The sequence below is a fragment of the Erythrolamprus reginae genome, chromosome 2 (assembly GCF_031021105.1).
Source record: "Erythrolamprus reginae isolate rEryReg1 chromosome 2, rEryReg1.hap1, whole genome shotgun sequence".
In the NCBI taxonomy this organism is placed as follows: Eukaryota; Metazoa; Chordata; class Lepidosauria; order Squamata; family Dipsadidae; genus Erythrolamprus; species Erythrolamprus reginae.
In genome coordinates this window covers 176,898,719-177,033,194 of record NC_091951.1, presented here as the reverse complement: position 1 = coordinate 177,033,194, position 134,476 = coordinate 176,898,719, and the positions used below count along the sequence as shown (strand labels likewise).

The 134,476-nt window shown below is 39.1% G+C and overlaps 1 protein-coding gene across 10 annotated transcripts; it reads right to left on the bottom strand.

Moving 5' to 3' along the window:
- Positions 1 to 17,490: 17,490 nt before the first annotated feature.
- On the bottom strand, positions 17,491 to 105,907 carry SCN8A (sodium voltage-gated channel alpha subunit 8). 10 transcript variants are annotated; one of them, XM_070740495.1, is made up of 27 exons: positions 105,632 to 105,907; positions 91,413 to 91,545; positions 88,225 to 88,312; positions 85,349 to 85,477; positions 81,303 to 81,394; positions 73,158 to 73,377; positions 72,894 to 72,898; positions 71,993 to 72,056; positions 70,190 to 70,331; positions 68,346 to 68,552; positions 61,606 to 61,893; positions 60,110 to 60,469; positions 55,449 to 55,584; positions 54,782 to 55,020; positions 52,717 to 52,890; positions 50,554 to 50,910; positions 45,171 to 45,635; positions 44,360 to 44,477; positions 43,475 to 43,629; positions 41,780 to 41,953; positions 35,685 to 35,807; positions 31,097 to 31,381; positions 28,041 to 28,094; positions 25,302 to 25,439; positions 23,511 to 23,615; positions 21,721 to 21,991; positions 17,491 to 19,167 (listed from the first exon to the last, which is right to left on the bottom strand). In XM_070740495.1, exons 1-27 carry the CDS (start codon positions 105,905 to 105,907, stop codon positions 18,023 to 18,025), a joined length of 5,943 nt encoding a protein of 1,980 aa, XP_070596596.1. In that variant the 3' UTR covers positions 17,491 to 18,022. The 10 variants fall into 10 exon arrangements, with proteins under 10 accessions (XP_070596596.1, XP_070596593.1, XP_070596592.1 ...); XM_070740492.1 differs by lacking the exons at positions 72,894 to 72,898; positions 81,303 to 81,394 and adding an exon at positions 81,065 to 81,156 and having other exon boundaries at positions 73,156 to 73,377; XM_070740491.1 differs by lacking the exon at positions 72,894 to 72,898 and having other exon boundaries at positions 60,077 to 60,469; positions 61,606 to 61,871; positions 68,342 to 68,552; ... (1 more) ...; positions 88,225 to 88,314; positions 91,427 to 91,545.
- Positions 105,908 to 134,476: the final 28,569 nt, after the last annotated feature.

Genomic DNA, 134,476 nt, shown 5'->3' with positions numbered 1-134,476 from the left:
GGGTTATAGAGGATATAATCAGGCAGAATGTATTAAAGGGAGAATAGAGGAGAAAATAAAGGAGTAAAATATAACTATGAGAGAATATCAGAAAATGATATAGGGATAGAAGAGAAGATATAGGAGATATAGGGGAGACAATAGGATAGGGGACAGTAGGCATTCTGGTGCACTTATGTACGCCCCTTACTAACCTCTTAAGAACCAGTAAATCAATGTAGAAATCTAATGAACATAGAAATCTAATAAATATAAAATCCTTCCATTCCCCACTATCCTGCTGAAGAAGCTGGTTGGATGAGAAGTAAAACATCCTTCAAACAAAAACAAGAAAGTTCAGTTGCATCCTGAAAAAGCACCACTGAGTAACTTTTTTTTTGGGGGGGGGGGACCCTAGTGATTGTTGTAATTTACATTTGAATTTGATTTAAAATGCAGATTGTTTTGATGGAATCCAAGGGCTGGAAGGGACCTTGGAGGTCTTCTAGTCCAGGGGTAGGCAAAGTTGGCTCTTCTATGACTTGTGGACTTCAACTCCCAGAATTGCTGAGCCAATCATGCTAGCTCAGGAATTCTGGGAGTTGAAGTCCACACGTCATAGAAGAGCCAACTTTGCCTACTCCTGTTCTAGTCCAACCTCCAATTTTAAACTGGCCCAGGTAATGAATTGCCTCTCAAATTGTCTACAGCATTGGCAGGGTTTAAATAAAGGCACAAAAGACATTTTTGATATGTTGTTTCTTTATGTCTGTTTCTGAGGAAATATCAGGGATTATGTATTTAAGGAAAAAGAATTAGACATCTTTGCTTAAGATGGGAAAAAATGAAACTTTTATCTTTTGGTTTTGAGTATTAGAATGATTTTGTTCAAGAAACAGCTTCAAATGTTTAGAAATGTAAAGCAAAAAGTTGAGGTCATCATTCTTTTGTGTGTGTGTAGTTTTCCGCTCTGAAAAAAGTCCGAAGTCACTTTTGTTTTTATCTTTCTCCCTGCACACCCATTTCCCTTAGCTTTATAACTTTTCTTTTTTTGGTATTTTTCCTTTTATAATAAACTTTAATAGCATAAAAATCCACATCAAATAGAAAGAAATTAGGTCTCTTTAACATCAATAACTCTCTAATGTTTTATCGCATATTTTTTTGAGAAAAAACTGTTAGCAGAAACCTTTCAAAATTAAGGAAGTTGGAGCTGTGCCCAAAAATACAATGACAATATTTTCTGATCAAAAAACAAAGGACAAACCTAAAAAATTGACAAATGAGAAACAGATTCAGATGTGTGCGTGCGTGCATGCATGTACATTGAAAATTTAGCTTTACAAAGGAAAATTGTAGAGCAAAACAAGAAAAATAATTAAATAAATTTAAAAGACAACTCTGAAAGAAGGACTGTCCTTATTTCTATATGGTCCCTGTAAAAGTAATTTTGAAAATAGATGCGGTGGTATAGAAAAGAATTGCAAGAAAGATTTTTAAAAAGAAATTGGACTAATTCATGTATCTAGACCCGTGATGGTGAACCTATTGCATGGGTGCCACAGGTGGCACGCGGAGCCATATCTGCTGGCATGCGAGCCATTGCCTTAGCTCAGCTCCAGCGCACACATATGCACAGGCCATCATGAGGGGCCCTGGGAGGAGATTTTTGTCTTCTGGGGGGCTTCTGAGGAAGCAGGGGAGGGCATTTTCGCCCTTCAGGGAAGCCTCTGGAGCCTGAGGAGGGCAAAAAACAAGCCTACCAGGCCCACTGGTAGAAGGGAAGTGGGGGAGTAGGCAAGCGCAGGCAGGTTGCACATGAATGCGCGGGTGAATGGGCACGGGGGGGATATTGAATTGCGGGTGGGGGCACATGCACTCAACACCATGTGCATATGCGCTTTCAGGACCCAAAGAAAAAAAGGTTCACCATCACTGATCTAGACATCCTGTTAATTATTTCATTATGAAAATTTGTAGTCTAGAACAATTTAAGAAAAATAGGTGGCAAAGTGGAATTGGAGAAGTTGTTTGATGAAGCCAGAGGGGTTCTCTAGTTTCAGAACAGAACAAAATAACAGAGTTGAAAGGGACCTTGGAGGTCTTATAGTCCAACCCCTGCCGAAGCATGAAACCCTATACCATTTCAAACAGATGGTTGTCCAATCTCTTTTTAAAATATTTTAAATCTCTGTTGCAGCACCCCTAACTTCTAGTGGTAAGTCGTTCTACTCATTTATCACTGTCAGGGAATTTCTCCTTAGTTCAAGCTTGCTTCTCTCCTTGATTAGTTTCTATCCATTGCTTCTTGTTCTGCCTTTAGGTGCTTTGGAAAATAGGTTGACCCCATCTTCTTTGTGGCAACCCCTTAGACACTGGTTTCCTTAGTTATTCTACCATCCTTCAGATGCTCTTCATAAATGCGTAGTACCAGGAGTGGGCAGCAGGCAGCAGGGCCGCCGATAGACGGGTACTACAGGGAGTGCGCTACCGGGCCCTGGGCAAATTGGGGCCCGCAGTCAGCGGCTCCTTGCACTGAGCTCCCGCTCGCAGCTGTCTCCTGGCTCCTGCTCGATGCCACGGTTTTCGGCGCTGTCCTGCTGGGCCCCAAAGACGGAAGGCAGGAAGAAGGAGAGCTCCATTCTTCTCGCCTTTTTCCCGCCTTCCGTCTTTGGGGCACAGCAGGACAGCGCCGAAAACCGCGGCATCGAGCAGAAGCCGGGGGATAGCTGCGAGCAGGAGCCCCAGGAGGGAAGTACCGGCAGCGCCCCGCCCAGCTGAAGCTTTACTGGCGTCGACGGCAAATGTCCTTTGTGGCCCGGTGGGAGGGGGGGCTGCAGCGGCCGCAGGCAGTCACAGGGAGATGGCGGCGGCGAGAGGGAGCTCCAGCTGGGCTGGGGGTTCGGGGGGGCCATGAACGCCGCCCGGAGCCAATGGCTTTTTTTGGGCTTACTTGAATTCCTGCTGCTGGTAAGCGCGCGCGGGTGGCCGGGTGGGAAGGGCGAGGCGCGAGGGGGAGGCAAGTGGAGAAGCGGAGAGAGAGAGAAGTGGACCAAAAGAAAGAAAAGGGAAAGAGAGGGAGGGAAAGAGAAATGGAGAGGAAGGAAGGAGGGAGGGAGGGGAGGGAGGGAGAGAAGGAAGGAAGAGAAAGGAGGGTAGAAAGAGAGGGAGAGAGAGAGGAGAGAGAAAGGAAGAGGAGAGATAGAAAGGAAGAGAGAGAAAGAAAGAGGGATAGAAAGAGAGAGAGAGTGAGAGATGCTCAGTGAGCCTTTCTTTGAAGTTGCCTTTCTTTCTTTCTTTCTTTCTCTCTTTCTCTCTTTCTCTCTTTCTCTCTTGCTCTTTCATTCTTTTTTCTTTCTCTTGCTTTCTTTCTTTCTCTTGCTTTCTCTCCTTCCTTCCCTCCTTCCATTTCTTTCATTCCCCCTCTCTATTTTTATTTCTCTTTCATTCTTTCTTTCTCTCTTTCTTGCTTTCTTTCTTGCTCTTTTTCTTTCTCTCTTTTACCTTCCCTTCCTCTATTTCTTCTTTTCTTTCTCCTTCCTACCTTCTTCCCTCCCTCCCTTCCTTCAGTCCTTCCTCTCTTACTCTCCCCTTTCATAAGTTTCCTTGCTTCCTTCCTCTGTTCCTGTCCCTTCCCCCTTTCTTTCTTTCTTTCTTTCTTTCTTTCTTTCTTTCTTTCTTTCCTTCCCTCCCTCCATTTCTTGCTTTCCTTCTCCTTCCTCCCTTGTTTCTTCCCTCATTCCCTTCTTTCACTCCTTCTTCTCTTACTCTCCCCTTTCACACCTTTCCTTGCTTTCTTTGCACCCTTCCTCTGTTCCTGTCCCTTCCCTCTTTCCTTCCTTCCTTCCCACCCTCCGTCCATTCATTCACCCATTCCTTTCTTGATCGCCCCTTTTACCATTCCTTCCTTCCTTCCGATGTGGGCCTGGGCCAGCAGAGTAGTTTGCTTTTGCACCCCGTCTCGAGCTCCCTTGGTGCCAACCCGGCCCTCCCCACCTCAGAGAGAAGGGGGAGAAAGAGAGAGAGAGAAAGAGAAAGAGAGAGATAAAAAGAGAAAGATAGAGGGAGGGAGAGAAAGAGATAGAAAGAGACAAAGAGAGAGGTTGGGAGAGAGAAAAAAGAGAGAAAGATATAAAGAGAAAGAGAGAGAAAGGGAGATAAAAAGAGAAAAAGAGAAAGGGAGAGAAAAAGAGAAAAAGAAAGAAAAGTAGAGAGAGAAAGAGAGACAAAAAGAGAGGGAGAGAAAGAGAGAAAGAGAGAGAGATAGAAAAGCAGGTGGGGGGCACACCTATTTTGCCAGCCCTCGGATGGGCCATAGGGATCCAGTGTATGTGGAGGGAGAGGTCCCCAGCTTCTGTTCTGCAGAGGGGAAGCCAAAGCCCCCGCATGGGTTATGCAGAGTGCCAGTGTTTGGGGCAAGGTGGGGGGTGGGGGTCTTCCTTAACCCCCATTTCTTTGGTGGGGCTAAGAGGCCTGCCCAGCAGGGCTGATGTGTTGCGGAAGGTCTTGTCGAGGGAGACCAGTGGAGCCCCCCCCCCACTCCCATCCCCAGGGAAGGGGTTCTGGCATCACTGCCACTGGCTTTGGAAAGAAGCCCCCGGCCTCTTCAGGGGGTGGAGGGAGGGGTCCATAGCACAGGGCTGGACAATGGCTGAAGACAGTTGACTGCAGCTTTCAGAATTCCTCAGCCAGGAATATGAAGAAGACAGTTTGAAAATTTAAAAGGGAAGGAAGGAAGGAAGGAAGGAGGGAGGGAGGAGGGAGGGAAAAGAAAAAGAAGAGAAAAAAGGAAAGAAATAAAAAGAAGAAAGAAAGAAAGAAAGAAAGAGGAAGGAAGGAAGGAAGGAAGGGAAAAAAAACCAAAAGAGAAAAAAGAAAGAAAAAGGGAAGGAAGGAAGGAAGGAAGGAAGAAGGGAGAAGGGAGGGGGGCCCCAGACACTTAGGCTGTATGGGGCCCCAAAATTCCTGATGGCGGCCCTGGCAGGCAGGATGGGGTGGAACGCAGTTCCACCGGTGGAAATGAAGCTGTGTGCCCAGCTCCAGCTGCCTATCCTCCCTCCCAATGTCTTCCTCCTCCTTGGAAAACAGCAGGGAGACCAGCACTGGCAGGAGTTGCAGGGGGGCCATTTCCTCCCTCCTCTTTTCTCAACAGCTGACCAGTACCCATTCGCCTAGGTACCCAACCTGAGGCAGGGGGTGACACAGAAAGGAGAGCGCGGGAAATGCAAAGCAAATTGTCACACCAGAAAGCGACATTGGTGAGGTTGTAAGTCACTGGAATGATGATGATTGTTCAAGCCACTCCCACCTGGTCACATGGCTGGCAAACCACGCCTACTCAGTTATATGACCACCAAGCCACACCCACAAAATAAGCCACACCCCAGAAGAGCCCTTCACTCCTCCACTCGAAACAGAATACCCTACGAAAATAGACTAACTATCCTGGGTCTAGAAAGCTTAGAACTGCGGCGCCTAAAACACGATTTAAGTATTGCCCACAGGATCATATGCTGCAACGTCCTTCCGGTCAATGACTACTTCAGCTTCAACCGCAACAACACAAGAGCACTCAACAGATTCAAACTTAATATTAACCGCTCCAAACTTGACTGTAAAAAATACGACTTTAACAATCGAGTGGTCGAAACGTGGAACTCATTACCGGACTCAATAGTGTCAACTCCCAACCCCCAACATTTCTCCCTTAGACTCTCCACAATTGACCTCTCCAGGTTCCTAAGAGGCCAGTAAGGGGCGCATATAAGTGCACTGATGTGCCTATCGTCCCCTGTCCAATTGTCTTCCCTTACCTTATCTATCTATCTATCTATCTATCTATCTATCTATCTATCTATCTATCTATCTATCTATCTATCTATCTATCTATCTACATATATATATATACATATATCATATATATTCTCTCCTTATCTCTTATATCATATATATCCTCTTTTTCCTTCTATCTTTATATATATTACTTAATGCCTACTCTCTTCCATATGTATTGTATATTGGACAAAGAATAAAATAAATAAAAAATAAATAAATAAATACATAAGGACAAGATTCAACAGTCCATCCTCATTTAAAAGACACAGGCCACTCTTTTGAAGGCAGAAAAGTTCACATTTTGGGCAGAGATGACTGCTGGTTTGAGGCCATCTATGTCAAAACTGAACAGTTCTCTCTCATCAGAGGGGGAGGGATATGATATCTCCAGTCTACAATAGAGTCCTTTCAAACTTTCCAAGAAGGCTCCACACCAATTTGTACCATTCAAGTGACACCCCTCTCCAAGGACACAGATAAACCTCCCAGTGACCTTAATGACCCACTAAAAGAATGCAAATGACCAGCTATCTGCAAGGAGTATAAATCCTTCCATTCCCTATAAATCCTTCCATTCACTATTCAGTCACAGCTGAAGAAGCTTCTTGGATAAGAAGTAAAATGTCTTCAAAGAAAAACCAGAAAGTCCAGTTGCCTCTTGAAAAAGCACAGCTGGGACAGACTGTCAAAGTGATCTTCAGCCAGTCACCATATAATCCATGCCAAGTGATGTTGGGTGAATAAAACAGGATGGAGGGGAACCGATTGATTCCCTAGACAACTTGCTACCACTGCTATTCCATTCCTGACAGAGAGCTTTCCGGTCAGTTCAACAAAACAGAATCCTCCATATCCCTAGATCAGTGATGGTGAACCTTTTTTTCCTCAGATGCCAAAAGAGTGTGCATGCGTGCGTGCATGTGCGAGTGCCCACACCCGTAATTCAATGCTGGGGAAGGGCGAAAATAGCTTCCCCTGCCCCCCGGAGGTCCTCTGGAGGCCAGAAATGGCCTGTTTCCCAACTTCTGATGGGCCCAGTAGGCTTGTGTTTTGCCCCCCCCCAGGCTCCAAAGGCTTCCCTGGAGCCACGGCAGGATAAAAAGGCCCTTCCCCATCCCCCGGAAGCTCTCTGGAAGCCCAAAACACCCTCCCAGAGTCTCTATGTGAGGCAAAAATCAGCTGGCCAGCACACACATGCACGCTGGAGCTGAGCTAGGGCAACGGCTTGTGTGCCAGAAGATATGGCTTCATGTGCCACCTGTGGCACACGTGCCATAGGTTCACCATCACTGCCCTAGATAGTTTCTTTCATTACTAAACAGCTCTTTACCATTAGGATGTTTTCCTAATGTCAACCCAAAATCGACTTCCTTATAAATTGAACCAATTGTTTCTGTTCCTTCTGGGAGAATTCTCAACATTTCTATCCTACTATGTGGCAGTCCTTTGGAGACCAGGGAACAGTATCAGTGTCACTCTATTTTAGGACAATCGTGACATAGTTGTATTTGCTTACTTATATTTTCCGAATAATCAATGGCTGGATTTGGATTTGAAATCATAGCTTCCAAAGCTGGATATTATTTTCCTGGATTAAAATCCACACACACGCATTTCTATGTGTACACACACACATATGTAACATTTTTTCATAATGAAAAGGAAGGGAGACTAGTATAGATCTATTTCAGGCTTATTTGCCCTCATCAGGTAGCCACACCCTTACTGGGATTTGAAGCTGGGGCTCTGCCTTGTAAGGCAGTGACCTTAGCCTCTAGGAAATAAGATTAAACAACTTTGATGAAAACAAACTGGAGAAGCTGATGGTACGATGGAATAAGGTGAAGGATTATATGTTGAGTAGAATCTGTGATGTAAATGTGAAAAATAAACTGCAATCACTCTTTTAGTAATATCTAATGCAAGATAGAGCCAAGGAAATACAGATAAACAAAATCAAAAACTTTTGAATCCCCTTGTATGGGTGGTGGTGGTGAAGGGGGGTGTCTTGTTTTGTAAGGTGATGGGCACATGCACTGTGCACTGTTATATGTTCGTTTTATGTAATTATTCTATAAAATCAATAAAAAAAATTTTTTTTAAAAAAAGCCTCTAGGCTACAGGCTGGCCTCCTGTATCAGCTTGTACCAGGGAAGGGTTATGTGTGATTTTTTGTTGAGCCACATGTATATATATATATATACTGCTCAAAAAAATAAAGGGAACACTTAAAAAACAGAATATAACTTCAAGTAAATCGAACTTCTGTGAAATCAAACTGTCCACTTAGGAAGCAATAGCGATTGATAATCAATTTCACATGCTGTTGTGCAAAGGGAATAGTGGTGCAAATGAAATATCCAATGAGAATATTTCATTTATTGAGATCTAGGACGTGTTATTTGAGTGTTCCCTTTATTTTTTTGAGTGGTATATATACAGTATATGCATGTTTGGATAGCAATTGAGATGCTGCACAAGGAGCAGATAGTCTAGACTTTCCAGCAGAGTCTAACCCTCCATTGGACAAAGATGCTGGGTCTCTGGGCCATTCATACTCTCAGCCCTATCATTCTATTTTTATCTATCTGTTAAGATTTTTATCCCTCCTTTATTATCTTTTGTAAATAACTCAAATGGTGAACATAAATAATGTTTTTTTTCTATTTTCCTCATAACAACAACCCTTTGAGGTGAGTTGGGCTGAGAAAGACTGGCCCAAGGTCACTCAGCTGGCTTAAATGGCTTAGGTGGGGTTAGAATTCATCACCTCCAGGCTTCTAGGTCAGCACTTTAATTACTACACCAACTGGATAAGCATGGGAGATTATGGCCTAAAATTTTTAATAAAGAGGTTTAATGCTGAAGTGGATTTAATTGGTAGCATCTCAGTTTGACTGCTGCTGCTATGGCTGTTGCTATGTATGTATATTCTAGTATATTAATGGATAAGCTTGGAAATCACTACCAGAGAAGAATGGGAGCTGTGTTTTCATAATCACACAATTTAGTATTCTTCTCATCAGATCACCTTATTATAATTTTATTTTAAACCAGCCCCAGTTGCCTTAACATGATAAAGTTTGGGGTGAAACTAAATTAAGTGAATTGTACCTAAAACCCACTGGACTAAATGTGAACACGCATAGAAAAATCTTAAACATTTTCTTTCCTTTGACTTGGCTTATAAAATGTTTGGAGAATCACAGTGGCAATCTGGAATAATAACAAATAAATATAGAGAAGGAAGAATTTGAGGCAACCAGTGATATGTCTAGTGACCAGAATATAATTATTTTTAGTCAATTATTTTCCTTTTAATTTCCTCTTCTCTTTGAAATCAATAGGAAGTAAAGGTATAAGGCACAATTTGTTTAGTTTAGGAGTTATGCTCAGGTGTCTGAAGTGTGACTTTTACATGTATGTAGAAGCCTAGTGGCTGGTGGCTTGAGATCAGAAAAGGTCTGTTGCTAGAGTTGGATCTTGTTCAGAGAATAAGATTCTTCAGATCTGAGATCCCAGACCTGTTTCAATCCTCTCTTTCAGACAAGTCATCCCAGACTCATTTGACTGCAAAGTTTTCTGAAAATGTAGCAGCTTTCTTTCACATACAACAGGGGTCTCCAACCTTGGCAACTTTCTGACTTGTGGACTTCAACTCCCAGAATTCCTCAGCTGGCTGGCTGAGGAATTCTGGGAGTTGAAGTCCAGGAGTCACAAAGTTGTCAAGATTGGAGGCTTCTGCCACAGAGGAGGAATTTTCACCTCCTTGCTTCTTTATAAACTGCTCCGCTGCCCTTGACTGAAATGGCACTACTAAAATGAGAACCTGCAACCAGCTTTGTTAACCTTTCAGCCTCAGATGTAGAAAAACATTTAAATCCAAGAGAAGCCGGTAAAACAAGATGGACATACCTTTTTATTGCAAATTCCAAAGTAAAAAGGTGTACAGTACAAAGGAAATCAGATAAGTCAGATGCTGTTCTTTCAACCTGTTTTTGTTACTTTTAAAATGCATGTTATTTTGTTCCCCCTGCTTCTCCCTTCCCCAAAACACATTTCTCCCATTTGCTGTTGTTATAATAAACCAAGCAAACCTACAGGCTGGGGTTTAAAGATGTGGACAATAAAAACATTTGTGAGATGGTGTTACAAGCAGAATGCAGGAAAAAAAGTATTTGCCCTGATATCTATTTGGGGGGGGGGGGAGCTTTTGTGGAGGTTTTAGCAGCATTAACCAGACCATCTCATTATATTTTCTTTCCTTTAGTTCATGATTTTGTCACATACACATTTAGAACACAATGTCCATGTGAACCTCAGAAAATCATTTGAACAGATATGAATTAAGTTGAGCCTCACAACACCCCTGTGAGGTAGGTAATTACCCATTATACAGATGGGTAAAACTGAGGCACACACAGAGAGCTTAAATAATTTGCCCGAGATCAATCTGCCATTCAGTCACTCATTCACGCAAAGCTGAAAGCAGAAAATCACTAGAATCCTATTAGAGAATTATCAAAGTCTAATACCTGAAAAAGACATTTTCCATTGTTTTACAAAATCATTCTCTCATCATGCCCTCTAGTGCTTTCATTTTCTCTTCCCCACACACTCTCACAAAAACATAAACACACATGTATACCTCCCTATATAAATGCAACATGCAACACATGAGAAATTTTTATATGGATTCATATTTAAGGTGACCCAATTCTAGTAGACATTGTATGAATGTTGTCTTGAATTTCTCTCCATCAAAATGTTCTAATTTAGATCAACACCAGAGTTGAAAATCTCTTTCTTCCCCACTGGTAAATAGAAACTTTAAAAATAATACTTTGCATTCTAGACAGTGGCTGAGTGGACTGTTACCATTAACGGTCCTTTTAAAAGGATTTCTACATACGCTATCTATCCTCATTGGAGATCACAATAATCCTGGTGAACTTTAAAACAGTGAACGCTTAGTTTGCTATTAATGTATCTCCTGCAAAGTCCAATATGTACTGATTTTTTGTAAAGGGGGTGGCAAAACATCAACCCAGTGCTCCTTTCAACAAACACAATACTTGTGTTTAGTGACTGTAAAATTCTTATTGTAGCTAATATGATAGACTTTAGAAAGAAGACTAGGATTTTAAAAAAAACATAGTATGAAAGGGAGAATGAGATCTACAGACATGTGTGCCACATTCATACAAAACAGGCCTGTTTCAAAGCAAATGTCAGTCTTCAGCAATATCACAAACAGATACACCAAAGTAAATTATATGCAGAAAAAGTTGCTGGCTGTATTCCTCTCAGAAGGACAATTTTCATAAGTCTCATGCAATTCTTCCCAATCATTGTTTGATTCACATTGTTTGATGACAAAATAGGCACTGCAGCAACACAACAGCATACATTTGTTTGTTGACAGAGATGATCTCTACATGGGAGAGGTAGCTCAGAAGAATTTTTATTTTCTGGCCACATATTACAAGTGTTCAAAGAGAGCAAGTGTACCATAAACTGCCTCCCTTGGCAGACTTGGTAAAATATATATTTTTAACACCTGGTTTTCTTTTGCTCTTAACTCCTAGCAAAGCAAGTGCATAAAGCAAGGATGTCTCTTCTCAGCCCTTCAAATAGAAAGCTTAAAAAAATTGATTGGAACAAAGAACTTAAGTCTAAGATATTGGCACACTAGATGGATACAGAACTGCACAAGCCAAGGTCTGGGTGTCCACTGACAATCACACAGCTAACATCATAGCACATTACTGTTTCTGGAGTGTTACTAGTACACAAAGATTAGGGAAAAGGGCAGGGGGAAGCATGAAACAGAGCACTGCAAAACTACCTATTTCCTGTGCCAATGTAAATGCAGCATCCACCTGAGAACCTTCTATATGTGAAAGAGTGATTGCTATGCTGCAAAAGAACACTGGCTTTTCTCAAGAGCATACCTGTCTTAGCATATAACACTAGACTAGTGCATGAGGCTGAGGTTCATAATGTCATAAGAGACCAGATAGACTTTCAAACCTATTATATTTGTCAACCTAGTATTTAAGCCCTTTCAGTTTATAAACAAAAACTAGCTTGAACCAATTATCTTCATTCACACCCACCACAAGAGGTGATTGTGGACTTTCAGTTCTTTTTTTCTCTCCATTACTGATTATGGGGAATGCTTCAAAGCCTCATAAACACCAAAGCATTTGAAGAGAAAAATACTGTATATACAAACCCAGGAATCATGTATATCACTTTTTTCAAAAGGAGTTATGTACACATTGAAACACCTTGTACCATGAAATGTGACCTCCACAGTTTCATGTAGGAGGCTGTATTTTCCTGATATGCCTATCTGTATTTGATAGTCAAATACTGGTTTCCAAGACACAATATTATATACATCCAAAACTCAGCCCAATATTCTCACTGAACCAAGTCTGGCCCAGTTCATTATACCTGAATGTACCCTGTATGACAGGGAATGTTGTAGCTGAGTAACAATGCTCAGTCCTTTGCTTTCCAATTTGTCCCAATCTTTCTGGTCCTTGCTTTTTCCTCTCTTTGAAGCATCAAACCCATAAAGGTTTGTAGAATATTAATTTAGCAATATTAACTTAGCAATAGTTTCTGTCAGTTTTTCATCAAAGTGTTAATAGTCCAAAACTATACTCAATCTGAAACTGGCCATTACTAAATGCCCATAATATCCACTGGAACCCCCCCCCCCCCAAGAGAACTCGGTATAAATTCTTAGTCTTACTGGCTTATTCCTAATATCTGCTCCTACATTATTATTTATTATTTTTACAGTTTACATCAAAGGACTTTTTTAAACCTTATAAAGTGAACTACCCAAAAGATCAAACAGATACCTTGGTAAAATAAAACTGGGAATGTTTATTTTGGGCTCTTTGGAGTGTGGGACTACATAGCTTTCCAAATATGTGATGCTTTGTAAGTTAACAACTGGAATAACTTTCTAAGGAAAATAATTAGGAAGATCCTAATTGATCCATTAAAGTTATTATTGTTCAGTTTGGTTGGCAGGATCTTTCCCAAGGACTCAGGCAGAAAAGGTCTGTTCCCATTATCTCCTATATGTCCTCTTTAATTGAACCAAGACCATCTGCCTACATACAGCTCATATGCATGACTATGGACCTTTCCCAAGAATGATAATGTTCAGATCTTCTCAATTCCTTGGTTACCTGCTCTTGCAATAATACTTGAAACAAATTAAAAACCCAGACAGATTTGTGGAAACTCCCATAATTGTCTCAGGATTAATTCAGTGTATGGTTTTCCCCCCTTTCTGTTTACTCTTTATCAGAAGGTTCAAAAAGAAGACCAAGTGCAAGATGACACAGGGTGCATTATTTTATGAAACAAAATATTAAAAAGAGAGCAGTACTGGAAATTAAAAAAACATTTCAATGTAATTCCTCATAGATAGCAGAATATAACCCCCCTCTTGCTATCTAAGCTAAGAAAATTGATTCATTGGGAAATTGCTATGTGATGAGTGCAATGAAGTTAATACTTCTTTTATTGGTGCCTAGTAACCAGAGAACTTGGCTATACAGTATACTGTTCTTCTGGCTGCGTAGTTTTAACAATGTGTCCAATTCTTAGCTACCAAAAATAGGTGGTTTGCCAGCTGTGCCATTTACCAAAGAAGCCTGTAAACCAGAATAGGCACATTTCTCCTTTAATTGTTAACGTAGGCAAGTGATATGCGGACTCAGTCTATTATTGAATCCTCCCCCTCCAATACTCAAATATCAAAAGTCATTCTTGAACAAAATTAGCTGATCACTATGGGAACACATTAGACATTAGTTGTTCAGATCCTTCGTCCATCAGATATTTTATATTTGAGAATTCTCTTCCCTTTGTACAATTTTTTATTTTTGTTTTGTTTTGTTTTATTTATAATTTATCTATACCAAAGTTAGCTGCAGATAACCCAGTTGTACTGAACTATCAGTGTCATCACATAGACAATCTAAATTCATCACAATCTAATTCAAACAATCTAATTCATCACTCTTAAAACTATCATGAATCTCATAAAATAATTTTTGAATATTATAGATATAGGATTCTTTATTTTAAAGAGCATTATCAGAATAAGAGTTGAAAAAATAGGTTTTCCCCCTAGATTTACACTAAATGGGAAGCATATTGCAATTTTTTTAGCCATATCTTTTCCTCTTCTGCAGTGGAGGTTGAAAACCTGGTCATAAGATTTATGTCAAATGATAATTTGTTTCCTGCTCATGTCAACCTTACCACCACCACAAAGATGCTAAGTTTCTATCTACAATGATTTCCATAAGAAGACACAGAAAGGTCTAATCCTGCAGTCATATTATTATGAAGGGTTTTCTCCCCTTCTTTTAACCTATTGTATTCCAGTTTAATTCCATTTCTATGTTATTTTATTATTCAAAATTTCCTTCTAGTTTTGGCATTATGACTATTGTATTTGGCCTCTTTTATTGTGCTGGTCATTGACAATAATTAAATCAAAGGGATGTCAAATTAGTTAATTCATAATTAGTTATGAATGCTTATTCATTTCAGTTTGCATTGGATATCTCCCATATAGGTTGTTTTCATTCCTTTTCATTACATCATTCATTCGCTCGGAAGATAATCCCTCAAAGAGATTATTTTTGATATTTCAATTTTTAAAAAAGAAAGGAATTTATAAACAAGTGGACTAAATGTAATGTTATTTTTTATTAAATTAATTTTTAGCAAAACTGTTTTGACCATTTCTGGCCATGGGGAAGGTAGTGGAGTGAAACAAAGGGATTTAAAAACCAATGTTATAATAATTAAATTTACATTTTCAAATGTTTCCTAATAGGTTTGAGATTTATTTGACTCCTAGTTTGGACCATGTTTTTCTAAAAAGTATTGTCTCTTTTGCTGAAATAATAAGTTCCTTTCTCTTTTATCTCATTAAAAAATGTTCAGGTATACCTTTATATAATGTTCATATATCTCAATAGACCATTATAGGCTGATTAATTTTTAAAGATGATTTCCAAACTGTAATGCTGATATATAAAAATATGAGAGTGAGGCTCCTAATCTCAGTGAAATCTGGTTAATTGGGATAACTGATTAAAGAAATCTAAAATTAAAGAAACTTAAAGAAACGTTGTGCAGAAACTGGAAAAAACTGTTAATTTTAGTTAGGACATAGTTCACAGTTTGGAAGCTTTTTCTTAACAGGTTTTTTCTTAAGCAAAGCTTGAGTAATATAAGAAAATTCAAGTATTCTTAAATAATAAGCAAATATAAATATGGATTGCGGGCATTTTTACTAAAATTTGCTTAATAAAATTTGATAGCACAAACACTATATGGGCCAAGCTTTTCATATGGAACAGTAGTCCAGCTGAAGAATAAATATGACATTTAGCCAAATCTTGCATAGAGTGGTCAAAATGTATTGCACCTCAGAACCCAAATACAATCTAAGTAGTTTTGTAAATACATTTTTGCAATAAAGCTTTTGAGAGGATATTTTCCTCTGAAGGGATGTAAAATTGACATATCTGAAAAGTGGAAAAGAAAAAAAATATTTTTAGAGAAATAGAAAATTAAATATGGACAGCGGCATAAGCCAGAAGCCACTCTATTTAATTTTTTGTAGTCCTTTGTCATGTACAAAAAGGCATGCCAGTAAAATAAAATGATATATTACAGTATTTATATTATTGTCTTAAAAAGTTCAGTCACACCTTTCAGCTCTTGTTGTTATTGTGCTGTTTACAATGTTGCCTGTACAAATGCATGTAATTTTATCATACATATTTTATGAGTAGCTGGGATAAAACCTAAGAAGAAAGAAATGTTTTGCTCCTTGTGGTGTCTGGTACAGCAGGATTATTCCACTGATGTTGTGTTAGCTAGATTATGCATTTTTTAAAAACTCAACTTGGCACAGATATCTATCAAATGGCTTACTTTCTGATTAACCTTGTAATAGGTATCTAAGTTGCAAAATTCTAAATGTCAAGCATCTGCCACTAAACTAAAAGGCATTGCTAACTTTTTAGCTTTCTTTTGATTTTGGAATATTTTAAATCTTTTTTGTAAAAAAAATATTTTTTGCCCTTTTATAGATAAAACTGTTTTGGTCCACATTCAAACAGTGTCCTTCACCATGTTGCAGAAATTCAACATATTTCTTTACAGCCTTCTGCAAACTTTTTTTTTTAAGCTGTATGGTTGAACGATCTTGACTATAGTGCAATACCGACATTGACCCAAGAACGATTCCATAAATCTGTGCCCTTAGAAGATAAATTATTATGAGGATCAATTTATTAAAAGGGGACATAATGGACATTTTTAAAAAAGAATGAAACATGCCAAAGTAGTTCTTAGAAACATAAATGTTAGTTCCCCTCCCTTTAGAATTCTCATCATGTTAGAGTTAAGACTAGTTGAGAGGTAGCTCTTCATCCCTCCCTGAATATGCAGGACCATTAAAATTACCACCATAGAACAATATGGGATGAAATGTAGAACTGGTGAAGGCACATGTCAAGTATGACACTTTTCCTCTCAGTGCTGTATCCATGTCACACTGCTACTTTGCTCACCAAAAGTAGGGTGTTGTATTCATAGAAGTTTAAACTACTTTCGTAATTATTTAAAATATTTTTGGTTTGCTTTCCTTAGGGGAAAAATGCAGCTCAAAGAATCGGCAAAAACCATGTAGCTGCAGAAAACTCTCAGTGAAAGAACAAATCCACTTGTGCCGAGTACATTTCTCACATCACAGCACTCCAAGAGAGTGCAACGTTTTGTCAGGAAATATGGCACACAATGCTGTAAACTCCTCCTCTGCAAAAAGATTGCTTTATATAACTGCCAAAATGTGTCTTTGAGAGATAATATCTTGTTTTCTACAGTGCTTATTTTCTAACAGAAAAAAGTGCATATGGCAGAATGGATACTGAATTGTAAATATTGCAGGATACAGAACTACTTGGTGAGTTTTCTTGAAGCCCTAATGTTCCAGATATTGAGATTGTACTACAACCACTTCCTGAATTGGAAGGGTGCTAGAGCAGCATTTTGGTGTGGATTTGGGGAGTTACTTTTGAAAAGTGGAAAAGAAGTTGACTGCATGAAGCTTATAAAAATACACATAAACTCCTGGATGGGTTTCACTTTTCTCCTCTTGTGGGAGTGTACATGGAAAGATTAACACTTGGAAACTAGGTGAAGAGCATAATCATAGCTAAGAGTAACTCTCCAAATACAGTGTGCCGTAGTCAGTGGAGTGCCTCAAATATATGGCTTAACACACGGCCTGGACAGCATATTGAGTGTCTTGTGGTTTTATGATTCCTCATGCATGATTCCTGATCACAGCATGCCATCATGCAAATCATTTCTATGCATTGAAACGAGCACAATTTTATTTAATTTATTTTTGGAATCAGCCTGAGCGAGTTTGGCAAACTGAAAATACCTGATTACCCCCATCTCTCACAAACCATGGTGACGCCCATAGAATAAAAAGTATGCAGATAATAAGTACGAAAGAAACAATGATGATTAAATGATATGGGCTAAATACGTGTCATTTCATTTCAGCTTTTTGTTGGTGCTCTACTTGTTTGTTTTTTTCTCCTTCTGTTTTTGTTTTTGTTTTTTTTTGCTGCTTAAACTAAATGTCAAGTATGAAAATCTAGTTTTGCACGAACTAAACAACCCTTTAAGTGATATTTTTCCAGATTTCCTTTCAATAAAATGAAAAAAAAAAACAATTTTTTGCTGCTTTGGAAAAAAATATGAATCCTCAAGCAGCAGTTTTTTTCCCTTGTTTGTGTGTGTGTTTTATTTTGCTTTTTTTGTCCTAAGTTGCATTGAACTGATGTGGAACATGCAGTATCCACCTGCCCAGACTGTATAAAATCCTTGTTCTCCTTTGCATTGTTTCCTGTTTTTTTAATATATTGGTCTAGATGGGTCCATTAAACAGGTGGTAGATCACTGCTTTGAGATGCAACATGGTCACACAGTAAGCAGACTATGTTTGGTATAAGATCTTTAAAGTTTCTCCACAGCTGTTCGCTATTGATATATATTTTATCAGGAAGTTTGTAAACAATCTTTTCTGCTCATGAGTTTTCTACAGTTAATATTATTATTATTATTATAGATCATCTCAGCATTTGGATTCCCTGGCGTCTTTTTGCCTTTTTGCCCTTTCGCGTCTCCCTTCTTCGGCCCGCTGTTTCTCTTTTTCAGGCTTAGTTACGCTGTCGTAAGATGGGAGGGAAGCTGTGGATGGAGTACCTTCTTTTTTCTCTCTTTTTGTCCCTCCATTTTCTATTCTGTTGGAGACGTTTTTTCGGCAGATAAATCCCCTCCTTGCTAAGCGGACCCTGTAAGCCCTCTGGATCACCACTGCAGAGACCTCCTCCTGCTTGCGCCGTAACGTGGTGGTGATGGGCTCATAAGACACTTTGGAAGGATTAGAAGCCACAAATCTCTCTTCCATCTGTTGCCTCAAGATGTCTAGTTCACCGCTGTCACCCAGTACACGCTTGGTAAAGGCAAAGAGAATGTCTAGACAATGGATTCTGTCCCCACTGACCATTGGCAGATCCATGGCAATGAGTTCAATGGTGTTGGGCTTAGGAACACGAAGAGGGTGCTCCAAAGCATCTGCAAAGTCTGCCAACTTGCAATATTCAATGAACTGAGTAGCGTCAGGATCAAACTTCTCCCAGATCTCATAGAAGGTTTCAAAGTCATCTTCACTCAGAGGATCAGCGCTTTCCTCTGTAGCCACACTGAAGTTCTCTAGGATGATGGCAATGTACATATTTACCACAATCAGAAAGGAGATGATGATATAGCTAACAAAGAAAAAGATCCCTACGGAAGGATTCCCACAGTCACCTTTAAAGCCACTCCCAGGATGTTCCTTATCCAAATCACAGTCTGGAGGACGATTGAGGATGGGTAAGAGCAACCCATCCCATCCAGCTGAGGTAGTGACCTGGAATAAGCATATCATGCTGTTGCCGAAAGTCTCAAAGTTGAACATGTCATCAATACCAGCCTCATGCTTGACGTAAGCGAAGTTTGACATTCCAAAGATGGAAAAGATGAACATCACTAAAAAGAGCAGGAGGCCAATGTTGAACAAGGCAGGCAAAGACATCATTAAGGCAAAAAGCAAGGTGCGGATCCCTTTAGCTCCTTTGATCAGGCGCAGGATTCGACCAATACGGGCCAGGCGGATGACTCTGAAGAGAGTTGGTGACACAAAATATTTCTCTATGATTTCTGCCAAAAACATACCTTTAAAAATATTGAAGAGAGAAAAGAGAGTTACAATTGTGTCCAGTCGTCTCACACTCTTTCTTCAGAAGCAATGGAAATAATGGGCAAATTTAAGAGACAATACATGAGACTAAGAAAATCACAGCTTGTTTTAAAAGAGACCATCTATTGGTCAATGGGTCCTTTTGGTAATTTATTTATTTATTATTTATTAATTGGATTTGTATGCCTCCCCTCTCCGAGGACTTGGGGCGGCTCACAACATATCAAAAACAATATATCATATATATATCTAAATATCCAATTAATATAACTACAAAACTTTAAAAAACTCTAATAAGATTTTAAATCATTCATTGCCATTCAGTAATTGCAATTCAATTATTACAGGTAATTCTCAACTAATGACCGGTTGTTTGGGGAGCGTTCAAAATTAAGACCTGCCTGAAAAATGGGACCCAGATCTAAAGCCGCAGCCATCTGACTGCACTTTAGGTGCTCAGCAACACACCTGCACTTAAACTGGAATGTGACCACATTTTAGGACACTTTTGCCAAAAATTGGTGCTTACTTCCAGTTTTCTGCAAAAGCATCCTCATAGCAAACAGTGGATTCACACTTATGACCATGGTGTTTCACTAAGTGAACACTACAAAAATGTAAAATCATGTTGGTCACATATTACTGGACAATTTTATGACTGTTATACAGTAACTCTTGACTGTAATAGGTAGGCTCTGTTAAAGTTGTAACATGAGGACTACCTGTAAAGCCCAATGCCAAATATTCAAAACAAATAAAATAAATAAATAAATAAAATTTGACATCAGCACTCATATACAGTAACTGTAGTTGATTACGATTACCATAAGCAACTAGAAATCCTTAAAATGCCCCATGGTCAGTTAAACTGTTAAGTGGCACCAAAGGAAAGAGCAAGAGGGGAGCCTGTACCATTTTGATACTGAAATACCCTCTCTGCATGACCGTTTACTCAGCTACGTACAGAAAGCAGACACAGAGGACTGCCAAGGAAAATCTCAAAAGTATCAAATTAGTTCATATAAATAGTTGTCTGTCAGGCTCTGACAGAATCTGTGGGGGAAGATGAGCTGGAACAGAAGATTGAGAGGATGGATCCGTTGGTCTTGGGGGAAACTGGGGAAGGGCAGAGTCAGTCCAGGCAAGGCTTTTCAGGATTAGAAAGGCTTTCAGACAGGGAGGAGCAGGAGAGACAGCGCTCAGGTGAAAAGCAAGGACCACCCCTTCTTGATCCTAGAGCAGTGTTTCTCAACCTTGGCTGCTTTAAGACGTATGGACTTTAACTCCCAGAATTCCACAGCCAGCCATGCTCATTAAGGAATTCTGGGAGTTGAAGTCCACATGACTTAAAGCAGCCAAGGTTGAGAAACACTGCCCTAGAGCATGGAGGGAAGAGAGAAGGCGAGACCAACACAGACTGAGCTGGCTAGGAGGGAGGAGAAGGCATAACTGGGGACTGATATGTAAGGAGGTGCCGGTGAGTGGGGCATTTGTTGGGAACAAGTGTTGAATCTGTGGAGCCTCATGTGCACCTGCAGACACCTGGCGATTACTGTGCCTTGTTTTGTGGGGCTTGACCGGTTTGCCTGCTTTGCTGAACTTCTTGCTCTGGTTACTGCTTGAATAACTTGGTTTACTGGATTGCTGTCCCTGTTTACTGTTTAGCTAACCTTGCTTACTGGAGTACTCGCAGCCAGAAGCTGCTGAAGGTGCCTGTCAGAGCTTTGCTCCAGGACTTGTAGTAAACGTGGAGATGTTTGGGGGCAAAGTTGCAGCAGTAAAGGGGAGTTAGAGCTGTTTTCTGGCTGTGTTGCTTTCGTGCCATGCCCCAGGTCATCGCAGTTGTCCTTTGGACTATGCCAAACTCAGTCTTGGTTTTAAAGTATCAGAACCTTGAATTGAGTCTAGTGATGAAATGAGAATTTTTCCATCACTCCTGAATTAATTTTAATAGAAAACTTAGCCATTCTATTTAAGTAGCAATTTTAAGAGGCAATCTCAAATTACATTGTAAAGTAGTATAATCCAGAATACATTAATGTCCATAAAGAGCAAAGGTTTTCCCCTGCCCGGTTGTATCCAACCCTAGAAGGTGGTGCTCATCTCTGCTTTTTATTTGAGGAAGACATTTTTATGGTTATGTGGCCAGAAGGACTATGCACTGAAGCACATGAAATGCTGCTACTTTTCCAGTGGTAGCTATTTATCTGTTTGCATTTTGCAAACACCTGCTAGATGGGCAGGAGCTGGGGCATGTAACAAGAGCTCACCCTGTCACTCCACTTGTACTTTCTGACTGACAAGCTTGGCATCTTTAACTGCTGAATTATTTCACTCCCTTAGTTGGCTATAAAAGAACTGATTAATGAAAGAAAGAACCAACATTTCAGCTCTTAATCAGTTTCAGTTTCACTATTAAAAAGTTCGCATTTTCATTTTGATGTTTGCAATTGAACGTTAGAATTGTCCATTTCTCCAGGCACTTTGATTACTGTGCTAGATACATGAAGATATGTCTGTGTACTTACCTACAATGGAGAGTATCACAACCACAAAATCAAAAATATTCCATCCAATAGTGAAATAATAGTGGCGTAAGGCAAACATTTTCAGCACACACTCGCAAGTGAAAAAGATAATAAAGACCAAATTGATCCAGTAGAGGATATCCTCCATCTCTTTGCTTTGAGTATCGGTTTCAACCATCATAGTCACCATGTTGAGACAGATGAGCAGCATTATTACTATATCGAAGGCTTGCTGGGTGACAAAGTCGAAGACAGCGCCTTGGATTCTGTTCTATTATACAGAGAAAAAATGTGCATCAACATTGTGAAATACAGTGATACCTTGTCTTACAAACTTAATTGGTTCCAGGACGAGGTTCTTAAGGTGAAAAGTTTGTAAGCCGAAACAATGCTTCCCATAGGCATCAATGGAAAAGCGATTAATGCGTACAAGTTCAAAATTCACCCCTTTTGCCAGCCAAAGCGCCCATTTTTGCTCTGCTGGGATTCCCCTGAGGCTCCCCTCCATGGGAAACCCCACCTCCGGACTTCTGTGTTTTTGCAATGCTGCAGGGGAATCCCAGCATCGCAAAAATGAACGCTTTGCTGGCAACAAAAGTCTGGAGGTGGAGTTTCCCAGCGAAGGGAGCATCAGTGAAAACGCAGCATCGCAAAACCCCCCAAGTCCTCAAAACCCCACCTCCGGACCTCTGTGTTTTTGCGATGCTGCAATTTCACTGTGGCTCCCCTCACTGGGAAACTCCACCTCCGGACGTCTGTTGCCAGCGAAGCGCCCGTTTTTGTGATGCTGGGATTCCCCTGCAGCATCACAACAACACGGAAGTCTGGAGATGGGGTTTCCCATGGAGGGGAGCCTCAGGGGAATCCCAGCAGCGCAAAAACGGGTGCTTCGCTGGCAACGGAAGTCCGGAGGCGGGGCATCCCAGTGGCGGTGGTGGGTTTGTAAGGTGAAAATAGTTTGTAAGAAGAGGCAAAAAAATCTTAAACCTCGGGTTTGTATCTCGAAAAGTTTGTATGACGAGGCGTTTGTAAGACGAGGTATCACTGTATTCAGTATACCTTTGGTACTATCCAATTAAAGAAGATTTTAATAAGACGGCAACAGAGATGTTTTTTCCTCCCATTTTGAAGGGATGCTTAAAGGCCGATTGAAAAATGTTCAGTCAGCATGGTATTTAATGAAGCTTAGCTGCATATAAGTACATATAAGATTATAGTATGATTAACTTCACATTCAGCTTACCATCTTATGGTAGCTAGGATGTATGCTCTTTCTATGGAAGCCCCTGTCCTATGGAACACCCTCTTCCCTAAAGTTTGGCAGGCTCCTACCCTCCTGGTCTCCACAAAGTACTGAAGATTTGGCTCCCCACCCCCAGTTATTGGGATAGGATGAGGTATCCGCACCTGTATTTATACCTGAATACATCATACAGGAAAGTCAAAATTATCTGCTGTTGCCCGATAAGATCATAGATGGCTGACTGGGTGGATTTTGCCAGAGGGGACTTCTCATCTGGCATTAATTTCTTTCTCAGGCATGACTTTTACAAGAACTCTGGAAGATAATAGCATAGTCCCAGGATGATGAAATGGAGACTAAAAGATGTTTGGGTTTCCTCAAGTCTGTTTAGCGTGAACCAGAAATCTCCCAATTGATATTTTCATCCATTAGCAATTATAATAATTTTGCTTTGCATTCCTGAATAATCTCAATGGGTGGGGAGGGATGAAAGATTCCACTTGAGTATATAAGGAATGGCATGCTAGAAAAAAATTGGAAAACTTACCAGAGGCCTGGGAATTGGCTTTTGAGGTTTCTTGGAGCCTAATTTTTTCATGGCATTGTAGTATTTCTTCTGTTCTTCTGTCATAAAGATATCCTGACCTCCAAAGTAAAGGGGAAGAGGGGAAGAGAGGGAGGTTGGTTACAATCCATTCAATCTTACTTGAAGCTTATGGTGCATATGCAAAGAGTACTTAGCCATTCTATTTAAGTAACAATACTTTGTGTGGCAACGAAACTGCCCCATCTCTAGAAGTAATTGTGTCACAGAGTTAAATTCTATTTAGTTCTGTTATGAGAACGTCTAAGACAGTGTACTGCCCACCACACCTCAGACTATAATTCTCTGCAGGCCTAACAGCTGAGATGCCTGGTAATGTGTAATCCAACGCATCAGTTTAGGGAAGCCTGAGGTAGAACAAATGTTCAATTTAGCATTTTGTAATGCTATCATTTTTTGAAATGGAAAGGCATGAGAAACTTGTCCAACAGGAAATTATTTATGTGAAATATACCTGTTGTACATTTACTAATTAACTTTGTTTGGGGCATAGTTGAAGAAGTCCAAATGAAAACAATTATACAAAAGGATACTAAGCTTTTCCTTTGTGTTTGATTTATGCAGGTAGTCCTCAATTTACGACTATGGTTGGGCCGGAACAAAACAGAACAGAACAGAACAGAACAGAATTCTTTATTGGCCAAGTGTGATTGGATACACAAGGAAATTGCCTTGGTGCATATGGTCTCAGTGTATACAAGAAAAGATACAAGAATCACAAGGTACAATGCTTAATGATAGTCTGGGTACAAATAAGCGATCAAATCATATTAAGAACCAGTCAATATAAATTGTAAGGATAAAAACAACAAAGTTACACTTATATAGTTATTAGTGAGAGGAAATGGGTGATGGGAATGATGAGAAGATTAATAGTAATGCAGCCTTATTGAATAGTTTGACAGTGTTGAGGGAATTATTTGTTTAGCAGAGCGATGACATTCGGGAAAAATGTTTGTGTGTCTAGCTGTTCTGGTGTGCAGTGCTCTATATAGAAATTTATAGTACTAAAATTTCTATTGGTAAATAAGGCAGTTGTTAATTGAGTCATGCCCCATTTTACATCCTTTTTGCCACAGTTCTTAAGCAAATCACTGCAGTTAAATGAACCATGTGGTGGCTAAGCAATTCTGGCTTCCCCCAATGAGTTTGCTAATCAGAAGCTCCCTAGGAAGGTTTCAGATGACAATCCCAGGACCCTGGGATGCTGCAGCCATCATAAATAGGTGCCATTTGCCAAGCATCCAAATTCTGATCACATGATGGTGGGGATACTGCAATGGTCAGAAGTGTGAGAGCCGGTCATAAATCACCTTTTTTCAGAGCAGTCACTAAATGAATGTTTGTAAGTCGAGGACTACCTGCAATGCCTCTTTCACTCATCTTCAATGTCATCTTACTATAACTACAGTTGCCATAGCTGACTTGCATGTGAGCATCTGCTTTTAATCATTTACATTTTGGATGAGCAGCAGCGAGATTTGGGACAGTCTCTCCTCTATCATTATTAGTTGATAATTAAATAGTCATTCTAGTTTGTATCTTTCTCTCATTTCTTCCTTCCTCTTGTGTACTAGACCAGTGTTTCCCAACCTTGGCAACTTGAAGATTTGGACTTCAACTCCCAGAATTCCCCATTTGCTGGCTGGGGAATTCTGGGAGTTGAAGTCCAAATATCTTCAAGTTGCCAAGGTTGGGAAACACTGTATTAGACAATATGAAAAGTTGACCTATCTTTTTCTTTTGCTGATTGAAGTTGTCAATAATAACACCAATGAAGAGATTCAAGGTGAAGAAGGATCCAAAGATGATGAAGATGACGAAGTAAATATACATGTAGATGTTGTCCTCATACTTGGGCTGCTCTTCTACCTATAAGCAGAGACAAAATAATTATACATTGGGGTAGGGGGAGAGAGAGAAGGTGGGGAAGAGGGGTACACATAATCCAGTTTATATATACTCCATCTATTAAGGTAATAAATCACAGTGTATTGTTTTAAGGTAAAATAAAAAGGAAATCTAACTAAATCTTATTTATACTAACACCACCCACTATAGTACTGCAAATCTTTCTATTGTTGCACACCACCCTCATTGATACTATATGCATGCACCATTTTATACATTGGCTTTTTTGTTCTTTCAACATTACTTTTGAGGATCTAATTACAATTTACAATTTACTCATTTCCCCTTCTCTTCACCCTTTAATATTTTTTCCTCCATTTGTTCTGAGTTTTGATCTTTATTCATTCTCTCCATATAATCCATGTTAATTTTGTATTGCTCACTTTTGTACTGCATTTAGATTCATTTGACATTTAATCTTGATTATATCTTGTGTTGTGTCATATTCTCACTGCATTCAAATTATTTTTACATTTTTTCTATTTTATCTGAAATTCACATGCATCTAATAAATAGGGCAGTTTAATTATATTGCTTCTGGTTAAATTCACACATTTAGTAAAGAACTAAATGATTAAATGATGTCCTCTTCTGGGAAATCATTGTAATTTACACATTATGCAAAACCTAATGATTAGAAAAGTTGCCCTTTGATTCAAAGGCTCATAGGGATCCATTAGGTATATACCCGTATTTTTCGGATTATAAGATACACTTTCCTCCCCAAAAGAGGGTGGAAATGTGTGTCTTATACACCAAATACAGTCATTTTTGCCCCCCTGAAGCCCCACTCCCGCATTTCTGCTGCACGAATCCCAGCGACCAGTTAGGTCCCACAGAGTGGGTCTTCTCCGGGTCCCGTCAACTAAACAATGCCGCTTGGCGAGACCCAGGGGAAGAGCCTTCTCTGTGGTGGCCCTGACCCTCTGGAACCAACTCCCCCCAGAGATTAGAATTGCCCCCACCCTTCTTGCCTTTCGTAAGCTACTTAAAACCCACCTCTGCCGCCAGGCATGGGGGAATTGAGATACCCTTTCCCCCTAGGTCTTTACAATTTTATGCATGGTATGTCTGTATGTATGTTTGGTTTTTTATTATAATGGGTTTTAATTGTTTTTAGTATTGGATTATTGTTATACGCTGTCTTATTATTGCTGTTAGCCGCCCCGAGTCTCCAGAGAGGGGCGGCATACAAATCCAATAAATAAACTAACTAACTAAATAAATAAATAAATTCCATTTTTGAAAAAAAAGGGCCTGTATTTCTCAAGAAAGAGCTGTGCAGAGGGCTTGGGAGGCCTGCAGAGTGCTATTGGGGGCTGGCAGAAGGCAAAAACACCTTTGTTTTTGCAAAAAAATGGGTAAGAAATGGGGATGTTTTTGCCTTCTCCCAGCCCCGAGGAGCATTCTGAAGGCTTCCCAAACCCTCTACATGCCCTGTTTTTCCAAAAAACAGAGGGAAAATGGGCCACTTATTTGCAAAAATGGTGTTTTGCCTTCCCCCAGCCCCTAGGAATACTCTGTAGGCTTCTCCAACCCTCAGTGCATCCCATTTTTCCAAAAAAGGGTGAAAAGCAGGTCCATCTTTGTGAAAAATGGGGTGCCCAGAGGATTTGGGAGGCCTGCAGAGTGCTCCTGGGGGTTGGGGAAAGGCAAAAATGTCCTTGTTTTTGCAAAAAACCCCGGGCCTATTTTTGAAGAAACTGGGCACACAGAGGGTTTGGGAGTGCGCCTGGGTGTTGGGAAAGCCAAAAACATTTTTTTTCTTATTTAACTCTTCAAAATAATTGTGTGACTTATATACAGGTGCGTCTTATAGTCTGAAAAATACAGTAAATCCTCTTTAATTTCACTCTAATTAAATTAATTAAATTGATTCTGGGGCCATTGCTGAATATTCTTTTATTCTGAATAACAGAAGAGATCAGGTTCCGTACACAGAAGATGCAACTGACATCTGACAATAGGACCATTTTTAAAACTTTCCTTTGAAACAATTAGCATTTTTTCTCATATAAAATAATAAAGGCACTATTGCTTCTATTGCCCAGCAAATAATAGCAACCAACTTGCCTTATTTGGTCTTAGAAGCCGGAGATTAGAATTGCTCCCACCCTCCTTGTCTTCCGTAAACTACTTATGACCCACCTATACCGCCAGGCATGGGGGATTTGAGACATCTTTTCCCCAGGCTCATTATAATTTATGTCTGGTATGCATGTGCTGTTTGGTTTTTAATTATGATGGGGTTTTTAGTTATTTTTAATATTAGATTTGTGCCATTATAATATTGTTTTTATCGTTGTTGTGAGCCGCCCCGAGTTTTCAGAGAGGGGCGGCATACAAATCTAATAAACTGAATTGAATTGAATTGGTTAGTATATGGATGAAAAACTATCAGGGAAATCAGAGCTATGTCTTTGACCAAAAAACAGATAAATATCCCAAACTCAGGAAATAGGCAAATCACTTAGCAAAGTAAACAGTTGTATCTGGGCAAAGATCAAGGATTGATTACAATTCTTTGCCTAAAAAGTAGTGCTAGGTTCATAGCGATATTACCTTTCTAGAATCTACTGCTGCATACATTATATCCATCCAGCCTTTGAAGGTAGCCTATGGAAAAAGCATATTTCTTTTTAAAGGGGAGGGGGGGGGGAACAAAGCAGGGTAACAATAGCACAGAGCAACATGAATAGCCAACTTTTTTTTCTTACTTGAAATGCTGTATTCACTTTTAATTAGGCATAGGAATATTCATTTGTTAACATTTTTATCTTGTTCTAAATACCCAAGAGGTGTACTGTATATCTATCTTTCCATTTTGTGATTTAATATCAGTTTCATTCCCCCCACCCCAACTTTTCTCCATTTTGTCACATCTTTTAGATTGTAATCCCAGGATATAAAACACTACAGTTTCCAACCTTTGTAAGCTGCTTGAAAGGCTTTTAAAGCAAGGTTCAATCAGTTTGAATACATAATAGAATCCGTAATATTATATAGTGTATACACTACTAGAACACTAACTTCTGCAAATATTGGTCCTTATGCAATCAAAATGATATAACCCCTGCCTAAGAGGGAAGTGTCAACTGGCTTGAGAAATAAAGAAACTGTTGTGGTTAGCTCTGGCCCAGCTTCTGCCCCAAGGACTGTGGATGTGGGGGAGACATCCACATGCTGCAGGCCTGTTTTGCCCCTGGTGGAATCTGCTGATGAAGGCTCCTCTGACCAAGAAGACATGAGTGACAGGGAGGAGGAGAGTGTGGCAGACAGCTCAGAAGGAGATCAATTATCTAGCTCCTCCTTGGATTCAGAACAAGAGTTAATGATACAGCCACGCATGCGGAGAGCGATGCATAGGCAGCAACAACTGAGATATTATTATCAAAGAAAATGAGGCCACCTGTGGTTGGGTGGGGCTGTGGTAATTAGTGAGGCTGCTATAAATAGCAGCCTTTGAGTTTGGCCATTGTGGAGGATTATCTGATCATTGTGTTTGTGACTGCTTTACTGACTTTGACCTTTTGTGTGCTGATTTTTCCCTGCTTTGAAACTAAACCAGAGCAAACTGTGTGTCACTTTGTGAATGAAGGACTGTGAATTGCCTCACAGCTGCAAGCTAAGTATCTCAGAACTGATAAGGGACTTGTACAAATTACCAGTTTGTTTGGAGACGAGTGCTCTTTGCTATATCAAAAGAGGGCTTGGTTTAAGTGAATTTTCATTATAAAGAACATTGTTTTGAATTTTCAAATGCGCACGCACGCACGTGCACGTATGTATGTGTGTGTGTGTGTATCTGTCTGAAATTTGTACCTGTGAATTTTTGGGAGGAGTCTACCAGAGAGCCAGACAGAACAGAAACCAATACACAATCTCTCCCTCAGCCACTTTGAAAACATTTATTTTTATTTTGAAAATAGTTTAAAACATTTACTTTGGGTGTACTGATTTGGTTAAAGGGAAGGCTATGCTGATTCACATGCTCTTAACTGCTTCCACTTTTGTGGATTTTCTTACCCATTATAAACACACGAGGGGCATACTATAACTGCATTTATTCTGGTAAATGGTAGATCTATTTTTCTCTCGCTTGCATAGGGAATGTGCACTAGGTTAGTCTGTAAAACCTTAAAATATTTGCACGTTGATATTATGATTTGGATCAAATTGCAGGATACTTTAATCCTAACATTCCTGTTTAGTTAAGAATATTTCGCAAAATAATACATTATAACATCCAATGTAATACAATGTAATTTCATGTATTTTTTTTTATTTTTTACATATAATGATGAGTGGCTACAGAAATCAAGGAAAAAAAGATATCATTAAAAATAATATCACTTATGTAATTAAAATAATGAAAGGAATCCTCATCCAGTTTTTAAAACTTTCTGATTAATAGATTTTTTTAGGATACAATCAGCCTTTTTTCAAAAATACCATCACAGATCCTGAAATCTTCAAATACATTTGCAGAAAAACCTGGAACTATAAAATGATAGACATACCCTTTTGAATCACAGACACAAAAAATTCTCAGTGAAGCTACTCTATGATTCATTTCCAAATGATTTATTCTCCTACCCCACCTCTGCTTCTCATGAATATACACAAAGACTAATTCTAGAATATCATTCAGGTTGTGAATGACTCATAGGCAGTGCAGAAGATTGTTCTTGGAAGAACAGATGGACTGCATGCTTGAAATAAGATTGCTTGGATCACAATTTATCTTCAAGATGACCACAGTTAAATGACAGTTGGTAAAATCCAAAACCAAAAGTGTATAGAGACTGTATTTCTTAGAATATACTCAAACTAGAAACACCTGCATCTCCATTTCTAGCAGCAACATGGAATTAAGAATTCTTCAGGAAGCTATTTACCACTCCTCCCTCAAAGCTAAAATTGCCAGTTACTTAGCTCAAACCTCTCCTTATAGGAACAGATCCTTGCTCTTTCTACCTTTAGTGCTTAAAGAATAAACTGTTTTTAAATCCTCACTAATAAAGGGGATGCAAGTGAAAATAACTAGATTCTTTCCCATGTTAATTACAGTACTTCAAAACTGGAAATGAGTTCTTGTTTGGTTCCTTATAATAATTGGAAAGTACAATAAAAAAGCGAAAATGTTTGGCTGATACAGCTGAATATGGGAAAAGATACAGTGGTACCTCTACGAATGTAATTCATTCTGTACCAGGTTCTTAAGTAGAAATGTTTGTAAGAAGAAGCACTTTTCCCCATAGGAATCAATGTAAAAGTAAATAAGGCCCTGTTTCACCCAGGGGATTCCTAGAGAGGCCCCATGGTGGCTTCTCCCCACCTTTTCCGGCCCTCTTTCCGCCCAGGAGATTCCTAGAGAGGCCCCATGGAGGCTTCTCCCTGCTTTTTCTGGTTACAGTTTTGGAGGCTTGGGTTTGCAAGTAGAAAATGGTTCTTGAGAAAAAGCAAAAAAACTTGAACGCCCAGTTCTTATCTAGAAAAGTTTGTAAGTAGAGGTGTCTGTAGTTAGAGGTACCATTGTACATGGGATTTACAAAAGGAAAACATTTTAAGATTTCAACATTTTGGCAGTTATACCAAGCAACAAAAATAGAACTTACAATTTGTAGAAGGGCCAGGTACCCTGCACCAACATTGTCAAAATTAATCTTCACATTCTTCCACCGAATCTCTGTTCCATTGGGATCCATCAGCTTTTCACACTCTGTCTTGTTGTTCACCTCTTCTATTTCAAATCGATACTCAGCTGTCTCATTAAAGCAGTAATGATACTTTCCAGCAAAAAGATTAACCCCCATAATGCTGAAAATCAGCCAGAAAATAAGGCAGACCAACAGCACATTCATAATTGATGGTATTGCACCCACCAAGGCATTCACAACCACCTGTATAGGAAGGGAAAGGAAGGAAGAGAGTGTTTCAGTACAGAAAATTTGATGACTTAGGTTTTACAAGCAAAACATCCATTTGTCTAGTTTTAGTAAGGGGAACAGAAATAAAGGCTAGTCCCATAAAACCCATCTTAATTCAAAAAGAATCATGTGTCTCCAAACAATTTGTTTTTCAAAAATCTTTTATTAAACAATTTATCCAAACAAATATTAGCAATTAGCTTTATTTCTTTTGCCATTCCATAGGTGGTTAATTAAAAAAGAAAACATAAAACTTAAGATTGTGAAAAAAAAAGGGGGTACTTGCTTTGAAAATGTCCAGGCAAGTCTAATATCCAGGTCAGAATCATATTTTTTGAATCAGACACATGTAAATTCATTTAGCCAACAATCTTTCCCCATTTTAAAACCAGATTCATAAATTTGTGGGCCCTGTTACTCCTACTCCCGCAAAGATAAATAAGGAGCTTTAGGCACATGTTTCAAATGGGAGTAGGAAAGGGTGCCAAACTTGTTCTAAGATTTAGTGATAGCTTAATATAAAATTAATCAGGATTATATATTCCTTAGTAAGCAAGACCAGAAGTGTCTCAAGAGCTGAGCATGCATATTTGCAAGCTCAAAAAGAAAAAGCCATATTCCCTTCTCTGCTTCACAGCAAATGAAACTCATGTTTTACAGTTCCTTCCTTCCTTCCTTCCTTCCTTCCTTCCTTCCTTCCTTCCTTCCCTTCCTCTCTCCCTCCCTTCCTTCCTTACATAATATTTGGATTTAGGAAATATACTCCAGCTTATAACTATTTTTATCTTCTTTCAAAATTGATTACTTCAATGGTAACTGTTAATAGACTTAGACTTTGTTTTAATAATGTTTTCCTACCTCACTCTTTAAACAGAAATGAAGACACGTGTCATATATAGTTGTTGGTCTAACATATATAAGACAATCAATAAACATCTCTTGTTTTAGAATGAGAAAATTAAAGCTATCATTCTGAAATTAGTTAATTTACAGAGCAGGAAGCTATTAATACACAACCTGCAGTGTTAATTCTTAAAGAGAAAGGGCTATATGGTAGGGCTGTGCACATCCTTTCAGATACTCGGAAACACAGAGAAACAGGCATGATGCACTTATTTTGAAGATGTTAAGGCATCAAGCAGTTTTTCAGATTCACACAATATTTTGAAAGCTATCACTCACATTTCTCCACTTGAGAGCGAGAATGCATTTCCATTATTTTGCCAGCAAAGAAATGCCACATTAGACCTTTTTTATAACAAATCCTGAAAAAAAAAGAGGAGAACTAGGCACACCTCTCTCCCTACTAATAGGCTATGAACCTCTTCCATAATAATAAAAAAAATGAAGCCTCTAATCTGCATCTTAGAGAAGAATGTTGTTTCTCTGTTGAATATGGAAAACTTCTGCATAGAGCCTTTCCCATTGACTGGACATGAGGAAAGTGTTTCTAATGCAAGGTCAAAATGCATGTCAGCAGTAGGAATTAGCTCTCATGGCACTGTAATCTTCCTGTCTTCTTCTGTCAGCTCTGTCTCCTGAAGTGGAGGCAAATGTCACATGAACTTCCTCCAGTCAAAAACTCTGCTCTACTTTCTGCTGATTACTATATTATTTAAGTGTCAACAGATGGTGCCATTATTTTACTTTAAGTTTCACAATGGTGACATAGCATAATTTGTGCTTAGATGCATAATCTTCTGCAAAAGTTAGGTATCGTATGAAGCAGAAATTTGCAATCAACAGCCCATTGACTTCTGAATAGAGGTCTATCAGAAATAACATAAACTATTAAATTCAACATTATCAGCCTATATTTCAGATAAAAATCAAAAACTAAAAAAACCTCAGATGGACTAATGAGTGAAATAAAAACCAAGCAAATTTATTTGTCATATTATTGTGACTTAACACTATGTTGCATTTTGATTTGCTCTGTATTTGTTTTGTATAGCAAGATGAAATGTATCTCTCATTCATTTACAATGTAATAATTATGCCTATAGTTTAAACAAATGATCAAAACCACTGGAAACTATTATGAGAAAGGGAACATGGCTTTTATGTGACAACTGTATATTAGAAATAGTAAAGTAGGACATGCATATTTCATAACAATATTTTAATTCCCTCCCCTCAAATATAAAGAGTTGAAGATATTTTTTAAAATATTAAGTTGTTAAGCTATATAGAAAAGGAAAGAACTAATACTAGCTCTAGTTCTTTAATACTGTTTAGAAAAAATATTTTTCCCATTCTCATAAAGTCAGTTTATACTGGGGGCAAAAAGAAGGTAGGGCCTGAATCATATATGGATTTAAATAATTTCTAACTAGCTTTAAAATTCTTACCAGAAAAAAAGTCATTCTCTGTTAGAAAGATGCTGGGAAATAATTTTTCAAGCCAAGTTAACTAAATTATCTGATAATTTATGTTACAATACTTTCATTAGAAACTCTAGTTTCTCTTGAAAGTAACCACAACAAAAGCAGCTGTTCAGATTTTTTTTTTAAAGTAACATTTGTACAGGTCAGAACAAATGTTAATCCACATTCATATCTGAAGTACATTCTATTGAATTTGGTCAAGGTCTAATACTGCCATTCTGAACACATTTACTATTACAGAGTAAGCCCAACAAAAACAGTGCAGCTGATTTCAATTTTTTAAAAAATAAACAAGACTGTCCTGTTAATTTAGTTCTGTTTAATGCCTCGACAAACAAATTCAAACCTGAAATGATAACTGAATACAATAATTTTAAAATCCTGTTGCAAAACATGGTTGTTCTACAATCACAATTTTCTTAGGATTGGCCACAATTTATTATACAGTTATATATCCAGGTCTCAAAATGTTGCATATTGTTTCTCTGTGTGAATAACTCCCCTGTCCCTATATATTTGTCTTTAATATGTGGAGAAAGTTAAATAATTTTTTTTTACAGTTATACAACACAGGAAGTATTAATATAAGAAATAACATCTAATTTCTATGTAAAACCAAACAGATGGAACTTTAGCAATGTAATTTAGTAAACATAATTATGTAATGCACCCACTTCAATGTCCTTTTGGAGCAGGTATAATATGCCATGTCAGGATAACCTTGGGCTTTAATTGAAACTTTTAGCTGAACCAAATTTTTTTATAGGTTGAGCTAATGATTAATAATCCCTGACTTTTTTTTTTAAAGGATCTGATTTGACCCCAGATATTTTCAGATTTTTGAATGAAGGTTGAGTCTTTTCTCTGCAACCTGTCCTATTTTTCATGCTATCAATATTGTTCCAATTAGGAGATTGTATTAGAATGCACCACACACACTGCCCAATCCTACACATTCAGAAGGGCTCATTCTTTAATAAAGGTTCACAGCTTTCAAACATATCCTTTTTTTATATGCTGTGCATTACAAAAAATTAAATTGGCAATCTCCTTTAAAACATGGGATAAGTTCAGTATGTATAAAATGGTATATTACAATAATTTCTAGAAAGTGCAGGTTCTATGCTTGTGATTTGTTGCTAACATCGCAGTGACAGGGGATAGTGGAGTGGGGGCATAAAGCATGTCAACGGGAAAACGGAAAAGAGGGAGAAAAGCTGAGGTATCAGTCAAGGCTGCCAGTCATGTACGGACTGGACTGAGAACAACAAGGTGCAAATGAGAGGAATTAAACCAGAAATCTTTTATTTGGGGGAGCTCTAGATTCCCCCTCCCTGTTTTCTGCAATCCTGAATGTACCCCCAAACAAGCCAAGAGCAACTTGAAAACCAATCATTGTGTTTAGATTTTTTAAAAATCCATCATAACTTTGGGGGAGGGGAGAAGAAAAAAACTGGAGGTGGTTCAAATTCTGATTCTTTGCACCTGGTGATTCTCCCTGTTCCAGATTTGCAGCCAGAAATGCCCCCTTGAATGTTACAGGTATTAAAAGCCAGGCCAAAAAAGAGCAGCCAAGTGCCAACAAAAAATCTACAAATGACATGTGGTTTGGGCCAATAATGAGGCAGCTTAATACATCTTCCTTTTTTTATTAGTATGTTATTGTTGCTGTTGTTATTATGGCAGCCATCAAATAAAAAAAGGGAGAACTATGCAGCAGGGTGATGGTGAATCATAAACAGAGGGAAGTGATCACGTCAGCAGCTGCATCATGATTTTGTTTGTTACGTCTTTCTACCAGTTTGATCGGTTCTAGCATGCTTTAAAAAAAACAACAGCCCCATAATCCACAGGCATGCAGAAGGATCAGCTCGCTAATGGCATCTTACCCTCATCCCCTCAAATCGGGACAACGCTCTTAAAGGCCTCAAGGCTCTGAGTGTCCTAAGGGATTTAATGGCACCTAGTTCCGAGTAGCCCAGGGCATTAGCTATAAGGCTGACTAAAGAGACCTATACAGAAAACAGGAAAAGAAAGGAAAAAAGAAAAAAGAAAAAAGAAGAGGTTCCAGACTGTTAGCATAAATCCCCTAGCACTGGCAGTATATTCATCCCCCAAATTGGACTGCAGGCCCGAGCCACCCCCCATTTACAGTGACACCGAAGGAGGCAATGGCCATCAGCTGCCTACAGCACTTCACTGAAAGGACCTGGAAGGAAATAATGCAGTTGAGAGAGGCATAAATAGAAAACAAAAGGGGAAAAATAAGTGAGAGAGAGAAAGAGAGGCACAGACACACACAGATGGAAACGGGGTCTGTTGGAGATTAGGAGCCCAAACGGATGACAAGAACCTTACCCTCGCCCTCTTAACAGTCTGCAGGATCCCAGCAGCTCCCATTAAATTAAGCCAGACAATTTTTTTAAAGGACCTATGAAAAAGAATACAGATAAATACACACGCTGCACAAACCTCCTTAATTCTCTCGTTCGGGTTGGGGATGGGGAAGTGAGGATGACCCACCGACCTCGCATCACAAAATTAAGGGGAAAACAAATATCTAGCTTTCTGTGTTTCTCTTCTGAAAAAGCAGTTTGTCTCTTAAGAGTTTGCAACCTTTGTGTCAGAGCAAAGCCTTTCTGAAGGTTTCATATCAGTTTTCTCTTTCCCTGGTATGGGGAATAGGTGGCATGAAATAGCTATTGCAATCCAAAGAGTCTGAAGGCCATCTAGTGGAGAAAGCTATTATTTTCTCTTATTCTAAGTTATATCAGGTATATTGTACTACTGGTGAGGACTAAGATTCCTCACATTAGGAATTTCATCTTTATCTCAGGCTTCCAAATTCTGGTGCCATCTATATGTGTGCAGCTAACAGCCTATTGCTCCTGGCCAGAATAATAGGTAGCTGGGCATATAGATACTTTTTCAATAGGCAACTGGGATGTTTTTAAAAAAGCAATGGTATTTGGGGGAAAAATAGCACTTTTAAACAACTATAATCTGCATGCCTAAGAATCTCCTTAGACATTCTTTATTGCAAAGTGTGCATCATGTTGGAATGCAGTATTTTATTTTTTTGCCAATGTTTATACATGACAGGACTGAAATGTTGTAGGGGCTCTACAACATTTGAAATTGGAGTGCAGCATAAGATGCCAGTTCCTGTTCTAATGCCTGAGAACGCACTCTTGTAGCCAGTTCACAAATTACCATTTGTAGTTTGGCTGCTGCTTCCAGGATTGGCTCCCATTTTTCTCTGGAAGCTCTGGAATAAACACAAATAATATGACCAGGCTCAACATATATCTGGTTCTGATTATAGGCTATATATTCTATCTGCTGACCTGCACTGAAGCAACAGAATTACAGGTTCATAACTTTCAATGTAGAGCCATTCAACATGCAGGGGATTTGGGAAAATAATAAAAATAACAATTGCCAGCTCAAAGTCCTTGGAAGAGACTTAGTATGTGGATCAAAATGTCAGATCCAATTTAAACATTTGGCCGACAGTAACCAATTATAATAATGTGGTGTCCTGCATAACACTTTTACAGTAACATAAAGAGGAAGTATGGATGAACTAGAACTCAATCACTCTCTTTGTTTCTATCTCTCATTCTCTCTTTTGTTACATATTCTTGGATGTAGTGCACATACAGTATGTACCTTTGAGGGTGCACAGAATTGTACTACCTTTAAGAGAAATATTTTCATTTATGTCTTCCTAAAACATCTTGTCTATCAGTTTGAAACTTAACCTTCCATAAGCAAGGCTTGCTTTATTGGAGACCGTTTTAAAAATATTAATTTTAGTTAATATTTATCTTCATTAAATGAAATACAGTAATATTGCCTGGAATATTCCAAGGGAGAGGACAACTGCCAAAGAATTAAAGTTAAGGACATTGGTTTTTCAGGGCTGACAACCAGATTGGAAAATAATATGCTGAAACTTTGAAAGTATAATAATATTTATTTGATCTGGCTTGGAGAAGCAAATGATTATTTATTTATTATTTAGATTTGTATGCCGCCCCTCTCCGAAGACTCACAGGTACTCTTCAAAAGGCAAGTGGACTTTCTTGGTTGGTCAACAAAGTAAGTCCAGGTGCCTTTTGAAAAGGCTTTGGGACAATCATGACCTGGATGATTGAGAATCTCCATAGACAACTGACTGTGCTCCATTTTGGTGAGATCTGCTCTAGAGACAGTTTGTCCACTGTAAGGCTGGCCTTCTGGAATGTCTTCCACAAGGTGTGTTTGGCCCCAGTTCTGATCCCCTTCTAGAAACATTTCAATTCCAGAGTGCATTTGGGGACTGACACCAAATATTCTTCAAAGTTTAGGTTTGTCTTTTTTTACTTCTGCTTTTATGTTGCAATGTTTTCAATATTATTGCTATTTTCTTGTATTCTGTGAGCCCTAGAGAATCTGTGTAGGATAGTGTCAGGACATAAATGTGAAAAAATAATTATAAGTTAGGTAACATGGGTCTGTCTTCAGATCGCTTCACTGTTGTTCACCCTAATCTTGTCCAAGTGGATTTCCAAGTGCTATGTCCAACATGAAGCCATTTTTTAATAAGTATATCTATCACAATATTTTGTCAGTATTTCCATTGCATTGTTTTCAAAATGCGAATCTTTCCTGGGCCCAATAGGTTATCTAGTCTGTATTGGTTAAGGAAATGATAGATGAACTCTGTAACTTGGTCAAGGAGCATTAGAATACCTGAACTGAATGGAGGGTAGATAAAATAAATTTTGAGAACCTAATAACTGAAAAGTGGGAATAAACCAATATTTTTTTTTAAAAAAAGGTAAAATGATAAAGACATTGGTTTACAATAAATGAAACCAGAAATGTATTTGAAAATATATCAGTGTTGAAATAAAAACTGTAAATTATCTCATTTTAAATAAGTAATTCTATTGTTAAAGTGTCAGACAATTCATAACTGTTCTTCAACAATATTTTGCCCATCCATGCAAAAGCACTGAAAGATAAAATATCTTAATAGACAATTGCAATTATGGTAAATATTCCTTTAATATGATATAATTGCCCACAAAATAAGAGCCAGTGAACTCAGTGTAACTTACTTCTTTGGAGACATGAATATGATTGTATTTTAAATTTCATTGATTTCAATGAACAAAATAATAGATGTGCCTAATCACTTCCATTGGAATATCTCAGATGGAAAAGACTTCAGATTTTGAAAAATAGTCTTTTAGCCAATCCCACATGGATGCTAGGGGTTTAGAGCAGAACTGCTCTCCTAAGCAAGGAGAAATTGATGAAAAATGTTATTTTCTAGGATAATCTCTTCTGTAGGGTCCTATAAATGAGAATGTTTCCTGTCTCCGCAATTATAGGTCTCAGCAGGAAGAAACTTCTATTTCTTGAACTGGGTAATACTGTTTTAGAAGAAGCTCTTTCAGTCACAGTTGCTGCCTGAAATTCATTTTAGTGACTGGGCATTTTTCACACATTTCCAACACACTGAAACAAAATAATCTGAATATTTTATGAGTTGCAGAACTTGATTAAGTGAGGTAATGGCTTTCCTCCCCCAGGGTGATGACCATTGATTACATGATCAAAGCCCAGGTGCTTTGTTTGTGCGTGAGAGTCATTGACACATGTGCAAAAGGGTGAGCTTTCAATCATGTAGTCATGACCATATCTTGACTTTTTTTGCCTCCTCTCCAGATGAAATCTCACTGAATATTAGCAGTTATGAGTAAATAACTGTTAATGAAGAACATGTATTGAGTTGAATTCAGTGAGATCACACTTTTAAAATACTATTCACTCAAAATTAGGGGTAAACATAATATCATCATCTTGTCCAAAAGAACAAATCCATGTATGGTTTACTCAACAGTAAGTTCCACTATGTTCAATAAGCCTTACTCTTTAGCAAGAGTGCTAAGGGTCCAATTTTAGAACAATTCTGATGGATAGGAATTAGCATGGTCTTGCATTGCATTTATGGTTTGCATTTATAGATAAGCTATATAGGAAAGAAAAGAATAATGTTATAAAAATCTAAATTTTGGAGCATAAAGATCCCCTTGGAGGAAACAAAATACACCAAGAGAATGACAGGTATGTTTAGGAGATGATTTTTTTTCTCAACACAGACAGACATTGAACATTATTTCTTTTTTTAAAAAAGATCTAGGATATATTTTTCTGAACCTTGAAACTTAACTCTAGACTAATGAGAAACATATTATTTACACAGTATAATATATTAGCTTTCATAGGATAAATTCATATATAGATTTGATATTTTGATATTGGACTAACAGTAATCACATTTCCCCCCCTAAAGAATGAAACAAAAAATAGAGCAGTACAGGGAAGCACAGTAGTAACAAACTATATTGAAGATGTATGTGGGGAAACAAACGCACAAAGATACTCAATGTCTGTGGAAATCTGAAGAGAACAAGAAAAGAAAATTGTCCTCAAATGTAAAAAATATTAGTGATCACAGTATTTACCATTAATAATGCAACATCAAATCACGCAGACCTCTAATGCCCTTTTAGCTAAGAGAAGGGTGGGCTTTTGTTTTAAAAGATCAAAGCCAACTTCATTTTGCATCTGCTCACAATTTAAAAACATTTAATGCATTATTTTGTAAATTTCATTTAAATGGCAACGATAACAATAATGCTATGTACAAGTAAGGCCCAGAAAATAAGGGTGTTATCAAAAACATTACATCACTTTCAGGTCTTCTATTTCACAAAAATAGCATGTTAATAAATAATACAGATCATCAATGGAAATTTCAATTGCCTCAAAAAATCAAGTATTTTGAGACCCAAAGTATATTAAATTAGAATGTAAAAATTAGGCATATAAATGAAAGATACATGCATGAGGGAAAGTATGAGTTCAATTTGCCTTTTGGATCTCTGTCTTTTGAAGGGTAAATTGTGACAAAGAAAAAGACAATAGTTCTGTAAAGTGGCTTTGGGAATGTTATCTAATATTTGTAACTATTCATAATTTGTCCTCTACATATCTTGTGCCTATGACTGATGAAGATTTTGAAGGAAAGGCACATTCTTCAAGAGATGCTGAAAGAAATGGGGGGGAAGACCTGAACAGGCCTTAAACTTTCTCTAGTGGAATTGAAAGATACAGCATTTTTCACTAAAGATTTTAGTGGAGGAGAAGCAAACCTTATATTCTTGCAGTGGTGCAAACTTGTCTTTTACTCTTGACCAAGATAGATCAAGATTAATTTTGAATGTGAGCCTTTCAATTTTCCCAATTCATTCTTTTGTATTTTATTTTGCGGATAAGATAGCTCTAGTGCGGTCTCACTATTTCAGCCCATTGTACAACTCACTGATTCATTTCTTTATTTGAGATATTTGATGGAAGTAGAATTCATGCGTCTTAATAGAGCAATAGAAGTTAAGTTTGTTTTGCACTTCTGTTTGTTTCTATGTGCTTTTACTACACTGGTCAAAAAAAAAAAGGGAACACTTAAACAACACAATATAACTCCAAGTAAATCAAGCTTCTGTGAAATCAAACTGTCCACTTAGGAAGCAACACTGATTGACAATCAATTTCACATGCTGTTGTGCACATTCAACTTTGTACAGAACAAAGTATTCAATGAGAATATTTCATTCATTCAGATCTAGGATGTGTTATTTGAGAGTTCCCTTTATTTTTTTGAGCAGTATATTTTGTGCCGCATTTTCTTAACATAATTCCCCATTCGAATTTCAATGAAAAAGTGGACCTGAAAGTGAAAAACCTCCTCAACGATTAACATTTTGGATTGTGAGAGTAAGAATGGAAACAACAGAATGTTTTGCCTTAGAAAAGATTTAGAAATAAACAAGGGTAACAATGCTATGTCTTATTTATTTAGATGGAGATATAAATTCAGATCTTCAGGAAAACAGCAAAAAGAAAATAGAAAAAAAAAGATACCTACTGCTACAATGAGGAAATCCAACCAACACCAGGCATTCGTGAAGAATTTCACAAATCCATAGGCACACCACTTCAACAACATTTCAAGGATAAAGATGTAGGTGAAGACTTTGTCAGCATACTCCAGGACAGTGCGTATTGTTTTTCTCTGTTCTATATAAATATCCTCAAAGGCCTAAGGAACAAGTCTTGGCATTAGAGAGCTACAATGTTTTGATGTAGGTTTTTCTGGAGGATGCTGTTGTAGATGAATTCAGTTTACACACACACACACACAGAGATATATTTATTTGTGATCTCTAAGCTTTTAACTACAGGTTGCCTTGACTTAAAAGCTTGACTTGAGCGAGTGGAGGGCTGGTGCACATGTACATTCATATACCACAAGTCGAGATGTACATGTGCTCAGGCTCACTGCTCGTGTAAGTCAAGCTGCACCCACATGTACATAGGTGTGCCAGCCTGCAGCTTGGTTGCAAATAGGCCACAGCATTATAGCGGCCATGGCCCAGTAGTTGAGAACCCCACCTTATGTGGTTGCCTTGACTTACGACCAGAAATCTGGTCATACATCAAGGACCACCTATATTAACTCAAAGCGTGCCTAAAGAGGCAAGGGAGCTAAGTTCACATCTTTAGAGCTCAATTACTATCCTTTTTTTCTTCCTAAAATTAAACATTATCACTTTTGTCCAATTTGACATGTCTGAGATCTTCTCTTTGTTTCCATACCGCCCAGTCTTAAGGAGGGCCCAATACTAGGAGAGGAAAGAATACAGCATTAATTTCAGATAGAGATTTAGAGTTCCCTAATTCTGGCTAATTACAAATGGCCATTTAATATTTATTACAAAATGCTCCTGAGAAAATATGAAGCACCTCAAGCCTTGTCATGAACATGAAATACTGTTGTACGGATAGTGGAGAAACCTTTATAGCGACATAATATAAAACTCTGAACGGTTTTATCGGATTAGTATGAACACCTTGATCAACCCAATATGACTTTATCTCAAGTGTAATTTAGAAATGTATTGATAAAAATAAAACAACAACAGAAAAATAAAAAACAACAAAACCGCGGCACCCATATGCCGCCCAATTAGTAATTTAAAGCTTTCAGAACTGTCACAGTTCATTGGGGGGGAGGGGGAGGGAAGGAAGGAAGAGTTAGAAGACTTAAATGATAACGAATTTTCCATAATTGGTTCTGGTTTTGATATGTATACTGACTGGATAAAGTTTAATTGAACAGAATAATCATACTGTACTTGTGAATATATGTTATCATAGTGATGTCAGTTAAGATATATTTACTCTTCCTCCCTTTGTACATACCTTCTTTTTGTAAACTAATAAAAATTATTTAAAAAAAAAAAGAAATACTGTTGTAAGGGGAGAACAATCCTTCCCTATAGGACCCCTCCACCTCAATGTAAGGTCTTGCAGGAATAGCTGGACTATCCTAAAAAAGCAGTCAAATATATTAGTATAAAATCCTTCTGCAATAGCTTTAGTAAGATACAATTTTCACTGTGAATGTGCCAGGGAGGAATAATTTCCTATCATGCAACTAGGAAACCTCTGGTTACTGCTACCTAACATTTTTTGTTTCTAAAAAGGAGAAGGCATTTGCAGTTGATTCATGAATTTTACATACTGTTCAGTTTGACTAGCAAAATAAAATGTTGCTCACCAAAGCTCCACTGCTGAGCAAGATCATGAAGATAATGAAGGTTTCAAACCAGTTATGTTCCACAATGAGAAAACACGTCTTTCTTAAGTTCCACCAAGACTTTCCCCATCCTTCTTCTATGCTGACTTGGCAGCACTGGAAACGTGCCACACAGCCTGCAAAGGTAACATTAATTTTGTTATTAATTTTGTTAACAATCCCAATAGTCAGACATCTTCCAATTGTAAGGTACAGTATTTTCTCATTCATTCATTCATTCATTCATTCATTCATTCATTCATTCATTCATTCATTCATTCATTCATTCATTCATTCCAAAATGCTGTCAATTAAAATTAACACTGAGTTACAAAAGATTTTACAGGTTTAAAAGTCTCTAGAGTTGTGCAAGTCTTACAGTTAAATCTCAAACCTCTAATAACAGGCCATCAAAAGGAAACAAGTTAGTGTTTCGATAAAATAGTATAGTAAAATACAGTATTGCTATAAATGTAAGAGGCATCATGAGCCGGGGTGGCGCAGCAGGTAGAGTGCTGTACTGCAGGCGATTTTTATGCCACCCTTCTCCTTAGATTCAGGGTGGCTTACAACATGTTAGCAATAGCACTTTTTAAAACAGAACCAGCCTATTGCCCCCACAATCCGGGTCCTCATTTTACCCACCTCGGAAGGATGAAAGGCTGAGTCAACCTTGAGCTGGTGATGAGGTTTGAACTGCTGACTTACAGATCTACAGTTAGCTTCAGTGGCCTGCAGTACAGCACTCTACCTGCTGCGCCACCCTGATATTATGATATTACATTGTGGACTTGGCAGCAAATGAAAAATGATGAATTCTTCCCATTGTCCTGAGGACTTTTACATATATGCCATATTTAGTATCACCTTCAGTGAAGCATGCGTCAGGATCCAAGTACTCTTCTGGTGCTTCCACAGGTACCTCTTCTGCCTCTGGCTTTATATCTATGGTGCTTCCCTCTGATGAGCTGGTATCATCCAGTTTCTGGAATAAAAATAATAGCAAGAACATCACGTGAAATAATTCATAGAAACAAAACAACGCAAAATGAAATCTTAAAAGAAGAGTCTGAGGGAACAAGAATGATTAGCCTTGAGAAAATTGGGAGGAAGAGTTGACATAGGGATGTTAAAATAAGCCTTAGGTCAACCCATATTAGACAAATTAATAAAACAGATTTTCATTTTTCTGAAGCAGTGTGCCACTCTGTATTAACAGTATTATGTTTTCTCGTCTTATTTCCTCAAAACACCTGGTTTTCAGATTTGGGAAAATTGATTCTGACCTGAACAGCATAGTTAGGAAAAGATGCAAATAGGAATTTAATTATCTACCAGCTTCTGCATTTCCCAAATGTATCTTTGATTTGCTCCAGATGGTCTTTCGTTTAATTCCTATGAGTGACAGATTAACACTGTACAAAACATTTCATTATTTTAAGATGCATTTTTTCCAAATATAGCTAACAACACCAAATTCATGGGCATATACTGATTAAAAGGCTCTATGCTATAGCCATCACCCCTCCATTATGCATCACCCCGATCAAAACATCAATCTGCTTTATTCTGAAGTTTTGTTCTCTAGCTACAGGTCCTCATTTATCACCCCTGGAATACAAACAGCTACTCCAGATGATGGCATGACAACATGGTTTGAACAAGCATTGGGTCATACCTCTTTGCTGCCGTCAGTGTCACTGCTGAAATCTTCTGTGTTGAGGTTCTCGAAGTCAGACTCACCCACAGCAATGGGAACACGAACAGTGAGGTGAGGGTTGTTGATGAATGACATGTGGTCCTCATCAATGATGTACTTCTCTACACTGCTGCCAATGCCACTGGTGGTACCATTCCCATTCTTCTGATAATCAATCTCCCGATTGATATCTGCCCCTGTATGGTTAGCAATGCAGTTCATCTTCTTGTCGTACAGCTCATCCAGTGGCTTGACTTCATCTGCCTCCCTCTGCTTGAAATGCGTCTGCACAAATTCATGCACTTTAATCTTTGTCCAAGCAATGCCTTTCTTGATTCGGATGACAGAGATCTGCAAGTTGTTCATCTCACCATCATCATCCCCGGCTGCAAGGTTGTCTGCACTAAAAGAGCTCAGCAACAAGGCCAAGAACAGATTCAGCACCTGCATGAGCAGAAAAGGCAGATTAAGGCAATGCTTCTTAACATTTCTTTAGACCAGTGATGGCGAACCTATGGCACCGGTGACATGGGTGGCACGTGGAGCCATATCTGCTGGCACGTGAGCTGTTGCCCTAGCTCAACTTGCATGTGTGTGCTGGCCAGTGATTTTTGGCTCACATGGAGGCTCTGGGAGGAAGTTTTTGGCTTGCAGAGAGCTTCTGGAGGGATGGGGGAGGGCATTTTTACCTTCCTCCAACTCCAGGGAAGCCTTTGGAGCTTGGGGAGGGCGAAACATGAGCCTACTGGGCCCACCAGAAGTTGGAAAACAGGCCGCTTCCGGCCTCCACAGGGCCTCTGGCTAGGGGAAGCTATTTTCGCCCTCCACAGGCATTGAATTATGAGTGTGGGCACTCGCGCATGTGCAATAGTGTGTGCATATGCTTTTTTGGCACCCGAGGAAAAAAAGGTTCACCATCACTGCTTTAGACAATGGCTGCATTTGTCCCACAAACAGACTTTTTTCACCTGTCAGTAGAAGGAAAGGTGAGGCATCTTTGCTGTCAGTAGGGTCCTCCAATAATAGCAGTAAAACAACAATAATTCTCTGATAACTGCTAAGTAAGAATGAATTTGCTTATTGATTCTTCTCTCCCTTTTTCAGTTTGTAATTCTGTGCCACACATATATGGTATGTGTGTATGCATGCATGTGTGTGTGTGTGCATAAAAACTAATACAATAATCATTCATTCACTCATTCAATTATGTATTCATTCATTCTTTTAAGTATGTATTCTTACATACACACTTTAAATAGTATAGTATGTCTCTCTCTGTGTATTTCATTCATTCACTCATTCACTTATGTGTTCATTCATTCTTATAAGAAAGCAGTCGTAAAAAAAACCATGTAAAGTTAGTAGAAGCTGTCTGGGTACAACATGAAATCTTATTGATTAGAGACAGCAAAAGCATCATAAATTCCAACATTTGGGGCTATATATTTTTTCTGGTTTTTTTCTCTGCCACCTTGGAAAGTTTTGGTTACAGATTGAATGTGACCAAATTTTTAATTAATTTGCTCTTCCCACCACCAGACTTTTACATATATGGTTGGTTGAATTCAAGGGCAAAAAGATGCTTCTTATTGTGCAGGGTACAAAGATGGCCTCTATCTGCAACTCCCTGAAACAACTGATTCTTTTCCTAGAATAGTAAAATCTTTACTTGGAATCTGAGGCTCGGCACAGCTGTAATTCATACATATTCCTTTTTTCTATTTTCAACTCATTCAAGATAATGATGCTAGTAAAAGCATCTCAAGAAGCAATGCAGAAAGAAAGCAAATTCTGGAATCACGATTGAAGAGAGGGTGATTGGATAGATATTCAATGCAGTTTGCAGAAGGATTCCCAAATGTATTCTATTCAGCATTTGAACAGTTGGGTTTTTTCTCCTAATAATGCTGGGAAATTAGCATTGGAACCATTCTTAAGCCTAACATATTTAATAGGGAATTAAGCATGTTATTTGATTGCCCATTTTAAAATACAGTACATAATTGTATCTCCTCAAGTGAAGCGACTGCCTCATCACAGGGGTCGAGTGGAGTTGGGGGATGTCCCTAGGAAGGTTTAGTAAGAAACATTGGGTGTTTATTTCAAAAGTATATAAGGTATCAGCCATAGGTACAACCTATGGCGGAATATCATTGTAGCTGCCAGTTAAAGCAAACTCTTTATTGAATAGCAGTGATATAGGAGGATGTGAGGCAGATGATCACTTTTGTGAGAATAGCAAAGACATAAATTCATACTGCATGAAAGAAGGCAATAGTAAACCATCCTCTATTTTTACCAAGAAAACACACAGATCGTCAATATACAATTATTGACAGTATAATACTGGGCCATGGGCCCTTTAGTTCAGATGGCACTCAAAATGCTACTAAGGAAAAAGTTGAGGATCTTTCAGAGACTAATTATGTTTATAATGGGACCCCAGAATGTAAGTTTGAACGTGGTAAAGCTCAATGCAATGAACAATAAAATCAATAGACTGTACATTGAAATATGGGCATCAGTCAATTGAAGTGAGCTAGAATTGGACCCTTTCACTCAGAAAATAATATAGTTTATTATTCAGTACACAAAAAACTCAAAAGGAATAGCATTGATTTCATACTCAGAAAGGGTTTGCATTTAGCTACAATACAATCAATAATATCATTTAGACTTCTTAGACAACCATTAATATGATGATTATCCAAGTTGATGCCCCAAACACTGATGCATAAAATGTTTAATGTGTTTTATGACCAAATTCAATCTGAAATCAACAGATCAGATGAACAAGAGACTGGAGTATCAAAGTTGGAAATCTTAAGAAAGAAATGTGTTTGGATTGTAAGACTTAGGAAACAGAAATGAAGCAGGAGAATGACATTATTAAAACAACCAAAATAATAATGCTTATAATCATGGTCATCACCAGATATCAGATACACTCAAATATTCATTGGTGCAAGGAGGTTGAAAAGCTCAGTTGTAATAGTAAAAACATGGCCAAGATCTGATTGTGGAACAAGTTGACATTTATAAGTTCTAAATCAAGCTAAAATGGGAAAAGAAAGTCAACCAGTATCTACAAAATAATCTTGAACATCTATTCACAATTCTCAAGGAGAATATCAGCAATCAGATCAGAATCTTGAATCTCATTGATACAGAATAAGGAGGACTGTGTAATGAAGCCCACCAGGCTGTTAATGGATGACTGTGAACACAGGTTGCCAAAGATGAAGAAACAGAAGAAAGGAAACTGGGTGTCAGAACAAACAGTGGAAATTGACAAGAAGAGAAACCAAAGTAAAAAACTACAAGATCTCAAAGGAAAGATTTAGCAGACAAAGAAAAATCAGAAAAAAATGTATAAATAATAATTAACTTTTAAAAAAAGAAAAAAGAAAAATAAGGAAAGTCTTCCAAATGATATCCAAATTTAGAAGGAGGTCCCAAGTTTGTAGTGGCACGCTAGAAGATGCTATGGACAAATATTCAACTTCCAAGATACCTTACAAAATATTCCCTACTTATAAAAATCTCTAACTCAAAATAAAGTTAGATCAGTACTTCATATTGTGTCATAAGGTTGCAGAAATTGATATTGTATCCATAAAAAAGTGTAAAGCAACAGATATACAATCAATGCAGATTTTAACCACACTATACCAGCAAATCTGGAGAATGACATATTGGCCAACAAACTGTATCAGTTTAGATACCAGTTCGCATCGTGACAGAAGTGTGTTTTGTGCCCCCATCACATTGCACAAATGACCCTCTGTGCATGCGCAGAGGGTTCTTTGCCAGTTGTGGTGACTGGATAACCGGTTAAGGGGCGTGGACAGGCAGTCATCACCGCTGGTTCAGTGAGCAGGTGAAAATTTTCACCATCGGTATGCGTGAACTAGTCCGAACTGGCAGCAACCCACCACTGCCTATACTGCATACTCTATTAAGGAGTCTTAATAGAGTATGCAAAAATAGGATTAAGACTAAAGAAGAAAAGAAAAAAAGAATGTCAAAAGGTACAGAAACCAGCCTTATAATTGATAATGAAGATACTAAGATGGCAAATAGCTTCTGTTTACCCACAGTAAAGGAATCATTAGTCAAGAAGTATGCCACTAGTCAAGAAGTATGAGTAGAATAGGAGTAGAATAGCAATGAGTGCTTTGAAAAAAGGTGCTCTGATGTGTCTTTATCCACAAAAATCAGAATTGTGCAGACAATGTCTTTTATTGTAACATCCCATAGAAATATGAAATTAGAAGTAGTGTAGAAATAATTTTAATTTTATGGAACTTTACTGTTGGCAATAGGTGCACCATAAGAAGATCTGAAGAACCAGATTGGGGACAGATAAATCTGGGAAAAAAATCTATTGATGTGGTTGCTAAGAATCAACCCACTACTTGATAGAACACAATCAGTTAATCAGTCAATCTAAACTTAATAGTTTATTCTTGAGGGCACCCATTTCTGTCATTTTAGATACTCTCTTTTTAAAGAAATTTTTGTAAAAAAAAAAAGGCAAACACGAATTCAAGAGGAAAGACAAAACAAGAAATTGAAAATTAGCCAGATAAAATGAGCTTTTATATGAAAATTAGATCTGAAGCCCCCAATACATTTTGACACCTTTCCCGATAAATAACTCTGGAGAGTTATTGTTTGTTGAGAAGCTGGCTTAATTAAAACATTTAATTCAGGAATAAAATTGTACAGCTGAGAGGAATAGAATAAAACACGTAGAGTACTAAAATGTTCATTTTTAAAAAAGACACGAACATTTAAAAAGTTGTATGCAGTTTGAAAAGATGGAAGGCTTTCCATATTCATATTTTAAAAATATGAATCATACTATGGGACCAGTGTTATGTAACATACAAAAATATGAAACATACTATGGGACCAGTATTCTGTCTGACATAAATGATACAAGTTTTTTCCCCTGCTCTAGTGTCCTGCAATTTCATAATATTTCATTAAGTAATCTCCCTCCCCTTCTCACACACTGACATATATATGGGTAACATTGCTAAGTCCATTATTACCCAAAACCTCTTGCTAGTTCAGATTCAACATTGGATTTAGCACTCAGTAAGGACTCGGGTATCATGATTCTCCTTGGAAGCCTTCTTTATAAGTTGTTTTTTAGCTGGTTTAATACAGGTGCTGTAATTTGAATTTCTTACACTATCTCAGAATGATACTACTCATGAAAAATGAATACCTATATGAGTAGCTCAGTCCCATTACATAGAGCCCCTAGTCTTCTACCTAAATGACAAATTAGATTATTACAATATAGCCATTCACTTCCCACTTAAAAAAAGAACCATAGATATTTACTGACCACCAGATTTCCAATGACCATCACCATCATGAAGACAATAAGGCACATTGCCTGTCCTGCCACTTCCATACAGTCCCACATAGTTTCAATCCATTCTCCACATAGTACACGGAAGACAATAAGGAAAGAGTGGAAGAAGTCATTCATATGCCATCGTGGAAGTTCACAGTCAGGGGTGATTTTGCAGACACATTCCTTGTAGTTCTTGCCAAAAAGCTGCATCCCCACTACAGCAAATATGAAAACAATGATGGCCAGCACCAAGGTCAGGTTCCCCAAGGCACCCACTGAATTACCAATGATTTTTATCAGCATGTTCAGAGTTGGCCAGGATTTTGCCAGTTTGAAGACTCTCAGCTGCAAGATGAGGGAGAAAACATACATATTTAATTAAAGTGGGTGGATGGGGAAAGGAAGGACACACATAGAGAAACCAATAAAACAATACAGTGGTACCTCTACTTATGAACTTAATTCATTCTGTGATCAGGTTCTTAAGTAGAAAAGTTTGTAAGAAGAAGCAATTTTTCCCATAGGAATCAATGTAAAAGCAAATAATGTGTGTGAATGGGGAAACCACAGGGAGGGTGGAGGCCCAGTTTTCTCCCAGGAGATTCCTAGAGAGTCCCCATGGAGGCTTCTCCCTGCCTTTTCTGGTTACAGTTTTGGAGGCTTGGGTTTGTAAGTGTAAAATGGTTCTTGAGAAGAGGCAAAAAAATCTTGCACACCCTGTTGTTTTAAAAAAAGTTTGTAAGTAGAGGCGTTTGTAGGTAGAGGTACCACTGTACTTATAGAAACAGAGGAATCAGTTTCAAGTGAGGTTAACTGACTGTCATTAATGAAACACTACACAGGACACCTCTAGAGATAAAGAATTATAACTATGAATTTTCAGATGGAAAGGCTCCTCACTAAGCCTTTCAGTCAATCATTATCATTGTACATTGTGCCAAACGTGAAAACATAATATCTAGTCTTGAGATCCATTTGGCCTTAAGGAGTGGGAATATTTTTACTCTTCCAGGAATATACTTCTATATATTACATATTGCCATATGACACTATAAAAGCAATTTTAACAGGCTGTAAAAATCTTTTTTCTTTCAATTAATTCAGTTCACCTTGATAAACAATGTGGTTCTTTTTAACTACTGGTATCCTTCTGAAATGTAGATAATGCTAATCATTATTTATTTATTTAATTTATTAATTGGATTTATATGCCGCCCTTCTCCGAGGACTCGGGGTAGCTTACAACATAACATAAGTAAGAAAAAAAAGTTTTTGTCATCCCCGACCCCCAGGAGCACTCTGCAAGCCTCCCAAACCCTCTGCGCTCCTGATATTTTGCAAAAACAGATGTGTTTTTCACCCATTTTTGCAAAAACGATGGCACAAAGAGGGTTTGGGAAGCCTGCAGCATACTCCTGGGGGCTGGGGGAAGGGAAAAATGGCCCAATTTTTGCTAAAAATTGTCCATTTTTCACCCATTTTGTTTGCCAAAACGGGGTGTCCTGAGGGTTTGGGATGCATGCAGAGTGCTCCTAGGTTCTGGGAGAAGGCAGAAACACCCCCAATTTTTGCAAAAAATTGCCCACTTTTTTTTTGCAAAAAAGGGGACGTTTTTGCCTTCCCTCAGCTCCTAGGAGCACGCTGCAGGCCTCACAAATCCTCGGCGCACCCTATTTCCCCCCCCAAAAATAGGCCAATTTTTTTGTAAAAATTGGATGTGGGGGTGGGCCTTTGGGAGGCCAAAGTATAAGATGCACCAACACTTCCACCCTCTTTTAGGGAAGAAAAAGGTGTATCTTATACTCCAAAAATATGATATGTATTTCTCCATTATTCCACTGGGTGAAAAAGACATCAGTTGGAAATAGGGCACCATTAAAAGCAACCATGCTTACTTCATTCATCTATAGAAGAGTTGAAATGGAGCAATATAATGACAGAAACCATAGACAGAAATCACAGTGACACCCCCCCTCCCAAAAGAACATTTTTTTGGTTGGCAATTAAAGCATTTCACAAATTCCAATCTCTCAAGCATCATTAGCAAATAGTAATTTGTTTGCATGGAACCAAAGAGCAGTTTCTTATGTTTATATCCAGATAAACATACATTAGAGCCAATGTTCAATGTGTAAAATAAATAAGGAATACCAATCGGAAAGATCGCAGCACAGAAAGCCCCTCCACATCTGCTAGCATCAGTTCTAGTAAACTGAGTGAGACAATAAATCCATCAAAAATGTTCCACCCTTCTTGAAAATAGTAGTAGGGATCCATTGCTATCAGCTTCAGGAACATTTCAGCTGTAAAAATTCCAGTAAAAACCTGAAAAGAAAGATAACATTTAAACCAAATTAACATGGGTTTGTCAACTTTGAAGGGAAGGGAAAAAAATCCCTAGCTGCAGTTTGATAACAAGACAATTTCCCCCCTAGAATTTAAATGCTTGTTTCACCACAAGAAATGTAGAGGAAATCTGCGAAAAATTATCCTGGGAGTCAACTTGAGGTTTTAGTCTTCCAAAGAAATCCCATTGTGGAGTGAAGAAGAGAAAGTACAGTGGATATTCAACCATCTCAGAAAAGGAAAATGAGATAATAAAATAATAGTAAAATAAACAGCAATATTGGGGACATTAGTGTTTTTTAAAAAAATCACATAGGGTTATTCCAAAAAGCAGGATGAACCCTCTTCACCAAAAATTTATAAATGATTTTGCTATAAATGTGCTGTGATTTTGCTATAAATGTGCTGTGATTTTGCTATAAAGAGCAAAACGAACAGGAAGAAATCCCTTGGTCTTCTCATATATTAAAAAATAAAACAAATATAATCCTGGCCCTTATCTATCTGATTTGATGAGTATTTAAACAAATGACACAATCATCTCATTCAAAACTCTGATGGTCCCAAAATAGCTCTGTGGGCAATAGTATGAATGAAATGAGTTTTGTGGAACCAAACATAGCTTAATTTTCTGAATTTGTCTAACAAAATATAGCTTTCTAATCTGACACAGAGGTTGTGAATAATTCAATCACTCTTCTACAATTATAAAATAGTAATCAGATATCCAGGATTTGTGCTGGTGGTGGTTGAAGGTGTTGGCCTAGAAATGAGAAGCCCAAGTCCAATTTTAGGCATGAAAGTCAGATTTGGCCAGTTATTCTCTCTCTACCCAAACTGCTTCACATGGTGGTTGCTATGGGGAAAACATGATAGGATGGAGTATTTGTACCTTTGCTGTCTTAAATTACCGTATTTTTTGGAGTACAAGATGCACCTTTTTACCTGAAAAAAGAAGGTGAAAAAAATGGGTGCATCTTATACACCGAATGCAGTCACCCCTACATTTTGGCCTCTGCCTCCCAGCAATTTACCTCCTTGTAGCAAACAGAACAGAGCCTGTTAAGCCAAGCAACTCATTGTCAACTTCCCGACCCTCAGCTGATTTGAGGCGGCAGGCAGGCTGGCCACCTGCTAAACTAGAACTGGAACTAGCTGCAAGTAGGCAAATTGCTGGAAGGGAGAGGCAGATTTTTATTTTCTGCTGAACGTGATGCAAGGAGGTAAGTCAATAACTATAAATGTCTGTAATATGCTCAAATTATTAGACTTATTTTTAAAAGACTGTTTTATTATTGTTCTAGACAACTTAACAAAATGAAGAAGCTTTTTAAAATAAATTCTGGATTTGAAGAGGCCCAGTGATATTGTATCTTCTTTTAAATAGCAGAGAATAACTATACTTCCAAAAATCCACACCAATTTTAACAGAATCTGTACAAGTATGGTCTGAAATGTAATAGTGTCCTGTTTTAGTATTAAGATAAGGCAGTTTATCTGACTTAGTCATGTTTGGAGTAGTTCTATTTAAATAATTGGGAGGAGTTAATGTGACTACATTTAAGAAAACTTTTTGGCATTAATATACTGCCATAATGTACATTTCTCCAATTTTTTGCTATTTCTATGGGTCAGGCATACATGCACAGAAATACACAGCAAATAGTGTATATCATCTGTGCTGTTTGCTGGGAGGCAAATTGCTGGGAGGCAGAGGCAGAATTCCCTCCCTTGTTTTTCCCCAAACTAAGGTGCGTCTTGTACTCTGAAAAAATATGGTACTTATAAAAGTAATAAAAGTTAAGTAATAAATACTGTTCTTAATCATTCCACCTGCCACTGGGAAACTTTTAACACAAGAACTGCTTACCAGATTTCCTACAGACAAGACATGCTCAAATGTTGGGGTCATGGGATGATGTTCCATTGCCATGAAAAGAGTATTTAGAACAATACAGATAGTGATGGCTAAATCCACAAAAGGATCCATGACAATACAGTTGACAATCTCTTTTAACTTCACCCAGTGTGGGTGGCACTCCCAAATGAGGAAGGTGTTAGCAAATTTGTACCAGCAAGGGGGACATTTTCTCTGGGATTCTTCCAGTTCTATAGCATCACAACAAAATGAGAACCAAGTTAGCATTAATGAACACATAGTTTATTCAAAAATTCAAACTATTCAAAGAAACCTAATGGCAGAATGACTCATTCTTAATTTGCTGGCTCTGCTACCCCAATTCAGTTTTACAGATTTATTCTTTTTAGATATTAAAAAAATTGAAACATGTATAACAATGAGCATATTAAAAATGGGACACAAAATACATATGCCTGATAAATCAAATAATGCATATAAACTGAGACTTGGATGTTGGTTGAACTTTGAAACTTCATAAGATATACAGTATATACTTTTAATATCCTTGTATTTATCATGATGTTTTGCTCTGGTTGATTAACAGAAAAGAGAATAATCTTTAGAAATATAGGGACCTTAGAACTCATTGAAATGGATACATTTCTATTACACATACCTTCTACAAGGGTATTTGTTATGACTGTCATTATACTATTGGTTCGATCCTTTCTTCCATATGAAGCATTCAGCTGGTCCATTGACACCAGAAGTGACCCAGTGGCTTTCTTCTTAATCTCTACTTCTGTGGTTGCCTGCAAAATCCATTAATGTTCTTTAAAACATTACTCTTTAAATAGGCTTTTGCCTGAAAAGATAAAATTTGTTTTCAACTCCTTTATCAGATCTGGATTATATAGCAGATATTGCTTCCACTGTCAAAATTATCCTCCTGTTTCTTTTCTTGCGGAAGGGAAATCTTTTCCCCTGCAAGAATAAAAGCAATTAATGGAAAAACTTGGATCATAAAAAGTATCCATGAGAAAAGGTTAAACAATCTTCCTATTTAGTTCTAATCAAATTCAGAATCAGAGGGTTTGGGAGGCCTCCATTCTGGGGGCTGGGGAGGGCAAAAATACCATTTTTTTTCTTCCAAACCCAAACACGTGTCACCTTTTTGCCCTCCCCGGCCCCCAGGAGCACTCTGCAGGCCTTCCAAAACCTCTGTGCTCCTCATTTTTGTGAAACATTGGCCCATTTTCAGCCTCTCAAACCCCAACCCGTCGCGTTTTTGCCCTCTCCAGCCCCCAGGAGCACTCTACAGACTTCCCAAACCCTCTGCATGCCCCATTTTTGGCAAAAACAGGATGTGCGAGGTTCAGGAAGCCCAAAATGGCTCTATTTTGTGTACAAGACACACCAACATTTCCACTCTCTTTTAGGAAGGGGAAAAGTGCACCTTATACTCCAAAAAGTATGATAATTTTGACTGGTTCCTTCCATACTTCTTTGTAATTAGAAGCAAACGCAACTATATTGTATTACAGATAATTTGATTCATTATTGCTTTAAGATCAACAAATTAATTATCTGTTGCTTAGGGTCTACATACGTTGCTGTTTGGAATCTATTTTTTATTTGGTGAATATTCAATATTCCCTAAATGGTTTCTCATATGTAGTGATTAGTTGAACAAGGCATTGCTTGGGAAGTCCCTGTGCAAGGAAAATATCAGGAAACTGGTATGTAACATAGCAATATATCTCAAAATGTTTTTCCATGCATCATGCTGTTGTTAGCAACTTGTAATTTTTGCATGCTGTTAGAGAAATAAATTCTAAAACAACACAGTATACTAACATGCTAACTAGGGAAAAGGGTAGGAACTAAACTGAAATTAATTAGGAAAGGCTTCAAACATTCTCAGGGAGGAATAATTTAATTTTGCTTGCAAGAGTTAAAAACATTTGGGATTTCATTTTTTTGGTGTGTGTTTGGAAAAAAAGAGCTTGGAGTTCATAGGCAGGAAGCAAGACTGATGTTATATACATCAGCCAAGGACAAAAGAGCTTTTTCTTAGTGTTTCTTCTGCCACTGATGAATTTTTCACTTTACTTTAGTAGTAAAGCAGCTGTATTATTATAAATTAGAAAAAAATGACGCTTTAAGAAAGTGAGAGACGATCTTGATTGGAAAAGTTGTCTTAGGCAACAAAATAAATCCCCTCATTCACTTTTCTAGTCCAAGTTGGGACTCCTGATTCATGTGCCTTTTGTCAACCTAAATTGCATCTGGATATTAATAATTGTATTTATACCATTGATGTAGGGATAATAAACCCTATATCAATGGTATAAAAATTAATACAAATAATATAAATTTGTATTAAATGTTTATACCAATAAGATTTGCTGTGTGCAGGTGATGGAAGTATCTCATATCTTCCTTCTCCTTTATCCTTTTTTATTTTTAAATATATATGTCAATGGGTTCTAATTTTGTAAGTGTATTTTAATCTTCTATAGCTTCTATATCAGTGAAACTCTATTTCATGGGCGGCCGTATCAGGGTTGCATTTGACCTCCAGGGTGGGGTGGATGTGGCTAGGGTGGACATGGCCAGCTCAACATCATTCATGTCAGGGGCACCAGTGGTGGCTCAAATGCCCTGCCAGAGAAAATGGGCTTTCAAAGCTCCATTTTCAACTACCATGACCTCCTGAAAACCTCTGCCAGAAAAAACAGAGCTCGGGAGAGCCTCATACGGCCCACCCAAGCTCTTTTGTCACTGTCAGGAGCACTGGGGGCTGGTTCTTCACTGTTTCAAGGGTGGGCCGGATCTAAGTACCTAGTGGGCCAAATTAAGCCCCCAATTCTTGAGTTTGACACCCATGTTCTTTATTTTTTTATATGTATGAGAAATAGTAGAAACATACATGACACAAAGAAACCTTCTAATATTTTCTCCATTTCACCTTTGTTAATATAAATATGTTCTGAATTCTTACTATTTCTATCCACAAAGGAACGTGTGTCTTTAATTTAAAATGAGAGACAATAAATAACAGGTTTTTTAATTGACAATTTTGCAATTTTTCATTTTAAGCCAGCTATCTTAGGCAAAGCTTTCTCTCTTTTTAATAGGCAACATAATTTTGTGTCCTAGAAAAAACTCTGTTGATCATCTTTTAAAGGAGATTCTATAGTGTTCTAAATTACAAGAGCTACTATTAGGTGATGGAATGTGCACCTGCAGCAGCAGAGAAGGTATATTTTGCAAACTCAGAGCTGTCCCAGAAAGTGGCCCAGATTAAGAGACTGCATAGTTCAGTATTGGATGGAGGAAGGGGGAAAGATGTTCAGGGTAGTCTCATCCTAGAATCTCTCAAATTGTATCTAGTAGGATAGAAGGTTATAACTTTAGTTTGCCAAGATTCTGTCTGTTTGCATCAGGTGCAAACAAATAAGGAATTAAACTTGATTGGATTTTACTGTCTTGTCACTGGGATTCAGCCTGACATATTATGAGTGAAGAACAACCTGTAGTCTCTTTCTTTTCACTATGAGAAGATCATCTTTTTTCTCAGTACCCTGAACATTCGGAAATGCCATTATTTGTAGATTACAGAGTGTGAAGGGAAGTCTCTGCCCTTCTCCCCATCTCACAACCCAACTCAGGACATCTGCAGCCTATATAGCTAAAAGTTAATTATGGTACTTTTCTGACCTAGGCTTCACCAAATCACAAAACAGACTCCTTGTCCCCCCAAAAAACCCTTTTTATTTGGCTAATGTGAATTCCTAGCATTTACATCCAGCAATGTCCCGGCAAACAGTCTTTCAAGGATGAACTGCAACCAAAGACCTTATCAGTCCTTGGATAGTTGCCAGGATGATAGCTTACAGACACAATGCTATACAAGGAAATACTTAACAGGGAGTCTTTCAGATAAGCAAATCTTCCCACTAATAATACAAAATAATTATCTCCTGCAAACACAACTCCCCTTTTGCGCCTAATTTTTTCCTGTGTGAGGGGCCATTCAGCATCCCCTTGTATCTTTACTCCTGAGTCGACCTCTGTTTCTTAGTTGTTCCCTTCTCCTGACAGTTCTGCACAGGTGCACATTGGGAACAGGCTTCAGCTGTTCTTCAGCCCCACTTATCTCCAACTCCGAAGGTAGCTGATAACTGTCACACCTGGCCCTATCTCTGCCTCAGAGCCCTCCCCAGACTCCAGGACTTCAGAGCCTTCCCCAGACTCCAGGATTGGCCCATGTTCCTCCCCAACCTCCTCACTGTCCGAATCTGCCACCAGCTCTGCTGGCTAGTGGCAGACCACATCAGGTGCAAGCTTGCTTGCTTGCTTGCTTGCTTTATTTATTTATTCATTCATTCATTCATTCATTCATTCATTCATTCATTCATTCATTCATTTAAGTGGGTTATCATATGATCTGAAAACCTTTTTTGAGGTGGTCATTAAGTAAACACCACAATTGTTAAGGAAATCCATTTCATCAATGGACATTTTTTTTTGCCGGAAACCAGAAATAATTACCAGAAACTGGCAAAAAAAAAAACCCCAACAAAAATTCATTGAATATTGTGGACATATAATCAAGGAATGCTGCAAATAACCATACATGCAAGATGGTTACTAAGTACCCAAAATGTGATTGTGTGACCAGGTGTTTGTGCTTGTGTATGCGTGTACATGTGTGCATAACTATCAGTACTTAATAGTTAATTTTGTTTGGGGGAGGTGTTTGTTCACCTTTCACATGGTTATTAAGCAACAGGCTATTAAGCAAGGACTACCTGTATATAGGGTCCTCTATTACATTTTATTTCAATCCTCTTGCTTTTTAAACTACGAACTAAAGCTGCTTGAAAAACGAAATAAATAATTTGTGAGGAAAACATTACACAGAATTAATTCTATTTATACATGTGGGATTTAAAAAAATCTTCTGTACCTCATTCAGACCCAGATATTTTTCTTGGTATTTTTAAAGATAACTTCATACTTTTAATGTAAAAAATAGCACATTTATCATTATTATATTCCTTTAAAAAAAATCTTCCAAGCCATTATTTTCTTAGAAAGGAAGAGGTAGAAGAAAATGGGAATAGGTAGAAGGAAAAATAAGGGTTAAAAGCAGAATAATTTGGAAAGAGGATTCAGACGATCATATGTCAAACCAATTTCTAGTCATTCCATCAGGGATCCATTTGGCGGCATACAGGAAAGCAGAAAGAAGGGCAGACCGCCATGCCTAGACTATCTACTCACTGACTTCCTTACACTGTCATCGGTAGCTGCCTTATCTATTTTCACCTCAGGCAGAAGACGCCCGCTGGGGATGTTAGAGTTTGGGCCACCGATCAGGGAGACCACCCCATTACAGTCCACAGTGCTATTCCGCTTCACGTTCCGACGAATGCTGGGAAAAATGCGTGACGATCGGCTTCCTTGACTATAACCACTGTAACCGCTGTAGCTGCTTTTCCTGTCGTAGCCTCGGATTGGGATGAACAGTGAATCTCTCCTGCCCTCGCTCTCTTCCACTGTGCTGTGCTCATCGTCAGCAAATTCATTCTCTGACCCAGGGTCCCGGAACCCTCTCTTGAAGCTGAAAATGCTGCTTCTGCTGTTGTGTCGAGAGAGATATGGGGATCCTGGAATGCTAAGCAGTGACTGAAAGGGAAAACAAACAAGAAGAAGACAAAACTGGAATTGTGCAAGAGGCAAGAATCCATAAAGTACCAAATGACATTCTGGATTAAAAATAAATAAATACTTCATGAAAATACCTGACAAATATATTATTGACCTGTGGTCAAGCAATTGAGCAATTATTTCAAATTAAATACATAATTTATAGTCTGGAGGACAGAAGGAAAAGGGGGGACATGATCGAAACATTTAAATATATTAAAGGGTTAAATAAGGTCCAGGAGGGAAGTGTTTTTAATAGGAAAGTGAACACAAGAACAAGGGGACACAATCTGAAGTTAGTTGGGGGAAAGATCAAAAGCAACATGAGAAAATATTATTTTACTGAAAGAGTAGTAGATCCTTGGAACAAACTTCCAGCAGACGTGGTAGATAAATCCACAGTAACTGAATTTAAACATGCCTGGGATAAACATATATCCATCCTAAGATAAAATACAGAAAATAGTATAAGGGCAGACTAGATGGACCATGAGGTCTTTTTCTGCCGTCAGACTTCTATGTTTCTATGTTTCTAATTTACTTTCCACTCTTCTCTTGTTCCCATTTACTACTTGAACATGTCAGATTACAGGTAGTCCTCAATTTATGACCACAATTAAGCCCAAAATTTCTGTTGTTAAGTGAATTTTGCCCTCTTTTAGAGTCTGTTAAGTGAATCCCATTGATTTTGCTTGTCAGAAAGTTGCAAAAGATAATTACATGACCGCTCCCCCCCAAGGCACTGCAACCGTTGTAAATATGAGCCAGTTGTCAAGTGTCTGAATTTTGATCACATGATCATGGGGATGCTGCAAGGGTCATGTGTAAAATGGTCATAAGTAACTTTTTTCAGTGCTGTTGTAACTTCAAATGTTCACTTAGTGAACTGTTGTAGATGGAGGACTACCGGTAGTAGTCTAGGCAAAGTTTTGAAGGAACAGAAGCAAAGCCTTCATTGTGTCAAAGATTGCTACATGCACAAAGTCAAATTAAAACATTGATTTTAAAAGGGGAACATGTTGCTGTGTGAGAGAAGCCCATCCTTCTCTCACACAGCCTTGGCACAATATAAACTTCAGATGTGAAAATTTTTGCTTTGAGAACTGAGGCTTTACCTGGTTCATAATGGAGAGCTTCCGGCCAAGCCTGTTGTCTGTCAAGCGGAAGACCTTCCTCCTCATTCCATCTTCTGATTCTGACTTAAATACTTTCTCAAGATCTCCCTTCTCCTCTCCTTCCGAGAACTCCTTTTGCTTCCGCTTTTTCCTTCTGTTTCGTCTCTCTTTGGCACTCTTCGAGCTGAGCTTAGAGAACTCAGAAGAGGTGTGAGACATCCTTCCCCCACCATCTTCTTCTGCAGCATCTTCAGACACGGTTCCTGCTGAGGTAGCCATGGCTGCAGCCTTTGGAAAAAAGAGAAATGCAGAGATGTTAAAATATGAAGTTCTAAAGAACAGGAAAGTGATAGACTAACAAAGGATCAAGCAAGGAATAGGCATTCAGGAAAGGGAATCTGCTGATAGATATATGGTATATTCAATAAATCAGAAAAAATCATGTCTCTTTCTAGTTTTCAAAGTATAGTAATGCAAGAACCAAATAATGTTCATATCATCATAAATTACACAGGTCTACAAACATATTTTTTGTAATCATCGCGGTTGACCTTGTACTTTTTTGAATCATTTTTTCTTCTGATTTTAAAAATGTATATATTTTTTCTGTAGCAGATACAGTTTCATTTTTTTTTTACAATAAATTTTATTAATTTTCTTAAAATAGACAAGACTGACAAACATACATTTAACATAAAAATGGGGTTGTATCTTCCCTGTTTATTCTAGAAGTAAAATTTCAATACAAAAAAAGAATACATTCAAAAAAAGCTTAAAATCGACTTATTACTTTAAATGTACAGTTTCCATGGAGCAGCATGATTATCAAAAGGTATAGGAAATATACTGGCGATATTAAGAAAGCAGTAATCTACGTATCAGTAATAACAAAAATGCTTCTATAACAGACACTTTATGTGAAAGAGCAAAATAAGCATATTTTTGGAATCGGCACATCAAACTCCATAAAACTGACATATTACTTTTGCTGGTGATTTTTTTGTGTTGACCAGTGTTATAATCCTAAAATTAACTGAAGTCACCAGGCATGAGTTATGTGTGAAAAGTAATTTCTGTAGAAGTGGGGTGGGGAGAATCTTTTCTGCAAGGTAGAAGCTGCCTTTCATATTTTTTTTTCAGGGATTGGCCCTTTCAGTCTAGCCCTGTGATGATAAACCTATGGCATGCGTGCTATAGGTGGCACATGTAGCCTCGTCTGTGGACATGTGAGCAGTCCCCCAGCTGAGCTTTAAACCTTATATGTGTTCACACATAGTACTAACTTCCAAATAAGACACATCACAGATTATTTAGTTGACAGCAATTTTATGCCACCTTCCCTTCTGATTAATATGCGAACCAGTCATGTGATGTGTGTATAATAATTCTTCCACAACAAGAATGCAGGAGTATGGTGGCTTGATCAGAGGCTTTTCAGATAGATCTAGATAGTGTTGGCCCAGCCCAAAGCTGGATGGTTTGCTTCACTGGTGCAAGTTAGCAGATAATTACACAAAGGTGGGTAGAAACTTATTCAAAACTTCATTTCTATTCTATGGAGTTCACAGTTGGAACCAGAGCAGCGATGGCAAACCTCTGTGTATCAAAAATTTAGAAAACCCATAACTTGATTTGGCTAGTCTTTCACAAACAAACCCTGAACAAAAGAGAGAAAAAATTATATTTTCATTTATTTTAAACAATACAGTCCAGTCATGTGTGCTATGTACTGCATAAAGAAATGCCAAAAAATAAAATAAAACATGAGTTAAACAAATTCATTTCTGGAGAGTCTACAGCAGTGGTTCCCAACCTTTTTTTGGCCATGCCCCACCTAAGCATCTCTAAAATCCTGATGCCCCCTCTCCCCGTGACATATAATTCTTACTGTTCAAAAAGTAAACTCCTACTCATGTGGTGGAAGTCTAAGAGGCCATTAACTTGGTTTAAACAAGGTTCCAATTACCGTATTAAAAATCAAATTGCCCCCCCGTGGGCGTAGACCATACGTTGGGAACTAGGGGTCTAGAGGCTGCACAAAGGTATACCCCCTTCTTTTAAAAATAGGTGTTGATGAACACTGGTATGTCACCCAAAATGTTAAGGTGGGTCATAGATTTGCCATCATTGGACTAGAATGACAAAGGAAATGACCCCTGCATGCCTTCACAACAAGTAATACAGTGTTCCCTTGATTTCCGCGGGGGATGCGTTCCAAGACCGCCTGCGAAAGTTGAATTTCCGCGAAGTAGAGATGCGGAAGTAAATACAGTGGTACCTTAAGATACGAACTTAATTGGTGCCGGGGGGAGGTTCGTAAGACGAAAGGTTCGTAAGATGAAACATTGTTTCCCATAGGAAACAATGTAAAGTCAATTAATCCGTGCAACCAAAAAACCCCCCGCAAAAAAACGGCTTTCCGTGACTGCTGGGAAGCCACGCGGCTGTTTTAAAAGGTGACAGCCGGCCTGGGGGGCTTCCCAGCACAGGGTTCGGGGGTGCTGGGAAGCCCCCAGGCTGGCTGTCACCTTTTAAAAGAGCCGCGCCGCTTCCCAGCTGTCTCCTGAAGCCGAACGCGGAAGTTCGGCTTTGGTGTTTGGCGTTCGGAGACAGCTGGGAACCCAGCGGTCTCCCGAACGCCGAAACCGGAAGGGGCAAGGTGGGGGGGGGGAACAGGAGGCTCAGCATTCCATCAGTCGCAGCGCTGGCTGTCAACTTTTCTTTTTAGCACTGGGGAGGCAAGTCAGCTCCTGCCCAGTGCTAAAAAGAAAAGTTGACAGCCAGCGCTGCAGCTGACGGAATGCTGAGCTTCCCGTTCTCTCTCCGCCCCCTCGCCCCTTCGCCCCCCTGTGTTCCTAGGAGAAGTGCTGGTGAGGAGCAGAAGGTCTGTCTTGCCTCAACCCCCAGCACTTCTCCTAGGAACACAGGGAGGCGAAGGGGCGAGGGGGGGGGAGAGAGAACGGGAGGCTCAGGAAGGGAGCTCGGGAAGGAGCCCACGGTCAGTCGGCTGTGGGCGGGAGGAAGGCGATTGTTCCGCTGCCGCCAGCATGGCCTGGCTGGCAGCGGAAGATGTAACGGAGCCCACGAATGGAGCGTTCCGCGGCGGGGCTGGTAAGCGGGGGAGCCGAGGGGGGAGCCGAGCCCAGCCCCATGGCATTCGCTTTCCTCCCGCCCGCAGCCGACTGATCGTGGGCTCCTTCGCAACCTCGGAGAGCTTCCTGGTTTTCATGAGCTTTCATGCCCTGGAAGCTCTCCGAGGTTGCGAAGGAGCCCACGATCAGTCTCGGCTGCGGGCGGGAGGAAAGCGAATGTCACGGGGCTGGGCTCGGCTCCCCCCCTTACCAGCCCCGCCGCGGAACGCTCCATTCTGTTCCCTGCCGGCCCGATTGAGCGGCCGGCGGTCTCCACTCAGGGAACAGAATGGAGCCTTCCGCGGCGGGGCTGGTAAGGGGGGGAGCCGAGGGGGGAGGCGAGCCCAGCCCCGTGGCATTCGCTTTCCTCCCGCCCGCAGCCGACTGATCGTGGGCTCCTTCCCGACCTCGGAGAGCTTCCTGGTTTTTGTGAGCTTTCATGCCCTGGAAGCTCTCCGAGGTTGCGAAGGAGCCCACGATCAGTCTCGGCTGCGGGCGGGAGGAAAGCGAATGTCACGGGACTGGGCTCGGCTCCCCCCCTCCCCCGCAACCTCGGAGAGCTTCCTGGGCATGAAAGCTCGCGAATCCAACATGGACGAAAACCAGGAAGCTCTCCGAGGTCGGGAAGGAGCCCACGATCAGTCGGCTGCGGGCGGGAGGAAAGCGAATGCCACGGGGCTGGGCTCGCCTCCCCCCTCGGCTCCCCCCCCTTACCAGCCCCGCCACGGAAGGCTCCATTCTGTTCCCTGAATGGAGACCGCTGGCCGCTCAATCGGGCCGGCAGGGAACAGAATGGAGCCTTCCGTGGTGGGGCTGGTAAGGGGGGGAGCTGAGGGGGGAGCCGAGCCCAGCCCCGTGGCATTCGCTTTCCTCCCGCCCGCAACTGACTGATCGTGGGCTCCTTCGCAACCTCGGAGAGCTTCCTGGTTTTCGTGAGCTTTCATGCCCTGGAAGCTCTCCGAGGTTGCAAAGGAGCCCACGATCAGTCTCGGCTGCGGGCGGGAAGAAAGCGAATGTCACGGGGCTGGGCTCGGTTCCCCCCCTTACCAGCCCCGCCACGGAAGGCTCCATTCTGTTCCCTGCCGGCCCGATTGAGCGGCCGGCGGTCTCCATTCAGGGAACAGAATGGAGCCTTCCGCGGCGGGGCTGGTAAGGGGGGAAGCCGAGGGGGGAGCCGAGCCCAGCCCCGTGGCATTCGCTTTCCTCCCGCCAGCCCCTCAAGTTGGATGCACCCTCGCTGGCCCGCTCGGCCGTGCCTCCTCGCCCGCCGCCCGCCCAGGATGCAGACCTGCTGCCTCGCCCCACGCCCGCCGATCCTGCGCCTCCTGCTTCCCCCCCCAGCCAAAAATACAAAGGCTGTCAGCCGCCGCCCGTGGAGCAATGGGAAGCTGAAGCCGCCGGCGGTTTCAGACTCCCTTTGCTCCAGGCTGCTCTGCCCTGCCTGTCAGACCGTCTTTGTGTTTTTCGCTGGGGGGGGAGAGCAGGAGGACCTTCCTGACTCCCTCCCCCAGCGCCGGACCTCCTGCCCTCTCTCCCAGACAAAACCCCAAAGTGGCCTCCCGAACCTGGAAAGAAGCCCCGCCGCCGGCTGTCACCTTTTAAAACAGCCGGGCGGCTTTCCAGCAGCCTCCGAATGCTGAACCCGGAAGTTCGGGTTTGGCGTTCGTAACACGAAAAAAGTTCGTAGGAAGAGGCAAATTTTTTCTGAACCCTGGGTTCGTATCACGAGTTGTTCGTAAGACGAGGGGTTCGTATCTTGAGGTACCACTGTACACCATTTTTGGCTATGGACAGTATCACAAGCCTTCCCTTAACACTTTAAACCCCTAAATTACCATTTCCCATTCCCTTAACAACATAGAAACATAGAAGTCTGACGGCAGAAAAAGACCTCATGGTCCATCTAGTCTGCCCTTATGCTATTTTCTGTATTTTATCTTAGGATGGATATGTGTTTATCCCAGGCATGTTTAAATTCAGTTACTGTGGATTTATCTACCATGTCTGCTGGAAGTTTGTTCCAAGGATCTACTACTCTTTCAGTGAAATAATATTTCCTCACGTTGCTTTTGATCTTTCCCCCAACTAACTTCAGATTGTGTCCCCTTGTTCTTGTGTTCACTTTCCTATTAAAAACACTTCCCTCCTGGACCTTATTTAACCCTTTAATATATTTAAATGTTTCGATCATGTCCCCCCTTTTCCTTCTGTCCTCCAGACTATACAGATTGAGTTCATTAAGTCTTTCCTGATACGTTTTATGCTTAAGACCTTCCACCATTCTTGTAGCCCGTCTTTGGACCCGTTCAATTTTGTCAATATCTTTTTGTAACAACCATTTACTCACCATTATTACTGGTACTCACCTTTGAATAAGACACTTAGTGATCCTGATATTTATAAACATAATTATTTATTAACAATAATTATTTTTTTTGTTATTTATTTGCAAAAATTATTAGTTTGGTGATGACATATGACATCATTGGGTGGGAAAAAAACGTGGTATAGGGAAAAAAGCTGCAAAGTATTTTTTAATTAATATTTTTTGAAAAACCGTGGTATAGGCTATTTGCGAACCCGCGAAAATCGAGGGAACACTGTATATGCCTTACCAATTACATCAGTGGTTTTGATTGGTTGAAGACATTTACCTCACAATGCACCTTAAGTTTTGATGGGCTCTTTTCTGTTTCTGGGCAGATTTCCTAACGTCCTCATGGAGGCGCCCAGTAACTATTTTAATTTTTTTCCTTAGGAATTTCCAGCAGTTCTTTTGTGTGGTGCCAACAGTAAGATGAGGTTTGTGAAAAGCAAAGCAGCAGATATACTACTACAGAAATAATTTACTTTTGAAAGCCGTAATTCAAATGGCGGTCAGGACTCTGTGCCTTAATTTCAGTCACAGACTCAGTCTAGGTTCAGGCCATATTCCTAACCAAAGTTTTGCACAGCATGTCATGTGAACGAGATCACTGTGTTTAATCAGATTCTGACTATGAAGTGAATACTCTCCAACTTCCAATTCTGCATTGGTAAGACTAATGCTCCAGCATCAATTTCCTGTATTATTAGGGTTATAGATAGTCCTCAATTTAGAATAGTTTGGTTAGTGACAAAGGCACTGAAAAAAGTGACATGACCATTTTTCATACTTATGACTGCCACAGCATCCCCATGGTCACATGATCAAAATTTAGATGCTTGGCAACTGTCTCATATTTTTGACAGGCTGCAGTGTCCCAGGGTCACCTTTTGCCATCTTCTGTCAAAGTCAATGGGGAAACCAGATTCACTGTTGCTAACTAACAACTACAGTGATTCACTTAACAACTGTGGTAAGAAAGGTCATAAAATGAAACAAAACAAATGTCTCACTTAGCAACAGAAATTTTGGCCTCAGTTGCGGTTGTAAGTTGAGGACTACCCGTACAGGGAGAACCCCCCCCCCCCTTATTATTGGGGTTGGAGGTAAGAAAGAAGAAGCATATTTAAATAATGGGTGGAATTAAATGTTTCAAAATATTTGCATAAGTTCTAGGTGGAAACAAAATTTGGGTATTGAAAGTTAACACTGTTTAAACAATGGGATAGAAGAAAGAAACAAACCTGGGCTTCCTCCTGGTGCTTTTTCAGTTGTTCCAACATGGCCTTGAATTCTGCTTCCTTCTGCTCTGCCTCTTCCAATGTAGCCTGGTTTTGTTCTTCATATGCCATAGCCACTACAGCCAAAATCAAGTTCACCAAGTAGAACGACCCAACAAAAATAACGAGGACAAAAAAGATCATGTAGGTTTTTCCTGCTGCTCGCAATGTCTGTAAAGAAGGGAAGGAATTGTAAGATTTCCTGATGGCACCATCAAGTAAAAGAAGAATTTATGGTGCACTGCCTCTTCCTCATTGCATATCTCTAGTCTTCCTTGTACTTGAAATTAACTTTTAATTTTGTCTACAAGTGACTTCTAACATCCTGTTCCTTCTCTGAAGCATTCTGCTGTCTTGCCTCAATAGGAGAGTGATTGTGGCTAGGAGCTTCATTTCTCACCGACTTTTCTGTTGGGAAAACCATTCAGGGACTCTACACACCAAAACTGATAATCTTTTCAAGAATGAAACAGCCATACTCTATATGTTTCTATACCTCTCTCTACCACAGCTGAAGTTTTGCAGCAGCTAATTCAAGTCAAATCCATCACATAGGTCTAGCCAGAACATAATTTTGTACCTAATAACAGCAAGTATCCTCTTCACTAACCCTTGGCTGATACCAAGTGCTAGCTATTGCTGTGAGTGTTCCTTGTCAACATCAGGTTATGTCAGATTCTGAGGAGGTCATCCTATACCCTGGACCAGGGGGGTTGCCAGATGAAGCAGAGAGCAAAAGTGAGGCAGAAGGTGACATGAGTGAGCCTGAGTAACCACTAGAGGGGGCTGATGTGACAGTGGGGGAGTGGTCCCAGTCAGAGAGTGAGGAAGACATGAGAGTGGAAAACTATTGGATCAACCCTCGCTATATAAGAATGCTTAGAAAGTGAGAGGAGTTACAGAGTAAAAGGTATTAGTTTAATATCCTTAGCATCTTTGAGGTGTGATGTCACTTCCAGGCAGTATAACGGAAAAGGATTGTGGGAAATGCGGATGTGGAGAATCAATGCCGTTCTATGGAAGAGACGTGAAACTGGGGGTATACTTGAACGAAGCTTTAAAACCATGATTTCTGCTTCAAAAAGACAATCCTTATTGGACACTGTGCTAGGGAAAGCTTTAGTGAGCAGATGTATATGTTTAAGTAAATGAATGGGCTTTATCTCAGGAATGCAGATGAGAATGAATTTCTGGCGCTCTTTCTGGACATAGATTACAACTAGCTCTACAGAGATAAATAACTGCTTCTGTGCTGTTTTCAACCTTGTGTTTTCATCATGTATGCTTGATTTCAAATAAAGAGTGGGATTTTATCATAAAATAAGTGATTTTCTGAGTTGGGGTTCGCTCCAGAGGCCAGTGCCCAGAACAGCTACCATTTAATGTTAAAATTTCAATCATTAGAGTTTGCTTTTGTCAAGCATCCATAAGCCTTACATTTTTCTCATTGTAAATGATACATAGGGCAGGGAAGGGAAAAGCAAGGCAAAGATGTATAAACATCTCTGAATGTGAACCTAGGAGCAAATTCTGTGGGGAAAAGGCACAGTTTATTGCCATTTTGAGAGAAGAACCTTTAAAGCTAGAATGCAAAGCCTTGGATTTATTTCTATCCAAATCCCAAAACAGAGCTAAGAAAATTCCAAACATCACCTCCTGCAATAGAGAAAAATCAGGTAGTTCTGGTTCCCACCTTCTTTACATTATAAATGTTACTATTGCAGGCTCTGAACAATCAGCTCCAGCCATTAAAACATTGCTCTCCCTATTTTAAGGCAAGAAACATGATCATGGATAGACATACTTACTAACTGATACAAGTTTTCCCAAAAGTCCTGAGTCATGAGACGAAATAAGGCCAGGAAGGCCCAACTAAAAGTATCAAAACTGGTATAGCCATAGTTTGGATTCCTCCCTGCTTTCATACATGTGAATCCTTCTGGGCATTGGCTGCAGATAAGATGGAAGGAGATATTTCAGATTTGGGAGAGTGGAAAATATCCAATTCCAAAGACAAAGATTGTCCACAACTATTTTCACAAATCCTCTTTCGACTATTGGCTTTGTGCAAAACCTATAGATATTACCACAGGAGTGAGGCAAAGGCTTTCAGTCAGTATGGCTATTGGGAGTATTTATTGACTCAACTTTATTTTTACTGACTCAACCTTATTAGAAAGATTTTATCTAGGACAGCCTCCCCCATTTTGGTTGTTTTTGATAAGTCCCAGATGTTGGTGTTCAACACATTTGCAATCAACCAAATAAGAAAAGGTTGTATATACTATAGGCAACTATGCAAAAGTCATATTGTAGGGAACCACATAGATGACCTTGGAGAAACTATTCATAGAAGGTTATAGTAACATGTCTAAAATGGAAACACGGAAAATATTAAGAAGAGACTCAGACTGATTTCTCCTGACTCCCTATGCTATAGGAGCAAGTGAAGGGTACACACAACCAGATTTACATCATGAAGGCAATTTGGCCTAGTGGTTAAGACACCAGGTTGTTGTGGGGAAAATAGGAGGAAGACGGAATAAATTAGGTATACTCGCTGCCTTGAGTTTTTAATAAAAATAATAAAGGTGGGATTAAAAAGAAATCTAAAATAAATTACATTTAGTTTAGCGTAACGCAACTCCCCTCCCCATTTTTGAAATCTGATCTGATCAATTTCAAAAGGTTGATATGTACAGCAAATATGAAATGGTTGTGGCAATCTTAATTCCTTCTGTACCAAGCCGATTTGCCATGTCAGAGGAACAATTAAATACAACTTTAATGCAAAAACAAAATAAAATATCAAAATAAAAACAAAATAAAAGATTAATTGGACTGTGCTCATCTCTGCATCAATATTTCACAAATATTCAAGCAAGAGTTAATTTGCAAAGCATTCCATTTAAGCAATGTCTCTTGTTCATAGGCTCATCATCTGAAAGATTGCAACATAAGTTGACAGCAGTGTAGTTACCAACAATTATAGTACTCCATTTCTTTTGACTTGAGGCAATGAGTAATTAAGATTGAGTGAGCATCATATTCAGGTATGAGGTCACAAATAAATGTGGGTGAAGAGAACAGGTGCAATTCCAATCCAAAACGGTATTATAGCAAGGTGCAATCCGTGCCTTACAAAGCTAATAGTGACAGACATCAATAGCAATGGCACTTAGATTTATATATCACTTTATAGTGCTTTATGGCCCTCTCTAAGTGGTTTATGGAGTCAGTGTATTGCTGCCAACAATCTGGGTTCTCATTTTATTGATTTGGAAGGATGGAAGGAGGAGTCAACCTTGAGCTGGTCAGGATCGAACTCCTGGCAGTCGGCAGAATTAGTCTGCAATACTGCATTTTAACCACTATGCCACCATGGTTCTCAGATAGTTTATTAATAAGCTTCATATTAAGAAAAAGAAACAGGTTAATTTTTCCAATAGCCTAAGGGGTCTCAGCACTTGGTAGACAGATTGTTTTACAAATAAATCCATTTAAGTCTGTATATGGATTAATCTATGTTTACTGATTTTTATTTTCCCATTAGTGGAGAAAGACTGGCTATGGGGAAGAGAGAAGAAAGCTCAGCTGAGCTGAAAACTTACCCTGCATCAGAACTATTACCACATAACAATGGATCTAGAAACCCAGGTATTGTGTAAAAATTTGCTGAAGGAGATAAAGAAAAACGTGTAAGAATAAGCATATTGAGGAAGAACACAGACATTTAGACCAAATACACTTTTGATCTAAAGCTTCTTAAAATTTATTTATTTATTTATTTATTTATTCATTTATTCATTCATTTATTTATTTATTTATTTATTTATTTATTTATTTATTTATTTATTTATTTATTATTTAGATTTGTATGCCGCCCCTCTCCGCGGACTCGGGGCGGCATACAAATCAAATGGAATATAAGAAAGGGTGCCACCTGATTCCTATACTGCTACCTTTTAGCACCTGGCAAAATACCTCCCCCTCCCTTGTACATTTTAGGAATTAAACCCTAGAGATTAGATACTGTCTGCAAATTTAAATGGGTGGAATTGGAGAATAGAGGAATGATATCCTCTAAGTATTGCTTGGAGTTTGCTGTATATTTTATCCTTGATTTTTCTTAGCTTTTTATTTTCTCATAATTTGCCTGCAAAACACTTAGGTTTTAATCACACCAAATAAATTTTAAAAGTGCTAGCTTTTCAGACACCTCAGTGTCAAGAATTATTTTGAGTCTTTGCTATTTCATAAAGCATGTATGATTGGGAAGAATGCAAGTCCATGATTACTTATGATTGAATTATCTGTTACCAGCATGTAAATACTAAGCATTATTCTGACAGATATTTGTAATTTCATTTTCTGATGCCAGTTATATTGTTCTTTGGCATTTACCTTTTAAATCAGTCTTGCAATAAAGCCATTCCAGCAATCCTTTATAATAAATTATTGGTTTAAATCATTTTAAATAAACATACACTTTGACAAACCAATGTTTGGAACAATGACTATAAAATTAATATTACACCTATAGACAGCATGTCTAAAGGGATTAACACTAATAGAACATCAAACAAATTGTAAGAAGACAATATGCAAATATAGTTTGTTAAGGAAAAGATAAGCAAGTAGAGGTCAAGATGTGTACTTGCCATTCAAAGTACAGTATTTGTTGGCCTTAATCAAAGTATTCATGTGGATAGTCCAGTAAATATTACAGTTAATATAGACAGAGAAAATGATGGCAGCAAAAGGTAGCACCTACACACATTGTTGCTGTATTCTTCCCAATCAAATCCCTTGGTCCCATTTTCTAGGTAGGTCTCATTGAGATCGATGGGCCAGACAACACATTTGTTCCTCAAATTCCCCATGAATAGCTGTAGCCCAATTAAAGCAAATACACTGAGGCAAAACACAGTCAAAATCATCACATCAGAGAGTTTCTTCACAGATTGGATCAGGGCTCCCACAATAGTCTTCAGGCCTGGAAAAAGGAAACAAACCAGTAAAGACATTTATGTGGAAACATAGATCTATGCACAAAACAGCCTTTTACAGTGATCAGATTATAAGTGAAGGCAAACAGAATGACCTGTAAGGACTGGCAAAATAAAAGGCAATGAATAAAAATAAAAGAGTGGCATGGAAAAGAAAGCATAAGTTTGTCTAATTTTCAATAAATGGCGATGGACGTATTTATCAGCTCAACAAACATCAAAATTTCCTGACTCTTTGGAATGTTGTTTTATTGTCCAAAGAAATCTATAATAGTAGGAGGGAGCAGGATGGAAAACATAGAAGATTGATAGATTTATTAGAAACTGCCTAGAATTACTCCCAGATAAAAGATTCTAATCTTAATAAAGTTGTTAAAAAAGTAGCTAGGAAATGAAGTTTCCCTACCAAGATGGATTTCTCTGAATAATGACACAGCATTCCTAGGAGTGAGAACTTTTTTACACAGTCCAGTATTCAATTGTGCTGGAATGTACTTCCCAAGCCACAGAAAAGTATATGAAAATCACCTTTACTTTTTTTATTTCTAAGAAATCAGTGTTGTGAATGCTGAGCAAAGATAGTATTAATTTGTTTAAACAATGACAAGGAGAAGGGTGAAAGAAATTAACAGAGCATTCGGAGCATACCTGCCCCCAATCAATTTTCAGATGTCACAGTTTTACACATAAGCATATATTCAGGATTCCAAATGAGACAAATTCCATGTCATTTGGTTCAGAGAATTGAAAGACACTGTATCAATGGCTCAGAGAGCAAATCTTGGGCAGATAAAAATGGAAAATACTCTGCGTAAGATGCCATCCTTTTACATTTATGTTTTTTAAACTATATGCAGATGTCAAGGGCTCTGCACATTGACAGAAGCTAGCAATATCTAGGAGAGTTTGGCTTTTATATGAACAGATGTTGGGAGTTTTTATTAGAACCACTATAAAGAAGGAAATATTTTTAAAAGCCTTTTTTATCCTCCAATCACAGCAAATCAATTAATTACAAAGACTTCTGATTCATCTGATGCTTATTTGGAAACCAGATCTTAAAAAGTTGAGGCAGGTGGGTTGGAAAAAGGGTTTTAGTCTAGAGACACACTACAAGGCTTCAAGCACATGTTCTCCTTGCCCACTCAACCCTACTGCACAAAAATAATCTAAGAATGGGCTAAATGTTTTGATTCTAGAGTTGCCTTTAAGAATGTACATCTAAAAAAAAAAGATGCTATCTACATTTTTGGCGTGCTGAAAGGACTGAAACATTTGATTTTAATTGAATGAACAGCATCATCTTGCAGAATGCCAAATTAATTGATGAGAGCTTAAATGGATTTCCTCCTTAACATGCTCCCAGCTACTGCTCCTCTTCACCATCATCAGGCTGAAGTTTTAAGCTTCGTGCTGTTGTAAATATGGAATGTTTGCAACTGCCATTTGTTCCTTATATATAGCGTTGGGGGTGGAGATTTGGTTTGAATGTAGCAAATAGATTGGGTGACTATGTTTTAGTTATTTGATTGGTTGGTGGAATCACAATTACTTGAAGGATTGACATGGTGATTATTATATGTTTTTTTGTTTAAGGCTGGTTTCCAAATCTCTGGTAGGCGGGATGTGTCATCTCGTTTGTTCATGCTGAAGGGGTGCTTCTCTATCTCTATGGCTTCCATAGTAATTCTTCTGTATAAATTTTCTGTTTTGGAAAGTAATCTAGTTTTTTCAAAGTCAATTTCGTGCCCTGTTTTTTTAATGTGCTGGACAAGGGAGGAAGTCTTTTCTTCTTTTTTAACTGCATTCTTAAGTTCTGCAATGCGTGCGCTCACTGTTCGATTGGTTTGTCCAATGTATGTGGCTGCACATGTTTTACAAGGGATTTCATAGATTCCTTGGTTTTCGAGTTGGATTTTATCTTTTGGGTTTCTTAGGATGTTTGATATTTTTTGGTTAGTGACAAATGAAGTTTTGATATTATGTTTGTGTAGAATTTTACTAATTATGTCTGTGATGCCCTTGGTGTAAGGGAGGAGGGTGGTACCATTATCCTGTTCTTGGTCTTGATTTTTTTGGGGGGGTGTCTCTTTTTTGATTAGGTTTGTAATTGTTTTCCTTTCGAATCCATTAGAAATTAATACATCTTTGAGTTTGTTCAATTCAGTTTTTAAGTGCTTATGGTCAGCTAGGCGTTTGGTTCTGGTGATGAGAGTTTTGGCTACTGAGGTGATCTGTGCGGGGTGGTGGTGGGAGTGTGCATTTAAATAATGGTTGGTATGGGTTTTCTTTTGGTAGATGGTGTGTCCTAGGGTGCCATTGGGTTTTTTATAGATTAGGACATTCAGAAAGGGAAGTTGATCATTGGCTTCTGTTTCCATAGTAAATTGTATTTTGGGGTGTAGGCTATTGAGATGTGTGAGGAAATTGTCTAGTTTTTCTTTTCCATGTGGCCAAATTACAAAAGTGTCATCTACATATCTCAGCCAAAGTTTAGGTTTGTGTTTAGATTGCTCCAATGCATTATTTTCAAAATATTCCATATAGAGGTTGGCGATGACAGGTGAGAGGGGCGATCCCATGGGGGCTCCCTCTATCTGTTTATATCTTTGTTCATTATAGATGAAGTATGTATTTGTCAGACAGTGGTTGGTTAGATCTAAGATATATTTTGGGGGCTTGTGTTTGTTTTGGATAGCTGTTAAGGCTTCTTTAATAGGTATTTGGGTGAAAAGGGATACGACATCAAAACTCACAAGTAGGTCACCAGGTTGTAAGTTTTGTTTTTTTAATTATTTGTATAAAGTGGAATGAATTTTGTACATATGAGGTGATACCTCTCAGGCCAATAGTCAGCTCCATAGGCTCCCCTCTACAAAATCTTGCCAAATTTTTAGCCAAATATCTTCAGCCCTATACAGAAACTATCACCTCATATGTACAAAATTCATTCCATGCATATTGTTACTGTATTGCAATTTTCTGCCCTCCAAATCTGTTGGGTTATAACAGATAACCCACCATATAGATTACTGTGATTACTGTCTTGCACCAATGCTTATTGTAAAAATGAAGGTTTGTGCCTTACAATATAAGACATGACTATCAAGATCTCTACCTGTAAACACATTCAGGAGAAATGATGAACCCACAGCAACAACCATATACTAAAGCACTGCTTGGGATACTGTACTTCAGAACTGTATATACACTGCTATGTACTTTCTAGATTATTTGGTAATAGTTTTACACACATTTATTTTTAAAATACTGTACTGATTTTTGCATTTCCATATTTAATAATGGATAATTTACTTGACTGAGTAACTGAGGCATATTCATTGCCAAAACTGTGCTTTTTGCATTTTTAGTTGTTTTTTTTGTTTTTATATTACCTGAACATATGTTTTAAAAGCAAATCACCCATCTTCAGGGTTTGTAAAGGCTGTTCACCTATTCCAAGTATTATTCCGTTCTTTATTTCATTCATTTCCTGATTCAAAGTCCTCAGTCTATTTCCACAATTTTCCTCAGCTGTAATTGATTTACTATATTTCCAGACTGTTGTTTTCAAGAACATTCCCAAAGCTCTCCACTTTAGAAGGATTTGGGGAGGGTGCTGCTCATTCCAATGTTACTCTGTTTTAAGCTTGTAATTACTTTTTTTGCAAGTGTTCCTTTCATAAATGACAATGAATGACTCTTCCAGAGCCCAATGTTGTTTTGACATTAGGGATCTGTATGCATTCCTTTCATAACTTGAAGGGGTTCAGCAGTTAAAACCAACAGTGTCCCCCACGATGAAAGCAGGATTCGTTGAATTGTTTTAATTTTTAAAATTGGAATAATATATTCCTTATTGTATCTTGTTTGGGCTGCTGTGACAAATCCAAAGGAAATGTAAGGGATGCCTTTGAAAAACTGCATCTGCAAGCATATGGACTACTGTCACTTATTGGATACATCAGAGGTGGGTTCCTGTTGGTTTGTACAGGTTCTATAGAACTGGTAGCCGGTTTAGTAAGATTATGCAATGCGCAGAATTAGATATGATTAGATATGATGACGAGGCGGCTAAATAATCCAGTGGAAACAGAATTTTATAAAACTTGGCAAAAGTTTTATTGTTGGTGGAATAAAAGAAACGTTTAATGATGTTGAAGAACAGAGTTTAATAGTTAAATGTATTAGATATAGAATAGATTTTTTAAAGAAATATTATAGAAATGTTTACTTTTCTGATTTGATCTAAATAATAATCAATTTTTCTTTTCTGTATTAAGATGACTTCAATACTGAGCGGAACAATTGTAGCTCCTTTTCATGTTATGTGTTATGTTTTGTCTATTTTATTTTGGTCTGTTTTGTTATGCCTTATTACCTTGAAAATAATAGAATTTTTTTTTTAAAAAAAGAACTGGTAGTCGGAATCTCCCCCTGCTCGCCGAACTGGCAGCAATGGCCAGCTGGACACCCAACCACCCCCGAACCGGCCTATGGCCATCTTGTTTTTCACCTCTGCACACATACATAAGCTGTTTTTTGCTTCTGCGCATGTGCAGAAGCTCAGTTTTTAGCACTCTGCATGTGCCTGGGATACATGTCACTCAACCCTGGAATACATGTCACTCCTTTACTATTATAGTATAATAATAGTATACTATTATAGTTTTACTGCCACTATCAATATCTAGAATTAAGCTTCATGTGTTTTGTGGGGGTTACATTTGTTGGGAAGGCAATAATTTCTACTTATAGCTTTTCTTTTCTTAAGTTGGCTTTGTTCCAGTAGATGTTCTTGTACCTGATTTACTGATGCAATTTTAATTATTGTGCTTTTATATGCACCTTTATAATATAATTATAATATGCCCTTTACACATATTTACACCATTACCTGTGTTGGGAATTTTATTTTCACTAGGAAAATTGGAGTCGATAATTTTAACAAAATGAATAACAAATATCCACATGCGATTGCACTATCATTTATGAAATGGACCTAAGTATTTGCTTAATTGCAAAATTGGCCTTACTATTAAGAACAAATGTGAGCTCAGATGCAGTGGAGCCCATGTTGTGGTTAATATATCAGTCTATTTTGTTTGTTTGTTTGTTTGTATTATAATCAAAATAAAAATAAAAAAAAAAATGTCAGTCTAGAAGTCCAGAGTTTTAGTATCTCCTTCATTAGAAATCCAGTTAGGTGACAGCAGGCTTGTCACTTGTACAAGCAAGAGACGGACAAGCAATCCACTTATCCCTCTTTTGTGTTTTCCTATGTTGAACTGTCATGTGGTGAGTTGTCCCGCAGCAAGTTGGCCATGGTGAATTGGCCAATTGTGGCCCTCAGGAAGTAAGCAAGGGAAAACCATGTCCAAAATCTTGCCAAGAAAACTGCAAGGGCATGTCCAGGTAGTCACGAGGAATCAAAAGCTAACGTGACTTGAAGGCCCAATTTTTAAAGTATCACTTAATGCTCTATAACAGTGATGCCGAACCTATGGCATGGGTGCCACAAGTGGCACGTAGAACAATATCTGCTGGCACACAAGTCTTTGCCAGTCTCAGCTCCAATGTGCATGTGTGTGCCAACAAGCTGATTTTTCGCTCACACAGAGGTTCTGGGAGGGCATTTTTGGCTTCCAGTGAGTCTCTGGGTGGGTGGGCATTTTTACCCTCTCCCGGCTCCAGGGAAATCTTTGGAGCCTGGGGAGGGTGAAACATGAGGCTACTGGGCCCACCAGAAGTTGGGAAACAGGCTGTTTCCAGCCTCCAGAGGGCCTCTGGTGGGGTGAGGGAAGCTGTTTTCACCATCCCCAGGCATTGAATTATGGGTGTGGGCACTCACACATCCGCGATAGTGTACACACACACACACACTCTTTCGGCACCCGACAGAAAAAAGGTTCGCCATCTATGCTCTATAATGAAAATATTTGTAATCTTGTCGTTGTTCTTGAAGGGAAGAGGTTAATCATATCCCTAGATGGGTTATTGATGGGTTTCCCTGCCCTAATCCTGTCAGTTTCTGTTGTTTATTGACTTGATTCAGCATGTATAGGCTGCATTCCAGCTGCAACTCTTAAGTGAAGCTATTAATTGAAGGGAGAAAAACTCCTCTCTTGGACTTTATTTTTAACTAGTTCTCTGAGCTGCATAAACAATTTACTAACAGTTTGGGTGAACCGGTTGAATTTCACCTGTGGGGTGAAGTAAACTTAGTATGTTTGACACTGTTTTTGAATCTTGGGCTTGTTGTGTTAAGCATTTAGAAAATACCTAGCTGGACTCTTCTGGTTTATCACCACTTCTTCTGGACAAAAGAGAAACAATTCTCTTTCTCCCCCTTATCTAGCCCCCTCCCTTGAACAGTGGCAGTGGTTGAATCAAGGTTGGGCCTGAAGTAGAGGCCCAGACCTCAACTTCAGCCCTAGCACTACCACTGCCATCAAAAAGGCCACTTTGTGGCCCCAGGATCTGCATGCATCACTTATTGTCAGGAGGTGTTCCCTTGACAGGCCCCTATTCAAGAAAGCTACAGGTCACATGAAGCCTTCATTTTTGAAATGGCTTTGGAAAAAGCTCTTTCACAACCTCTGCAGCCTTTGAAAGCTGCACAAAAGCACACCCCATTCTCATGTGATTTTTCGGAGATTCTGCATGTCCCAAGACAGCATGGCTCTCGCATGCAACTTCTGGTGGGTCAAGAGACCACACAAGAGCAGGTCCCATTTTCATGCAGTGTCCACAGGCTCCAAAAATTGCATGAAAAGAAGAATATCCTTCTGAGAATTGTTGTCAGGTGTTGGTGAATGCTAGTGTATCACTCAAAACATCATGGTCTGTCACTTTTGACAAATAAGTCATAGGTTTGCCATCAGTGAGCCAGGCGATGTTTCAATTATTCTGTTACCTATTAAAAAGATGGGCAGGCAGAATAGAATATGTGATTCAATTTTCAGTGACAAGCACAAGGGATATTTACTTATTTGAGCTCACATTTCATTTCAATCATTTGTGATTTTGAACAGCAATATACAGTACAGTCTCTACATTAGATCCAAGATCTGAAATTAGAAAGCTCATTTGAATTGACAACCTAGGCATTGTATCACTGCCTTGCTTGATGATTGCTTCACCCATTAGAGATGAATGCAACCTAAGAAAATGTCCTGTTTATCATCAATAAATTGTGACCTGGTGGTTTTTAATATGTAATGGAAATTTTAATTGGGAAGCCAATTTATGTGCTTATGGAGTAATAAATACTCATGTCAAAATTTCACAAATAATTATTTATGTTCATTTATTTGATCATTTGTTATTATTTATTATTTGCTTCTAACATAATCTACCACATTGTCGCTGCATTTTATTTTTCTTATCTTTGAACTGTAATAATAAAAAAGAAGAGGAAAGCATAACATGAATGCATCCAAGTTACCAAAAACTCGAAACTATAAAGCTATTCTACTAGCTGAATTATAACCCTTTGTTTTGTAGCAGTGCTTTGAGTTGGTTGGTTGATGATCAATCATACATTATTTTATGCTCATGCAAATCACAAGGCCTATTAGAAATGTGCCACAGCCATTTTAAAAAATGTGACAAGGAAGGCAAAGGGAGGCAAAGGAAAATGTAAGACATGGTCATTCTTAGAGCATTTCTCACCTGGAATGACAGAGATAGTTTTCAAAGCTCGGAGAACTCTGAAAGTTCTCAAGGCTGACACATTCCCAAGGTCCACAAACTCTGTGACATATCTGCAATGAGGGAGGTCACACACAAAAGAGACACAATGACAATAACACACACCAAAAGGGGAACGAGGAATAAAATAACAACTACAAACAGCAGTACATCACTCACAGGGAGCTGCAACCCAACACCTAACACCAAACTGCCTTACCTGGAATTACAGAAATAGTTTTCAAAGCTCTCAGTACCCTGAAGGTGCGCAGAGCTGAAACATTGCCTAGGTTTACAAACTCTGTTATATACCTGCAGAATTAAACCAGAGTTAATGGCACCATTGGGGTCACCAGCCTCGAAAAGAAGAGTGTAATTTTCAGTTGTAGAGAAACAACTTTCAAACGTAAAGGGTTTAAAAACGGAGAGAAGAAACACAGATGTAAATAAGACAATTGGAAGTATTTGCAAAGTTCTTGTTTCGTTCTGCTGTCCCTCTCGTTATAGAGAGTGAGGGACTTTAGTCACAGGCAAATTCTGGAATATCTTACATGGCCAAGGGAAGTCCATGACTGCAGACATGGCCCTGTTGTGATTTTATTAAAAGCCCTGTTGTGATTTTATTTAGCGACCATTTTACTTGACAACTGAGTTGCCAGTTGCAATTGTGATTGCTAAGAAAATATTGGACTTGAAAGAAACATCACAAATTCCTGTATTTGTGTGTGTGTGTGTGTGTGTGTGTGCGCGCGCGCACGTGCGCACCACTGAACCAAGGAGACTTGATTTTCATTAAATCTTTAATGGATTTTACTGTAGAAGCTAAAATTAAGATCTCTATTTTTAAACATGAGTCTTCGGAGAAGGGGGGCATACAAGTCTAAATAATAATAATAATAATAATAATAATAATAATAATAATAACAACAACAACAACAACAACAGAAATAGTTTTAAGAAATAAATTTACAGAAATTTACAGAAATAAATTAAGATCTCTATTTTTAAACATGAGTCTTCGGAGAAGGGGGGCATACAAGTCTAAATAATAATAATAATAATAATAATAATAATAATAATAATAATAATAATAATAACAGAAATAGTTTTAAGAAATAAATTTACAGAAATTTACAGAAATAAATTAAGATCTCTATTTTTAAACATGAGTCTTCGGAGAAGGGGGGCATACAAGTCTAAATAATAATAATAATAATAATAATAATAATAATAACAACAACAACAGAAATAGTTTTAAGAAATAAATTTACAGAAATTTACAGAAATAAATTAAGATCTCTATTTTTAAACATGAGTCTTCGGAGAAGGGGGGCATACAAGTCTAAATAATAATAATAATAATAATAATAATAATAATAATAATAATAATAATAATAATAATAATAATAATAACAGAAATAGTTTTAAGAAATAAATTTACAGAAATTTACAGAAATAAATTAAGATCTCTATTTTTAAACATGAGTCTTCGGAGAAGGGGGGCATACAAGTCTAAATAATAATAATAATAATAATAACAACAACAACAACAACAACAACAGAAATAGTTTTAAGAAATAAATTTACAGAAATTTACAGAAATAAATTAAGATCTCTATTTTTTAAACATGAGTCTTCGGAGAAGGGGGGCATACAAGTCTAAATAATAATAATAATAATAATAATAATAATAATAATAATAATAACAACAGAAATAGTTTTAAGAAATAAATTTACAGAAATTTACAGAAATAAATTAAGATCTCTATTTTTAAACATGAGTCTTCGGAGAAGGGGGGCATACAAGTCTAAATAATAATAATAATAATAATAATAATAATGATAATAATTACAGAAATAGTTTTCAAAGCTCTCAGTACCCTGAAGGTGCGCAGAGCTGAAACATTGCCTAGGTTTACAAACTCTGTTATATACCTGCAGAATTAAACCAGAGTTAATGGCACCATTGGGGTCACCAGCCTCGAAAAGAAGAGTGTAATTTTCAGTTGTAGAGAAACAACTTTCAAACGTAAAGGGTTTAAAAACAGAGAGAAGAAACACAGATGTAAATAAGACAATTGGAAGTATTTGCAAAGTTCTTGTTTCGTTCTGCTGTCCCTCTCGTTATAGAGAGTGAGGGACTTTAGTCACAGGCAAATTCTGGAATATCTTACATGGCCAAGGGATGTCCATGACTGCAGACATGGCATTTCTCCAATTCAGTGTTGTTGTTTTTTTAGGTCATCTCCCTAAAGTGGGAAAGTGCCACCATGGTACTCCATAGAAATTATGATTTACCTTCTCTGTCTGCTTTCCTCCTTTCTCTTTCCTCACCTACGAGCATCACCTCAGTTCCACAGGAAGAAGTACAAGGTTGTCTCATGCTTTAAAGTCAAAGTCACTTAAAAAGCATATAGCTGTGATGGTTAAGTGGACATTTGCTATCTCAGACTCCCCTGAGCCAAGATTTGGCAGAAAATTTAAGAGATGCCTGAATTTGAGCATTAGAATAGTTGGTTATACAGGTAGTCCTTGTTTAGTGACTGCCTTGCTTAGTTCACAGTTACAGCAGTGATGAAAAAGTAACTTTGTTGGCCAATCCTCCCACTTATGACCTTCTCAGGTCTATAAAACAAAGGAAAACTGAAATCAGATTAAAAGCCCTGTTGTGATTTTATTTAGCGACCATTTTACTTGACAACTGAGTTGCCAGTTGCAATTGTGATTGCTAAGAAAATATTGGACTTGAAAGAAACATCACAAATTCCTGTATTTGTGTGTGTGTGTGTGTGCGTGCACATGCACACCACTGAACCAAGGAGACCTGATTTTCATTAAACCTTTAGTGAATTTTACTGTAGAAGCTAAAATTAAGATCTCTATTTTAAAACATGAGTCTTCGAAGAAGGGCGGCATACAAGTCTAAATAATAATAATAATAATAATAATAATAATAATAATAATAATAATAATAAAAAATAATGTATTAACTTCAGAAAAAACAAAAATTAGTGGATTTTCAAAAAAATATTTCCACTACTGTACTGGCTAAATGCTGGGCTTCGCTAACATTAAAAAAGTGTTTTAGTTTTTAAAAAATCTTGAAATTTTGAATTTTCTCCCTGTGAATGCTGTATATACTTCAATTAGAGTTACCATATTTTTCAGAGTATAAGACACACCTTTTTCCTCCCTAAAAGAGGCTGAAAATTCAAGTGCGTCTTATACTCTGAATGCAGCTTTTTTTTAAAGCTTTTTCCCCCAGCCCTAACTAGGTGCTAACGATCTTCCCAGCTCTTATCTTGCAGGTTCTTTCATTGTTACTGTCTGCAAAGAATGTTTTCCAAGCTCTAAGTCTTTGCAGAGTTTTTTTCATTACTCCAATTTTCTTTCCAGCCCTAACCAGGTGCTAATGATGTTCGCAGCTCTTACCCGCTTGCAAGCTCTTTCACTGTTACTCTCTGTGAATAGTGTTTCCCAAACCCTGTCTTTGTAGGGTTTTTTTTATTGTTCTACTTGCTCCAAATGTTTCTTTCCAGCCCTAACCAGGTGCTAATAATGTTCCCAGCTCTCACCAGTTTGCAAGGTCTTTCATTGTTATTCTCTCCGAAGAATGTTTTCCAAGCCCTAAGTCTTTGCAGTTTTTTTCATTGCTCTACTTGCTCAGAATTTTTCTTTCCAGCCCTACCAGGTTCTAAAAATGTTCCCAGCTCTTACTGGCTCGCAAAGTCTTTCATTGTTACTCTCTCCAAATAAGTTTTTTTTAAAGCCCTAACCAGGGGATAAAATAATGTGCCAATCAGGGTTTTAAGTACATGGCAATAAGGCCAAGTGCTTATTTCAGGGTTAAAAAAAAATAAGACAGAGTCTTATTTATGTGGAAACACGGTAAGTTAAGAAATATTAAGACTGTTTGCAAAACAGGTTGTCAACTAAAACTACTCCAAAATACATATCACCATAGTAATATTGTGGAGAAGGAAGTTTCTCAGTCCTGCACCCTAGTGTCCCAATATTGTATCTCAGATATAAAGATTTTCATATCTTACATGGGAAGCCCTTTTAGATAACTTACCAGTCATTAGTCAATAATAATAATAATAATAATAATAATAATAATAATAATAATAATAATAATAAACACCCAATGACTGGGTCTTTTTTTCTGATTTTCTGGATTACTTCAAAAGTATATATTTTTTCTTTTCACTTATAGTTATTATATTGGCTTCTCCTGACAAGAATAACACCAATTGTGGCACTTACGCCATCATGATGACACTGAAGTCTAGCCAGTTCCATGCGTCACGAAGAAAAGTGAAACCATCTATGCAGAAGCCTCTTGCAATAATTTTCACAAGGGATTCAAATGTATATATACCAGTGAATGTGTACCTGTTGAAAGTAAAGAATAATGATGAATAGTATTTATAACAGAGGGGGTGACATATATATTTATATTTCAAAAGCCAAAATTCTGAATATTTATTGACTAATTATTTCACAACCCTTTTTCAGGTTTCTGGATGACATTACAAAATCTTATTGACCAAAGTAGATCTGTTAAGGAACATCTTAATGGAAGTGACTTGCAGTATTGCTATAGAGCTGTCATGTGTTGCAAAAGCAGTAAAGAGGAAGAGAGAATGTTCTGCTGACTTAATAAAAGTATATAGATTTTGGCTGGTATAATATTAGGACTGCAATCATGTTTGCCACATTAAGGAAGTGATGCTACTTAGAATCTAATTAAAATCCGCATGAAGTTATGCAAAACGGCATGCATATATATGTATCAGCGGTGGGTTGCTCATGGTTCAGCCTGGTTCTTAGAACCAATAGCACCAGTGGTGGGAGGCTCTGCCCAACTGCCCAGAATGATTTTCTATGTAAAGGGTTTTAGAACCCACTATGTATGTATGTATGTATGTATGTATGTATGTATGTATGTATGTATGCATGCATGCATGCATATATCATGTTTCTACAAAAAGAGGAGCCACCTTGAAAAGAACCCCTATCACATTTTTGAGTGCATGTGATCAAATTAAGCCACACCCATAAAATTAGCCCTAATTAAGACCAAGCCCACCCTGGGGTGCAGGAGATGGGGCGAGGCACAAAGATAAAAAAATAAGCTAAGGTGGGGATTGAGGGGATGGACCTGTCCTACTTACAAGGCCTCACAGACCCTAACACCTGCTTCAATTTCTTCTACAGCCACTTGCTACCACTTGCACACATTGCCCTGGCCTCCATTTCATGTTCAGACGCCTGCTGGAATGCATCTGCAATCTGTAACAGACCTCCAGATACAGAGCTATGTTATTGGCTACAGGTGCCTTCCGGTAGGCATCTAAATACAAAATGGAGTCGGGGCAATGCTTACAAGTGGTGGCAAGTGGCTACAGTTAGTGCCATTGCCAACCCATAATCAATAATTAGACCCCCCCCCCCCCAAAAAAAAAAAAAGAAGGCCTAGCCATGTTTTTTGGGTATTGAAAGAAAATAAGACCCGGGTTTCTTTTTGGAGAAACACAGTAGTTGTGTATGTGGAATGACATTAATTGGTATTTATACCAACAATAAACTACATTTTTTGAGAATTCTGACATCTCAGGCATCTGGTAGACAATATTTGTTTGTGCTGTCTGGCAACAATCTAGATTGTTTCATCAATATCTCCTTTAGCATTACTGTACAATGTAACCCTGAATCCTGGTTCCTCCCCACCACCAAAAGTTATAAGTCAAGATTTACGACACTGGCAACCCACCCAAAGATGGGCAGCTATATAAATTAGATCAATCAATAAATAAAATATATATTTTGCCTTAAGATTGGGGCATGTTAAAACAGAAACACATAATATATCCTGCTGATATATAAATAAAACAAATCACAGATGGAACCATTCAAATTGTTTTTTTAGCTGTTCTCATTGTCAGGAAGAATTAAGATAGAGTGATCATTCTGCATAAGGGACATGGTTGCTCATTCATAATAAATAGACATTTAAAGAGTGTTTACCTTTTTGACGCATGCAAACGTAAGTCATTAATTTTTTAAAAAAAACATATATAGGCTACCAATTAACAAAGGCAAGGCATGCAAATAATACTATTCAATTTGTCTTATTCCCTATGTAAAAATTCTTGAAAACAATCCTTTATAAAAACAGATAAAAACAATCCTTTACAGTTTTTCAAAAGTGAATGCATTCCAGAGTTTAGGGAAATCATTTGAGAAGTCACTGCTAGGTAAACATAATCTAGTACAGCATTTCTCAACTTTAACAACTTTAAGATGCATGAATTTCAACTCTCAGAATTCCTCAGCCAGTATATTAGCTGTAGAATTCTGAAAGTTGCAGTCTACACACATTAAAGTTGCCATGGTTGATCTAGAAGTTAGCATTCCCTTAGATAATCCAGGCCTAAGACATTTAAGATAAGGTCTCAGTTTTAATTTATTATATCTCCTTCAATGAATGAATACCTGCATTTGGAGAGGTTTGCTATTTCCCAATCAGGTGGTAAGGGGAAAAAAACCATATCAACAATATTATGGACTAGATTTCCTGGTGATCTTCTCCAGTAGTTTTATATAAAGTGGAAAACTTTTGGAGAGTGAATTGTAGGAATTCCAAATCACAACTCCAACAGCAGACTCCAGGCACCATAATCTATGATTCAAGTAGCAATGCCCATTATTCTCAAATGGTCTGCTTGGCGCCATTGTTGTTACCATACTGAAAGCCATTTCTGACCCAAGGAAATAAACAGCCCCTTTGTCAGATTCTAGACAAAATTCCATCAAGCCTATTAATGCCATCTCAGCCAAATAATCCTGTTTAAAATCTTTCTAATCTATCTTGGAGAGATTCAATATACACTAAAAAAATAATAACAATCTAATAATTATCTATTCTAAATAGAAAGCATCCTGCCTTTCTTTTGAGAGACATTTATGACAAGAGTGAGAACATGTTCAATTAACTCCCAGTTTGATACTTTAAACCATATTGGGCAAGGAGTTTATATATGGCACATTTCCCCTTCACAATTGGCAATTATTACTTGAAAGAATTGCTAGATATTATAAACAATCAAAGTGAAACAAACAAAAATATTATTACTTACTCCACCTGCTTCGACCATTCTGGTGGGTTACTAAAAGTCATAAACACACAGTTCGTCAAAATAGTGCACATAATGATCATGCTAAATACTGTAAAACAAAGTCAAGGAACCACAAAAGATAAGAAATTTCTTACTGACATTAACAAAAGAACATCAGGCTGATGGTATAGTATATCTTACTTGTTTAAATTTGGGAACAAAAATCAAACACTCCCCCTCCCCCAAGAAATAGTAATAATAAAGTGTAGATTTGAAATTTTTCATATGTGACAATATGACTAATTCTGACTTTGGTTTGAGAAGGAGTTACACCTTTTTGCAGTTTAGATTACACTGAACCCAGCCACATGAGAGAACAAAGGAGTGTTTTGGGAAACTTAATTAGAATTGAACTCACTTTTACTGCAATTGTATTGAATTATGCTCAATTTACTGAGGAGACACAGGTTTCTCATAATTAGATACAGAATGTGGACATCCAAATATGACTAATCATAATGCATAATTTCAGTCCATGTAGGGCCATAATATTAATTCATTAATGATTTAGACTTCATTAAATTCTATTAATTCATTTATCAGTTCAATTATCAGTTCACTCATCAATTCATTAATTAGTTCGTTTATATCAAGAACTTCCAACTTTTTTAAAAAAAGAATCCAGTGTAAATCTTTAGAAAAAAAACCCTTGTCATTCCTGAAACTGCTTAGCTACATTTCCAACCATCCATAGAAACTACAGCCAATGGGTCCAATATTTCAGCAACATCAGGAGTGCAACTGTTGCCGTCGCCGACCTTGGTTGTAAAATATATCTACCCATTTAGGACATTTTTTTGCTTAAGGAATAAATAAAAAAGAATCATTTTACATATGAATGTTTAGGGGGGAAAAGAGAAGCCTATCTGATTTGGAATAGTGTATATACTAACCACTGGTGGTTTCATATTCATATTTCAAACTGATACCACCTCTAATATGAAAATGTCTTCTGGTAAGGATTTATTGTGGACCAGATGTCCATGAAGGAGCAGAGATAGCATTGCAGTGATGATCGGTGGCAAGATGGTGATTACTAGCTGGTGCAGTCTTTCTGGATAAAGGAAAGATTTTGAGATTTCCCACTTGCATTTTGGACAGCTACTCCTCATGAGAAAACTGCAGGAACTGAGGTTTTTTAAATAATTGACTCATAAATTGAGCGGCTGGGGATCAAGGGGTTTCAATCTAACTCAAACCGTAATGCAGCCTTTATGGACACAAGGTTTGACTAGCCTCATTTCTTATAGAGTTAAACAGATTTTCTGAATAGAAGGATAAGAAAATTCTACTTTGTGAGTCTATGGATTGGGCAGAGGCTTGGTTGGAACACAAAACAAATCTGGAAACTCCAAATCATGTGGTTATGGAACCACAATTTATTTGTTAGCTTCATTCATGCCTCATGCTAAGCTAGAAACAAATCAAACACATGATGATTTGGTATAAAGGGTGAACCTTATGTCGCCAGGGCTGGGGTCATTAGATTCTTGCCCTCTGGCCAATGAATGGACTGAGAGAAACTGATTGAATGAGAATGACTGGTTTTTTTAGGGATTTTAGTTTTACATTATACAGTGATCCCTCGATTTTCGCGATCTCATTCTTCGCGAAACGCTATATCGCGATTTTTCCACCTGATGACGTCACTCTCTTCCTTCCTTTCTCTACTTTCTTTCTCTCTCTCTTTCTCTATCTTGCTTCTTCCTCTCTCACACTCTCTTCCTCCCTCTCTCATCTCTTTCTTTCCTTCTCTCTCTTTCTCTATCTCTCCCCCTCTTGCTGGCGGGCGGCGGGCGGGCGAGCGGGGGCATCAGTGAGGAAGACCCAGGGAAGGTTCCTTCGAGCGCCCAGCAGCTGATCTGCTCGGCAGCGCGGCGGCAGCGAGGAGCTGAATCGGGGTTTCCCCTTTGTGTGGGCGGTGGGGGGGAAACCCCGATTCGTCTGCTCGCTGCCGCCGCGCTGCCAAGCAGATCAGCTGCTGGGCGGCCGAAGGAACCTTCCCTGGGTCTTCCCCTTAATTAATTGGACCCGAAATGCTATGTATTGTTTTATTATATGTTGTGAGCAGTCCCGAGTCCACAGAGAGGGACGGTATAACAGTACAAATAAATAAATAATTAAATAAATAAATAAATAAATAAATAAACAAACCCATTCCAAATATTTCAAAGTAAATTGGTTTGTGGAGTTTCATATATGGTTGCAAAAGAAAAAAAAAGAAAGAAAGAGCATTCACATATGTCTAGGGCAATTGTATGCCCCCGTTCATTTCTTGGGCCGTTGCTGCAGGCAGATGAGAAGGTCTAAAAAGAGGCCTGTCAGTTCACTGGGAAGAAAAAGAGGAAGTTGTAAGAACTGAATTAGACCCAGAAAAACTACAAATCACAATCAAAGTCCAATCAGTAAAATAGGCAAAATGAATGTCTTTGAATGAATGATATCATATAATCAGACAACATCCTAAATGTGTACATACATAGAAACAGTACAGTTGGAAAAGGTGAATTCTGACTATTCAGCTTTTAGATTTGAGAATTATACCTTAATTGCAAGATGGTTGTATGGACTATTTATGGACGCACACAGAAAGGCAATACTACACAGTTAGAATTAATATGCCTCTCTTTTGAAATTAATTAATTAATTAAGACTGATTGTTGCAAGTATGGTTTTACAATACATGTGATTTTAGTGATGTTTTTTATTGGGTTTTTTTACTTATATTGTATTTATCCCTGTTGTTATCAGCTTTTAATGTTGATTGCCAAATGCACAAAATTTGATCATGTAACCATGATGTTGTTGTGATAGTTGTAAGTATGGGGATTGGTAGTAGTGGCAAGTCATTTCTTTCAGTGCAGTCAAAACTTCAAACAATTGTTATATGAATGGTTGTACGTCAAAGACAGCCTATATTCAAATCTACGGGCATATCTTGTACATACATTCCCTAATTATGAAACATCATCCCTATTAAATTCACTTTCATTCACTTACTCTTACCATTGTTTAGGGAAATTTCAATCTCCCTGAGGCAGGCTATTTCTATAAAATATGTTTTTAAGTCCAAATAATGCTTTTTTAAGGCAGCACATTAATCCAGCAAAACAGGAAATAATTACTTCAGAATAAGTGGTACACACTACTATGAAAAGGATATGAATGTATCAAAATTTTAATAGCTATTCTCCTAAGCAGATTAAAAGGAGTTAAAATGTACAAGGCAGGCGTGGCACTAAATCGGAAAAGTGTTTTGCCTCTGTTTAGTACTACAAAGGTCTGCAGAGAAAGAGAAAAAGAAGGAAAGGTTACACATTCAAATACCTAGGAAGAAAGCATACATATTTAATTCAAAAACCACAACTTTATCATTCTTATAAAGAATCTTATTAACTGGGTGATTCTCTGTGTTGAAATAATTTTGAAAATATTCCGCAATATATTCTTATAATTGATTTGACAGCTCTGTTAGAACAGCACATAAAAACAGCAACAACAGCAACAATAATATTAACATCAGCAACAACAATAATATTAACAGCAGCAGCAGTAGCTTACATCCTTAAAGCAGATTTATATATTAAGGCGTCATTTAGCTGAGAATAGGTCCCACTGTGAAATGTGCATAACTGTATTACAAGATATTTCTCAACCTTCACCCCAGAAAAAGAGGAATGAAGTAGCACATGGAGAGTGAAAGAATAGACTAGATGTAATGGGCTGTGAAAATAACCTTGAGGAAGAAGTGACACAGCCAAGGCAACAATAAGGTAAGAGAAATCTCAGTCCAAAGCAGGAATAGAGTTAGGTAAAACCTCTCAGATTGGGCACCCCCTCCTGCAGTTCCATTTAGTATAAAGGAAGGAGGGGAGAGACACATTCAAGATTACAAAGTTCTGTTACTATAATCTGTAGTAAAAGTAGCTTTACCATTAATGACTTTGGTATTAAAATATGATCTGTCTATAAAGGCTAAGTGACATTATAGCATTTAGGACTGCAAGTTAAGCTGCCATATTGTTTGAGAATTCCTCTTTCTCCACATAACATTTGCATGTTGTACACTACGAAACATTTTTCTTCTGTGAGGGGAGATTCCAAGACTGGTCCAAACAATTTCTCTGGAATTTAATTGGAACAGACTAGAATTCTGCAACTACTGCTTCTGCTTCTTTCTGTATTGTGTATAGAATGGCTTTCAAAATAGGATCACACATGTTATTTAACTATTTAAAACTTATCAATATATAGCTCAGTGAAAGAGATAACAGCCAACAACAGGGAAGTCTTAGAAAGACAATCACTCAAGTAACATGGGTTTTCCTTAATAAATATAACTAGGACATTTTAGTTTCTTCTCCATCCAGTGAGTCATATTGCTTTGCATGCATTTTTACTCCTAGTATTTCTGTAGCACATGGGCTTATATTAGATGCCATTTTATAAATTAGAATATACAGTACCTGCCCAATCACCGAGAAGAAGAAGTGACCTTGGTCCTCTGCAAAGCCCTTTCTGCTTTGCTTGGAAAACAATGCATAGATAGTTTATAGTTTATAATTCCCACCCCCAAACATACCTACACCAGTAGTGGATTCCAGTTACCATTGCTACTGGTTTGGGAATGGTAGCATGTGGGTGCGCACATATAGTGCTTCTGCGCATGCACAGAGTATTTTTGATGACATCCAGCTGGGTAGGCAGAGCCTCCCACCACCGCCTCTACTGGTTTGCAGTACCGGTGTGACCTAGTAGCAACCCAACCCCCCCATAAACACCCACACACCCCATACTTCCTTATGCATGATGTCTTATACTACCAATCAATTTTCCTTACTGTAGCAATGAAAATGAAGGGCAAAAAAAAAAGGAAGTGACAGGAAAACACTGGTAGATTACAAATGGAAAAAGGCCCACCGTATTTAGGAACACTACATAAAATTCTGTGAATTAGTCATGGCAACTGAACAGCAGTAATTCTACGGTAATATGGAAGATTCCATTGATACACTTGAAATCTTTCTTCGCTGTGATCCAGAAAACTGCCCAACTTTCATACCCACAACAGGATTAACTTGAGCAGCAAATGTACCACTTGATCTGAAGTTAGTAATGGATGCTTCAAGTGCATCCACAAGGCTTATCTCCATATGGAGAAAAAAAGACAACTGAAAAAAATGGAACAACCACTACTTTTGTGAAGCTCTGGAAGAACATTGCAACCGATGGATTAGAAAATGCTTATCTAATGTGTAAGCAAGCAACTACCATATTTTTCAGAGTATAAGACACACCTTCCCCCCCCATAAAAGAGGCAGAAAATTTGGGTGCCTCTTATACTCTGAATGTAGCTTTTACTAAGCTTTCTTCCAGCTCTAAGGAGGTGCTAACAAGTGATGCAATCTTCCATGCTTTGCTAGCTAAGCTATCTTCTCTTTACCTGTTTTCTCATTGTTTCTCCCTCAGAAGAAAGAGGGAAGTGAATTGTTTTGGAAACTGATTTTTATCCCTAACCAGGGGATAAAAAGGCAAGCATGTGCGCTCAAAACCAGCAAACTAAAGACTAGTCTGCAGACTAAAAACTAGCCAGTTGAATGCCTGGTAGGCCGATTATTTTTCCCTATTTTCCTCCCCAAAAACTAAGATGCATCTTATACTCCAAAAATATGGTAACTTAATAAATACATACATATTTAAACATTACTCCAATTTATCCAAGTTATAAATGGTGCAACAAGTATGATAAATTTGAGTTGAATGAAGAAGAGAAGAATGTATTTTTGGTCCCCAGAGTCTTAGAAATTATTTCAAACTAACTTGTGGTCATGTTCACCACCATTTTCAAAATGCTAAGAAAACCACATCAACCAGTTTGCATTTCAGCTGACTAATGAGAGAGTGCAAAAAATGAAACTCAACCACACTTTTATGCATTTGTATTATGGCAGTGATAGTGAACACTTGGGGCTCAGCATATCAAAATTTCGGAAAATGTCTAACTTGATTGTCTGCTGGCATCCACCCCACAACAAAAGAGAAACAATTCTCTATTGAACCACTACCATCTTGCCCACTCTGAACAGTGGCAGTTAGAAGCAGTGCCAAGGCTAAGCCTGAAGTAGAAGCTGGGCCTTGGCTTCAGCCACTTGCAAAGGCCACCTCACAGCATTTCCCAAGAAGCACAAGCCTTAAGGAATGGTGTGATTGCAACCATGCCCCAGCATCCCCTAAGATCTGCCATGTTCTCTTTCTGTTGACAGGCTCCGTAGCCTACCTGAGGCTGCTCTGGAACTCACAAGGCCTTCAATCTTGAAGCAGCTTTGGAGAAAGCTCTTCCATAGTCTCTACATCCTCTGATTTCAGAGGGTCTGGAGCAGTGGTGAAATCTAAAACTTTTCCCTACCGGTTCTGTGGGCGTGGCTCGGTGGTCATGTGACTGGGTGGGCATGGCTTGGTAAACATATGACTGGATGGGTGTGGCGTCAAAAACCAACTATTACACTTTACACAAAAATAACACAAAAGCTGCACAACTGACTCCTACACAATGCAGAAGCAGCTGGACTTCACACAAAATGGCCCCTGGAATAAGCAGGAACCTCAGAGTCACCCTTCTGAATAGGCAGTAAAAAATGCCACCAAATAGGTAGTAAAAATGTTTTTTAATTTTTTTAAAAAAGCCCCCCTCTCATTGGGACCTTGTTTTTTTACTTTTTACAAGCATTTTTACTACAGTTCTGCGAACTGGAAGCATTCATTACTACTGGTCCCGCGTACTAGCCTGAATCAATAGGACTTCACCCCTAGTCTGGAGGCCATGGATGAGCACATCCCCTTTTCTTTGAAAATTGTGTAAGAAAGGATATGTTTTTGAGAATATTTGTGCTATATGTTAATGTATGCAGGCATATTAACCAAAATGTCATGGTGTATCAACTTTGATGCACATGTCATGGGTTTGTCATCACTGTACCATGGGGACAAATTTGAGCATCTACAACAGGGGTGTCCAACTCAAGGCCTGCGGGGTGCTTAGATCTGGCCTACAGGGCCACCTTAGAAACAGCAAAGGACTGGCCCATGGTGCCTATGCCAATGAAAATGGAACTCAGGTGGCCTTTCTGAACTCTGTTTTCACTGGCAGAGGGTTGCAGGAGGCTGTCACAGCTGAAAATGAAGCTCAGGCCTCCCGAAAGGAATGATGTCAAGTTAATCATGCCCTCTGGCCATGACCCCCACCCCCCACCTTAGCCTCCTGAGGTCAAACACAATCCTGGTGCGGCCCTCAATGAAATCGAGGTTGACACCCCTGATCTATAACAAGGGAATGCTGTTGTCAGAGTCCTATCACTTTGATCAATTAAAAATCATGGTATGGCTAAAGGTACTATAGATTTGCTTCCACAGGAAATGAAGGGAAAGGGAAGGTCATCAGCCAGGAACCAAGCCGAGTAGTTTTTCTTGTCAATAGAAACACGATCTGCCTGCCTCTGCAAAACTTCAACACTTCAGCTGAGAAATTTGGTCCTTCCCTGACTCTTCCGGTGTGGTTCCCCCTCCCCCCCGATAATACTGAGAAGAACAATATGGCTGCCAATCATCTGTTGCTTAAAAACATACTGTTATTTTAACATTTATACACATATTTGAGTGGGCTGCAGTTGATTGTTCTATACGGATAGAAATGCTCTTGTTACAATGAGCAAGTTGCTCTTGCTCACAGAATGTGTTTATTACAGACAGCTATGAAACTACATACCAGTGGAGGGTAACTGCCAGTTTGGACCAGTTCTCACGTACCGGTGGCGGAAATTTCTACCCGCTTGCTGAACCGGCAGCAATAGCTGGCTATCCGCGCCAAACCAGTTCTCTGGTTGCCCCAATCTGCAAAGAACCCTCTGTGCATGCGCAGAGGGTCATGTGCGCAACAGGACAGGGACAAAATGCGCATTTCGGTCATCATGCGAACTGGTAGGGAAGGTAAGTGGAATCCACCCCTGGTCCATATACTGTAATTTTCATATGTATTAATAATATTATAGGCTGGCCGGGCAGTTAAACATAGGTTCTGTCAATTTACTTTCTGTAAATATAAAGTGGTTATTCAGGCATATAAAAGTATTTAGGTTCTTTCTGATGATCCCAGGTGTAAATTGCAGAGCAGATTTTGTCAACATTTGCATTTGTTGCAAGTTATTGTTGACTGTGCTAGAAAATAAGAGACAGCCCAGTAGGTTCAGCCAAACTTTTACTTCCTTTGTTTGCCATGCAAAAGTATGATCAAGTTTTATTATTAGTGTCTGTGTTGTTTTTGAAATGTGCAAATATAAAATGAGCCACCCAGAATCCTTTGGGAGTTGGGCGGCATAGAAATACAATAAATAAATGAATGAATGAATGAATGAATGAATGAATGAATAAACAAACAAACAAACAAACAAACAAGCAAAGAAACAAACAAATAAATAAATAAAATAAAAATAAATAAAGCATCAGTTGCCATGGAAATTTAAAATCCCATAAATGCCTGATGCCGCAAATATACATCACACTCTTTTCCTTTTCTTACTGTTCCTTTTATATAATTTTTGCATCAGATTTCAAGAATCTTCCAAATGACAGCCATTTCTTATTACTTTACCTTAAAATGCACATGGATTATTTTATATATATAAAAAAGAATATCTGTTTTGCTTATGGGGATCAAAAAGCCAAAGAAATCTTGGGGTTTTGGGGAAAATGAAACATTACATTTCCTCCAATGTGCTTTTTACTTGAATTTGCAAATATCTTTTTTATTCTGAAATTTTTTAATTAATAAAAAATCCCAAATAACCATAGTAGCAAAGGTTTTATGGTCTTCAAAATCATGATTAAAAGCATAGGAAAAAAATAATTCATGACAATATTTCAGCCATGCTATGCCCATTCTATAATGTTTCTACATTAATCTGATACAAAAATAAAAATGAGATGGAGATTATGGTTCGGCTAAAAATTGAGATTATTTTTCAAAAAAGGCCCAATATAGAAATAAAAAACAAAATGTTTCTCATAGCCATCAAAATATTCTGCAAAGAATAAACAAATGGTATGACTATCAACATCTAAAAAATAAGAGAATGGTGGCATGTAGTGTATACAATGATTAAAAAAAATTCTTTACAGCATTCTTTTCATAAGAAGGGTCTACATTAGAAGCACATGAGTTCAGTCTTGTTGGCATAGACAGTAGCTATCTATACAATAGGAAATATGGGCACTCAATAATACCAGATATGATAGAAAGGCAAATAATTAAAACAAAATATAAATGGACAATATCACAATGGGCCAGACATGAGTTCACAACTAACAACAACAAATGTTTGGGGCGGGTCTGTGATCTTTAAGTCTCTTTGGGGCAGTTCTTGGAGTCTCTCTGACCATAGCCATTGAAAACTGATGGCAGATTCTGCTATTTTCAAGTGGGAAATAGAATATCACAATGTACAAATAAATAATCCTCCCAAAACCTCAGCTGCACCAGATTCATGACATAGCTTTACTTAGCCCGCAGTTCTTCATCCTTCAAAAATACCAATTTCTGTCCTTTCGTTCACAAAAGTTTACCCATGCTTGGCATGGTATCAAATACAAGCTCATCTTCAGAACTCAGTTCTATCACATACAATACTATAACACTGCGATCTGATTTACCGTGTGTATTCACTGAATTCTATGGGATTCATTGTGGGATCCTTGGTACTCTCTGAACTTAGTAGTTTTATTGCAGATATTTCATTACTAAATTAGATAATGTCATCAATGAGCTGCTGATGTTACCTGATTTGGTAAAGAAACAGATTTAAGAAAACCACCAAGCTCAGAGAGCACCAAGGACTCCACAGTTCAACCCTGACCTACAAATATTCTCTTCTGTGGGCCTCATTCCCAAGCAAATTCATGTTAGGGTGTAGTTTAAGCATGCAATAACATGGGATTAAGTTCATATACTGTACTTTAATTGGGAATCTACTGGGAAACATGTTTACGATAACTTTCAGGCAAACAGTCTTTGGATGTAAATTTTACTTTTGCTTTGCTGGCCTTTTGCTACAGTGTTAAAATATTTGTATTTGGAATGCCTTCTGGTTTTTTTTAATTGCTTAACAATTATATCACCCCAACAGGATGCAAGGGATTGGAAGTGGCAGATCATATGCCCAGCCTGAAGATTTGCTGGATTATGTGGTTCATGATTGAAAATGCAATACAGTACATTTTTTAGGACTGGAAAATTGGGGGTGGGGAAAGGTATTTATTGTTTCCAACTAGCATTTTTCTTTCTCTTGGAAGATCCAAATCTAATGGACTCACTAGAGAGAGGAAGAATCATTATCTAAAGGATCCAAGGCTGTCTATTTCCTGAAATATCCTGGGGCTTCCTATTGCCAGGAGATTTATACCTGGAGAACCTGCTGCTAGTCTATTGGGGAATAACTAGAGTTGTTAGTTATTCTCCAGGGGTGCCGAACAATCTCTCCCATCTTCATCCCTTTTCTATGATTCTCTTGGGATGGAGAGTTTTTCCCCCCAGATTTTTGTTTTGGATGCCTATTATTGTTTGCTATATGATGCTTTTGTTGGTTTTGTTTTTAAAACATAAATGTCACCAACACATTAAACAGGTAAAAGCACAAAGCATGTCCCTAAGCTATTGCAGAATGCAAATCTCTCCTGCTGTGGTCCCAATTATCTCCTGAAAATTCCTTGAAATAATATGTCTCAAACTCCTGAAGCATTGGTGAAATCCCATTTTTTTTATTACCAGTTCTATGGGAGTGGCTTGAAGGGCATGGTGTGGCTTGGTGGGCGTGGAAGGGGAAGGATACTCCAAAATCTCTATTCGCTCCCCACTCCTGGGGGAAGGAAATCCCCATTCCAATCCCACTTTGGGGCTAGCCAGAGTTGGTATTTGCTGATTCTCCAAACTACTCAAAATTTCTGCTACTGGTTCTCCAGAACATGTTAGAACCTGCTGGATTTCACCTCTGTCCTGAAGCCTTCAAAAGAATAAGACTTAAAAAGTTTTCTATAGAAGAAGGCACCAATATCCAAAACCCCAGCTAAACAACTGCATTATGGACAGCCTTGGTTTCTGATCAGTCTTGGTTTCTAAATATTCCTCTATTTCAAATAGGCATGACACCAAGAATAGATGAATTGGTATAAAAAAAATCAGTGGAGGTGCCATTTTTAGCTATAAATGTGACTTGCACATTTTTAGTTGCATATGTGATATCCATTTAATCTGCATTCATTTTTTAATTCATTCACTTTTAAAGTGTATTTAAACCACCCCACATAGTAAAGCCCCTCAGTGAGATGGATGCTAAATAAATTTAATGAGCAAACAACGTGATAGACTAGATAAATGGAACCTAGAATAGAGGGATACATAGATGGTTAATGAGATGCAAACTGTGGTCCATACTTCAATCGACCACTCTGATTAGCACACAAAGGAAAAAAACCACTTGGAAATGGTTTCCAACTCTCTGAAAAGCAATAGTACTTAGACTTATATACTGCTTCACAGTGCTTTACACTAAGCAATTAACAGAGTCAGACTATTGCTGCCAACAATATGGATACTCATTTTGCGGACCTTGGAAGGCTAGAATGCTGAGTCAACCTTGAACCGGTGAGACTTGAACTGCCAAACTGCTGGCAGACAGTGATCAGAAATCGCTTGCAGCACTACATTCTAACCAATGTGCCACCACGGCTCCTAAGAAAAGTCTAAGACTGTAGTTATATATATTTTTTTAAATGGACAAAAGTTCTGGAACAGTATTCTTTACAAGTTCAGAGTAATCAGTTTAAATCATTGCTGAAAAATTTTTTAGATTGACCCAGTTGCCTTTAAAATATCACTTTTCCTCCGGTTTTAATCTCTCACTTGATGGCCAGTGGTTTATATGTGTGCGTATGCAACTCAAGCTACTTGGTTTATTACAGTTTGTCTTCAGTTTCCATAAAAGCCTTTGAGCACTATTAATTGGCTAGAAAGGCGTTCATGATTTTGTTTTGAACCTATTGGAAGTATCTGCCCAGGGACTGCTTTATTATTCACTGATGTCTTCTATTTATCCAATACATACACCATAATTATTTATTACTCTAGTCTTTTCCCTTCCTTTGGGTTCACCAATTCTAGGATGCAACTTTCAGCATGCTGTAAATAACTACCAGTGGCTCCTTAGCTCAGGAAAGCTTCATGTTCATTCCTAAGCCAGGACACTCTATACTCAACAAAGAATGTGCATTATGGATATATTTTATAGGAAGATTTTGAAGCAAAGCCTCCTCAAGACCTTTTCATGTCAGCTTCCTTTTGGTCTACTTAGGATGTTAGCTGGCTTGTGTGCTATGCAGATTCCATTTGGTTGTAGTAATCTCTTGATGATTTCTGGCATATTCTGATTTATGGTATGATTCTTTTAGGGTTTGTGTTGTTTGTGCTTCATAAGGTTTAGGCTCTATTTTCTTCTTCTGATACTCCAGGTTGCTGCAGTGTATTTAAGCTCATTTAAATGAAATCCTTACATAGCTTCTGTTGTGGCCCATTCACGTCCTGTAAAATGAGCCATGGATCCAGAGGACTCAGAAGCAGTGCAGGCGTGGTACAAGTGACCTGTGTTCCTGGCCCCTGAGACTGACAGTGAAGAGGACATAGTGTCAGAGGCTGAAAAGCAACCAGGGCCTTCTGTACTTCCTGAGATGAGTGACTCAGGAGAAGAGGAGGGGCCTCTTCTTGATGCTAGGATTTTCAGGGTCTATAGGAGGCAAGAGTGGTTATTCAGGAGGAGGCTTCCTCATGAGTAGCACTGCTGGCTACTGGGCCATGCCCTCAGGCTATTTAAGGTGGAATCACATAATGCTTAAGTGCAGAGGACAATGCAGTTCATTCCAAAATCTTGTTGTAGCTCTTGTCTCTGGCTTGTGTTTTAAAAGAACCACATTCTTGTCTGCATTAATTAGCTCTGGGCTTCCAGCCAACCTCTGTAAGTCTACAATATGGAACTTTGCTACAATCTAGTAATTACTGTTGTGTTTACCTATTCTTGGGACTCTGGCCAGCTGCTAAGATATTATAATCAGTGTCGTGATTGTTTGTTAGATTTTACTTTCTTTTAAAAAAGACTCAAACTGCTAAGACTTTTGTTAATAGTAAACTTTTAGTATTAATTCCGGTGGTGTGCATCTTATTTTGGGGGGCTGGGACAGAACAATTTATCTTGTGGGAGATGAGTTGTTTCTCTAAAAAAAAGGTCTTAAGCAGATCAAAAGACCCAACAATCCCAAAAGGCAAAACAGGAGTCATCAACAATAAACAATGTAAGGACTGCAACAACAACTATGTAGACAGAAGACTGGCAGAACCCATCGACAAACATCAATCTATCTATGAACACCAATTAGAACTCAGAAGACACAATGAATTTTTTAAAATTTTCACAACATATGGACAGATTAAACCATAGTTTTAAGGGAAAATGTGACCATCATAGACCAAGCCAAGTCCAAAAACACCAAGGAATTTCTAGAAGCCTGGCACTTTGACAAATCAGCCATTAATAGACACAATAGACACAATAGACTCTCACCCTGTCCAAAGAGGAACAAACAGACCCAAACACCTGTCCATCAGCAATCAGCACACAGATCAGCATAGATTAACTCTAAGGTTAACATCAGACCAATAATCAAGCAAGCAACACCCCTACCAAGAAACTGCCAAAAAAATAAACAACCCAACTAAAGAACCCCCAAGACAACTCCCCCACACACAGACAGGCAAACCATTTGCATGTAAACTGAGAGCAAGCACCATTATTTACTAGCACTTATGATGTTACCTAGTTTGGGCAATGAAATGTCTGTAAAAAAACAAGTAAGCTCAGAGAACACCAAGGATCCCTCACTAACCAATATCAATTCAATTCAATTTTATTTGATTAGTCAATTGATCATGTCAAAGTAAAAATAGTGACCACATCGGTCATCATAATACTGCGGCTTATCAAACATTATAAATTGTCAACTGGTTAAAATACAATAAGATTAGATAAAATAAATAGAATTTAAATAAAATGAATTAAAATTCAGTATAATAATAATATTGTTAAGAAACAAACTTGTGAGGAGTTGGTAAATACATGTAAGAAAGCATCCTTTACAATACAATTCTTAGTTCTCACACGGATGCATTGCAAATGAACACAGAACACAGGCAGGCAGGTCAGATAAAAGGTTAGAAGATAATTTACTCAGGCTGAACCCGATTTAGGGTTAATCTTGGTTAGTTCTTTTTTATTCTGTACACACTGTGTGAATCCAGCCTGTAGGGATAGCTTGTAATTCAATGTGTTACTCAGAAAATGTGTTATTCATTCTCCAAGTTAGGCATGAACAGAAAATAAAACCATGAGATGGACATTGTTTAGTGCAATGTTTCTCAACCTTGGCAACTTGAAGCTGGGTGGAAGCTGGGGAATTCTAGGAGTTAAAGTCCACCCAGCTTCAAGTTGTCAAGGTATCAGTCTAGTGCAGGGGTGGGCAATTAATTTTGCCATGGGGCCGCATGAGAAACTGGGATGGTTTTAGAGGGCCGGATTAATATTATTAACTCAGTTCTACCCAATAATGTATATTATTGGGTAGAACTGAGTTAAGTATATTATAATTATAAAGTGGTACCTCGTGATACGAACCCCTCGCCATACGAACAATCCGATATACGAACCCGGGGTTCGGAAATTTTTTGCCTCTTCTTCTGAACTTTTTCCATCTTACGAACCCACCGCCCAAATGCCCAACGCAGAGCTTTGACGTCACAAAGACGTCCTTCCTGGCCAGCCACATTTCGGCCGGCCAGGAAGGAAACCTTTGTGATGTCAAAGATCTACCCATGGAATTCCCTATAGGGATTCCCCACCTCCTTTCCAGCCTCCCGACCGGTCCGACAGCTTCGTGGCTCTTTTGAAAGGCTAACAGCCGGGCAGTGGGGCTTCTCAGTGTCGAACTTTTGCCGAACTTCCGGGTCTGGCATTCAGGAGAATGCCGAGAAGCCCTTGGCTGTTTCAAAAGGCAACAGTTAGGCGGTAGGGCTTCTTGGTGGCCTCCCGAACGCCGAACCTGGAAGTTTGGCAAAAGTTCGGGTTTGGCGTTTGGGTTTGGGAGAATGCCGAGAAGCCCCCCGGCTGTTTCAAAAGGTGACATCCGGGTGGCGGGGCTTCTCGGTGGCCACCCGAACCTGAACTTTTTGCCGAACCTCCGGGTTCGGCATTTTGAGAACGCTGAGAAGCACCCAGCTGTTTCAAAAGGTGGCAGCCAGACGGCGGCAGTTTTTTGCGTGTTTTTTTCCTTGCACGGATTAATTCATTTTACATTGTTTCCTATGGGAAACAATGTTTTGTCTTACGAAATTTTTGCCTTACGAACCTCCTCCAGGAATCAATTAAGTTCGTAAGACGAGGTATTACTGTATATATTATAAATTATATATTATATATTATTATATATTATATATTATAATCATAAATTAATTGTCCATCCCTTCCTTCCTTCCTTCCTTCCTTCCTTCCTTCCTTCCTTCCTTCCTTCCTTCCTTCCTTCCTTCCTTCCTTCCTTCCAACCTTCATGGGCCGGTCACAGACAGCGGGCGGGCTGCATCCGGCCTGCGGGCCGCCCTTTGCCCAGGTTTGGTGGAAGTGTAAGATGCTGGAATCAAGAGCCTGGAAGCCATGGGAAGAAGAGAGATAAGTATTCAAGATTACAACTTTTTAAATTGATTATTTGTCTTGCTTCCTGCTACTCTCAGACATTGGCCATGATTTAAATGAACTCTGAAATACGAAAGAAGATTGATCCATGTAGAAATCTGAGCAATGTGTGGACAGTGGTATTAATCCTAACCCAAGTAGTCATTTTCTCGGACTCAGAGCTGGGTTCCCATTGGTTCATATCAGCTCTATAGAACTGGTAGCGGGAATTTCCTTCTGCTCACTAAACTGGCAGCGATGGCTGGCTGGACACACCCCTGTAGCGTTGCCATCTTGTTTTTTGCTTCTGCGTATGCGCAGAAACTGTTTTTTAGCTCTGCTCATGCATATGCGTACCCATGAAGCATGCGCACAACCGTACAGCACGTGAGGAAGCGAACCGGCAGCAAGTTAAGTCAAAACCCACCCCTGCTTGGTCTGATTAGCATTTTTTAGAAAGGCTGAAGCATTTGCAATTGCTACCAGACAAATACCTTCTGTCTGTTATTATTCATATGAGGATATCATTTATATGCTCTAAGAAGTCTGGTTTGCCACATAGAATCTCCAATGCGTACATAAGTGCACTAGTGTGCCTTTCGTCCCCTGTCCAATTGTCTTTCCTTTATCTCATATATCATATTTTCTTCCTTTCATATATCTTCTCCTCTATTTTTACATATTATCTTTATATATATTACTTCATGTCTATTCTCTTCCATATGTATTGTGTATTGGACAAATGAATAAATAAATAAATAAAAATAAATAAATTCATTTGTAGTTTCATTTGTATGCACCCACTGGAAAAAAATAAGAAATTCCACTCATCCCATTCTTTTTAGACAATTGTTACAAGCTACTCTAGCCTGACAATCACCAATTATATGGATTATATGCTCCCATACAGGCAAGAGACTTATTTTTATTGCTATCATGTTCACATCTATTCCACATATTTTCCTAAGAAGTTAGACTTTAATATTTAAGAGCCAGAATTCCTTTTTCGTCCCAAAAAGTGGGAGTCCCTGTCATTGTTTTCCCCAGAAAATTTTGAGACATCTCTTGGGGGCCACAAAACACCACTTATCCATTTGCAAATAAAATTGAACCACTCACCTCATCCTATTTTCATTTTTTCCTCTGGGAATATAACCATGGTGTGAAGGGATAGTTTTTAGCTTATCCTAATTTCGATGGACCATTTGCTAATGAAAGTCAATCTTCTTCTCAGTCTCATTTGCCATCTTTCCTGGATATATTACTGCCTCCCCATGCAATCTTCTGACACATACAATGACATAAACTATGTGGTGGCTTTGGAAAATCAGCTGCCCAAGCAATCGATCCCTTAACTTTCTCCCATTTCCTTTTTCCTCCCATTCCCCAACAGCCAAAAGACAAGACACACCTTTGCCAACAGAGGCCATACAGAGGCTGTTTTTCTACCCCCACCCTCTCCCACTTTTCACGTGAAGCCTCCAGCCACCCAAACCTGTAACTCCTTTGACCGTCAGAAGGCTGGCTTTTACATAGCTGGTTGTTTGCTGACTCACTTTCTGCGTCATATAGTAAGGGTCAAAGTCCTCCAGTGGCACAGCAACCAGGCCTTTGGGGATGTCTCCGTAGATGAAAGGCAAACTCTTCCCTGCCTCCAGGTCACTGTTTGGTTTGGGTTTGCTCTCTTCGTCGTCATCTCTGTGACTGCTGTCTTGCTTAGGACGCTTCTTCTTCTTCTCTTCTGCAATGCGCTTCTCAATGTTAGCCAGAGATTCCGCAGTGAAAGGCCTAAAACTGTCAGGGCCTGGTGGTGCAAGCAACCGCCCTGCCATCTTTTCATCCTGCAGAAACTTGTTCAGTTATGTTGCGCCCCGGATAGGTCAACTCTGAAAGATGGCGAAAGAAAAGGAAAGAGAACCACAAATCAGTTATCAATATCAAGGTTGGCTAGAGAGTTGGGAACTTCCCTGTGGGAAAAATATATCGGGTTGAGCCCTTTCCCCACTGAAGTAGCCGACTTGAGAGTCCTTTGAGGTTACAAACAAACAAGCGTCACTTCCTACATCCCCCCGGTGGAGTAATCAGTTTTGCTCATTGTAGCATAAACAATTTTAAAAAAGCATTATGGCATGCTGAAAATTAGCATCAACTTTCAAGGTCTATGTTTTCCCGTGTCATTTACCTCACTTAACTTTGGGTTCTTCCTGGGACGTTTGAGACATTGACCTTACCATACGTTCCGAGTTCTTCAGATAAAAAATAAATTATTGCGATTACTCCGTTTAATAGCCCATGATCAAAACAGTAGGAAATAGCAGCTTTTATTGCCAGAATTTACTATGTTTTGTAATGCTCTGATGGTTCTGCCTGTTCTGAAAATTCAGCTTCTCAACTACAGATTAATCTGATATTTCTCTTTAAAAAAAAAAAATCCTGTTTCCATTCTAGGAAATTTCATTTCGGTTTGTATTCTATGTTCAGCATTTTTCTTTCAGTTTCATACTTAGAAACATAGAACGTTTTCCAAGACTTGAGATGCTAAATCAGTGATTTCAAAACAACATTTTGTCATCTCTTGACAAAATTATTTAACTGATGCTCTTCAAAGGCATGGTTCTGTATAGTGCACTATACAGAATGATGCCTTTGAAGAGCATCAGTTAAAGCTGGTTGAGAATGCATTCAATTAAGTGCATCCCTGATTTGCCCAAATGATACCATTACTGGGAGAGGAGTTGGTTGTGCAGTTTAAAGTTCAAGATTTTTCTTTCTCTCAGTGGTTTCTGCCCACCCAACACCCTCTGAATCCCTTTTGAACCCCTTCAGGGACAATGGTGGCATGTCTTTTCCAGTGCTGTCTCTCTCCTTTGAAATAATGCTCCACTTGAGGTCACAGCATTACCAACTCTGTTGGCATTTAAGAAAATCTCTAAAATATGGCATCTCCACAAAGACTTAGGGGTATAAATAGAACGGTGGGTTTCTGTGCTGGAGTAGATGAATGGTTATTCCTCAGAGTGCATGATTCTTGGCATGATTTTGAATTAAAATATTATTATGACAGGTAGTCCTCAACTTACAACCATTTGTTTAGTGTCTGCTTGAAGTTATGGTGGCATTGAAAAAAGTGACTTGTAACCAGTACTCACACTTAACAACCATCACAGCATTTACAAGATCAAATGATCAAATTCAGGAGCTTGGCAATTGGCATGTATTTATTATGGTTGCTGTGTCCCATGGTTTAATAGCCATGGCAAAAAGGTAACAAATTGGGTACAGCTCACTTTGCTTAAACAATGGAAATTCTGGTCCCAATTGTGCTCGTACATTGAAGACTTCCTATATTTGATTTGGTTTATGTTATAACATTGTTTCTATATTTTTTGTTACCGTATAGTAGGGAACAGCTGGCCCTTTACATAACAAACCAGCCTGATGTGTTCAGAAGCAGTTATCTAATCCCTGAGAGGAAAAGAACAATTTCTGTCAGGTTTGGGGCAAGAAACACTTTTTAGAGTTAGTTTTAGTCCTGGATTTGTGGTAAGGAGGTTACCTCAGTCAACACCGAACACTGAGGAATTATTTAGTTCTGGAGTAGAATTCTGTTAGGGTGTGTGTATGTATGTTTATAATTTTGTGTACAACCTTTATCTTTTTTTTGCGCCTTTATTAAAGTTGATTTTTGTTTAAATACTGAAAATGGCCTTCTGGCACCCACCTCAGAGTATCTGAACAACAGATTCCCAAAAGTTTAGTTTGGTTTCCTGCTCTGTAAGTTTAACCAGATGCAGCTTGAATTAAGCATGACCCATCAAGTGTGTCCCAGAATTTTTATGCCAGATGTCCCAAAAATGTTTTTCCAAAAGTAATTTAAATCCCTCTATGGAATCAGAACTGAAGAGGTTTCTTGCATAAAACGTTTTCAAAAAGTCCAAGAAAGTCCGGTTGCCTTTTGGAAAAAGCACCTTTGGGACAATCATAACCTGGATGATGGAGAATCTCCACAGACACTTTCATTCTCGATGCTCAGTGGTCTCTTGACAAATTAAGCCTATTTCAAAGGATTTCCTGAATGGGAGGTGGGGGGAGATGGAATCCCACTGTGCCACCTGAATACCAGAGCTCTGCATAAGAACGTGATCTTTCTCTGAGTATGCTAAGACAGCTTTGCATGGAAGAACCCACCCAGCAACAAAAGTGAAAATTTGCAGACAACTATATGAAAGCAGCATTTTCTCTTGATCTATGCAGGGAATCAACTCTTTTTAAACATAGCTCTAAGTGCAAATATGATCCAAGAGGTATTTGCCTCTAAATGCGCAAAGATTAGTAATTTTTTAAAAAGGAAATATTAATTCTTCCATGCCATAAAATGAAACCAAACCAAAAAAAGAATCTGATAATTTAAAAGAAAAAAAGTTTCATATAAATCATCTGGGAGCTGTTTAAAATACAGTACCTCGACTTACAGCAGTTTATTTAGTGACCATTCAAAGGTACAACAGCATTGAAAAAAGTGACTTAGGACGGCTTTCCACACTTATGACTGTTGCAGCAACACTGGAAGTTTTTAAGAAGAGATTGGACAACCATTTGTGTGAAATACTGTAGTATAGGTTTCCTGCCTGAGCAGTGAGTTGGACTAGAAGACGTTCAAGATCCCTTCTATTCTATTCTATTCTATTCTATTCTATTCTATTCTATTCTATTCTATTCTCTCTCACGATTGAACTGTCTGTCTGAGCTCATATATGGCAGTAAGCAAGGCACGAATCTTATTTGCCCTCATTCTCACTTGGCATTTGAACTGACAGATCACACTGACTTCTGACTCACACAACTCTAGTATATACCTGCTCTGTACTTGCCTGTGAACACTTTGCAGATGTGAAAGAACCATGAGTTGCAGGTATATTTAGACTGAAACACAGGGCTTTCATTTTATCCATGTGTTCCCTAAGTTGGGCACATATATTTTGGGACTTTATTCATATAATTTGCAAAATCATAGGCTGTCCTAACATGACAGAAACAACACTGCTCCATCCAAGGAAGAATTCATTTTCTTCTACTGGTAGCAAATGACAAAGATGTCAGGATTCGTCATGTGGTTACTATATTTTTAGTGCTCTCAGCTTCTGTAAAAAAGACTATCACTTCTCAACTCTTGCCTTTTCTTCCTGTGTGATTGTGCATGTTTGTGTGCAAGGACTCTGCAGTTACACAACTGGGTTGAGTTACATTGCAGGTGGACTGAGAGAGAAGTTATCCTCTGCAACATAACAGATAACAGAATAACAGAATTGCAAGAGACCTTGGAGGTCTTCTAGTCCAACCCACTGCTTGAGTTGGAGACCATATACACTGCTCAAAAAAATAAAGGGAACATTTAAACAACACAATATAACTCCAAGTAAATCAAACTTCTGTGAAATCAAACTGTCCACTTAGGAAGCAACACTGATTGACAATCAATTTCACATGCTGTTGTGCACATTCAACATTGTACAGAACAAAGTATTCAATGAGAAATGCCCGGCCGACAGCTTAAACTGCCGGCCGAAATTACCGCCGGGGCTGGGGAGACGCTGCCAGCAGCTCTTTTGAGCTCCGGACTTCCGGGTTCTTCTGGAACCCGGAAGTTCGGCTTTTGGCAGCGCGCCAAGGTAGTGCGCTGTCTGCTGGTTGGGGGAGGTCCTGAGTCGCCCTATTTAAGGGCGATTCAGGCGGCACCTCCCCCTTGCCCTCGCCTTTCCTGAAGCGAACACCCGCCCACCCTCCGCTATCAACAGTGTGTCCTGAGGTGGTCGCCTCGGGGCCGAATAAGAATTTTTTGCGGCCTCCCCTTTAGAGGTGGCCGTTTTTTCGCCTATTCCACACTGACGGCGCGGACTGGATTGGTTAGGGGTGCGGCGCACTTAGATGTCAGCATAGGCCTCCCTCTGGTCATTGGGGTTTGGCAGGTTAGGGACGGAAATGGGCATTTAGAAGCAACTGCGCATGCTCCTTTGGGCATCCTTCAAAGGGTGATGGACCGCCTCTCTCCAGGAACTAGAGATTGGAGCAACGTCAGGGGTTGGAGAGAGGATGTCCATGGGAATCACCAGATCCAATTTCCCACGGGGATTGGAGGGTGAACTCCTCCCACATGATGAAGGGGCGTGGCTTGGATCCAGGTGAAGGTGGCTACCTTCACCTGGTTCAGCAAGGAGTTTTTGCCCAATGTTGCCAAGGAATTTTCTGGTAGGAATTTCCGCCCCGTTAGTTTTGGCCTCTGCAGGTCCTTAGTTCGTTCTGAATTTAAATATTTAAATTGACGTATTTAAATTTATTTAAATTTATGTTAATTCAATAAATGGCCCATATTTAATCCACTACATGTCTCAGCGTTGTTACTCCGCCTCCGGGGGTAATATTTCATTCATTCAGATCTAGGATGTGTTATTTGAGTGTTCCCTTTATTTTTTTGAACAGTATACCATTGGCTGGGCTGTGGCCGGGCTGGTATGAAAAGGAAGAGGAAAAGACAGAGGCAAAAGTACCCCCCCCATTTCTTCAGATATTATCTCAGTCTCAGAAGTAAAACTCATCAACTAACCTCCTAGAAAGTAATTAACATAAAGTGGGTAGGTGGGTGTAGTGTAGGTTTACAGTGTTTGCACAGGCTTATCCTTTCTGTTTCTATAAGGAGGACTTCACTGCAGTTGTTTGCAGTATAGCACAATGTGCAAGTTCAGCCACAGTGGCTTGGCATTATGAGTGAACCTGGCCATTTGTTCAACAGATTGTGGTTTTTGTGTTTGTTTTTTTTTAAAAAAATACAGTAACTTGTTGCAGTGCCCAAACCTTGGGTTTAGTTGAAAGAGATCTAGGATTCTATTTCTAGGCAAAAAAATGAAAGATCTTTGTTTCCCCCTTCAGCAAATAAAAATGACCGAATAACCCCCCTCCCCATTTTTCAGAATCCAGAATTAGCTGGCATGCTTGAGAAATATGAATGGCTAGCTAACTTTTTCAGTATTATCCGTAAGTCATGGATAGGAGAAATGGCTCCAAAATGAATATCTGGTTATATTAGCTACATCAGGGAAGGTTCACGGCAGGAATTGTCTTTCAGAAATGCAGCAAAACCTTCATTTGAGTCTTTCTGAATATTAAGTTGCTACTCTTGGTAAAAGTACATTTGACTTCCTGATCAGTTAGCAATCCTTTTTAACAAGACTGTCTGGCTAGCAAGGTGAAATCTATTTTCCTTACACCAAATTGAGCAAGTTGCGGCCCTCCAGATATATATACCAGAGGTGTGTGTGTGTGTGATGTATGTATGTATGCATGCATGTATATGTATATATATGGGTGTATATATATGTATATATAAATAAAACTATAATTTTTAAAAGATGCTGATGAAATCCAAGGAAGGAAACCTTATAAGGAAAGCAAAGAAACACATAAGACTATGTCTGGAGAAATAAGTTTGCATGCAGCAGGGACTGCACCGTGTCCCAACAAAGAGGGCACCGTCCAGGTATGACGTGCTCTCAGACAAAATAAATGCATGAGTCAGAAAAACACCCCCCCCCCAAAGTTTATTTGCATCAAATGCCTCTGACAAGCATTCATGCCAGAGACGCCAAGATACACAAGCACCCTTTCTTTGCAGATTGACACTTTTGCAGGGGAAGCAGGAAGCTTTGGTTCTCCGCTCTGTGGCTCCCTTCTCGAAGAGCATTTTACACAGAAGAAAGAAGGGGAGTGGAGTTCTAGAAGCAGTGCACTGATGCAATGGCACTGCAGCACTGCAGACTGAAATACAACAGAGCACATCGGCTCTGGCGTTGAAGGGAGGAATCCAGCTGTTGAGTGGGCAGAAGGTCTGAAGTACAGAAATCTTGATCCTGCTACACACCTTACACAGACTGGGTGATTTCTAAAAACAAATGCAGAGGCATAGGAGATTTCAATCCATCCTCTCTTTAAGCTCCAACACGCACGCATCTTCCCATAAATGAGTGACTAGCAAGGACTTCTTGAATAAAGAAGGATGACTCAATACATTTGTTTGAAACCAATGAACCCCTACAAGGCCAAATCATTATGATGTGGCTATTCCAGCAAGAAGTCAGTCATTGTTCCCATTGAGAAATCCCACTTGCTTTCTCGCCTGTCTCACCCATTCTTTACCGGATATACATTTTTTAAAAATTATGGTTCCTAATCAGAATCGTTCTTCATTAAAATCACCTAAGAGAAGCAAACATTTTAAAAGAGCTGAGTGTTTTGGTATATTGATTGGATCAGAGAGATCCTGGTTCAAAGGCACATTCAACCATGAAACAGCTGAAGAGATCTTGGACCTGGCGTTTGGCTTAACCTATTTCACAATGTTGTCAAATTAAAACCAGAAGGGGAGATAATGTATGCTATCCTGATCTTCTTGGAGAAAATTCTGTGTAGTTAAAAATGTAACCATACAGTATACACAAAAATGAAAGAGCCAGTTTGGTGTACTACTTAAATAGTTAAGTACATGGAGAGGGGCGGCATATAAATCCAATTAATAAATATAAATAAATAAATGAATGAATGAATGAATGAATAAATAAATAAGTACTAGGTATATTAGGCAAGGCACCAGGCTGGAAACTGGAAGTCTGTTATAGTTCCACCTTAGGTACAAAACTATCTGGTTGGCCTTGGGCCTCTCTTTCGCTCAGCCCTAGCAAGCAGGCAATGGCAAACCACTTCTGAAAACCTTGCCAAGAAAACTGCAGGAACTTGCCCAAGAAATCACCAGATGTCAAGATTGACTCAAACACATACACAGACAAAACCATTTAAAAGAGGTCTGTAAGAGGCGTGCATAAGTGCACCACTGTGCCTAACGTCCCTGTCCTATTGTCTTCTTTTGTTACTTTTTATCATTACTTATCTAATGTTTTATTTCTACAAATTACCACTCTATAATTGTTTGACAAAATAAATAAAAAAATAAAAAATAAAATAAACATTCCAATTTCTGAGATAAAGTCTGCTGCTAGGAAGCTCTATGGTTTCCCCAAATCTCCTTGGACTTTCAACTATGAGTGCAAAGTTAAGATAGATAATCAAAGCTTTACTTCATAAATGCTGCAAAAAGCCAATTTGCTCATTTTCTGAAGCGATTTTAAGCTTTGATATGTTTCTACTGAAGTTAACAGACAAAATTGCTAGACCTCTTAACCAATGAATGATACTTTGCATTGTTCACATTTAAGTTACTTCCTATTGCTCTGGTATACAGTGGAGCCTTCTATATGGAGATATTGGTTAGTCTTAAATCTGATTAATTAGTAACATATTTAATTTTTGAAGTTAAATTTAAATAGATGCTTAATCAACCACAAGAAGTTTTAACCAACTCTACTAAGCATGAAATATATATCCAGAGAAGGAATACGGCAAAAGTTTAATAAGGTTAACCAAGTTCTATTAGACTGTTCTACTACCAAGGATGCATCAGTCTCTTCTTGTATTAACCTTATAACCAGTTCACAAACTTGGAAGATACAGAAATCAATAGAGACAAGAAAAAAATGTGTAACTATATAACTATAGTGGTTCTAATCTTTAGCTATCAAATTTACGTTAGACTTCTTCCCAACATTGGATGTGATGTTCCTATTTTCTTTCAGGAGCTAGCTCTCCTAGATGATCTTCAGAACCAAAATTTTCCAGCTTTTAATTTTCAGAGAAATGAGGGTTAGGATTGTAACATGTAGATGGAGAGAAAGTTGCAAGATGGCTGGCAAACCCCCCCAACCCAATGTGTACAAGAAACCACCTTTGGATATGTGCAACCTGAAATGCCAAAGGAATTATAAGACCCTGGATTCCAAAATTCTTTGACAGAAAACACAGAATAATCTCTGATCCTTTAACAACAATGTTTGGCAGAATCAATACTAATAATATAATCAGGGGCAGATTGCTTCTACTGCCGCTCCTGTGCACTGCCCACACATGTATCCCCAGCATGTTTTTACTTCTGCACATGTGCGGAAGCAAAAAATCGCTGAAATCTTGTGCGTATCCCCTCACAAGATTTTGCTTCTGCGCATGTGAACGAAGCAAAAAAATATGAAAAATAGATGGTGGCACCCATGAGATTGCCACTGGAGTAGTCGTGCGTGAATTGCGCAATATGGTGGCCACTACCGGTGTGCAGTCTACTGCTGCTCTGGTAGCAACCCACTACTGATTATAAATAATAATAAGTTCTCATTTATGTAATAATGAGTCAGAGATTATTCAGTCCCCTTATTCATATTCTATATAACTGATGTAACTGACGGCCTGCACTGGTTGCCGATTAGTTTCCGGACACAATTCAAGATGTTGGTGATGACCTATAAGGCCCTACGTGGCATTGGACCAGAATACCTACGGGACCGCCTTCTGCCACATGAATCCCAGGAGCTGATTAGGTCCTACAGAGTTGGCCTTCTCCGGGTCCCATCGACTAAACAATGTTGTCTAGCGGGCCCTAGGGGAAGAGCCTTCTCTGTGGCAGCCCTGGCTCTCTGGAATCAACTTACCCTGGAGATTCAAACTGCCCCCACCCTCCTCGCCTTCCGCAACACCCTGAAGACCTATCTATGTCACCAGGCATGGGGCAATTAATGTATCCCCCTCTCTGACCATTAAGAGTTATGTGTGGTTGACTATATAGTATTGATTGTTTTTAAGATAGTGGGTTTTTAGTTATAGTTCTAAATATTAGATTTGTATTGTACTGTTTTATTGCTGTTGTGAGCCACCCCGAGTCTTCGGAGAGGGGTGGCATACAAGTCTAATAAATTGTTATGGTTATGGTTATTAATTATTCAATATAGCACATCAAATAATTCTACTTTGGTTTGGAAATTTATGTCTAAAACCAAAGAATTCTAAAACTATTAGTTATTTACTATATTTTTCGGACTATAAGATGCAGAGAGGGGCGACATACAAATCCGATTAATAAAATAAAAATAAATAAAATAAATAAAATGCACCGAGATTTTGAAGAGGTAAACAAAACAAAAAAAGTTTTTGCCTTCCCTGGTCTCTGGGAGCACTCTTCAGGCCTCCCAAATGAGGGGTGGGCTGCTGCCCGGATGGGAGGGGGGTGCAATGGGGTAGCGAAAATGGAGCTCTAGCCCAGAGCACCCAATTTGTACTGAAATATGTTGAAAGAAAATGCATAAGTCACACCCACAGTGTGGTAATGAAAATTTTGGTAGCCCTTCACTGTCCCAAACCCTCTGTGTGGGGGCATGCAGAGGGTTTAGGAGGCCTGCAGAGTGCTCCTGGGGGCTAGGGAGGATAAAAATGTGATAGGTGGAGGTTTTGGGAGGCAAAAAACAGGCCCATTTTTCACAAAAACAGGATGTGCAAAGGCTTTGGTAGGCCTGTAGACTGCTCCTGGGGGCAAGGGAGGGCAAAACATCCCTGTTTTGTGAAAAAATGTCAACATTCCAGCTTCTTAGATTTATCCATGATTTTCCCCAATAGAGAGGTACTTAAGGAACTCTTAACAATCTCAAATAGATCAACACTCAGGCTGCAACCTTATCATGGGTAGAATCCACTGTGGAAGAATAGCTTCACATGTATGAAGACCAGCTGTTTGCTAATGACATCCCTTAATAAGTCTTTACTGATAGCATCTCCTGGGCCCAAACTTCTCTTGGGAGCTGTGAAGTGACAGAGAAACATTCTCTTTCAAATTGTCCTCTTTCATGGAGTGAAGAAGAAAGAGAATAACAGAAGCTATGCTAGTGCTGATTGGAACCCATTCCATGCAGTCTAAATGTGATAGCTGATTCCCACAAATGGACCATTGGATTGGTTTGTCATAAATTTTGCACATCAGTTCAACACATAGTGAAGTTTTCTAGGGTTAAATCCAATGCTCTTTGGCATAAACATTCATTTGATGTGAGAAAGAAACACCACAGTATGCCTTAAAAGTGATGTTCTTAAAATGGTCTTCTCTGCACGCTGCAAGGAGAGGCCAAACCCACCCTGACTTCTTGGTCCACGGTCACTGGCTTTCAGGATTGTTTGTTCTGACTTGGATGGATGTACACCCTTTCATTTGAAAACTGACTCATCACAGCCAGTGGAACAGAGAGGACATGTTTAATTAATTAATTAACTCAGTCCCCATAGCAACTGAGGAAGTTAACTCATTGCTTGGACCAGGGATGGGCCACACTAGGAATGCTGTTCCGGTGGCAGAAATGGAGCGTGTATCCTAACTCTATTTCTGCCGGTGTGCACATGCCGTCCATGTGCTGTGCATGGCACGATTCCATCCGCCATCCTCCCCATGCCATGGCCCATCATCTCGGTGCCCTGCAGGTTGTGTAAGCACCGGAGCGACCTAGTAAGAGAGGGTGAGTGGACAGGCCGTGTGTAGCAGAACTGTCACAAGCAGCGTGACAGAGCAGTGGGGCATGCATGCAAAAGGGCGCTTGTCACTTGCCTTATTTTGGCCAGTTTTTGAGACTTCGAAACCCTCCTGGTTAAGATAAAGGTGACCAAGGTCAGGAACCAGAGATAAACCGTCCTCAACAGCTCAAAGGTAGAAGATGTGAGAGCCTGGAGGACCAGTGCAAAATCCCAGGAAGGATATCTATGGACCACCTGGCATCTCAAATTAATGGCTTCTCTTAGAAACTCATGAATGGCAGAATCATAGTACAGAGACCATAGGTTGTTGAGGCAAAGAACCATTGACAAGGGCACAACCAGTTGGCAGAGCATGTTAAGAGCCAAACCCTTCTTAAACCCCACCTGCAGGGATTGACACAGAGAGGGGATCCCAATGATACAAGACACAAAATTTGCAATAGGCTGACCATGTCACATTGTAGATGCACATGGTGGAGTCATAACAGGAAGCTTGGATGGTGACAATCAGAGAATCTGTCATTCCAGAGAAGGGCCCCCTCAAGTACTAGATGGTCAAACGTAGCCATTAAGGGTCTGGATGAAGAACTACTTGGCTGACGGAGATTTTGCCATCAGGAGTCTGCTAAGGACGAGACACTGATAATTCCACCAGATCCCCAAACCAAGGGCATCATGGATAGTGGGGAGCAACCAGATTTTCAAGAAACCAGATACATTTCACATGTGATTCTGCCCACTAACAGCCCCTGATATTCCAAGGGCTACACCCTTAGGCTGGGAGGAGTATTGCCCCGAGGCAGGGACTCCTATCAGAAAGTTAGGTAAGTATGAGAGGATCCCAGGAGACAGCACTCACCTAAGGCAATTAGAAGAAAAAGTGGCAAGCGGTTGGAACAAGCAAGCACAATCACAGCAGCTATCAAAGAACAGCTCTCCCAATTGTCAATGCGAATAAGATGGCGGACAGTAGCTGCACGGGAGAATTTACCTCCCCAAATGGCTACTGTCACTAAAAGGAAGTCAAAGTCTGCAAGAATGGCCAAACAATATGGCTGTTGAGAGGAATTTATCCAGGAACAAGCAGATTGCACAGGGGAATGATGAAATTGGCTCCAATGCAATTAAAAATGGCCACCACCAGCCACAGAGCCGAAACAAGCCAATATGAGCCTCACCAAACTGATCCGTTTTAAAGTAGAAACGCTGATCCTTCAGATAGTACAAAGCTTATTCCCTAGAAAACCAGGAAAAATGGAGCGGACTTGCCTCTGCCTACTGCCGTTCTGCTAGAGTTTAGCCCCTCAAGGCAGGGACTCTGGCTAACTCAGCTGATAGGCGATGGCGGTTCTCACCAGCATACCAGCTAACTTGTACACACGCCGGCAGCAAATCTGAACCTTTTAAATCAGAAGAGTCCAAGCATGAACTTCAGTGCTGCAAGGTATCAGAGCTGAGAAAAACATGTCCCCCTTCGCACTGACTGAGTTTGAAAACTGACTCATAACAGCCGGTGGAGCAGAGAGGCATGTTTAATTAATTAATTAACTCAGTCCCCACGGCAACCAAGGAATTTAACCCATTGCTTGGACTCTTTTTTAAAGATGTTTTTTAATTTTTTTTCTCCATAGTTTCCATATACAGTACTGTGTAAGTCAGTAGATATACCTGAAAACATATGAATAATGTATATTGTTATACATTTTTATCTAGACAATCATGAAATAACATCCTATTTTGCACCTACTTTGTGCTGTTATTTACCAGTCTGTTTGTCTCCTTTTCTTTGCACTCCCCTCCCTTTGTCTACACCTCCTCCCTCTACCTTCTTACTCCTTCTCTTCTCCTTCCTACATCCCTCCATTCCTTCTCTTCTCATTTCCCTTCCTACTTCCTCTTTCTCCCTCTTAACCATTCCATGAGTGATACTAATCCTCATTTGCAGAAGAGGCAGAGTAACGACACGACACAAGAGCTGTATTTAAATTGGGTCATTTTTATTAATTAAATTTGCATAATTTAATTAAATAAATTAGCATACATTAGCATAATTAACTATAACCCTAGCAAGGACCCGCAGGGTCAAACAATTGCTTCCGGGGCGGAAAATGACATCAGAAAAACTTCCGGGGCAACTTATGGGCATAGCTCCATGCTGATCCAGGTGAGGGACCACGCCCTCACCTGAGACCCTGCCATGCACTTGCATGTGGGAGGTCCCGCCTGCTAACTCCTACAAGGGGAATTAAATGGGCGGGACCCAAAGACAGGTTCCCCCCAATAGCTCAGGTCGCTCACACCACAAGTCTTTGGAGAGAACCTGTCAATCATCCCCAAAGATGCCCAACGGAGAACACGCAGTTGCTAAACCACCACCCAGTTTTCCGCCCCTAACCTGCCTACCCAAATGACCAAAGGTAAGCCAATTAGCCTAAACAGGGGCGAAGCACCCCCTAACCGCCTATCTGGTGCCACAGTGTGAATAGGCAAAAAAACGGTTGTGGCAAATGCCAGGACAGCCAAAAATTCCTATTCGGCCCGCTAGGGCGACCCTCAGTAGCACACTGAAAGATAGGGAGGGCGGGTGGGTGTTCGCTGCTGAGTCCAGGGCGAAAAGGAGGTTTTCGAGCCTGCCCAGCCCTTTTATAGGGCTGGCAGGCTCCGCCCTGGACTCATAATCAGGCAGGCCGAAGTCTCCTGATGATGGCCGAGATCTCGCGAAATCTCGCGAGATCTCGGCTTTCCCAAGATGGCTTTCCCAAGATCTCGGCTTTCCCAAGATCGTGTCCCCTGGCCCTGCCGCAAAACGTGCCGGGGATGAAGACACCGGCAGGTATTATCTTACATTTAACAGACTGATAATATATTCCTGTATATCTTTAAACTATTGGTGTCTCTTCTAAAAATCATTTTTATATCCTTTCTCTTTTTTTATATCGTTTCATATAACTCTTTATTCTAGCTAGATGCTGTTGTTCTAATGCTGCCTCCTCAAAATGTAGTTTTGTCACCTGGGTCTATCATCATTTATTCTCCATTTCCTTCTTTTTTAATCATTCTAATTTGATTTCTATATATATTCATTTTCTATCCAGTCATAAAATTTCGCCTATACATTATAATATTCTATACCTTGGACTCTCCTTAGCAGAACACAGGAGAAGAGCTGTTATCACTTGGGAGCCACAGCTAATTGAGAGTTAACTAATTAACTGATAACTAATACTGTGCAAGTAAAACAGCAGTAAGGAACAGAAATGAATAACTATCATAATTTGGTGGTAACTAACAACACTCAAATAAAACAGTAATGAGGAACTTAACCCTTCACTACAAAATAGTTAAAAAGCAAATTGAGAGATGGGAGGAAACTGTATAATCAAACTGCAAGATACAGCTTAACTCTAGCTGTTCATGGGACAAAAAAACCTATAGGGAAATAGTTGTACAAAGAAAGAAATCATCAGATAAGATTTAGAATTCAGGTCATGTGACAGAATATTTAGAGGTATTTTAAATCAATTATTTTAAACAAACACAAACAAACAAACAAACAAACAAACAAACAAACAAACAGCATGTGTTTGCAAAATGTATAATCTGCCTTTTCTCCAGGAGTTCTAGATGACTTCTATGTTTCTATGTGACTTACATAGGGAATCTGCCTTCATTTTCTCCCTACAACAAACTTGTGAGATATGGAAGGCTGAGAGGGGGTAACAGGCTGCAAAGTCATCTAGCACATTTCCATAATTGAGGATTTCACCCACTAATAATTAATAGTCCTTTATCTTAACCACTACACTGGCTCTAAATACATGCAAAAATAAAAGAGTGGAAAGGGTATGCTGATAATTTGTGCATTTTTTAAAACAATGCCAAAAGAAAAAGGGAAACAAATTGTTCGCTGTTCAGCAAGAGAACAGATCAGGTAACGTGCAAGAAAATGTGGAATTTCACAAGGGGAGTTCACCTGAGCTTAAGGTCACAAATTTTAATGGCGAACATTTTTTTCTAGTAATTTTGAGCTCTGCCTTGAGTACAGCCCCCAGAATGGTCAGGAAGCTATACAGAGTGTAAGGACTATCTTTGGCCTGATGCATACATTTCTCAAATACGTTTGCATAAATACACATTATAAAGTTTCCAGAAGAGATTCAACCAATAAGAAAAATGCCACAAAACACAAATTTGCCAGGCGTGTTCTCCACTAAGATTTTACAAATAACCATAAACCTGCTTTCTATTTTTTGTTGATTATTACTACACATAACAGTACCCCAGGACAAAAATATGTGATATGAGAAATGGTTGTGTATTGATTCCAACATTCTAAATAACATTTAAATGACTCAGGAAAGATATACTGTATATCAAATAAATCACAGTCTTTCCTTCCCATAAGAAAAATTATGCTGGATCAGACAAAATTATCTATCCAAACCTTGGCTGCTTCCTGAAAAGTTACAAGCAAAGCTTGAAGACAATGGCCCAAAAATGTTCCCCTTATTTTTAGGAATATATTATCTCTGACCATGGAAGACCCCTGTTAGCCATTATGGCAAAAGTCTGTAATGGCTTATTTCCACCCCTCATCCCAATTATTTCTAAAAACCATTTAAACTAGTAGCCCTTCCCACCTCTTATTATAGCAAAATTTTGGTGCTAAAAACCCATAAGATGATTGAAAGTTCAGTGGCTATCTCCTTCACTTTTATATCATATTTTCATCTTTTTGGCATTTTTCAAAACCAATAATGAGAGATTGCCTGCAAAAAAAGTCAGTCTGAGAATAGTTTTCTACTTTATTCTTACAATTAAATTTCTAAATCCCCCCCCTTAGATTTCCCAATAAAAACACCTGGAAACGTAAGCCTTTTTTGGACTGATGGGTAGGATAGTGAGAATTTTATTTATTTATTTATTTATTTATTTGTTTGTTTGTTTGTTTATTTATTTGTTTATTTATTCATTTGTCCAATACACAAATACATAGGAAGAAAAGTAGACATGTAGTAATATATATAAGGGTAAAGTGAACTTAGAGGAGAGGATATATGAAAGAAAGAAAATATATATGATAAGTGAGAGAAAGGAAAGACAATTGGACAGGGGACAAAAGGCACACCAGTGCACTTATGTACACCCCTTACTGGCCTCTTAGGAACCTGGAGAGGTCAATCATGGAGAGTCTAAGGAAAAAATGTTGGGGGTTAGGGGTTGACACAATTTAGTCCGGCAATGAGTTCCACCCTTTTTGTTACTGTCAAACCTCGGGGTTTGCCTTAGTGGGTGTGGGGATAGGGTGGGGGAAAGGTCCTGGTGCTTTTTGGACCTCATTTTTGTGCCTGAGTCCAGCTTATTAAACCCAGGTATCACCCGTCCACATGCCTGATGTTATTACTGCTGGGGTAGGTTCGGAGCTTAGACAATTTGAGAGTTACTCTGTATCTTTTTCTACCACATACATGTAAACATACATTTAAATCATCATTTTTAAAAGGACTTTTTTTTTGTTTAAAAAAAGGACTTTTAAATGATCAGATAAAAGATTATCTTCTTTATATAAGCAGCTTGCATGAGGAAAATAAAAAGCCAGTTTGGTCTACTGCAGCGGTTCTCAACCTGGGGTTCGGGACCCCTTTGGGGATGGAACAACTGTTTCACAGAGGTCGCCTAAGACCATGGGAGAAGACAAATTTCCCATAATGTTAGGAACTAAAGATTCTATTCTGGTGCCTTGGAACATATTTTTACAATCTGACCAATCAGGCGTTTACAGTGAGGGTGTCCCTCTGACCTTCCTGCCAATCAGCTTAAAGCTCTGTTAGGACAATTGGCGCTAGATTTATGGTTGGGGGTCACCACAACATGAGGAACTGGGGTTGTGGCATTAGAAAGATTGAGAACCACTGGTCTAGTGGTTAAGACACCAAACTGGGAGGCTTGTGACTTCTAGTTCTACCTGAGACACGAAACCAATAGGGGGACTTTTGGTAAGTCCCCCCCTCTCAGCTTTTGGAAGGAGGTAAGGACAAGGCTCTTCTGAAAAGCCTTATCAGGAAAACTGCGGGCTTAGTTCAGGCAACAATCAGAAATGAAAAAAAAATACAGTCTGGAAGCCGCAAAACAAAAAGGGAGGGGGGGATAATTGTGCAACCAGAAATCTTGGAGCCTCCTCCCTATTGCTGATAACTTCCCCAAGTTTGCACATGTCCTTTTGTCTTAGTGATGCTTTGAACACTGACTGCATCAAGAACTTTTTCAATTAGAGGGGTAATCTTCTAAAGTTATTTGTTATCCAGTTTCATGCCATGCCATATCTTTCTTTAGAAATGTCATCCTACACTTTTGTTTCTACTTCTAGTACCCTGTTTCTAGCCAGGTGTATAATGCAATGAGATGATACTATAGCAGTGGTTCCCAACCTTTTTTTGGTCATGCCCAGTGAAGGGCTACCAAAATTTTTACTACCACACTGTGGGTGTGGCTTATGCAGGACGCCCTGCATTTTCTTTAACATCTTTCAGTGCATTTTCGCTACCCCACTGCATTCCCCCCCATCCAGGCAGCAGCCCACCCCTGGTCATGCCCCATCTAAGCATCTCTAAAACCCTGATGCCCCCCTCCCCATGGCATATAATTCTTACTATTCAAAAAGTGAACTCCTACTCACGCAGAAGAACCCTTAAAGGCCATTAACTTGGTTTAAACAAGGTTCCAATTGCCCCACTCAAAAATCAAATTGCCCCCCCTGTGGGGTGTGCAGCCCACGTTGGGAACCAGGGTACTGTAGGATGTGTGTCAGGCAGATCTCTCGCACCATTGGAAGATGGAAGAACATTCTCTTCTAGGTGGTTTTTCCTGTTGGACTTTGATTACACCCAATGACATGGTGTGGTTGTTTAGTCTGTGCCAATTATGAAGTGAACCAGCCTCTCGAGAACAGCCAGAACAACAACAGAGAATAGGGCAGAAACCACTGAAGAAGAATTGCCTCAGCCAGGCTGTAACAGCTCTTTTATAGTCAGCTGTCAGGAGCAGCAACCAATAGGAACCACCGAAACTCCCGCTTTGAAGAACAGCCAATCCAGCGATATCCCGGCTGTTGCTAGCGACAACAGGACACAACAGTGGTTATGATATATTAGGCCCATGATGGCAAACCTATAGCATGCATGCCAAAAGTGGCACACAGAGCCATCTCTCCGGGCATGTGAGCTATCACCTATTGTTTTGGTGTGACGGCCAGCTGGTCTTCACACGCACGGGAGCACCAGAAATCAGAAGATCAGCCACCCAGTGTGCATGCATGGGCTGGGAAGGTGATGTTATGTTTTCTGGCCCATGTATGCATACCAGCCAGTTGGTCTTTGTGCATGCATTCATGCCAGAAAGTAGAAGACCATGTGGCCTGTGTGCATTTACACGCCAGAAATGGGGAGATCATCTTCCCAGTGCATGCATGTGCTTTGGGCAGCTGCTCTTCCTGTTTCTAGCACAAATACATGTGTACTCATGCACGTACCTGTGTTTCAGCATTCAGTGCCAAAAAAGTTTGCCAACACTACATTAGGCAAAGTACGAGCACTGGATACTCTCCCCTGGTTCTACATACTAACTATAGCCTATATCTATTCATCACAGAAAGCAAAGAGATGGACAAAAGTGGCAGGTGACGAGAAGATCCTTTCCATTCTTTCCTCTACAATTAATAATGACTAGAAATAGTCATTTCTAAATACTAGTTTCTTATTTTTGTTTTCTTATTTTTAGAAATAGAAAAAACCCCACATTATCTTTTGAAAGGCTTAATGACTTATTTCTCCCCTTACAACCTGCATACACAGTAAACCAACATACCCCGAAGACATAACCACTGGCTAGACACTTTTAGGAACATTAAAAATAATAATAAAAAGTGCACATACAATTCTCAAGCACAACAAATGTCCCACCCATATATGGCCAATGTAGTGTTAAAACTGGGCATAACTCTAAGTTCTGATTGGTCTAACACATGGCAACTCCAAATCTCAACCAGCAAATGCTCTGTCCTTCACATCGGCAAAAATAATCAAAACTCCAAATACAAACTGAATCAACAAATTATCACAGATAATCCCCACTCGGTCAATGACCCGGAGTACTAATAACTAAAGACTTAAGTGCCAAAGCCCATTGCAACAACATCGCCAAGAAGGCTTTAAGAGTTATTAATCTAATCCTACGTAGCTTCCGCTCTGGGAATCTCACACTACTTACCAGACCCATCATAGAATATAGCTCATCTGTTTGGAACCCATAACGCATTTCTGACATTAATACCCTCGAAAATGTCCAGAAATGTCCAGAGGAGCTCTTCACTCCTCTACCTGTAACAGAACACCCTACGAAACTAGACTTACAATCCTGGGTCTAGAAAGCTTAGAACTAAGACGCCTCAAATATGATCTAGTATTGCCCACAAGATCATATGCTGCAATGTCCTGCCTGTCAAAGACTACTTCAGCTTCAACCACAACAACACAAGAAACCACAACAGATACAAGCTTAATGTTAATTGCTCCAAACTTGACTGTAAAAAATACGACTTTAGTAATCGAGTTCTCGAAGCGTGGGATTCACTACCGGGCTCTGTAGTATCATCCCCTAGCCCCCAACACTTTACCCTTAGACTATCCACGGTTGACATCAACAAGTTCCTAAGAGGTCAGTAAGGGGCGTACATAAGTGCACCAGAGTGCCCAGCATCCCCTGTCCTATTGTCTCTCCTATATCTCCTATATCTTCTCTTTTACACCTACATCTTTTTCTACTATTCTCTCATAGTTATATTTCACGCCTTTATTTTCTCCTCTATTCCCCTTTTAATACATTCTACCTGATTATATCCTCTATAACCCTCATTGTGCATTATTGTGTATTGGGCAAAACAAATAAATAAAAATAAATAAATAAAAAGTAAATACTGTATGTATTTACTAAATCTATAGACTGGCTTTCAACTAAACAAAAGACAGATGCCTTAAAGCAATGGTGGGCTACAAGCCGAAATGTTAAATTGCACTCGTCGCCACAGCTCACAAGTTCTTGCGGAACCAGCACAATTTTGCTGCTGCACCTGTGGATGTAGCAAAATCGTGCATGGAGCCACAGGTAAAATCTTGCCGAAACTTGGGTGCAATTTTGCTACCTCCACAGGTGCAGCATCAAAATCGTGCTGGTCCTGTAAGAACTTACGAGCCGCGGCGGTGAGCGTAATTTGACGTTCCAGCTCATAGCCCACCACTGCCTTATAGCATTATGCAAGTCCATGTGCAATTAAAACCAATGAAATATGAACAATAGCCACAAACTAAGGTGACAATGGTAAATTGTTATTTTCAGGAAAAATTATTTGGTGCAGTTTTTCCTGAATATCACAATTTACTATTGTCACCTTTAGTTCTGGATTACTCAGTTTATGTATTCCCTTGAAAGTGGAAAGTCAGTTGAAATTGCAGCCAAGGGCACCAGTTCCTATCTTCTTCAAAGGAATACGGTAGAGCGCATTCTGCTATTCTATTATTTATATATTCTATTATTTATAACATTATTTTATGACTCAGGAAGGATTCCTAAGGACACTTAAAAAAAATAACACAATGCATTCCCACATGTTAAAGAACAATGTGTTTATACTACATTTCTTGACTACAGTACTCTATCTAAAAGGCTATTGGAAGAAAAATAAAACAATGAAATTCATGATTACTCCATGTTAATTCAGTCTCAATAAAACAATATGAGTCCTAATAAAAGCTTTATTTTTGCACAATATAATAATCATAACAAAAACCATTTCTGAGGGTACACATGACTACATTGCAACTAAGAAATCTTTCCGCCAAGCATCACTATAACTCAGAAAGTGGAAGTGCCCCTTTACACTTACTTTTTCCATCAAGGAGTAAGGAGTTGAAAGGTTGATATTTTATTCTGTTTAGATTTTAGGATACTTCACCTTAAAGACTAAAAAGACACTTTCTATTGGAAAGGTTATTGATTTAGACTTCTTCTTGTGTACTATTATGGCTTCATTTGCATTAAATAGAGCCAACTGGAATGGATATAGCAGAAAGACAAAGGCAATGACGCATCATTTCTACCCAAATGCAAAATGGGATTAAGGATTCTCATGACAGGGGCTTTTCCTAAACCCAGATAAAGTTGATAAGAAGGTTCACCACCTGGCAATTTTTCCAAACTATAGTCCATTCTGTAGTCCATTCAAATGTTGAAAACCATAATTTAACCAGGTTTAAACAGTGATCTATTAAAGTTCCTTTGTACAGGAAGATGTTTCCTTCCCCAGTTAGATAACCTTTACTGCATGTGTTGAGATATGAACTCTCAGATTTCTCAGCCTTAGCATGACCCACCCTGAGAAAAGTGGGAGTTGCAGTCCTAGTACATTGGATGGCAATAACCACTTCATCAATTTTCACCTGAATTAATAGATGAAGAGCAGGGTGGATGAAGATGGGAATAACTTGCCTCAGTTTTGCCTGTGTAATAGAATAGCAATACCACTTAGATTTATATATCATCTGACAGTGCTTTATGGTCCAATTCACAAAGTGAGCATATTTCCCACAATAATCTGGCTCCTCATTTTACCAACCTTGGAAAGACGGAAGGCTGAGTCAACCTTGAGTCGGTCAGGATCGAACTCCTGACAGTGAGAGGAGTCAGCCTGCAATTTTTTTTAAAATTATTATTATTATTATTATTATTATTATTATTATTATTATTAATTAGATTTGTATGCCGCCCCTCTCCGCAGGCTTGGGGCGGCTCACAACAGTGATAAAACAGTATACAATGACAAATCTAATATTAATACTGCATTCTAACCACTTTGTCATCCTGTTTTGATAGGTAGTCCTTCACTTACAACCATTCCTTTAGTGATGGTTTTACTTATTAGTAGTTATTATTATTTATTATTTGAATTTATAGACTTCCCTTCTGCAGTGGATTCAGGGCAATGAACAAAAATAAAATGAAAATTTAATATAAAACCCCCAAAATATTAAAAAGCATTCATCCATCACTCATCCAATTTCACCCACATACTGTTCTTTGGAGCAGCCCCAGGCCTGCTGACTAAGGTGTGTTTTAAAGCTTTTAAAGCCTTTTGAAAGGCCAGGAGGGTGGCAGCAGTTTTAATCTCCAAGGGGAGTTGGTTCCAGAGGGCCGCAGCTGCCATAGAGAAGACCCTTCCCTGTGGTCTTGCCAGCTGGCACTACAGGTCGATGGGACCCGGAGAAGGCCGACTCTGTGGGATCTGACTGGTCGCTGGGACACATGAGTCAGGAGACAGTCCCATAAATAATCTGGTCCTAAGCCATGTAGGGCTTTATAGGTAATAACCAACACTTTGAATTGTGTTTGGAGATCAATTGGAAGCCAGTGCAGCTCACAGAGTGATGGAGATGTATGGGTTTGAAGTTACAATGGCACTGAAGAGGTGACTTGTGACTAGTTTTCACACTTACGATCCTTGCAGCATCCCCATGGTTTTATGATAAAAGTTCAGATGCTTGGCAACTGGTTCTTATTTAGGGAAAAGGAATCCTTAATCTGAGTATTGTATTGGCAGTTCTGTGTTAGCAAAAACTTCAGAAGAGAAGGATTTAGGGGTAGTGATTTCTGACAGTCTCAAAATGGGTGAACAGTGCAGTCAGGCGGTAGGGAAAGCAAGTAGGATGCTTGGCTGCATAGCTAGAGGTATAACAAGCAGGAAGAGGGAGATTATGATCCCGCTATATAGAGTGCTGGTGAGACCACATTTGGAATACTGTGTTCAGTTCTGGAGACCTCACCTACAAAAAGATATTGACAAAATTGAACGGGTCCAAAGACGGGCTACAAGAATAGTGGAAGGTCTTAAGCATAAAATGTATCAGGAAAGACTTAATGAACTCAATCTGTATAGTCTGGAGGACAGAAGGAAAAGTGGGGACATTTAACATTTAAATATGTTAAAGGGTTAAATAAGGTCCAGGAGGGAAGTGTTTTTAATAGGAAAGTGAACACAAGAACAAGGGGACACAATCTGAAGTTAGTTGGGGGAAAGATCAAAAGCAACATGAGAAAATATTATTTTACTGCAAGAGTAGTTGATCCTTGGAACAAACTTCCAGCAGACGTGGTTGATAAATCCATAGTAACTGAATTTAAACATGCCTGGGATAAACATATATCCATCCTAAGATAAAATACAGAAAATAGTAAAAGGGCAGACTAGATGGATCATGAGGTCTTTTTCTGCCGTCAGACTTCTATGTTTCTATGTTTCTATGATGGTTGCAGCGTCCTGGGGTCATGGTGACGTTCTGATAGTAAAGTCAATGGGCAACTCAGATTCACTTAACAACTATGTTACTAGCTTAACAACTGCAGTGATTCGCTTAACAACTGAGGCAAGAAAGGTTGGAAAATGGGGCAAAACTCAATAGCTGTCTTGCTTAGCAACAGAAATTTGGAGCTCTATGGTGGTCATGGTGGTCATAAGTTGAGGACTACTTGTAGGCCCAGAAACTTCTAGTGGAGTTATTGGGGGCTTCCAATTTAAGATATTTGAAAAGGCAGCTTTTGGGAGACCGAACAGTGTTGCCACAGCAGCAAATAGCCTCTTGGCTGACCTTCATTCACTCACAATAGTGCCACCTGTGAATAGATTAAGTTGTATGTGAACTTCAAATGTGCGACTGTGAGCAAAGCTGTACTGCCAGGCCTTCCACTACTAACATGACAATGTTTTATCCTGTTCCCTATAGTCCATTTACCTGAGCATTAGGAAGTTATGACTATCAATAATTAAATAATATTGTTCAGAATAAATGAACAGATATATTTTTTAAGGTCAGATTCCTACTTCCTCAACAGCACATGCAATTTTACTTAATACATCATGTTTAGCTCTAATTAGATATGTTTGTATCTTGCTTGATATTTCTCCTTTGGGAAAACTTTACATATTGGAGATTAATGTGATTTTATCATTAAAAAAACCTTAAATTTTGCCGCTCTTAAGCCTATACCATATTAATTGAATTAATATAATTAATTGATTAATTAATTAATTGAATTAATTATGGTACTTTTGAGTAGATCAAACACCTGTTATTTTTACTAAATCATGTTCATCTTTATTAACTATGCCAGGGGTCTGCAACAAACACTCAAACAGCCACTTGGGCCTGTTTCCCACAGAAAACAAAATAATAGGAGCCACAAAACCTGGGTGGCTATGGCCATCTTGACGTCACTCACTCTCACCCAGTCATATGACTCCCCCAGTCACATATATCCAGGTTTTGTGGCTCTCCGTGTTTTGTTTTCTATGGGAAATAGTATCTAACTCTCTCCCCCTCTCTTTCTCTCTCATCTCTCTCCCTCCCTCTTATCTTTCTCTTTCTCTCATCTCTTCTTTTTCTCTCTCTGTTTACTTATCACCCTCTCTCTCATTTCTTTCTCTCGGCTTCTCTCTCTCTCTTCCCTCCTCCCTCTCTCTTCCTCTCTCCCTGTCTCTGTGTCTCTTCTCACTCTCTCAGAAAGCCCTGTGTACTCTTCTTAGGGTTTTCACTACCCATTTTTCTTTCTTCCTTTTGGAAATACAGGCTGGCTGAGGAATGAGTGCAACCCATGATGGAGGCTTCCTTCTGCCTCTTCCTGTAGTGCGTATCCTCCAGGCTGTGTCACAGTAGGCCAGAGCAACAGGCAGGCTTTTGAGGGGGCATTGAGTCTTCCCCATGCCAAAGAAAAACCAGCCAGACTTCTCCTTCCCTCCCCCCTGATCCCTTCTCCCCACTCAATCGTACTTCGAGACAGAGAACTGCACACTGGAAACATGTGTTGGGGCAACATTGCAACGCGTCTTTTGGCCCTCCAATGCTCACCCAAAACTTTCCACACTCCTCCAAGCCCGGCTTGCTGAGGGGAAGGGAAGCAGCTCTGATGCCTCTTCTTCCCGCCCACCCCATAGCCACAGACATTGCTGACCAAAGAAGGAATAGGAAACAGAAAGTGGCATGTTTCAAAGGTGGCAAACAGCTTTCCACTGCAAGAGCCAGGCCAGGACTCTTTGCCATCCAACTTGCCAATGGGGCTGCTTCTGCAGGATAATCTCCCTGCCCTACTGGGCTGTTGTGCTCACAGGGGGACGGGCGCACTTTTCCATGCTGCCACCTTCTTTCTCTTCAGCTCACTGACAAGGGAGGAGGAAGGCCAGGCTTGGAGGATGGCCCCCACCCCACAAAATCCACTCCCACCATTCTCTCCTAGCCCTCTTTGCTGGAAGCAACAGCAAATGTACTGCAATGAAGGTGGAATGCTGTTGCTGCGCAAAGGTAAATAGAGGGGTGCTTCGCTCCCGCACTAAGGCTCCAGCCATGCCACTGCCGTGACAGGATGATGGCATCTTTCTGCTGTGACAGGGTGACAGGGAGCCATAGCAGAGGGCTCAAAGAGCCACATGCGGTTCCAGAGTCGCAGGTTGCAGACCCCAAACTAGGCTGCTCAATTTTTAGCATACTTATGCATATTTATGCATGATAAAGTTGGAAAAAATCATATTCAGGTAGTCCTTGACAGTCCATTCAAAGTTACAATAGCATTGAAAAAAGTGATTTATGACTGTTTTTTTTCAAAGCCATGGAATTAGTGTCCTCGAGGTCATGTGATCAGAATTTAGACACTTGGCAGCTGGTTCATATTTATGATGGTTGCAGTACCCGGGGTAATGTGATCCTTTTGCCACCTTCCTTACAAACAAAGTTAATGGGAAAGCCATATTCATGATGTCACTAACTGAACAATAGTGGTGACTCATTTAATAACTGGGGAAGGAAAGATCGTAACACGGGACAAAATTCACTTGACAAATGTCTGGTTTAGCAACAGAAATTTTGGGCTCAATTGTGGTCTTAAGTTGAGGACTTATAACCACAAGAATATATTCATATTATTCAACCCCCCCCATTAGAATTGTGTTAAATTTACTTGTGTTGTATCTGATACCTCTTCCTCCCATTATTTCTCCCATTCTCTTGCATTCTATTATTTCCCCTCTTAAAAATATTTGCTATGGCACCCCCAATATATTCCTTTTGTCTACAACTGCATTGTTTTCTGCAGTCTCTCTCAAATAAATCTGTGAGTCTGCGGAGAGGGGCGGCATACAAATATAAATAATAATAATAATAATAATAATAATAATAATAATAATAATAATTCCCGTCGACTAAACAATGTCGTTTGGCGGGTCCCAGGGGAAGAGCCTTCTCTGTGGTGGCCCCGACTCTCTGGAACCAGCTCCCCCCGGACATTAGAACTGCCCCCACCCTCCTTGCCTTTCGTAAACTCCTAAAAACCCACCTTTGCCGCCAGGCATGGGGGAATTGAGATATCTCCCCCGGGCCTATGCAATTTATGTATGGTATGTCTGTGTGTATGTCTGCTTAATAACGGGTTTTTTAAAAAAATGTTTTTAAATTATTAGATTTGTCATGAATTGTTTTATTGCTGTTGTGAGCCGCCCTGATTCTACGGAGAGGGGCGGCATACAAATATAATAATAATAATAATAATAATAATAATAATAATAATAATAATAATAATAATTATTATTATTGTTATATTAGTTTGTGCTGAGCCCACTGTTCTCTCCTGGTGACATCCTTAATCACAGTAAGTGATTCTATAATTTGCCTTTCTTCCATATTCTGAGAGATTCCTCTAAGGAAAATTACTGATACATACTGGAGAAAAGTGAGAAATCATAGGAAGGATGTAGAATTTAAGAAAAGGAGGAAGACGAGCCATATGCCATCAGAACATCCTCCAGATGTTGAGGTTGCACACTAAAGGTCCAAGGAATAAAATGAACACTTATTCCCCCCTACACACACTGGCCAATTGGAGAGATTGCTACTTCTCATTTTTGTTCCATTCTTATCCAGATAAGATATATCCAGATATGACTCCTGCCACATAAGAATGATATGTATGGATGTTAAAACAGATACCCATTGTTCTCTGATTGGGTTCTCAGTAATAATGGGCAAACCGAACCAGCACAATTCGGGTCCGTACTGAATTTTGTGGTGTTCGGTATGCCGAACCCGAACCTGAAATTTTTTGAAACTTCGGGCAAAGTTCGGGGTTGCATTCGGCATTCGGAGCTTTGACATCATCGGCAGGTTGCTAAGGATGCCAAGGTGATCACTTCCTGGATTCCATGGAATCCAGGAAGTGATCACCTTGGCATCCTTAGCAACCTGCCAGTGATGTCAAGGCTCTACCCCTGGAATCTCTTCGTGGGTGTGATTCCCCAGCTCCTTCAAAGGGAGGTCTTCATGTAAAAATAAACAATGTTATTTTTACGAAAAAGGATGCCGCAGCGGCGCTGCAAGCAAAGGGCGGTCCTTTCACGTAAAAATAAAGATCCAGGAAATGATCACTTTGGCGTCCTTAGCAACCTGCCGGTTTACGTGACGTCAAAGCTCCATCCCTGGAATCTCTCGGTGGGATTCTCCGTTTGGGTTTGGGTTCGGTTCGGGTTCGGCCGAATTTTGTGTAAAGTTCGGCCAAACTTGCCGAACCCGAACACCGTTGGGTTCGCCCATCACTAGTTCTCAGTGTTCTCAATATAATAAGTGCAAAAGTATCTAAACCTTAATAGGAGAGGCTTCATGTCTTTTAAATGTGGACATCTTTTAAAAGCAAAATCTCTATTTGCAGCAAACTCTTAATTTACATAAGACAAGTGTGGTCTGAAAGAATGATTTTGCACTTTGGGTGTGAAAACTTTTGGTTTCTAGACTTCCCTGGGGAACAGAGGTCAGATCTTAGAGACAATGTCTATCTCTCAGTAAGAGAAGCCCAGCTGATTCATTTGCATATGGCCGTAAATTCAGGAACTTATGTCTCCAATTAAAGGGCTTTCAAGGTAGCTCCCAAATAGCCAGCTAGTTTATGGATTATTTAGGATCTCTGAGTGAAGCCCTTTTTTTTCTCAAGTGACTAGAAAAATAATGAATTATGCAATTGCACTTATTAAACAAAATATGCAAGGAGCTTGGAAAGAAGTAACCATTTCTGCTGAGTTTGAAGCAACTTCATCTGACATATAAGGAAAAACACCCAGCTAGAAACCAGGAGTTCTAGTTCCACCTTAAGCATGAAAACCACCTGGGCTAACCACCCTCTCAGTCAAAAAACTTTCAAGGTTGTTGTTGGGAGGAAAATAGAAGGAGGAAGAAATATTATATATGCTTGCCACTTTGAATTATTTATAAAAATAATAAAGGTGGGATAAAAATAGTGATTTTTTTTTAAAAAAGCATTACAGTGTAGTTGTGTGTATACATGTGTACATAGTGGAACATATGTCTTGTAAGACCCATTCAAAGGAAAGGTTTCCTGAATGAGGAGGGTGAGAGGACAGAGCAGCAGAGAAATTATCTTTATGTTTGATTTGTTTGGATTGCATGATTTTTTCTTAATAAGGGTTTAAAATATTGTTTTTTAATACTGGATTTGCATTTGGTATTGTCTGTTATGAGCTGCTTCGAGTCCTTGGAGAGAGGCGGCATTCAAATCTAATGAATAATAATAATAATAATAATAATAATAATAATAATAATAATAATTATTATTATTATTATTATTATTATTATTATTATTATCCAATTGGCAGGTGTGGTAAATTGCAAGCTGTGGCCAAAGTGTTTTCATCTAGGCAGAATTTTCTTCAAATGGCATAGAGTAGAGCTGGTATGAGCACAGGACAAGAACGGTTAAACATGATCGAAACATTTAAATATGTTAAAGGGTTAAATAAGGTCCAGGAGGGAAGTGTTTTTAATAGGAAAGTGAACACAAGAACAAGGGGACAGAATGTGAGGTTA

Coding starts and splice junctions, on each gene's coding strand:
- SCN8A (XM_070740490.1), bottom strand. CDS start 105,907: ATGGCAGGGCGGTTGCTTGCACCACCAGGCCCTGACAGTTTTAGGCCT. Junction 61,894..68,345: donor AGCACCAGGAGGAAGCCCAG/GTTTGTTTCTTT, acceptor TTTTTTCCAAAG/GCTGCAGCCATGGCTACCTC. Junction 43,630..44,359: donor TGACGCATGCTTCACTGAAG/GTGATACTAAAT, acceptor TTACCTTTGCAG/GCTGTGTGGCACGTTTCCAG.